Source organism: Pseudophryne corroboree, chromosome 5 (assembly GCF_028390025.1).
Source record: "Pseudophryne corroboree isolate aPseCor3 chromosome 5, aPseCor3.hap2, whole genome shotgun sequence".
NCBI classification, from domain to species: Eukaryota; Metazoa; Chordata; class Amphibia; order Anura; family Myobatrachidae; genus Pseudophryne; species Pseudophryne corroboree.
Genome location: NC_086448.1, coordinates 254040567 through 254184745, shown reverse-complemented (window position 1 = coordinate 254184745; position 144179 = coordinate 254040567).

The window sequence follows — 144179 nt, the reverse complement described above, 5'->3', positions numbered from 1 at the left end:
GGTTTCTTAGGCTTACCTCTGGAGCCTCTAGCTGCATTGGAGGCACCCCGGGCCTAAGATCGATATCTGGAGGACCGAAAGGACTGAGTAGATGGTCCCGGGTAAGTATGTCTAGCAGGTGGAGCCCCTGAAGGGAGAAACGTGAATTTTCCAGAAGTAGCTTTGGAAATCCATGCATACAATTTCCCTCTGAAGAGCCATTCACCCATGAAGGGAAGAGATTCCACATTACGTTTGAAGTCAGTGTCTGCAATCCACTGACGCAACCATATGGCTCTGCGAGTAGACACAGCCATGGCAGTGGTTCTAGGCTGTATACTGCCAATCTCTTCAAGGGAGTCACAGAGGACTCTTGCCATGTCCTGAATGTGTTTTAGGAAAGTTACAGTAGTAACCAAGGTCATATCCCCTGAAAGGTCCTCTTGAATATGAATAGCCCATGTATGAATGGCATGTGTCATCCAGCAACCAGCAATGACCGGCCTTTGAGCTACACCTGCAGCAGCGTAGATAGATTTTGGAGTGGTCTCTATTTTCCTATCCACAGGATCTTTCACCGTAAAAGAGCCCTGAGCAGGGAGCACCGCCTTTTTAGAAAGGCGAGAGATGGAGACATCCACTGCTGGAGATTCTTCCCAGAATTTCCTACCTTCATGGGCAAAAGGGAAGGTTTTTAAAAACCTCTTGGACACCTGATATTTTTTATATGGATTTTTCCGGTTAATTTTTTTTTTTTTTATAATTTGTTTATTGAACAGCCAAAAGTACATATGGGAAAACAATTACACATCTGGAAAGTACACAAATGAACATCATCAAAGGACATAAACACAGTATATGTCCAGAAATTAACATAACAAACATAGTGGCTGAACTATTTTTAATATTTTAATAGAAGAAATTAATAGATAGGTCAGGATACAAAAAGAAGAGAGAGGAAGCAAAAAGAGGGGAATGGAAAAAGAAGGGGGATAGAGGGTATGGGGATAGGGAGGTGGGATGCCCCACATTACAAAAAGTTTAGATAATACGTTGGCACACTTGAAATACGACGAAAGCAGTCAGACAATACCGCTGTTGAACAACACCTTCTTGACTGCACATACTTAAGGGAGAAGAGACGGCTGCCCACGATTGGAGACAGGATCAAAAAGCCTGTGCAGCTGATCTCGGGTATGTGAAGACATAGTATTTAAAACCAGACCCCACTTCTTATAGAAAAGGCTAATACCACTGGTAGCAAACACATTTGCCGTACGGCGCTCATGATAGATGACTTCTAATAAAGCAGTCTCCCATTCCTGTATAGTCGGGGCCGTCGGGTGTATCCAGTGGGAAAGTATTATCTGCTTTGCCACAGTTACCATGACCGTCAAAGCCGGGACTATAGTGGAAATGTTGGAAATTCCCAACCAATCTGAAATATCAGCAAATAACATTGCTCGAATATTTACTGGTAAATTCAAGACAAACATTTTGTTAAAGTAGGCACAAAGTTTATGCCAAAATTTCTTAATCTTACAGCAGGACCAGAAATTGTGAGTCAGATTAGCATTCAGCATGGAGCACCTAACACATAACCCTAATTCGGAGGGGTTGAAATGCTTCCTCTGTGCCGGGGATACGTACATTCTATTAATAATCTTAATATGAATTTCTTGCAACCTAACCGGTTTCAAATGTTTGAGAATTTGTTTCGTGTTACTCAAAATGTGTGTGATGTCTGGGAAATCTGGAACTTCCCTCCTCCAAGCTAAGGACAGGGGGAGCCATGAAGGAGTATTAGCATTGATTAAATCAGCATATAAGTATTTAATTTTGAATGGGCGAGAGCGGCAAAGAACCAGGACATTCAGTATTTTATGAGAAGAGGGGGATGTACAAAAAGGACCCTTAAGAGTCGTAACCTAGTGCCTAAGTTGAAGATACATGAAGAACTGCCTCTGTGGTAGAGAGAATTTATCCTTCAGTTGGGAGAAGGAGAGGATTTGGCCACCTGGATCAAAAACATATTTAATCGCAGAAATACCCTGCAATTTCCATGTGTAGAACAATTTGTTGTGCAGTGATGGTAGGAAATTAGGGTTTCCCCAAATAGGGATGTAAGGAGTGATATATGGGTCAGCCTTAAAATTTTTATGAATCGATACCCAGGCCTTATATGTGTCATGAAATAAAATATTAGTTCAGATTTCTTTTGGGAGATCTCTCAGGCAGGTGTGCAGAAGTGCAGCCGGAGAGTATGGGGCAAAAAGGGCTTCCTCTAGGGGGAGATTAACATAAGATGTTTGATTGAGGATCCAGTCTGAAGCGTAGCGGAAAAGGGCTGATCTGGCAAACAGTTGGGTATTAGGTACACTGAGTCCTCCCTTTTGTTTAGGAAGGTACGTGCGGGACTTGGGCATGCGCGGTTTTCCATTTTTCCAAATAAACTTGGAAAACACTCTAGAACAAACCAGCGCATCCGATCTAGATATTGCTACAGGCAGCATCTGGAGCAAATATGACAATTTCGGAAAGGTCACAGATTTCACCACTATGGTCCTGCCTAGGATAGAGAGGGGGAGATCAACCCAGTTTTCCAGTTGACGCTTCATTTTCTGGATGATTTGCGTATAATTACACGAATAGATTTGGGAGGTATGTGAGGGGATATTTATTCCTAGGTATTTTAACGTGGCTGTGTTAAGTTTGAGACGAGGCATGAGATTCGTAAGGTCTACCGGGGCTAATTGAGAGCCTATGGGGAGCAAATCAGATTTGCTGACATTCACTCTGTATCCTGCAAATGATCCAAATTTTGCTATGACATCAAATATGGCCGGGATGGTGGTCAGGGGGTCGCGTACAAACAAAAGCATGTCGTCTGCGAACAGACTCAACTTAATTTGTACATTGCCTACCTCAACACCAGAAAAGGTGTGAAGGAGCCAGGGGTTCAAGGGCCAATGCAAACAAGAGGGGCGAAAGAGGGCAGCCCTGCCTAGTACCTCTTTGGGTAAAGAAAGGAGCGGAAAGGAATTTGTTAGTGAAGATTTGAGTGAGGGGTTCGTGATAGAGAGCCTGCAGCATGGAAACAAATGCAGAAGGGAAGCCAAACCTCCGGAGAGTCTCGAACATGTGGTCCCACGTCACCAAATCAAAAGCCTTCTCGGCATCCAAAGATAGCAGGAAAGCAGGACCACCAGGCCGAGAGGACTCCAGGGCCTGCATAACAGCGAGAATGTTCCTAATATTTGTCACCGAATGCCTTCCCCATATAAAGCCAGTTTGGTCTTCATGAACGAGGTTCGGAAGCATTTTCTTCATCCTATCCGACAAAAGTTTAGTGAAGATTTTATAGTCGACGTTGAGTAACGCAATAGATCTACATGAGGAAGGCAATAGCGAGTCTCGCCCTGGTTTGGGCAGTACCCTAATCGAGGCCGAATTTAAGTATTGAGGGACTTTGTGAAGGGAGCAAATGGAGTTATATAAGGATGCTAAGAGGCCACTAATTTTTGTCTCAAGAATCTTATAGAACTCTGCAGACAGACCGTCAGGGCCCGGAGATTTAAGGTGTTTAAGAGAGTGAATGGTATCTAGGGACTTCCTGTGCGGTGATGGGGGCTGTGAGCGATACCGAATGATCGTGACTAAGTTGGGGTAACGCCATCCCTGTCCAAAAGACATGTTTAGCCACAGTGTCAACAGGGCCTTGGGAATCTAAATTTTTATAAAAGTTATGAAAAATGTCAGAGATCTTGTTTCCCTGAAAATGACATTTCCCCTCATCATCCCTCAAAGCCGCTATATGATGTGGGCCAGAATCCGCCTTAAGAAGACTGGACAGTAATTTCCCGGATTTATTGCCAAAGTGAAATATATTATGTTTGCCCGCCCCTAAAAATTTATTAGATATTTGCGTTAGGACTTGATCAAAGTGTTGCTTGGCCTTGGTGTATACAATTTTCCTATCCACCGTGGAGGATGCTTTAAAGTCTTGAAAGGAGGAAGTGAGATTAGATTGAGCAGCACGATAGGTGGTGTTCATTTCTTTTTTAAACTTAGCAACGAACGCAATAATATCTCCCCTCAGCACCGCCTTGGAAGTCTGCCAAAACAGAGCCGGGTTCGATTCATGTACTGAATTGAGACAGTAAGAATCCCAAGCCGCAAGCAACATGTCTTGGAAGTGTTGGGATCCCGTCAGGCGGGCAGGGAACCTCCAGTGAGAGGAGGAGCCCAGTACATACTCAGTTTGGAGAGTGACAGAGATAGGGGCATGATCTGATATTAATATTGGTTCTATACTAGCAGCCATAATTTTGTCTGACAAAACGTCAGAGACAAAAAAATAATCTAAGCAAGAGAATGAGTTGAAAGTGGCAGAGTAATATGTATATTCGAGTTCTATAGGGTTGTGGAGTCTCCAAATGTCAACAAGACCTAGCTGGGAGGACAGATATGACAGGTTGGTCTTCGGAAGGCTATAATTGCGGGAAGAAGCAGCCTTCCTATCTAACACCACGGATGAGACCAAGTTCAGATCGCCACCTAGGACAATAGGAGTGTCGGTATGGGGTCGAAGCAAGTTAGTAAGTTTTATATAGAACGATATATCATAAATAGTAGGGGCATAAACGTTACACAGAATGTACCTAGAGCCCTCCAAAGTAATGTCTAGTATAATAAATCTACCTTCTGTTTCAATGTTTTGGCTATGTATCTCAAAGGAGATCCCTTTACGGATGAGGATTGCTACCCCTCTCGCCTTTGATGTGTAAGAGGACGAAGCAATTAGTTTCTGGCGAAGCATGGAAAGCTTTAAGTGTTCTTCAGGAGTCAAATGTGTCTCCTGTAACAGGATAATGTCGGCCTTCACTTTGTTCATGTAAGTAAGTATCCGCCTACGCTTGACAGGGGAATGTCAATGTATGCCTCGTACATTCCATGAATACATTTTAAGGGAAGCAGCCATAGTCAGGAGGAAGGAGAGATATTAGTGCCATGCAAAATGCGAATCCATATCCACAATCTAAAGCAGCAAAACAGAACGTATGCATAGCAACACTCACAAGTATTGATAACAATGTGCCGGTGGGGATACTTCTCCAGCTCCCTAGAAGGAAAGGGTTAGAGAGAACAGGGGAAGGAAGAAAGGAGTGATAGACAAAACAAAGAAGATAGAAGGACACTAAATAAACAAAACGGTCGTGAAACAGTAGGTTCACAACTAGTGATGAGCGGGTTCGGTTCCTCGGAAACCGAACCCCCCCGAACTTCACCCATTTTACACGGGTCTGAGGCATACTCGGATTCTCCCGTATGGCTCGGTTAACCCGAGCGCGCCCGAACGTCATCATCCCGCTGTCGGATTCTCGCAAGATTCGGATTCTATATAAGGAGCCGCGCGTCGCCGCCATTTTCACTCGTGCATTGGAAATGTTAGGGAGAGGACGTGGCTGGCGTCCTCTCCATTTATTAATGTTGCTGCAAATATTTGTGCTTAATGCTTAATTGTGGGGACTGGGGAGCAGCTGTATAATATAGGAGGAGTACAGTGCAGAGTTTTGCTGATCAGTGACCACCGGTTTTATCCGTTCTCTGCCTGAAAAACGCTCCATATCTGTGCTCAGTGTGCTGCATATATCTGTGCTCACACTGCTTTATTGTGGGGATTGGGGACCAGCAGTATTATATAGGAGGAGTACAGTGCAGAGTTTTGCTGACCAGTGACCACCAGTATTATACGTTGTCTGCCTGAAAAACGCTCCATATCTGTGCTCAGTGTGCTGCATATATCTGTGCTCACACTGCTTTATTGTAGGGACTGGGGACCAGCAGCATTATATAGGAGGAGTACAGTGCAGAGTTTTGCTGACCAGTGACCACCAGTATTATACGTTGTCTGCCTGAAAAATGCTCCATATCTGTGCTCAGTGTGCTGCATATATCTGTGCTCACACTGCTTTATTGTGGGGACTGGGGACCAGCAGTATTATATTGGAGGAGTACAGTGCAGAGTTTTGCTGACAGTGACCACCAGTATATATAGCAGTACGGTACGGAAGGCCACTGCTCTACCTACCTCTGTGTCGTCAAGTATACTATCCATCTAGATTCTATACCTGTGGTGCATTTTGGTTTTGCAGTTTGCTGACAGTGACCACCAGTATATATAGCAGTACGGTACGGAAGGCCACTGCTCTACCTACCTCTGTGTCGTCAAGTATACTATCCATCTAGTTTCTATACCTGTGGTGCATTTTGGTTTTGCAGTTTGCTGACAGTGACCACCAGTATATATAGCAGTACGGTACGGAAGGCCACTGCTCTACCTACCTCTGTGTCGTCATTAAGTATACTATCCATCTACATTCTATACCTGTGGTGCATTTTAGTTTTGCAGTTTGCTGACAGTGACCACCAGTATATATAGCAGTACGGTACAGAAGGCCACTGCTCTACCTACCTCTGTGTTGTCAAGTATACTATCCATCCATACCTGTGGTGCATTTCAGTTGTGCGCAGTATATATAGTAGTAGGCCATTGCTATTGATACTGGCATATAATTCCACACATTAAAAAATGGAGAACAAAAATGTGGAGGTTAAAATAGGGAAAGATCAAGATCCACTTCCACCTCGTGCTGAAGCTGCTGCCACTAGTCATGGCCGAGACGATGAAATGCCATCAATGTCGTCTGCCAAGGCCGATGCCCAATGTCATAGTAGAGAGCATGTAAAATCCAAAAAACAAAAGTTCAGTTAAATGACCCAAAAATTTAAATTAAAAGCGTCTGATGAGAAGCGTAAACTTGCCAATATGCCATTTACGACACGGAGTGGCAAGGAAGGCTGAGGCCTTGGCCTATGTTCATGGCTAGTGGTTCAGATTCACATGAGGATGGAAGCACTCATCCTCTTGCTAGAAAACTGCAGTGCCACTCCTAGATGGGCCAGGTGTTTGTGTCGGCCACTTGTGTCGCTTAGCTTAGTCACGTAGCTACCTCATTGCACCTCTTTTTTTCTTTGCATCATGTGCTGTTTGGGGACTATTTTTTAAATCTGCCATCCTGTCTGACACTGCAGTGCCACTCCTAGATGGGCCAGGTGTTTGTGTCGGCCACTTGTGTCGCTTAACATAGTCACACAGCGACCTTGGTGCGTCTCTTATTTTCTTTGCATCATGTGCTGTTTGGGGACTATTTTTTTGAAGTGCCATCCTGTCTGACACTGCAGTGCCACTCCTAGATGGGCCAGGTGTTTGTGTCGGCCACTTGTGTCGCTTAGCTTAGTCACACAGCGACCTTGGTGCGTCTCTTTTTTTCTTTGCATCATGTGCTGTTTGGGGACTATTTTGTTGAAGTGCCATCCTGTCTGACACTGCAGTGCCACTCCTAGATGGGCCAAGTGTTTGTGTCGGCCACTTGTGTCGCTTAGCTTAGTCACACAGCGACCTTGGTGCGCCTCTTTTTTTCTTTGCATCATGTGCTGTTTGGGGACTATTTTTTTGAAGTGCCATCCTGTCTGACACTGCAGTGCCACTCCTAGATGGGCCAGGTGTTTGTGTCAGCCACTTGTGTCGCTTAGCTTAGTCACACAGCGACCTTGGTGCGCCTCTTTTTTTCTTTGCATCATGTGCTGTTTGGGGACAATTTTTTTGAAGTGCCATCCTGTCTGACACTGCAGTGCCACTCCTAGATGGGCCAGGTGTTTGTGTCGGCCACTTGTGTCGCTTAGCTTAGTCACACAGCGTCCTTGGTGCATCTCTTTTTTGCTTTGCATTATGTGCTGTTTGGGGACTATTTTTTTGAAGTGCCATCCTGTCTGACACTGCAGTGCCACTCCTAGATGGGCCAGGTGTTTGTGTCGGCCACTTGTGTCGCTTAGCTTAGTCACACAGCGACCTTGGTGCGTCTCTTTTTTTCTTTGCATCATGTGCTGTTTGGGGACTATTTTTTTGAAGTGCCATCCTGTCTGACACTGCAGTGCCACTCCTAGATGGGCCAGGTGTTTGTGTCGGCCACTTGTGTCGCTTAGCTTAGCCATCCAGCGACCTCGGTGCAAATTTTAGGACTAAAAATAATATTGTGAGGTGTGAGGTGTTCGAGATAGACTGAAAATGAGTGTAAATTATGGTTGTTGAGGTTAATAATACTATGGTATTAAAATGACCCCCAAATTCTATGATATAAGCTGTTTTTGAGGGTTTTTTGTAAAACAACACCCGAATCCAAAACACACCCGAATCCGACAAAAAATTTTCAGGGAGGTTTTGGCAAAACGCGTCCGAATCCAAAACACGGCCGCGGAACCGAATCCAAAACCAAAACACAAAACCCGAAAAATTTCCGGTGCACATCTCTATTCACAACCATTGTACATTGGCCCTCATTCCGAGTTGTTCGCTCTGTATTTTTCATCGCATCGCAGTGAAAATCCGCTTAGTACGCATGCGCAATGTTCGCACTGCGACTGCGCCAAGTAACTTTACTATAAGGAAAGAATTTTTACTCACGGCTTTTTCATCGCTCCGGCGATCGTAATGTGATTGACAGGAAATGGGTGTTACTGGGCGGAAACACGGCGTTTCAGGGGCGTGTGGCTGAAAACGCTACCGTTTCCGGAAAAAACGCAGGAGTGGCCGGGGAAACGGTGGGAGTGCCTGGGCGAACGCTGGGTGTGTTTGTGACGTCAACCAGGAACGACAAGCACTGAACTGATCGCACAGGCAGAGTAAGTCTGGAGCTACTCAGAAACTGCTAAGTAGTTAGTAATCGCAATATTGCGAATACATCGGTCGCAATTTTAAGAAGCTAAGATTCACTACCAGTAGGCGGCGGCTTAGCGTGTGTAACTCTGCTAAATTCGCCTTGCGACCGATCAACTCGGAATGAGGGCCATAGAACAGCAGCAACCGTGAACACTCTCCTGCGAAATAAACGAGAGACATGGAAACAAATAATATAACTTTGCCCTTCTGAAAACATAATGAAAGCCTAAACAGCCAAGAATATTATCAAGAAGGGGCATAAATCTATGAAAAATTAACCAATACTGTACACCAAGATATAGCAGGGAGGCTCCCTTTTGAACTATCAGATATCAAGAAAACAGGGAACATTAACACATGGAGCTTAATAACCAGAAAACAGCCTGCTTCACAGGATATCAGAATTTGGACTGTTTAGGTGAGAAATCGAAACAATCAGACCGTCGGCAGACTCATTCATTCTGGTCCATTGCAGAAGATTCCGGGGGTTCCACCTCACGCAACAAGAATGCTTTGGCGTCATCCACGTTTGTGAAGTCCTTAGGACCTTGAGGCAAGAAGATGCGCAGCCGGGCAGGGTAAAGCAACACAAACTTGGTACCCGACTGTACCAATTGGGAGCAAACCACCATTTCCCTTTGAGACCTGGACACCTCTGCTGAATAGTCCTGAAAAAGAAATACTCTCTGACCATCCTATGACAGAGCGCCTTTGGATCTAGCCGCGGACCAAATCAGTTCCTTATGTCTGAAATTTAAACAGCGAAATATTACTGGGCGAGGACGGGCCTGATTAGAGTCCCTCGGTGGACCCAGGTGATGAGCCCGTTCAATCTCCAGGGATGATAATTCTTCAGGAACCCCAAGGAGGTCAGGGAGATCAGAAAGCAGAAATCTGAGTAAGTCAGGGGAAAATCTAGCATTACACACACTGCATAACTTCTGTTTTACCATTGTGAAGAAAAACAGGTGCAGTACACATACAACAAAGCCTGAAATACAATACAAGCCTGCCCTATTGCATGTGAGAGGAGACACAGGAGAGAGGACACCAGCGCTGCACAGCCCTGGTGAGGCTGTCAGCGTTTTACATGAACATATAAACAGTAAGTGTGTCTAATGAAAAATCCCTCAGAGGGATGATATTAGTGCACAATATAGTGGCTCTCCCCCTCTACACACTGTACCAGTGATCCAGCGTGTGACCACTATGGAGGAGCTGTGTGAGGCTGCTGCTGCTTATGCAGAGGAAGGCACCAAAATGCAGCTGAGCCTGCTCTAATGTAGCTCCGGCCCCACTATGACGCCGGAGCTATTGTGTAATCTTTATACTAGCCAGGTCTCCTAAGTGTTTGTAGCCTCACATAAATGCTTGGTACAATTGTATTAAGCCAGTCTCATACAGGGGTCAAAGCGGGTCCCCCCCAGGAGGGACCCGTACACGTCACCTACGCTTCTGCCGCACCATGAACTGGGGGACCCCCATAGCAGGGTCCCTGGTGTGTACTCACCACCGATGATCACCTTCGGGCAGCGTAAGGGGTGTGCGGCATTCTGCGGCTGCAACAGCCAAGGCTCCATGCTCTGCTGAACAAATAGCCCCTCAGGATGGTGATCCTGCAGCAGGGATGTGTCTCTGCACCTCAAGAGGCCGGTGACCGTCCTCCCCCCCCCCTAACTCCCACAGTGCAGGTATGCTATTGCCCAAACAGCATACCGAAAGAAATAAAAGTTTAAAAGAAATTGATAAAAAACTCTGGAGCTTGCAGAGTGTGCATCCTCTCCTGAGGGCACTTTTTTCTAAACTGACCTGTAGCAGGAGGCATAGAGGGGAGGAGCCAGCACACCCAGTTGAAGAAATGTAATGTGCACTGGCTCCTTTGGACCTGTCTATACCCCATCGTACTAATTCTGTCCCCAATATCCCTTATGGATGCTAGAGAAAATAGGCATACTTTCCCTTTAATGCCATTTGCAATGTCACTAATAAAGATATTAAAAAGCACTGGTCCAAGTACAGATCCCTGGGGTACTCCACTGGTATCATCTCCCTCCTGTGAGTGCACTCCATTTACCACAACTCTCTGTTTTCTATCCTGCAACCAAGATCTTATCCATTGAATAATCCTAGTATCCAAACCCAAACTTCCAAGTTTATTTAGCAGTCTGCGGTGTGGAACAGTGTCAAAAGCCTTACTAAAGTCTAGATAAGCTATATACACGGCTCCACCTTTATCCATCACTTTAGTCACACAGTCAAAAAAGTCAATAAGATTTGTTTGACATGATCTCCCCCCCAGTGAATCCATGTTGTTCGGGATCCTGTAAATTGCTGGATTTGAGATAATCTACAACTCTTTCTCTTAAGATTTCCCTACTACTGATGTAAGACTCACTGGTCTGTAGTTGTTTGCCTCTTCCTCGCTTCCACTTTTGTGCAGTGGGACTACGTTCACTCTTTTCCAGTCCTCTGAAATTACTCCTGTAGCTAATGACTGGTTGAATAATTCTGTCAATGGTGCTACTAGCACCTCTTTAAAATTCTTTTAGTATCCTTGGATGTATCCCATCTGGCCCCATTGATTTATTTACTTTCAGCTTTGAGAGTTCTGTTAGGACCTTCTCCTCTGTAAATGTACTTGTTTAATTTTCCTGAATATCCCTGCAACTTAAGTGTGGCCCTTTCCCCTCTCTTTCAGTAGTGAATACTGAGCAAAAATAATTATTAAGATGATCTGCTATTACATTGTCTCCCTCAACAAGACTTCCAGTCTCTGGGGGTTATTCCGAGTTGATCGCACATAGCAACTTTTTGCTGCCCATGCGATCAACTCAACGCCGCCTATGGGGGAGGATTTTTTGCATAGCAAGGCTGCGAATGCTTGTGCAGCCCTGCTATGCAAAAAAGTTTGTGTAGAACTGGACCAGGGTAACAGTTACTTACCCTTTGCGATTGATCCAGCGATGCAGGTCCCGGAATTTTATGTCAGACATCCGCCCTCCAAATGCCTGGATACGCTTGCGTTGGACTCACCATTCCCAGAAAACGGTGAGTTGCCGCCCCAGAACGCCTTCCTGCTGTCAATCTTCTTGCGATCGGAGTAGCGATCGCTTTCTTCGTTCTTCTGGTCGCTGCCTGGCGACGGCCATCGCTGGGCAATGACATGTGTGTGAATTGCGGCAGCCGCGCAGGCGCAGAACCGACCCGTTCACACCGCTGAGACAACCAGCAGAGTGCGAATAGGTCAGAATGACCCCCTCTATCTTTAGTTTTATTATTCCGCCTTTTGTTTTTCTCTTTTCGCGTATATACCTAAAAAAAGTTTTGCCTCCTTTACCCACTGACTGGGCCATTTTCTCATCAGCTTTGCACATCTGATTACTTTCTTAGTCTCCTTCTGTCTAACAAGATATATCTCTTTGTCTTCATTATTTTGTGTCTGCTTATATTTCCTAAAAGCCATCTTTTTTGCTTTCACAATATTTGCTACTTCTTTCGCAAACCACACTGGCTTCCTTTTCTTGTGTTTTTCCTAACACTTTTGATACAAAGGTCAGTTGCCTTTAATATTGCACTTTAATTTTTCCCACCTCTCCTGTACTGCTTCCAAGTTCCTCCACTCTGCCAAAGAATCGCTTATACATTTTCCTATCCCTACAAAAGCAGCCTTCCTAAAATCCAACACCTTTTTTTTTGTATGGGATGAGTCAGTCTATGGGGTATATTCAATTAGCAGCGATAACGGACTTTTCGCGTGAAAAGTCCGGTTTTCACGCGAAAAAACTGACTTTTCCCGCGAAACGCAATTACAGCCTATTCAATTTTCCTGGAAAATTTATCGGTGATCATTTTTTCACTAATTTCACTTCACCTACTCTGAAGCAGGTGAAAAGTTGGGAAAAGTCACTATTTTAAGGTAAAAATGTTTGGATATGGGAGGTCATTCCGAGTCGTTCGCTCGGAAAATTTCTTCGCATCGCAGCGTTTTTTCGCTTAGTGCGCATGCGCAATGTCCGCACTGCGACTGCGCCAAGTAAATTTGCTATGAAGTTTGGATTTTTACTCACGGCTTTTTCTTCGCTCAGGCGATCGTAGTGTGATTGACAGGAAATGGGTGTTACTGGGCGGAAACAGGCCGTTTTATGGGCGTGTGGGAAAAAACGCTACCGTTTCTGGGAAAAACGCGGGAGTGGCTGGAGAAACGGAGGAGTGTCTGGGCGAACGCTGGGTGTGTTTGTGACGTCAAACCAGGAACGATAAGCACTGAACTGATCGCAGATGCCGAGTAAGTCTGAAGCTACTTTGAAACTGCTACGAGATGTGTAATCGCAATATTGCGAATCTTTCGTTCGCAATTTTAAGAAGCTAAGATTCACTCCCAGTAGGCGGCGGCTTAGCGTGTGCAATAATGCTAAAATCGCCTTGCGAGCGAACAACTCAGAATGAGGGCCATGGTACAGAACTCCTGGGACACTCCCCTTAATGACTAATTAGGCACGTTGAGGTTTTTAATTATTTTTAATTGGCCAATAATGACATGTCATTTTTGGGGTGAAAAAGTACAAAGTGATGGAAATTGGGGTTCAAGGTATGGGACAGGTTTATTGGGGTGCTTTATGAGTGGAACAGGTGTTTTTAGGCTTGCAAATGGGAGTAATCGGTCTGTTTCCACTTTTTTTTAAAGTACCCTAAAATGACCCAAATATATACTTATACCCATTTTCATGTACCCCAAATTTAATGAGAGCATTTATTTTGCTCAAAAAAAAACTTGCTTTCTATCATTTTTTTGCATTTTAAAAAAAAATGCATATAACAGCCATTTCACACAATTTAAGTCCCCAAAAACGCTCTAATGTGATCTCTAACACACTTCTCTTCTGTTTTCCTATGTTAGTTTAGCATTTTTTGGGGTACAGGCTGATTTCACCATTTTCACCTGCACTTTTCACTGCAAGAATTTTCACGTGAAACCCGTTTAGAATTAAATAGGTCGAAAGACAGAGTATTTTCGCGGCAATTTTCACCCGATTGCCGCGAAAAAATTTCAGGTGAAAAATTGCAGCGAATTTGCGGATAATTGAATACCCTAGTATGTCTGTATGCTGAACCATACTGCTTGATCACTGGATCTCAGGTTTTCACTAGAGATGAGCGGGTTCGGTTCCTCTGAATCCGAACCCGCCCGAACTTCAGGTTTTTTACACGGGTCCGAGCAGGCTCGGATCTTCCCGCCTTGCTCGGCTAACCCGAGCGCGCCCGAACGTCATCATCACGCTGTCGGATTCTCGCGAGGCTCGGATTCTATCGCGAGACTCGGATTCTATATAAGGAGCCGCGCGTCGCCGCCATTTTCACACGTGCATTGAGAGTCATAGGGAGAGGACGTGGCTGGCGTCCTCTCCGTTTAGAGAAGAGAGAGACACAGTATTTTGGGGAGCATTATTAGGAGGAGTACTACTATACTGTATACTACTATACTACTTGCTGAAGTGATATTTATAGATTAGATAGTGTGACTGTAAGTGTATTATCTGACTTGTGGGGGAGACACTGACAGTGGGGAGCAGTTAGAGTCTGAGAGAAGGACTCAGGAGTACATATAACGTACAGTGCACACTTTTGCTGCCAGAGTCAGTGCCACACTGCCATTGTTGTGACCACACTGACCACCAGTATAATAATAATATATTTTGTGATTGTCTGCTTAGGCCTCGGAGTACTAGTTGCAAGTTGCAACGTGACCTGAAGTGACCACCAGTTTAATAATCAATCACCACCAGTTTAATATATATATATATATATATATAATTGTATATAATATATATATATATATAATATTGTATACCACCTACCCGTGGTTTTTTTTTTTTCATTCTTCTTTATACATACTACTATAGTAGCTTACTGTAGCAGTCTGCGGTGCTGTGCTGACCTGACAGTGTCCAGCAGGTCCGTCATCAGTCATTACATAATAAATATATATAGTACCTGTCCGGCTGCAGTACTAGTGATATTATATTGATTTCATCTCATTATCAATAATTTATCATCCAGTCTAGACTCTATATTAGCAGCAGACACAGTACGTTAGTCCACGGCTGTAGCTACCTCTGTGTCGGCACTCGGCAGTCCATCCATAATTGTATACCACCTACCCGTGGTTTTTTTCTTTTCTTTCTTCTTTGTACATACTACTATAGAGTATAGTAGCTTACTGTAGCAGTCTGCGGTGCTGCTGAGCTGACAGTGTCCAGCAGGTCCGTCATCAGTCATCATTACCTAATAAATATATTATCTACCTGTCCGGCTGCAGTACTAGTGATATTATATATACATACATATATATATTGATTTCATCTCATTATCAATCATCCAGTCTATATTAGCAGCAGACACAGTACGTTAGTCCACGGCTGTAGCTACCTCTGTGTCGGCACTCGGCAGTCCATCCATAATTGTATACCACCTACCCGTGGTTTTTTTTTTCTTTCTTCTTTGTACATACTACTATAGTATAGTAGCTTACTGTAGCAGTCTGCGGTGCTGCTGAGCTGACAGTGTCCAGCAGGTCCGTCATCAGTCATCATTACCTAATAAATATATTATCTACCTGTCCGGCTGCAGTACTAGTGATATTATATATACATACATATATATATTGATTTCAACTCATTATCAATCATCCAGTCTATATTAGCAGCAGACACAGTACGTTAGTCCACGGCTGTAGCTACCTCTGTGTCGGCACTCGGCAGTCCATCCATAATTGTATACCACCTACCCGTGGTTTTTTTTTTCTTTCTTCTTTGTACATACTACTATAGAGTATAGTAGCTTACTGTAGCAGTCTGCGGTGCTGCTGAGCTGACAGTGTCCAGCAGGTCCGTCATCAGTCATCATTACCTAATAAATATATTATCTACCTGTCCAGCTGCAGTACTAGTGATATTATATATACATACATATATATATTGATTTCATCTCATTATCAATCATCCAGTCTATATTAGCAGCAGACACAGTACGTTAGTCCACGGCTGTAGCTACCTCTGTGTCGGCACTCGGCAGTCCATCCATAATTGTATACCACCTACCCGTGGTTTTTTTTTTCTTTCTTCTTTGTACATACTACTATAGTATAGTAGCTTACTGTAGCAGTCTGCGGTGCTGCTGAGCTGACAGTGTCCAGCAGGTGCGTCATCAGTCATCATTACCTAATAAATATATTATCTACCTGTCCGGCTGCAGTACTAGTGATATTATATATACATACATATATATATATTGATTTCATCTCATTATCATCCAGTCTATATTAGCAGCAGACACAGTACGGTAGTCCACGGCTGTAGCTACCTCTGTGTCAGCACTCGGCAGTCCATCCATAAGTATACTAGTATCCATCCATCTCCATTGTTTACCTGAGGTGCCTTTTAGTTGTGCCTATTAAAATATGGAGAACAAAAATGTTGAGGTTCCAAAATTAGGGAAAGATCAAGATCCACTTCCACCTCGTGCTGAAGCTGCTGCCACTAGTCATGGCCGAGACGATGAAATGCCAGCAACGTCGTCTGCCAAGGCCGATGCCCAATGTCATAGTACAGAGCATGTCAAATCCAAAACACCAAATATCAGTAAAAAAAGGACTCCAAAACCTAAAATAAAATTGTCGGAGGAGAAGCGTAAACTTGCCAATATGCCATTTACCACACGGAGTGGCAAGGAACGGCTGAGGCCCTGGCCTATGTTCATGGCTAGTGGTTCAGCTTCACATGAGGATGGAAGCACTCAGCCTCTCGCTAGAAAACTGAAAAGACTCAAGCTGGCAAAAGCACCGCAAAGAACTGTGCGTTCTTCGAAATCCCAAATCCACAAGGAGAGTCCAATTGTGTCGGTTGCGATGCCTGACCTTCCCAACACTGGACGTGAAGAGCATGCGCCTTCCACCATTTGCACGCCCCCTGCAAGTGCTGGAAGGAGCACCCGCAGTCCAGTTCCTGATAGTCAGATTGAAGATGTCAGTGTTGAAGTACACCAGGATGAGGAGGATATGGGTGTTGCTGGCGCTGGGGAGGAAATTGACCAGGAGGATTCTGATGGTGAGGTGGTTTGTTTAAGTCAGGCACCCGGGGAGACACCTGTTGTCCGTGGGAGGAATATGGCCGTTGACATGCCTGGTGAAAATACCAAAAAAATCAGCTCTTCAGTGTGGAGGTATTTCAACAGAAAAGCGGACAACAGGTGTCAAGCCGTGTGTTGCCTTTGTCAAGCTGTAATAAGTAGGGGTAAGGACGTTAACCACCTCGGAACATCCTCCCTTATACGTCACCTGCAGCGCATTCGTAATAAGTCAGTGACAAGTTCAAAAACTTTGGGTGACAGCGGAAGCAGTCCACTGACCAGTAAATCCCTTCCTCTTGTAACCAAGCTCACGCAAACCACCCCACCAACTCCCTCAGTGTCAATTTCCTCCTTCCCCAGGAATGCCAATAGTCCTGCAGGCCATGTCACTGGCAATTCTGACGATTCCTCTCCTGCCTGGGATTCCTCCGATGCATCCTTGCGTGTAACGCCTACTGCTGCTGGCGCTGCTGTTGTTGCTGCTGGGAGTCGATGGTCATCCCAGAGGGGAAGTCGGAAGACCACTTGTACTACATCCAGTAAGCAATTGACTGTCCAACAGTCCTTTGCGAGGAAGATGAAATATCACAGCAGTCATCCTGCTGCAAAGCGGATAACTGAGGCCTTGACAACTATGTTGGTGTTAGACGTGCGTCTGGTATCCGCCGTTAGTTCACAGGGAACTACACAATTTCTTGAGGTAGTGTGCCCCCGTTACCAAATACCATCTAGGTTCCACTTCTCTAGGCAGGCGATACCGAAAATGTACACAGACCTCAGAAAAAGACTCACCAGTGTCCTAAAAAATGCAGCTGTACCCAATGTCCACTTAACCACGGACATGTGGACAAGTGGAGCAGGGCAGGGTCAGGACTATATGACTGTGACAGCCCACTGGGTAGATGTATGGACTCCCGCCGCAAGAACAGCAGCGGCGGCACCAGTAGCAGCATCTCGCAAACGCCAACTCTTTCCTAGGCAGGCTACGCTTTGTATCACCGCTTTCCAGAATACGCACACAGCTGAAAACCTCTTACGGCAACTGAGGAAGATCATCGCGGAATGGCTTACCCCAATTGGACTCTCCTGTGGATTTGTGGCATCAGACAACGCCAGCAATATTGTGTGTGCATTAAATATGGGCAAATTCCAGCACGTCCCATGTTTTGCACATACCTTGAATTTGGTGGTGCAGAATTTTTAAAAAAACGACAGGGGCGTGCAAGAGATGCTGTCGGTGGCCAGAAGAATTGCGCGACACTTTCGGCATACAGGCACCACGTACAGAAGACTGGAGCACCACCAAAAACTACTGAACCTGCCCTGCCATCATCTGAAGCAAGAAGTGGTAACGAGGTGGAATTCAACCCTCTATATGCTTCAGAGGTTGGAGGAGCAGCAAAAGGCCATTCAAGCCTATACAATTGAGCACGATATAGGAGGTGGAATGCACCTGTCTCAAGCGCAGTGGAGAATGATTTCAACGTTGTGCAAGGTTCTGATGCCCTTTGAACTTGCCACACGTGAAGTCAGTTCAGACACTGCCAGCCTGAGTCAGGTCATTCCCCTCATCAGGCTTTTGCAGAAGAAGCTGGAGACATTGAAGGAGGAGCTAACACGGAGCGATTCCGCTAGGCATGTGGGACTTGTGGATGGAGCCCTTAATTCGCTTAACAAGGATTCACGGGTGGTCAATCTGTTGAAATCAGAGCACTACATTTTGGCCACCGTGCTCGATCCTAGATTTAAAGCCTACCTTGGATCTCTCTTTCCGGCAGACACAAGTCTGCTGGGGTTGAAAGACCTGCTGGTGAGAAAATTGTCAAGTCAAGCGGAACGCGACCTGTCAACATCTCCTCCTTCACATTCTCCCGCAACTGGGGGTGCGAGGAAAAGGCTCAGAATTCCGAGCCCACCCGCTCGCGGTGATGCAGGGCAGTCTGGAGCGACTGCTGATGCTGACATCTGGTCCGGACTGAAGGACCTGACAACGATTACGGACATGTCGTCTACTGTCACTGCATATGATTCTCTCACCATTGAAAGAATGGTGGAGGATTATATGAGTGACCGCATCCAAGTAGGCACGTCACACAGTCCGTACTTATACTGGCAGGAAAAAGAGGCAATTTGGAGGCCCTTGCACAAACTGGCTTTATTCTACCTAAGTTGCCCTCCCACAAGTGTGTACTCTGAAAGAGTGTTTAGTGCCGCCGCTCACCTTGTCAGCAATCGGCGTACGAGGTTACATCCAGAAAATGTGGAGAAGATGATGTTCATTAAAATGAATTATAATCAATTCCTCCGTGGAGACATTGACCAGCAGCAATTGCCTCCACAAAGTACACAGGGAGCTGAGATGGTGGATTCCAGTGGGGACGAATTGATAATCTGTGAGGAGGGGGATGTACACGGTGATATATCGGAGGATGATGATGAGGTGGACATCTTGCCTCTGTAGAGCCAGTTTGTGCAAGGAGAGATTAATTGCTTCTTTTTTGGTGGGGGTCCAAACCAACCCGTCATTTCAGTCACAGTCGTGTGGCAGACCCTGTCACTGAAATGATGGGTTGGTTAAAGTGTGCATGTCCTGTTTATACAACATAATGGTGGGTGGGAGGGCCCAAGGACAATTCCATCTTGCACCTCTTTTTTCTTTAATTTTTCTTTGCGTCATGTGCTGTTTGGGGAGGGTTTTTTGGAAGGGACATCCTGCGTGACACTGCAGTGCCACTCCTAGATGGGCCCGGTGTTTGTGTCGGCCACTAGGGTCGCTTATCTTACTCACACAGCTACCTCATTGCGCCTCTTTTTTTCTTTGCTTCATGTGCTGTTTGGGGAGGGTTTTTTGGAAGGGACATCCTGCGTGACACTGCAGTGCCACTCCTAGATGGGCCCGGTGTTTGTGTCGGCCACTAAGGTCGCTTATCTTTCTCACACAGCTACCTCATTGCGCCTCTTTTTTTCTTTGCGTCATGTGCTGTTTGGGGAGGGTTTTTTGGAAGGGACATCCTGCGTGACACTGCAGTGACACTCCTAGATGGGCCCGGTGTTTGTGTCGGCCACTAGGGTCGCTTATCTTACTCACACAGCTACCTCATTGCGCCTCTTTTTTTCTTTGCGTCATGTGCTGTTTGGGGAGGGTTTTTTGGAAGGGACATCCTGCGTGACACTGCAGTGCCACTCCTAGATGGGCCCGGTGTTTGTGTCGGCCACTAGGGTCGCTTATCTTACTCACACAGCTACCTCATTGCGCCTCTTTTTTTCTTTGCGTCATGTGCTGTTTGGGGAGGGTTTTTTGGAAGGGACATCCTGCGTGACACTGCAGTGACACTCCTAGATGGGCCCGGTGTTTGTGTCGGCCACTAGGGTCGCTTATCTTACTCACACAGCTACCTCATTGCGCCTCTTTTTTTCTTTGCGTAATGTGCTGTTTGGGGAGGGTTTTTTGGAAGGGACATCCTGCGTGACACTGCAGTGACACTCCTAGATGGGCCCGGTGTTTGTGTCGGCCACTAGGGTCGCTTATCTTACTCACACAGCTACCTCATTGCGCCTCTTTTTTTCTTTGCGTCATGTGCTGTTTGGGGAGGGTTTTTTGGAAGGGACATCCTGCGTGACACTGCAGTGACACTCCTAGATGGGCCCGGTGTTTGTGTCGGCCACTAGGGTCGCTTATCTTACTCACACAGCTACCTCATTGCGCCTCTTTTTTTCTTTGCGTCATGTGCTGTTTGGGGAGGGTTTTTTGGAAGGGACATCCTGCGTGACACTGCAGTGACACTCCTAGATGGGCCCGGTGTTTGTGTCGGCCACTAGGGTCGCTTAGCTTAGTCATCCAGCGACCTAGGTGCATATTTTAGGACTAAAAATAATATTGTGAGGTGTGAGGTATTCAGAATAGACTGAAAATGAGTGTAAATTATGGTTTTTGAGGTTAATAATACTTTGGGATCAAAATGACCCCCAAATTCTATGATTTAAGCTGTTTTTTAGTGTTTTTTGAAAAAAACACCCGAATCCAAAACACACCCGAATCCGACAAAAAAAATTCGGTGAGGTTTTGCCAAAACGCGGTCGAACCCAAAACACGGCCGCGGAACCGAACCCAAAACCAAAACACAAAACCCGAAAAATTTCCGGCGCTCATCTCTAGTTTTCACCCACCTTTACGTCTGATATTCTGTCTCCATTTGTAAGTATTAAGTCTAATATTGCGTCTTTCTGAGTGGGCTCCCTCACCAATTGGTGGAGGGATGCTCCCTGAAGGCAATTTAAAATGTCTTTACTTCTAGTGGAACTAGCAACAGACACCTCCCAGTTTACATCAGGAAGATTAAAGTCTCCCATGATTATTACCTCTCCTTTTAATGCCAATTTAGTTATGTCCTGCAATAGCTTCTTGTCCAGTTCTTCTTCCTGTCCTGGTGGCCTGTATATCACGCCAATACAAATAATCGACTTCTCCCCTGTTTCTATGGTCACCCAAAGGGCCTCAGTTTTTTCTTCAATAGTTTGTATTAAGGTAGTATTTATGCTTTTTTTTTTACATACATTGCTACCCCTCCTCTGATTTTTCCCATTCTATCCTTACTAAATAAAGTATATCCCGGTATAGCTATGTCTCAGTCATGATTTTCTTTGCACCATGACTCTGTAATTGCTACAATATCTACATCATCCCTTGTCATTATTGCAGTTAGTTCTGGGATTTTATTTCCTAAGCTCCTAGCATTTGCACACATAGCTTTTAGAGTTTTGTTTGTGCTTTTCCTGTTCCTAGCTATGGCCCTCATTCCGAGTTGATCGCTCGCAAGGCGATTTTAGCAGAGTTACACACGCTAAGCCGCCGCCTACTGGGAGTGAATCTTAGCTTCTTAAAATTGCGACCGATGTATTCGCAATATTGCGATTACTAACTACTTAGCAGTTTCAGAGTAGCTTCAGACATACTCGGCATCTGCGATCAGTTCAGTGCTTGTCGTTCCTGTTTTGACGTCACAAACACACCCAGCGTTCGCCCAGACACTCCCCCGTTTCCCCGGCCACTTCTGCGTTTTTTCCGGAAACGGTAGCGTTTTTTCCCGCACGCCCATAAAACGGCCTGTTTCCGCCCAGTAACACCCATTTCCTGTCAATCACATTACGATCGCCGGAGCGATGAAAAAGCCGTGAGTAAAAATACTATCTCCATTGTAAAATTACTTGGCGCAGTCGCAGTGCGAATATTGCGCATGCGTACTAAGCGGAATTTCACTGCGATGCAATGAAAAATACCGAGCGATCAACTCGGAATGAGGGCCTATGTTCTTTTCTCTGCCTATGTTTAATTGGTTTTGATCTGAATTATCTTCTGTTGCTGTGGATATGCTTCCTATTCCCTTTGCCTACAGAAACAATACCTCTGTGTTGGGGGAGCAGATTGCTTTATTCCTATTTGATTCACTGTCCCCCTTTGTTAGTTTAAATAGTTCTTGATGAAGCATCCAAACTGTTCAGTTACTATTCTTATTCCCCTTGAATAGACTGTCACTTTTGTATAAGCTCTTATCTTGTCAGATGGTGTGACTATGGCCTATAAATCCAAATCTCTCCTCATTGCACCATGTCCTTAGCCAAACATTGAAGTTTCTGATGCAATGAGTTCTGTCTTCTCCTCTGTGTACTGGCAATACTTCTGAAAAAGTTAGTGGTTGCCACCTGCTTCAGAGCAGTCCCTAACTTCCTAAATTTATCTTTTATGTCCATGAGTTCAGCATTTGCCAGGTCATTTGTCCATAGGTGGACAATGACATCCACCTCCCCATCTTTTCTTGCTGCCTTCACAATTCTTAGCATGCACTCTTTATCCCTTGGAGCTGTGGCTCCAGGTAAGCACTTTACTTGTTTCTCTACTTCATTTGCATTTCCCAGATGTATTCCTCTGATAATGGAATCTCCCAAGAGAAGTGCAGTCCTTTTTGGAGATGCAATTTTCCTGTTCCTATAGTTAGTAAATGTCCCCATATCCTCCTGTTCTGTAGTGCCTCTATTAGTTGTATCTTCCAACCCTGCAAGAGTAGCATATGAGTTTTGCAGTGTCACAGCTTGCGGGCGGTGTCTGTGTTCCTCCGGAAATCTTTGCCTCTGCGAGCCCACAGTAGTCCAGGCACAATAGAGACTCCTTAACAAGAAGAACAGGCGCTTAGTATAAAGTTGCTGCACCAAGCAGCTGCCGTAAATACAGGAGAGTCACTCCTGAGATAGCAAACAAGAAAATATACACAGATGGCAGCGCTACTAATGAAGTGATTGGATATAACAATATTTAAAAAGTGTACCAATTTATTATAATAGAACCAATAAAACCATTAAAAATGGCAATTTCTCTCCTCAAAATACATATTATAAATGTACACACCACATTCAATAAAATTATCTATAGATTGTTGGACCAATACGTGTCTGTTCCTATATTATATGCCCAGATAAGTCCACTAGTCCATAGAGGATATATTATATCAGCACAGTTCGGTTTGTAAATATTTACTGATCACCAATTTAGAGGTGGAAAGGCTTCCATATATGAGAGTCCATATTAGGCTTGTGATGTCCTCATTGGAAATGGTGAATTGCTGGAGATGTCCTCTTATTAGTGCACAATGTCTTCTGGTGGCTCTCTGAGGCAGTGGAGGCCTCAAAGACACAGACATCCTGCAAATCTCAGCAGAGAAAATTGCTCACAGATTGGACAGCAGCCGAGCCTCCACAATGCCTCTTTCAAAACAAATGCATTACATTCATTGCACTGCGCTAGCCCAAACATTGTGTCAGATGTTAATGCTATTGCAGATATTTGCTATGCTTTCTAGGCCCACTCCTAGGTCATTAATAAATATGTTAAACAGCAATGGCCCGAGTACTGAACCCTGTGGTATTCCACTAAGCACTGAGGCCCTTTCAGACCACATCCTATTAATCACTACTCGCTGTTTTCTGTTGTACAGCCAATTACTTACTCAAGTACAAATAGTGTTTCCCATGCGAAGCTCTCTCTATTTAAAAATTTGGGGGTCATTCCGACCCATTTGCACGATGCTGTTTTGCACAGCGGTGCGAATGGGTCAGTTCTGCGCATGCACAGCCGCAATGTGCAGGTGCATTGTTGCCCAGCAATGGCCGTCGCTGGCCAATGACAAGAAGACCTACCGCAATCGCAAGAAGATTGACAGGAGGAAGGCGTTCCGGGGCATCAACTGACCATTTTCTGGGAGTGGTGAGGCGAACGCAGGCGTGTCCAGGCGTTTGGAGAGCGGATGTCTGACGTCAGTTCCGGGACCTGCAACACTGGATTCATCACACAGGGTAAGTAACTCTTAACCAGGTCTAGTTCTACACAAAACTTTTTTTGCATAGCAGGGCTGCACAAGTGTTCGCAGCCTTGCTGTGCAAAAAACTCTCCCCCATAGGCGGCGTCTAGTTGATTGCATGGGCAGCAAAAAGTTGCTACGTGCGATCAACTCGGAATGACCCCCTTAGTCTCTTATGTGGGACTTTGTCAAAGGCCTTAGCAAAGTCCAAAAAGACCACATACACTGCTTTACCCTAATCAATAATATTGCTCATTTTCTCGTAGAAGCTTATTAAGTTAGTTTGACAGGACCTGTCCTTCACAAAACCATGTTGGTTCCTGTTAATAACCTTGGAGGTATCGAAGTAGTCTAGTATACTATCCCTTAATGTACCTTTCAGTTTTTTCACCACTATAGATGTCACTTATTATTAGAGATGTGCGGCGGGCACTTTTCGTGTTTTGTATTTTGGTTCTGGTTCCATGCTCGTGTTTTGGATCTGGATTGGTTTTGACAAAACTACCCTTTCGTGTTTTGGTTTTGGATCTGGATGATTTAAAAAAAAAAACCATAAAAACTAAAATCACAGAATTTGGGAGTAATTTTGATCCAACGGTCTCACTAACCTCAATAACATTAATTTCCACTAATTTTCAGTCTATTCTGAACACCTCACAATGGGGGTAATTCCAAGTTGATCGCAGCAGGATTTTTGATAGCAATTGGGCAAAACCATGTGCACTGCAGGGGAGGCAGATATAACATGTGCAGAAAGAGTTAGATTTGGGTGGGTTATTTTATTTCTGTGCAGGGTAAATACTGGCTGCTTTATTTTTACACTGCAAATTAGATTGCAGATTGAACACACCCCACCCAAATCTAACTCTCTCTGCACATGTTATATCTGCCTCCCCTGCAGTGCACATGGGCCCTCATTCCGAGTTGATCGGTCGGTATTTTTCATCGCATCGCAATGAAAATCCGCTTAGTACGCATGCGCAATATTCGCACTGCGACTGCGCCAAGTAATTTAACAATGAAGATAGTATTTTTACTCACGGCTTTTTCATCGCTCCGGCGATCGTAATGTGATTGACAGGAAATGGGTGTTACTGGGCGGAAACACGGCGTTTTATGGGCGTGTGGATGAAAACGCTACCGTTTCCGGAAAAAACGCAGGAGTGGCTGGAGAAACGGAGGAGTGGCTGGGCGAACGCTGGGTGTGTTTGTGACGTCAAACCAGGAACGACAAGCACTGAACTGATCGCACAGGCAGAGTAAGGTTGAAGTTACTCAGAAACTGCAAAGTAGTTTGTAATCGCAATATTGCGAATACATCGGTCGCAATTTTAAGAAGCTAAGATACACTCCCAGTAGGCGTAGGCTTAGCGTGTGTAACTCTGCTAAATTCGCCTTGCGACCGATCAACTCGGAATGAGGGCCATGGTTTTGCCCAATTGCTAACAAAAATCCTGCTGCGATCAACTTGGAATTACCCCCAATATTGTTTTTAGGCAAAAAGGTTGCACGGAGGTGGCTGTATGACTAAGCTAAGCGAGAGCACAAGTGTGCGGCAGGATGGCAGATTTAAAAAATAGGCCCCAGACAGCACATCATGCAAAGAAGAAAAAGAGGTGCAACGAGGTAACTGGATGGCTAAGTTAAGCGATACAAGTGTCCGGCACAAACACCTGGCCCATCTAGGGGTGGCACTGCAGTGTCATACAGGATGGCACTATTCAAAAACTAGGCCCCAAACAGCACATCATGCAAAGAAGAAAAAGAGGTGCAATGAGGTAGCTGTATGACTAAGCTAAGCAACACAAGTGTGCAGCACAAACACCTGGCCCATCTAGGAGTGGCACTGCAGTTGCAGACAGGATGGCACTTAAAAAAAAATATTCCCCAAACAGCACATCATGCAAAGTAAAAGAGGTGCAATGAGGTAGCTGGATGGCTAAGCTAAGCAACACAAGTGTGCGGCGCAAACACCTGGCCCATCTAGGGTTGGCACTGCAGTCCCACTGCACTAATGGCGGTTACCGGATGCATGTCTAACACCAACATAGCTGTCAAGGCCTCAGTTATCCGCTTTGCAACAGGATGACTGCTGTCATATTTCATCTTCCTCGCAAAGGACTGTTGGACAGTCATTTGCTTAGTTGAAGTAGTACAAGTGGTCTTCTGACTTTCCCTCTGGGATGACGATCGACTCCCAGCAGCAACAACAGCAGTGGCAGCAGCAGCAGTAGGAGGAATTGGTTCTTGATCTTTCCCTATTTTATCCTCCAAATTTCTTGTTCTCCATTATTTTTCTGGATTTATATAACAAAATGCAGCTAAGCAGAGCGTACCTCTACACTAAACAGGGCAAACCCTGTAAAAATTATTTGGATTAAATATTAATAACCCCTTTATTTGGAGTAAATAATATACCGCACAGGACAGCACCACTGGACTTATACGGCAGTATCACTGGAATTATACAGCAGTACCACTGGACTTATACGGCAGTACAACTGGACTGGATTTATACGGCAGTATCACTGGACTTATATGGCAGTACCACTGGACATAAACGGCAGTACCACTGGACTGGACTTATACAGCAGTACCACTGGACATATACAGCAGTATCTCTGGATTTATCCGGCAGTATCACTGGACTGGATTTATACGCTAGTACTACTGGATTTATACAGCAGTATCACTGGAATTATATGGCAGTACCACTGGACATATATGGCAGTATCACTGGACTGGATTTATACGGCAGTATCACTGGACTTATACGGTAGTATCACTGGACTGGATTTATACGCCAGTACCACTGCATTTATACGGCAGTACCACTAGACATATACGGCAGGATCACTGGAATTATATGGCAGTACCACTGGACATATACGGCAGTATCACTGGACTGGATTTATACGGCAGTACCACTGGACATATACGGCAGTATCACTGGATTTATATGACAGTACCACTGGACATATATGGCAGTATCACTGGACATATATGGCAGTATCACTGGACATATACGCCAGTATCACTGGACTGGATTTATACGCCAGTATCACTGGACATATACAGCAGTATCACTGGACTGGATTTATACACCAGTACCACTGTATTTATACGGTAGTACCACTGTATTTATACGGCAGTACCACTGTATTTATAAGGCAGTATTACTGGAATTATATGGTAGTACCACTGGACATATACAGCAGTATCACTGGACTGGATTTATACGGCAGTACCACTGGATTTATACGGCAGTACCACTGGACTTATACAGCAGTATCACTGGACGTATACAGCAGTATCACTGGACTGGATTTATACGCCAGTACTACTGGCTTTACACGGCAATATCACTGTATATATACGGCAGTACCACTGGACATATACGGCAGTACCACTGGACATATACGGCAGCACAGGGACTCCACCACCTGGACTGATGCAGGACAACACAGCACCACTGCAATGGACTGGACTTATACAGCAGCACTGGACATATGGTAGCAGAGGACACCACCACTGTGACTGGACTAATGCAGCACAAGACACCACCACTGGACTGATGCAGCACAACACAGCACCACTGGACTGGACTTATACAGCTACACTGGACATATGGCAGCAGGGGACACCGCCACTGTGACTGGACTAATGCAGCATAAGACACTACACTGGACTGAGCAGCACAAGACATCACTGGAATCGCCACCCCACTTTCCCTCCCGCATAGACACTGAGGACGGAGACACGTCCTCTCGCTACACTCTCCAATGCTGGACTGAAAATGGCGGCGACACGCGGCTCCTTAAATGGAATCCAAACCCTGTGAGAATCCGACAGTGGGATGATGACGTTTTGCCTCATTCTGGTTTCTGAGTCAGGCAGGAAAACCCAAGCCGGGCTCGGGTAGTGAAGTTCAGTAGTGTTCGGTTCTCATGGAACCGAACCGGCTCATCTCTACTTACAGTGTTATCATTCCACTTATTATCATTCAGTACTTATAGTATAGGATATGTGAGCATATAGCATATAGTGTCATACAAAACAGGGTCTTGTAGCTCACTATATGAGACATCTCTTATTATAGCCATAATAAGAATACCGTACTTGGTTATCAAAATACATTGCCAAGAGACCTACAATATTAGCTACAAAAGCAATAATAAGAGTCAATGCTATATAAGTAATATTACCATAGTACTGCTTCTGTTTTTCTTATAATGCAAGAGCTTCTATCAAAAATGATTCCAGTATATTGTTTTGACATTCATAATGTTGGGATGCTCAGCATTCATCATTACGCTTATGAAATGTTAACATTATTAGAATGTCAACAAAACAGTGTTTCCTGATGCAGCACTCACCTGACATCGGATCTCCAGTCGCTATGGTGGAGTCCTCTGGGACTGGTGGACAGCTGATCATGACTACCGGCTGTCATGGAGTGGTTCTGGCAGTAAGTAATGGTAACCCCTAATCCTATTCCTCTCCCTACTGCCTAACCCTTACTCTAGTGCCTAACCATAACCTTCCGCTCCCGAGCCTAACCCTTAACCACCACTCAATGCAGAATGTCAACATTTCACATGCTGACATCAGAACCGTCAACATTCTGGTGTTGACATTATGATTGCGGACATTTTGGATATCAACATAGTGACTACTGCATCCCATTAAAATATATATATATATATATATATATATATATCACACATATCACACTAATAGGGACCTAAATTATACATTGAAACTTGTTGCATGTCACGGCTAAGGTTGTTTGTGAATCCGCACTAGGTTGAGCTGCTGGGTTTTGGCTTGAGCTATTAGGACGGAATTGGGCATGCTTAATATAGGATCTACTCATTCATAGAAGTGGCAATTCAGCAATTCAGGAACACCTGATTGGATGCTGTTTCAGGTGAGTAGAGTTGGAGATGTGGCACCACTATATTGGGATCTGGAACACTGGGGTATTGGATTACCAGTGTAGTAAAATAGCTGGGAAGTTCATAACACTGGGGGTTCACTGTCGCTGGGATGAGATTAACCAGTGGATCTGGAAATGCTGCAATGGATTTCCAGGAGCAGCTCTTCAGGAACACTGGGATTGGCTGTACCGGTAAATCTGGATATGCTGCGATTATGAACTAAGCAGCCTTTCAGGATCACTGGGATTGGCTGTACTGGTGAATCTGGATATGCTGCGATGATGAACCGAGCAGCCCTTCAGGATCACTGGGTTAGGCTGTACTGGTGAATCTGGATTTGCTGCGATGATGAACTGAGCAGCCCTTCAGGATCACTGGGATTGGCTGTACCGGTGAATCTGGATATGCTGCGATTATGAAGCTGAGTAGCCCTTCAGGATCACTGGGATTGGCTGTACTGGTGAATCTGAATATGCTGCGATGATGAAGCTGAGCAGCTATACAGGTTAGATCAGAAAGCCAGGGAGTGCTTGAAATGGAAGCTGCACTTGTCTAGAATCCACCAAGAGAGTCAGGAGATCACAGCAGGACAGGTGATTTGCCTGTGCTGGGATTCAAGATTTATACCCCTGGCTTGCTGCTAATTGGTGGTAATAATCTCATGATTGATTGGACTGTGTAGTCATCTGATCTCTCATGGCACCGTCCATGACTGGTTTTGGAGGGAACTGCCGGCATGGAGTGGGCAGTGGAGACCGACAATGGCCACCAGGCCTGGGAGCACCGATAATGCAGACACAGCGCAGTGGCAGACAGAACAGGACGTCAGATGAACCAGATGACAAACAGTGCCTCAGAGTGCGGTGCAGGTAAGGGAGAGCGTGGCTGGGGAGTGCTGAATATCTCTGTTTTGTGACTTGCAACTAAGATTGAAAGGTAGCCTACATGGACGGATTCACAGTGACACCTCGACCTATATTGACAGGAGAATTTACTACTAACCTCTGTAATGACAGTTCCTTTTGGCTTTTTTCAGGGCCAAAAGTCTTTCTGTGCTGATGTAATGCCTAGAGCATTACCTGAAGCTCAGTAATGTAGCCTGCAGGAAGTCAGAGGTGTAGCAAGAAGACTTAAAAATGAGCAATGAAAGATAAATTGGTGATCTTTACTCTGTAATCCTCATTCTGCCATGAGAACCTGCATTTAGGACACATATTACTTAAAACAGTGTCAATAAACTGGGTTCATTGGCAGTTAATTATATCATGGTATGAAAGGTTTGTCACTTTATCATGTGCTTCCTATTTCTGTTGTGTTTCTGGCCTATAATAACATAAATGTTGTATCCCATTTTTAAAATGAATTTACTGTAGGTAAAATACTGGCCAGGTGGCAACATTAATTGTGTGCAACAGCAAAAGACATTTCCAGTAGTTTGCTCCTATGCTGACATACTGTATCATGTATCAGAAAATTCATTGTATGCTTTACCTAATAGGCCTAATTTTCATAATCCCCTTGCTGCAGATACTGTGTTAAATGTAAGGGTACATAATTTTATGACAATGCAGACAGGTATATTATAACATGTCTTTAAAATATTAAAGAAACCACTTCTATCCACAGTGGAAAAAAATCAGATAATTTAATAGATTTCAATAACATGAAACAGGATTATTATTGTTACGGCTGCCTGGTTAATATAAATTTTTCCCAGAAACACCCATTCTCTAACAAGGTTTTTGTTACAAAATTTGGTATGTCTGTTTATTAAAAGATGCTTAATATGAATTTGCTTTCTTTTATGTTATTTGATGTCAACCAGCAGTAGCTAATTAAATAACTGTTCAGTCCCTATTGCTATCATTTTGCTTTGATTCACACACTGGTTTGATGTGAAAATTCTTCCCCACGCTGCTCTGATCTGCTCTGCAGTGCGATTTAATTCCTATTCCCTTAGAATAAAAAAGACTTCAACCACCACTTTCATACAAACAAGTGTGAAGATAAGTTTTATCAGTTAGTTAACTGTTTATATATTTTATAAAGGTATGTAGATCTGTGTCAGTGTTGATTTCACTATTTGCAAACTGGCATTGTCATTTTATTGATAGCACTTGAGTGAAGAGCTCCCTGTTAATATATGCAAACTCACAACTCTCAACAAGCTTTACAGCTTAGTTAATGAGAGGATTAACAAGAGCACTGCAATGTATTTAACCTGCGGCACTAGCTCTGTTTCAATAAGAACTCAACAGCCTATTAAATGGAGTGGGGGCTCAATTAACCCAGACAAAGGCCACTCTACAGAACATGGCAAGGAGGGCCACAGTTAGCATCTGTCTAAGCAGCTTGTTCCGAGCTTGAAATAAAGAGGGTGACATGTTCTCGCCCCGAGCTATGATATAACTGAAATGGTGATTCTAGTTCATCTGGGCTGACTGAATAGGTGACAGCATTGAAACCCACCACTATCTCGCCATATGACAGTTTGTAAAATCAGAGTGCACCCAACGGTCACCCCAGAGCCTCCTGTATAGAACCATCCAGTGTATTGTTCCTCTTGGTGGAAGCCTTCAAAGCGCTGATCTGATGCACAGCAGTGGCAGACGGTTAGGGGGGGACATTTTATTTTTCTTTAAATATATTAATTTTAAACATTTTGCTTTTAAGCAGGGAGATTATCCATGATGGAAATAATTATCTGTATTTTCTTTAACTCCTGCTATGTAACACAGTCTAATTTCTGTATACATTAAGCTTTATTATTTATAATAGTGAGTATATATACGTAGTTGAAAATAATAAATATTATTATTATTATTATTATTATTATATATCATTTACTTATTATCTATTTTTGAATAGTACTTGTTTTTAATTTGCCTGCTTATTTGCCCTCATTCTGTAATCTCAAGCCAATGTACAGTTTATACTTCTAGAATTCTGTGATGCTGTATTTACATTTATTAGTAGATGGCACAAATATAGGTCTACATCCCTTGACATTTATATATGGTGCCTAGAAGTTGATCTATAAATTTGTGCAAAGAGTGAATTTGACTCCCATATTTGGTTGCACACTTGTCCTTTACTGTTTCTGTTTCTCATGTGTAAACTGCTGTATGTTTTTCCTCCTAGATAAAGATCCAATGTTATCCTCTTTGTGTGACACCAGCTTAGTGCAGGATTTTTGTAGACACATTGTTTTCGGATGTACAGATTAACTGGATATTTCTGATCTAATGTAATAACCATTGGACAATCTATACATTCATTTTGCTAATTTCTATACTGACGAGTATGTGATTGCAATTAATAAACCCCAATTGTGGGATACTCCCTAAAATGTTCATTTACTTTGACTTATACAGTGCACTGCTAATTTGGGTGTAGTATGGTATGCCGGCAGCCGGGCTCCCGGCGACCAGCATATCGGCACCGGGAGCCCGACCGCCGGCATACTGACAGTGTGGCGAGCGCAAAGGAGCCCCTTGCGCGCCACACTATTTTATTCTCCCTCCAGGGGGGTCGTGGACCCCCACGAGGGAGAATAGCTGTCGGTATGCCGGGTGTCGGGATCCCAGCGCCGGTATACTGTGAGCCGGGATTCCGACATTCGGCATAGTGAAGACCACCCGCTTAAGGTGTAGTATGGTATGCCGGCAGCCGGGCTCCCGGCGACCAGCATACCGGCGTCGGGAGCCCGACCGCCGGCATACCGACAGTGTATACTGTCGGTATACTGTGCGCCGGGATCCTGACATTCGGCATAGTGAAGACCACCTGCTTATTTGAGAGAGCATCAATTTCACATAAATATCACAAAGGCAAAGACAATCTACAGTATAATCCCTTGTGTAGTGTGCAACCCATTAATAATGTTCTTCACTTTCTGGAATAGTAAGATACAACTATTTAACTTAATAAGTATAGTCCTATCCAGCATGATCTTGATAGTTTATCAGAGGACATTCTAAGCTTATTGTTTCACTCTGCCTCAGATTTTGCAATGAGTAAAATGTTCTTATCAATGGAATATGTAACAGACTATGGGAATGGATTCACTATGCCGCTAGTGGTTGTCATTGGCTTAATGGAATCAATGTCTGTTGAAATTATGGACTTTGTGGTGGGACACACACACAATGTGGCCCTCATATTTCCCTTGCGAGGCAGCTGCAGACACAAGAAAGCAGAAATCAAGGGGCAAACATAATGAAAGGGTGAGTAGCTCAGGTTTAATCATATAAAAAAAAAAGTTGGTGGAAAACAAGTCTGGAAATCAAAGCATCAATTCAAACTAGCGTAGGACACAGGGGTCAATTCAATTCAGTGCAGATTGAACAGCTCCGGCAATTAGCTCCCGATGCTATTCAATTCACAGCCCAGTTATCTCAGAGAAAGCACAGACTAAACTGTCTGTTTTGTCACAAGAATCTGCATTCTCTGACTTAAGTGCCCGGTACGATGCTGTTTCCGCTGCACTAAGGGGGTAATTCCAAGTTGATCGCAGCAGGAAGTTTTTTAGCAGTTGGGCAAATCCATGTGCACTGCAGAGGGGGCAGATATAACATTTGCAGAGAGAGTTAGATTTGGGTGGGTTATTTTGTTTCTGTGCAGGGTAAATACTGGCTGCTTTATTTTTACACTGCAAATTAGATTGCAGATTGAACACACCCCACCCAAATCTAACTCTCTCTGCACATGTTACATCTGCCTCCCCTGCAGTGCACATGGTTTTGCCCAGTTGCTAACAGAATTCCTGCTGCGATCAACTTGGAATTAACCCCTAAGTGCAGAAAACAGCATGGTGCCAGCACTTTTGTTGGATTTCTGCTCGCAGCCCCAGTGGTGTGCAAAAAGAAATACTCTCATTAGGCATCAAATCACGCTGAATTGATAGTACCGGGAGCTAATTCCTGGCGCTACTCAATCCGCACTGAATTGAATTGACCCCATTGGGGTCAATTCTATTCAGTGAGAGTTTGTCTTCAAATTCCTGACTTTACAAACTCCCGTGCATCACGGGAATTTGATTGTCAGGAATGTGTTTTTTAGTCGGCAATTCAATTCAGAGAGGGATATTGTAATTAGTCTGACTTAAATCTAATTGTCGGGAATTTGCAAACTCCCGGGAATTTGCAAACTCCCAGGAATTTGCAAACTCCCGGGAATTCAATTGTCAGGAATGTGGTGTTTTTTGTTTTTAGTCCGCAATTCACTTCAGGGAGGGATATTGTAATTAGTCTGACTTAAATATGCAAGTCGGGGGAAGGGACAGGGAGGAGACTTATTTTTCCCCCTCCTTTCACTCCCAGGAATGCAATGTTAGGGCAGTTTGCTTGGCATCATCAATATGGAAGTGTAATGGTTGAATATCTTGGGCAATCGACTTTAGCTGTGTTTTCTTTAGCATATCACTTACTATCTTCCATTCGTCCGGAATATGTTACAGTATTTAGGCTCCATTCTGCAGACATGTCCAAACCACTTTAAATGCTGTCTTTTAATATAGGATTCAACTGTGGGTTGGTCTTTGCATAGTGTTCGAATGTTTTACTTTCTACGGTCCATTCGTTTTTCTTGAAGTATATTTCGTAAGCACCTCCTTTGGAAACATTCCAGCTTTGTTAGGTCATTTTTAAGTATTGCCATTATTCTGAACCATAAAGTAAATTTGTTCTAACTGATATGTTGAATACCCTAATTTTTGTGGCAATGGTAATGTCCTTTTGGTCCCAGAGGTCTTTTTTCAGAGATGCAAAGGCAGCTGTGGCACAACCTATGCATCTCGTGATGTCACTTGTAGCGGCTATCTGTTGACCGTTGATTGTAGGGGAGGGTGTGTACAGTGAGAAGTAGTGTAGTGTGTGCATTGAGAGGGTGCAGGGTAGCTGCAGTAGTGTTTGCGGGGAGGGGTATGCAGGGTGAGGGGTAGTGTACTATGGGGTCGATTCAATTCGGCAACAGATGAATAGTGCCGGGAATAAGCTCCCAACGCTATTCAAATCAGCGACTAGTTACCCACAATTGTCGGGAATTTTTCTCTCACCCCCGGGGGTGAGAGAAGAAAACCGACAAAAGAGCTGCCGCGCGGCCTGCGTGAGGCTTATTCTGTCGGGAATCAGCATCTCCGCGGGTAGTTAAGTCGGAGAATGCCCGTTCTCCCGACAAAACTACCTGTTAAGTCGGTGAGAACGGGCATTCGGCGACTTAACTTTAGCTGAATTGAATAGCGCCGGGAGCTAATTTCCGGCGCTATTCATCTATTGCCGAATTGAATCGACCCCACAGTGAGTGGGGAAGGGAGTGTTGGGGGGATGTATTCATGTGACCGGCAGTCAGGAGACGGATAATCACATGACTTCCCCCTAAATACTGCACCCTCACTATCCCGATGGTCGGCATGCCGACCAACAGGGACTATTCCCATTCGTGGGTGTCCACGACACCCATAGAGTGGGAATAGAAGCCGTGGCGAGCGCAGGGCACCACCGAGCCCTCAGCGCAGCGAGCCCGCAAGGGGCTCGCTACACTCGCCCCCCGCCGGAATTCCGCTGCCGGTATGCTTACCACCGGTCAGCCATTCCACACCCAAGTGTTGGTTGAGAGGTAGCCATGCACAGGTCAAATATGGATATTTCACTATGCAAATGGGTATGTACCCAACTCCAAATTACTTCCAAAGTTACAAAAATACTGATCTGAAGTACATTTGTCCATGCACATGTGTTTGCCCTTTTCACTTTGGGAATTGCTCCTGTGCAAATGTCTTATGTTCTCATATAGTAAATACTCAGGGGTCTATGTACACTAAGGGGTCGATTCTATTCGGCAACTAATGAATAGCGCCGGGAATTAGCTCCCGACGCTATTCAATTCTGCTACTAGTTGCCCGCAATTGTCGGGAATTCTTCTCTCATCCCCGGGGGATGAGAGAAGAAACCCGACAAAAGTGCTGCCTCGCGGCCGGCGCGAGGCTGATTCTGTCGGGAATCAGCCTCGCGCCGGGTAGTTAAGTCGGAGAATGCCCGTTCTCCCGACAAAACTACCTGTTAAGTCGGCAAGAACGGGACATTGCCGACTTAACTTTAGCTGAATTGAATAGCGTCGGGAGCCAATTCCCGGTGCTATTCTTTAGTTGCCGAATAGAATTGACCCCTTAAGAGTAGGTTACTAATATGGTAGCATGAACTGCCGATCAACCGATTGTTTGGCCTAGTGTACTAGGTGTGGGGAGTGGGGTGCAGGGTAGTGGCTGTAGTATAGTGTTTGTGGGGATGGGGTGCAAGATAGTGTGTGCGGGGAGCGGGGTGCAGTGCAGGGTAGTGACGGATTATGCAGGGAAGGGAGTTAAGTAGTGTATTGGGTGAGAGGTAAGGGGGGTACATACAGAGATCAGTGCTTAAATTCTAAGCAATCTGACTATATTGCTTAGAAGTTGAGCACGGATCTCTCCGTGTGTACCCTCACAGCGATAGCAATGCGCGGCCCCGCGCTTCACTGTCGCTGGTGCTAGACTGAGCCTGTATGGGGCTGTAGTGTACTGTAGGTGGGGCCGGCAGTCGAGATTAGCAGCAGTACTGTAGTGTGTGCAGGGTGAGCGGTGTAGAGTAGCAGCAGTAGTAAAGTGTTTTTTTTTTAATTTTATTTAGCAGTGTAGTGCAGTGGTTTTCCAAACTTTTTTGTATCACCAACTGAGTATCAGAATTTTTTTCACGGCACCGCAAGTCCAAAATTTTTTTATTTAAAAATTCTGAAAATAATATTAAATTAAGTAAAATGTTTTTCGAAGGGGTAAATTCAGTTTCAGCACGGATTGAATAGTGCCAGTAGGGGTCTCCCGCAGCTAATCAATTTAGCGCTCCGTAAATCAGAGAATGCCGGTTCTCGCAACTTAAACCTGCTGTTTTGTAGGGAGAACCAGCATTCTCTGACATAACTGCCCCGCTGCAATGTTGTTTGCGCTGCGCTGCGGCACAAAACATATCGCTGTCCTAGTTGTGTATTCATGTACTGTACGATAAGATTTGATCGGCGTCCTCTTAAAACTCCAGTCAGGTGCATGCTGTCCTTCCTCCTTCAGATGAAATCCTGTATTGCAGCAAGATATGTTAGTTGCAACAACTAAGAAGGGAGAGGGACAAACCACTTGCTAAACTAGCCAGTGGTAATATAAATGTGTTGGATTGAAAAATTAGACCTATTTACAGCATTTCTAATAGCTTAGTATTAAATTCAAAACAAAAATTTGTTAACTCTCACCCCTTGGGGGATGAGAGAAAAAAAGGGAGAGTTTAAGTCTACAATTGTCGGGAATTCGAACTCTCTCCCCACCCGCGAGTTCATTGAATTGGTCTGACCATTATAACCTATAGGGAGAACAAATTGTCAGGAATTGTATATACATTGCCGACTAAACAGTCACATTGGCGACAATTGAATTAGTGGGAATTCCAATTGTCGACAAAACTTAAGTAAACTAGTGGAATTGGCAACTAGTCATCGAATTGAATTGACCCCATTGAGTGAAGTTTTGAATTTAGCACCCGTTGATGCACAAAAGGTAGATGGATAGAGAAATGGGATTATGCCATAGCAGAATGGGTGCATGCCCATGCCCAATGCTGAAGGACGAGCCCCTTTGGAAGCTGCTACAAGCTAGTGGTATGATACAGTTCCACACTTCTCCCCATTTACATAGGACCTACTCGGCATAAAAAATATTATACAGTAAATTGACATGGATAATGTAGAAGGGGATAAGTGTGTCTAACCTATTATTTGTTTTTCTGAATGATACCCCTTCCAATAAACCAAATAGAACAGTTTTCACTCAACACTTGGTGTAAATTAGCAGGGTGTGTGTTTGGTAGCGCTTTCAAAAGTGACACAGTGACATACATAGATGGCAATTTTGTCCTCCAAGCTGCACGCTTTATCGTCCCCAAGCTTTAGCATCCAGCTTTTATTTTGGAGTGTCTTTTTAACAAGAACTGATTATGGTTTAGGAAAAAAGTACCATCAAAGAAATAAAAATCCTCCTTTACTCTATGTAGTAACTATTGATGTTACTTACCACCTGTCTTTCCTGTGGGCACTATATTTCACTTTAATATCTACTGTATGTGAGAAACTATTGTATACTATTTTTCCCTGGTACTCACAGTTCAGAGGTACCAGTAGCAGCCCAGTGCTACTTGGCAGGGGCCTGAAAATTTGCTTGGGCTCCATTGCGAGGTCCTTAACTGGTGCTAAGTAAGAGAGTCAGGCTGGCTTAGAAGTGGCTAGGTAATTTCACTGTCTGAGAGCCCTGTCCTCTACAGTAAGAAGGTGGAATGGGGTGGATTGTCTAGAAAAGGCCCTGAATGTACAGAGTAATAAAGATATGACACACATGGAAACTTGAGCAAAATAATGAATTCATGCTTGCAATTAATAAATAAATTGTAAGGGATAAAGGCAAAAATACATAAAAATTACAGTTAGGCAGTACAAAAAATATTTTAAAAAATACTGCTCTAGCTACATGCTCCCATTTACTGTGTGCAGTAATGAGTAATGAGGAATCGTTTTAGATATAATGTCAATAAAAGCTCCCAAACTACAGTTAATCTTGCACAGCTTTCAGACCTAGAGGTTGTGCCAGAACTTTGTGGGCTCCATAGCAACATTTTGAAGGGGCCTCTGTTCCAATGGTTCTAGAGAGACATCTCTCTGCAGCAGGTGTTTGATGCCCTATAATAGTGCCTTATGCTGGCCATACACTTGGTTGATATCATGTACGAATACATGATATCGACCTATCATTCGACCCATTGCATGCACATCATGCATGTCAATGGATGCGAATATGATGTCCAGCATTAGTTTATTTTTTGAACCATCGTAGTGCCTTAGTTAATGTTATGCACAATAGTAGTGCCCTAGATTGGTTGCTATGGGCAACATCCCATCTTAAATAGAACTCTCATCTTAATATATTTACCCCAAAGTCTCTGTATACACTACAGGACCTACAATAGTGCTGTATTAGTGCTTAGTTGTGTCCCTTGCTTATGGACTTAGGACCTTAGTCAGTAAGGATTGCAATTTTTGCTAAATAGCAGTTGCGACAATCAAATAGTTGCCACCCAGAAATAGAGAAAAAAGGTCCATTGCAGAAATTGTGAATGTATCGCAGTATGCGGTCTGATTGCAAAACCATACGCATTTTCCGGAACATCGAAGATTTTTCCCATCTGTGCCAGGCAAAGTCGTCCACAATTCTTGCGACACAAGAGGCTGTAAGTGGTCATCTCACCTTAAAAACGCCTGGGCATGCATGCATTTTTTATGACACATCCAGAAAACACCAGGTTTCTGCCCAGAAATGCTGGCTTCCTGTCAAACAGCGGCTGCATTGCAATCACGATCTATACACAATTTCTGTCACTATTTTTGCAATGCAAACTATACGCATGTGCAGCCGTTCGATAATGGGCCTGATTGTGAAGCGCAAATTTTGCAATCCTTACTGAATAAGGAGTTTCATTCAGATCTGATCGCTGCTGTGCGTTTTTGCACAGTAGGTGATCAGGTACTAAATGCGCATGCGTATGCACCGCAATGCACACGCTTGTCAGACAAGAACAACGGGCATCAACGGCCAGCGATGGGATGGTGCGAAAATTCTAATCGCACGGGCGTTCGCATGGTGATTGACAGGAGGACGCCGTTTGCTGGTGGTAACTGACCGTTTACTGTGAGTGTTCGGAAAAATGCAGGCGTACCCAAGCGTTTTCAGGGAGGGTGTCTGAAGTTAGCTCCGGCCCCGATCAGCCTGATGTGATCACATTGGAGGAGTAAGTACTGGGCTGTGCAGAGACTGCTCAAAGTGGATTTTAGCAGCTCAGCATACACATAGAATCGCACACTTGCACAGCGAAAATACACTCCTCCTATAGGCAGCGACTATCTGAACGCAGGACAGCAAAAATCGCAGCCCAGCGACCAGATCTGAATGACCCCCAAGGTCTTTAGGCACTTGTGTGAAGTTGGGGTGCATTAGTGCAGAACACAATATGATTCCACAGACCTGTTCAACACTGCTGTCCGTACCTCTGCAGTTGTTCTTTTCTCCAGTGCTGTCCCAAAGGCTCTTTCCACAGCTCTGCAGATCACTGTAATGGCCGCCTTGCAGCTCCTGCCCTGCACTGTCCAGCGTTTCTCACCGCTGCCTCACGGCATCTGCAGCTGCCTCCTGCTTAAATGGCCACCAAGGTCAACCCTCTGTACTGCACTGCCCAGCGCTTCTCACCACCACCTTGCATCTTAGAACCAGCTCCCACTGTCAGCACAGCCTTCTGCAGCCTCACGTGTGCACCCAATGGGGGTAATTCCAAGTTGATCGCAGCAGGAAATTTCTTAGCAGTTGGGCAAAACCATGTGCACTGCAGGGGAGGCAGATTTAACATGTGCAGAGAGAGTTAGATTTGGGTGTGGTGTGTTCAATCTGCAATCTAATTTGCAGTGTAACAATAAAGCAGCCTGTATTTACCCTACACAGAAACACTATAACCCACCCAAATCTAACTCTTTCTGAAAATGTTATATCTGCCCCCCCTGCAGTGCACATGGTTTTGCCCAACTGCTAAAAAATTTCCTGCTGCGATCAACTTGGAATTATCCCCAATATCTCTACTCTTTAGCGCACTCCCGGGTTCCTCCCCCAGCAGCCTCACTGAGTTTCCCATGAAAGAACCACCAGGCTGCATCGCTGGGCAGGAATGTGCGCTGAGGTAAATGGCTGAGGAGGCACTGGATAGTACCAGAGCCAGATTTACATTCAATATATGATCCCAAGGGTTCATGTGGGCATTATACACTGGTTCAGCAGTATATACATGTGGGCATTCTAGACAGGTGCAGCAGCATATACTGGTGGAAATTTGGTGAGCTTTGATCAGAGATGTGTGGAAAAGGTAGACAGGTGAAGCACTGTCTCATCTGCCATAAACTTTGTACTCCAGAGTTTTGATAATTAAATGACTATAATAATACAAAGAAGATATTTATAATATATTCTTTGTATTTTTCATGTAGATTATATAGTCAAAACTCTGGCGCAAAGTTAGTATGACATGAAAGGCTCTGCCTCACCCCACTGCATGTCACTTTCCCTGGGCGTCTGTTGCAGAGGCATCGGAAAGGGGGTTGAGAGTGGTGCGGCCTGCACCCAGGTGTCACCCTCAGAGGGGGGTGACACCAAAATGCCAGCTTCTATACACTTACAGGTGCCAGGTGCTGCAGTGTGACATTCTCCTGCGGCACCCGACTCCTGTCATAGAGGAGCAGCTGACAGTGTGGGTACTGGTCTCCGGGGGCAGCCCAGCATTTTTAAGGATGCTGGGCTGCCCATGAAGTGAAGCCACTGGGAGACCCCCTGGGGCCACACCCCCTTCAACTTAGGCCACCACCCTTTTGACTGCGAGTTTACAGACGGCGCGCAAGAGGGTACAGAATGCGCACCAGGTTTCACCAGACCCATTGATGCCTCTGGTCTGCTGGTTCCTAGTTTCTCACTCTTTTAGTGCTGTGGCTATAGCCAGCATCCACAGGGTTCTAGAGTCACTCCTGTCTCTGCTCCCTATTAGGAGTATCACACATACCTCCGGTGAGATTGCACTTGAGAAAGGTAGAGGTGAAGGAGACAAGGTTTGAGAGTGGGAGTTAAAAATATCCACAGCACTTTTTGATAGCCAGAGAAAAGACCTCATCTCAAAAGCATCAGAGCAGGGAACTCAAAAACAATGAAAACGTGAGCAACCTGCCAACAAATCATACAGCAATATTTGGATTGTGTTTGCCACATAGTATGTAAATCATCAGGAGTGAGATATAGCCTATATAACAGTTTAACAGAAAAGTTCAAACATCTGGACATACGATAGGGCATTGAAGAACTTATGTTTGTAGCTCTACTTATTAGTGGATAAAAGGCTGAATAAGCCTTGGCTGATATAGAAAGTGTGAAGAATTGAAAGTGTGGAGATTATAAGTGTGAAGAAGATTACAATTTAATAACTATAGACTGCGCTTAGCCTGGACTTCTTATTTGCCATACAGATGGAGCTGCACTCATCTAGTGTGGCTCCATCGCAGGCGTGCACTGCCGGCCGGACTAGGCGATCCGACACCTAGCCCCATTACGAGAGTGCCCAGGGACGCTCCCATTAAAGTGAATGGGTAACTGGCACATCTTGGACGCAGCGATGGGTGCGCCTAGGCGGGCACGCCCAGGCATAGACGGAGCCTTGATTAGCGTGGCTCCAACTGTATGCAACCCTTGCAAAGACTGTGATGTAACTTCTGTCTTCTTCTTCTCCTTATCTACAGGTAATTCGGAACTACTGCTCCCAGAAGACTTTAATGCAGCTGTCTCATTAAGCACGGCTTTGAATAACATAACTTCATGCTTTAGGTAATGTGGAATTATTGCTCCCAACAGATTCTAATGCATTTGTCCCATTAAGCACAACTTTGAATAACATAACTGCATACTTTAGGTAATGTGGAACTACTGCTCCCAACAGTCTTTAATGCATTTGTCTCAGTAAGCACAGTTTTGAATAACATAACTGCATACTTCAGATAATGTGCAATAATTTTTATAGGCATATTTGATGGTATCTTCCCCTCTCACCATTTGTTTGTTTTAATTTGTATTACTCACCTCCTCAGTGGGTGTTGGGCATTGAGGTGGGTTCGCAATCAGTGATTATCCAAAAACATGTTTGTAGCTCATCTTATTAGTGGATAGGAGGCTGAATGATATAGAAAGTGTGAAGAATTCAAAGTGTTGAGTTTCTAACTGTGAAGATTACAGTTTAAGAACTGCCTGGGCTTTAACTTGATGAAAAACTGAAAGAGAAACATCTAACCACTAATACAACTGCAGATGAACTTTTTTTGCAACTTCAAATGCATATACTTTACATACAGATGGGTCCACGGTTATCTTGACTAGTTTTATGCGCCTAGGCACAACATTACTTATTAGCATAAACCCTTCATCTATTGTTCTCAACTGCAATACAATACAGAGAACAATACAGCAGGGGATTAAGTCATTATAGCACGGGATTAAGTCCGATTGGCCAGTCTCAGTTAATCTATCACTCTGCAATCCCCACTCTGTGAACACTATCCAACCAATTTATGCTTATCGATATTTTTGAGCTTATGATTTGTATGCAATTGTAAATACTTCAAATTTTGTTGAGCATGCTGACTGTTTTTTGCATAGTCAAATATAGTGTAATTTATCACCTTTCATCAGCTAAATATTTGCCTTACTGGTAGCCTGTATTAGCTATAGCAGAGGTCCCCAAACTTATTTGAATTACAGCGCCCTAGAGTATTAGAATTTATTTCACGGCATTCCTAGGCCAAAAGTTTCTTATTGAGAAATTTAGAGAGAAATATTAACTTAAGTAAATTGTGTTTATATGTCATCCTTAGGTTAAATTGTGTGGTGAGGGACAGGGTTGGCTTCTGTTTGTCCACATATATGATTGGCAGCCACCAGCACAGTTTTGCCTATTGCATTGACCATAATTTTAATTGGTCCTGGACCACCAATCTGAGGCACCCCTGCAAGTGCTCTGAGGCACACCAGGGTGCCTAGGCACACAGTATGAGAACCACTGAGCTATAGTACCTTTAGATACAATCTAGGGTTAGCTATGCTGGTCAATTGTTCATAACACTAAGTGTTTAATAAAACCAGTAAACAGGTATTTTAAATGTTTAACTTTAACAATTGTAACTTCATTACAATCTAAGCCTAAATAACTTTAGTTTTATTTCAATCATGCTATGTACAACAAATTGCTTTTATTAATTTCACTCCATAATATTTTCTCCAAAGCAATTATAGCCTTAATTCTACCTGCAACTTACTGCTCTGTACACATTGTCATTGCAATTATCCACTCTCCTCTTATAAAAAAATCATATACTTTTTACTTATCTTTATACATTAACAACATTCACAACCTGACACCATAATTTATTTTTTTACAAACCTCCTACAAGTATATGTCTGTCTCTTGCTTCTATTAGCTGGTGGCATTTCACCAAATCTGGGCCCCAAACACTTGCCCCACTCACATTCCCCTGATTAGCAGCAATCTAAAAATCCAGCTGACCTCATAAATATCATTTCTCCCATCACCATCCAAATCACTAAAATATATCTTATGGAATGCATTCTCTGTAACAAATTAACATCCATCCATGACCTCTTCATATCTAACAACTTCAACCTGCTGGCTATAAAAAAAACATGGCCCACATAATTAGACATGACCTCCCCATAGAACTGTTACATTGTTGTCTCCACGTCACATACACCTCCAGGCCTGGTAACAGCAAAGGAGTTCGGGTTGGAATATTACTATCCCAATCTTTCACATACACAGTTCTGCCACAGGTTCCATTATTCACTTACACTTCATCTGAAGCACATTCTATCAGAATTTATGCTCTTTTCTCTTACGTCCTAAAGGATGCGGGGGTCCATTTACTACCATGGGGTATAGACGGTTCCGCAGGAGCCTTCGGCACTTTAAGACTTTTCAACAGTTTGAACTGGCTCCTCCCTCTATGCCCCTCCACCAGACCTTAGTTTAGAAAATGTGCCCAGGACACTGGATGCACACTAGTGGAGCTCTTCAGAGCTTTGCTGGAAAAAGACTATCTAAGAATTTTTATTCTACAGGGAAGCAGCTGGCAACAGCTTCCCTGCTTCGTGGGACTTAGGGGGCGAAGTAGGAACCAACTTCTCAATTAGTTAATGGTTCTGCTTCCACTGACAGGACACCATTAGCTCCTGAAAGGTACTGAACACAGCCCAAGCCTGGCCAGCGTTCACGCCCTCAGCACTGCTGCCACCCCCTAACAGAGCCAGAAGGCTGGTGAGTATATTACCGGAGTCCTGCAGAGAGGGGATCCTCCGGTCATTGTTGGCTGCATACAGGTACACACGCAGCGGCGGGAAGCTGCGCGCCATGTCTCTTAGCACAAGGGTGCAGAGTGCGGGGGGGGGGGGGGGCACGCTCTGAGGGCATGTTTTAAAACCTTACTCTCACTGGCAAAAATGGTACATACATGTACAGCCGCTGATGTGCCATCCTCAGCCAGTATAAATATTACAATGCTGAGGCTGAAGGGCGGGGCTTCTCCTCAGACTTGCCAGAACACTCACTGGGTGCCATTTTCTCCTGCAGAAACTCCAGTGTGAAGCTCCTGAATGCTGTTTCTCCTCATGACAATGCTGATACAAGTACAGGGTGTAATAGAAGGGGCAGAGAGTGTTCATTATAATTAGGTCTGTGGCCCTATTATTGGTATATGTGCTGTAAGTGGGTAATATTTCCACAATTCACAATAAGGCACAGTGTGTGGACTTGCAGATCCCTCTGTGTCTCTCTGACAGACTTTAGTGTGGGTCTGTCCCCAATAGCTCCCCTGTGTGATAGGGGTGTGTGTGTGTGTGTGTGTGTGTGTGTGTGTAACATGTCAGACATTGGGGAGGGTTCTTCCCAGGAAGAATCCATTTTAGATGCACAAGAGGGTAATGTGGTGGCCCTTCCCTCTCAGAAGGAGCCGGAGTGGGTGAGAATGTTGCAAAAGAATATGCCAATGCTGGCAAAGAAATTCTCTGAGTCTGAACAACAGACTAAATATTGGAGGCAGTCTGTAGAGGATGCACTGTTTACTGACCCCTCCATATCATCCACTCGGGTCCCATCCAGTTCCCAGAAAAGGTCTCTGGCCCAGATAATGCAAGGGGACACAGACACAGATTCCAACTCTGACGTCGACACTGGGGATTTGAGAGGGGTAGCCCCCAAATTAGCCAAAAGCATACAATGTATGATAGTTGCTATAAAGGAAGTGTTGGAGTTTCCTGAAACAACACTGGTCCCAGAGGAAAAGGATTATTTTAAATTAAATAAAAAGCTGGTGATGACTTTTCATCCTTCAAAGGATTTGAATGCGTTCTTTGAAGAATCCTGGGCTAACCCTGAGAAGAAATGTACCCTTCCCAGAAGGATACGTGTAGCGGACCCTTTCCCTGAGGAACACAGGTACAAATGGGAGACACCCCCAATGATAGACACCTCAGTTTCTCGGCTGTCTAAGAAAATAGTTTTGCCTGCCTCTGGTTCAGCCTCTTTAAAAGATCCAGCTGACCGTAAATTAGAAACAACCCTAAAATCCATATATACGGCTAACGGAACGGTGCTCAGGCCCACCATTGCTTGTGCGTGAGTAGGTAACGCTGTGGAAAAATGGTATGACAACTTGCTTGTTAACATAGACACAGTTGACAGGGATGAAATAGTCCTAACTCTCGGCCATATCAAAGATGCTGCAGGCTACTTAGTTGAAGCTATGAAGGATATTGGGTTGCTGAGTTCAAAATCCTCCGCTATGGCGATTTCAGCCCGCAGGGCGCTGTGGATCCGCCAATGGAATATTGATGCGGAATCAAAAAAGAATATTGAGGCGCTTCCTTACAATGGAGAAGCCCTCTTTGGAGACAAGCTGGATGCCATGATTTCAACAACTACATCAGGCAAGTCAGCATTTCTGCCTTCCGCAGCTGCTCCACCTAGGAAAGGATTTAATTCTCATACAATGCAATACTTTTGGCCCAGCAAGTCCAAAAAGGCAAAGGGTACCCCCTTCTTCGCAGGAAGAGGTCGAGGAAGAGGTAAAAAATCTACAACACCATCAGGCTTGCAGGAGCAGAAGTCAACAGCTACTTCTGCTAAAACCTCAGCATGACACTGGGGTTCCCCTGCGGGAGTATGATTGGGTGGGGGCACGTCTACTGTCTTTCAGCCAGGTCTGGGTTCACTCAGATCTGGATCCTTGGGTATTGCAGATAGTATCCCAAGGGTACAAATAGGAATTTCAGGACCTTCCCCATGCCGATTTTTCAAATCAGCCTTACCAGCTTCTGTTCAGGACAGAGCAAAAGTGCTGAACGCAATACAGAAATTATGTCAAGACAACGTAATTTCCTTAGTTCCTGTGTCACAACAGGAAAAAGGGTTTTATTCAAGCCTGTTTGTAGTGCCGAAACCGGATGGCTCGGTCAGACCGATTTTAAACCTAAAGACTCTGAACCTTTATTTAAAAAGGTTCAAATTCAAGATGGAATCCCTGAGAGCGGTGATCTCCAGCTTGGAGGAAAAGGAATTTCTGGTATCGATGGACATCAAAGATGTGTTATGATTCCAGCACTCTGGTCTGGGGAGATCTTATAGCAAGGACCTGAGCACTGGAACGTAATGCTGGGAAAGGGAGCGGGAATGGGAATAGCCCCTGGCACCCTAACTCCGTTGTCTCGCCCGTGCTGTCAGAAATCTCTTGCGAGACTATGGTTGCTTGAGCCCATGGCAGCCGCGTTTGAAGGGCGGATTACGTCTGCCCAACTCCGATGCCCCCTCAGGTCTTAATGGGAGACAAAGAGAAATCCGAGACAGGGTGATAACAAGGGGCCCTCTAACTAAACAACAAAGCCAGGGGCTACAAACTAACCTAAAACTAGAGTATGTGCGGAAAACCGCCAGGGAAAAGGACAACCAAAATACCCACTTGTCCACTCTCCTACCCGGCACCGCCGAGTTCCGGAGAGGACTTGTGGAAGCGGAAACCTCCGCAAATGCTCCGAAACAGAATACAAAATGAAGCGGGCTAGGCCGCAGCACGCGGCAGGGCCGCAGCTCACGAAAACCACACGAGATCCTCTGGCGACTATTGCGGGCAATTGAGGACCAGAAGACTTCTTGGGATGAGATGACAACTCCAAGATTCAGGAACTCTGAGGACAGGAATGACCAGACACAGCAGGACTGGAACAGACGTTCAGCAAACCTAAGCAGCATGCAGGAAGCTATTACCGGCATCTGTGTGAAGCACTGAGAAGGTATTTAACAGGGAGTCCTCCTCCAATCAGATGTTCAGAGCCTGATTAGCATAAATGCCGTGCAGCTGCCTTGCTGCACGACCAGAAGACAAGTGTATGTGTGGTTAACTTGATTGACCCTGCAACGGGGAGCGCGGTCCGCCCGTGGCGTCCCCGTTGCTAGGGTCTAGGCGGCTCAGCACGCCCGGCGTCCCAGCGTTGCTAGGGAGCCGGCGGCTCAGCGCGCACGGCGTCCCAGCGTTGCTAGGGACCCGGCGGCTAGCACGCTCTGCATCCCTAGTTACTAGGCGCCGGGCCACGAGGACATCGCAGACCACGGCACCTAACAGTACCCCCCCCCTTGAGGAGGGGTCAACGAACCCCTAAAGCCAGGTTTCTGAGGAAATTCCAGAAAAAATGCTCTCGAGTTTAGGGGCATGAAGATCCTTATCCAGGACCCAAGACCTTTCCTCCGGACCATAGCCTTTCCAGTGAACCAAAAAATAAAGCCGACCCCGGGACATTCTAGAATCAAGAACTTTCTCTACCAAGAACTCCTGTTGTCCCTGCACATCCACTGGAGATCTACCCTGAGAGATCCTCCGAGGAAATCTACTGGAAGAAACATATTGTTTCAACAGGGAACAGTGAAAAGTATTTCCAATTCTGAGAGATCTTGGTAAACGTAGCCGAAAGGCAACTGGGTTGACCTTCTTAATAATAAGAAACGGTCCAATAAATTTGGGTCCCAGTCTAGCCGAGGATTGTCGAAGCTTGATGTTGCGAGTAGACAACCACACCTTATCTCCCACCTTAAAAGTGCAAGGACGTCGGAGCCTGTCAGAAAATTTCTTCTCTCGGAAGGCCGCTTTTCTGAGAGCAAGGTGCACTTTTCTCCAAATTGCTCTGAGATGGGAGGTTAAGGTCAGCGAGGAGACTGGAGAATGATGAAAAAAAGAATTGGCTCTGGGGTGAAAACCAAAAACTGAAAAGAATGAAGACTCTTTGGTGGAGGAATGACAAGAGTTATTATAAGCAAATTCAGCCAAAGGGAGAAACTCGGACCAATCATTCTGGAGTTTGGCTGAATACAAACGTAAATATTGTTTTAATGACTGGTTGACTCGTTCGGTTTGCCCGTTAGACTGTGGGTGATAACCAGATGTTAAAGACAGTTTCATCTTCAATGAGGCACAAAAACGTTTCCAGAATTGTGCGATGAATTGTGGACCCCGATCAGAAACAATATCAGTGGGCAAACCATGAAGCCTGAACACATGGCGGAGGAACAAAACTGCCAACCCTTGAGCAGAAGGCAATCGGGGAAGAGCAATAAAATGAGCCATTTTACTAAAACGGTCCACTACCACCCAAATGACTCGGAATCCGGCTGAAAGGGGAAGGTCAACCACGAAATCCATGGAGATATGAGACCATGGCCTGAGAGGAACAGTTAAAGGCATGAGTTGCCCGATAGGCAACGAACGCGGAACCTTATGCTGTGCACAAACCTGACAGGAATGGCCGAATTCCTTAACGTCTTTAGAAAGACTAGGCCACCACACTGAGCGAGAGACTAACTCCAAGGTCTTAGTGATACCCGGATGCGCTGAGACGTTGTTGTCATGAAACTCAGTTAAAACAGTGGCTCTCAAAAATTCAGGGACATAAAGATGACCTGCAGGAGTAAGTCTAGGAGCTTGGTGTTGAAGCTGGTTTAACTGGGTAAATAAATCCTGTGTGAGGCCTGCCCGGATGACCGAAGATGGAACTATGGGGGTAACAACAGGATTGCTATTGTGAACCGGAAGAAAGCTACGTGACAGGGCATCAGATTTCGTATTCTTGGAACCAGGCCTGAAAGTGATGATAAACCTGAAACGAGTAAAAAATAATGCCCAACGTGCCTGCCGAGCATTAAGCCGTTTAGCTGATTCAATATATTGCAGGTTCTTAATGTCAGTTAAAACCGAAATAGTATGTCTAGCTCCCTCCAGCCAATGCCTCCATTCCTCGAAAGCCCATTTTACTGCCAGTAACTCCCGATTACCAACGTCATAGTTGGATTCAGCGGAGGAGAATTTCCTGGACATAAAGGCACAAGGATGTAACTCCAGAGACTCCGGATCTTCCTGAGAAAGGTTAGCCCCCACTCCAACCTCTGAGGCATCAACCTCCACAATAAAGGGCAATTCCGGATTAGGATGTCTGAGGACAGGAGCCGAGACAAAGGCTTGTTTCAAGGCCTGGAAAGACAACTCCGCTTCATGCGACCAATTGGAAGGATCCGCTCCTTTTTTAGTCAGAGCTACTATGGGAGCAACCAGGTCAGAAAAAGAATGAATGAACCGCCTATAATAATTCGCAAACCCTAAAAAGCACTGAATTGTTTTTAAATTAGTGGGTTGCGCCCAATTAAGGATGGCCTGGAGCTTCTTCGGTTTCATGGAAAATCCATGGGGAGAAATTATGTACCCTAAAAAAGATACTTCTGTGATGTGAAAATCACACTTCTCCAGCTTGGCATATAAATGATTCTCACGTAACTTTTGAAGAACCAGACGCACCTGGGTAACATGTTGTTCCATCGATTCAGAATAAATCAAGATGTTGTCTAAATAAACGACCACAAATTTCCCTAGGAAGTCACGGAGAACATCGTTAATGAGGTCTTGAAAAACTGCCGGAGCATTAGACAGGCCGAACGGCATCACCAGGTATTCATAGTGACCCGACTGAGTGCTGAAAGCCGTCTTCCACTCATCCCCAGATTTAATTCGGATGAGGTTGTAAGCTCCCCTAAGGTCAATTTTAGAAAAAATCACGGCGGAACGTAACTGATCAAAAAGCACAGAAATTAACGGCAAAGGATAGGTGTTTTTAACGGAGATCTTATTCAGAGCCCTAAAATCAATGCATGGTCTAAGCGAGCCATCTTTTTTCTCCACAAAGAAAAAAACAGCACTTAAAGGAGATTTCGATGGTCTAATAAATCCCTTCTTTAGGCTTTCCTGAATATAATTATTCATGGCCGTGGTTTCCGGCCCGGACAAGGCATATAATCTCCCCTTAGGCAAAGTGGCACCTGGAACTAGCTCAATTGCACAATCATAGGGCCGATGGGGAGGCAGAATGTCCGCATTGCCTTTGGAGAAGACATCGGCAAACTCCTGGTATTCCACAGGAATGAGCTCTGGGACGACTGTTGCAACTCTGACTGGATACGAAATACATTCTTTAACACAAAAAGTACCCCATTGGGAAATCTCCCCGGACCGCCAATCAATGGTGGGATTATGAAAGGCAAGCCAAGGGTGACCCAAAACAACAGGAACTGCCGGGCAATGTGTAAGGTAGAATTCAATATCTTCAGAATGTAAGGCTCCTACTGTAAGTACTACTGGAGGTGGAGGAAAGCGGACCCCCATCTAAGCCGTGCATGGTAATACATCTATCTAACGGTAAATGTGGAATGCCTAAGGCCTTAGCACAAGTTAAATCCATAAAGTTTCCTGCAGCTCCACTGTCGACAAAAGCTGACACCAAAGAACTGAGGCTGCCAAAGGAAACCTTAACAGGGACTAATAGAGAGTTGTTTGAGGAGATAAGCTGCAGACCTAAGTGAACCCCCTCACAATTCACCTGGTCAGAGCGTTTCCTGACTTGTTCGGGCAGTTACGAGCAAAATGTCCCTTATCCCCACAGTACAAACAAAGACCGGATTTTTGTCTTCTGGTTCCTTCCTCAGGAGACAGCCGGGAGAGACCTATCTGCATGGGCTCCTCGACGTCCTCTGGGAAGGTATAAACACAAGGACTAGACCTTACAGTTGTTCCTCTTTCAGCCCTCCGCTCTCGGAGACGGCGATCAATCTCTATAGCAAGCTCCATGAGTTTATCGAGAGTCTCAGGAGCGGGGTACTGGAGGAGACTGTCTTTAATAAATTCAGATAAACCGAGGCGAAACTGACTGCGCAGGGCCGGGTCATTCCAGCCACAGTCGTTCGACCAACGGCGAAACTCGGTACAATAAACCACCGCTGGATTTCTACCTTGTTTGAGAGCGCGCAGATGACTCTCAGCGGACGCCTCTCTATCTGGGTCATCATACAAGAGTCCTAATGACTTAAAAAAGGCGTCTACAGATAACAACGCAGGATCCTCAGCTTTTAAACCAAATGCCCAGGTCTGAGGATCCCCCTGGAGTAAAGAAATAATAATCCCAACCCGCTGAGATTCGGTACCAGAGGATGTAGGTCTTAAACGAAAATAAAGCTTACAGGCTTCTTTAAAATTAAAAAAATCTTTTCTGTCACCGGAAAAACGGTCGGGCAAATGCATCTTTGGTTCAGGGACTACCTTCGGCGAGGCTCGCAAAAGATCTTCCTGCGATCTCACCCGAAGAGAAAGATCCTGAACCATCTGAGTAAGTTCTTGAATCTGGTTGACTAAGAGCTGACCGGGATTTGGTCCTAAACCTGTCGGATTCATGAGGCCGATAAACTCTCACAAAAACAGAATGAGAAAAAATTAAACCCCGTTTAATTTTAAGTTTTGGTATGGCCGGTAATAATGTTATGATTCCAGCACTCTGGTCTGGGGAGATCTTATAGCAAGGACCTGAGCACTGGAACGTAATGCTGGGAAAGGGAGCGGGAACGGGAATAGCCCCTGGCGCCCTAACTCCGTTGTCTCGCCCGTGCTGTCAGAAATCTCTTGCGAGACTATGGTTGCTTGAGCCCATGGCAGCCGCGTTTGAAGGGCGGATTACGTCTGCCCAACTCCGATGCCCCCTCAGGTCTTAATGGGAGACAAAGAGAAATCCGAGACAGGGTGATAACAAGGGGCCCTCTAACTAAACAACAAAGCCAGAGGCTACAAACTAACCTAAAACTAGAATATGTGTGGAAAACCGCCAGGGAAAAGGACAACCAAAATACCCACTTGTCCACTCTCCTACCCGGCACCGCCGAGTTCCGGAGAGGACTTGTGGAAGCGGAAACCTCCGCAAATGCTCCGAAACAGAATACAAAATGAAGCGGGCTAGGCCGCAGCACGCGGCAGAGCCGCAACTCACGAAAACCACACGAGATCCTCTGGCGACTATTGCGGGCAATTGAGGACCAGAAGACTCCTTGGGATGAGATGACAATGCCAAGATTCAGGAACTCTGAGGACAGGAATGACCGTGTCAGAGTCGGTTTAGTTTGTGTCCCCGGAGGGGGCGCTAGTGGGTCAGTGGAGGTAGGTGGAATGAAGTGAGGAGGCAGTATTGGGTTTCTGCGCATGTGCACAATGTAGATTTATTAATAACAGAAAGTCCAGATAATAATGCAGCAGAAAGTAAAACAAACGAATGCAATGGAAATGACAATGGTAACGGCAATGGTAATGGCAATGATATAATATGGCTTGAAACTGAAAGTCTATGGGAGAGTTTGTAATGCAGAAATGGAACCAGAGTAATTAAAACGTGGAGCCAGCAGAGGTGGAATAATGGTAGCAAACCTGGTAGCAATGCAGGAGACTGGATGGTAATGTTCACTGTGCTGTTGGAAGTGCACAATCAGCATGCAGGCTGAATCACAGGTGAGATGACGGAATGCACCTGGAGAGGGAGTCTCTACTGCTGTAGGCTGGAGCACACTGCAGGTGTAGAAGGTGTAGAAGGTGTGAAGCCAGAAAGGTATTGCTGGTGCTGGTATTTGTAGTTCCACGGAAGTAACAGGTACAGAGGAATATCCAGGAACACGGAGGATCAGGAGAATATCCAGGAACACGGAGGAACAGGAGAACAGGTCCAGACACACGGGTCGCAGGAGTGACACAAAGTTCAGGACCACCTCTGACTCACCCTGCAGCTCCTGATATACCCCCTGACCGGCAGGTATTGGCTGGAGTGAGACGAGGAGGTGCGGCCAAGCTCCGGATTGGCTGCCGCACTTACACTGGGGAAAACTGTCATGGCGGCGCCCATGACGCGGCCCGGCTGGGACGCGGCGCGCCCACACGCCCGTTGACTCCAGGGGCGCTCCCAGGCCTGAGATGGTATCCACGAGCAGGGTGACAGGTGACAGCAACATGCAGTGACCCCGGACGGAGTCCGCTCCGGCGGACAGACATAACAGCGGTAAGTCGATTCCTGACAGACCGGACACAACAGGACTGGAACAGACGTTCAGCAAACCTAAGCAGCATGCAGGAAGCTATTACCGGCGTCTGTGTGAAGCACTGAGAAGGTATTTAACAGGGAGTCCTCCAATCAGATGTTCAGAGCCTGATTAGCATAAATGCCGTGCAGCTGCCTTGCTGCACGACCAGAAGACAAGTGTATGTGTGGTTAACTTGATTGACCCTGCAACGGGGAGCGCGGTCCGCCCATGGCGTCCCCGTTGCTAGGGTCTAGGCGGCTCAGCGCGCCCGGCGTCCCAGCGTTGCTAGGGAGCCGGCGGCTCAGCGCGCACGGCGTCCCAGCGTTGCTAGGGACACGGCGGCTAGCACGCTCTGCGTCCCTAGTTGCTAGGCGCCGGGCCGCGAGGACATTGCGGACCACGGCGCCTAGCAAGATGCTTATTTACATGTTCCCATCTACCCTCAGCATCAGGCATACCTGAGGTTTGCGGTGCAGGACTGCCACTACCAGTTCCAAACATTGCCTTTCGGGCTCTCCACGGCTCCGAGAATATTCACCAAGGTGATGGTGGAGATGATGGTTCTTCTTCGCAAGAAAGGCGTCAAAGTCATCCCATACTTGGACGATCTCCTCATAAAAGCGAGATCCAGGGAGAAACTAGTGCAGAACATTGCAATTTCCCTGATGGTGCTTCAACAGCACGATTGGATCATAAACCTTCCAATATCAATTGGAACCCACAATGAGGTTATCATTTCTGGGAATGATATTGGACACGGAAGCTCAGAAAGTATTTCTACCGGTGGAAAAGGCTCTGGAGATCCAGAGGATGGTCAAACAAGTTTTAAAACCAGCACGCGTATCGATTCATCAGTGCATCCGCCTGCTGGGGAAGATGGTAGCGGCCTACGAGGCTCTACAGTTTGGCCGATTCCACGCCAGGGTGTTCCTCCGGATTGCACCTACACGTGCACCGGAGGATAATCCTGTCAACAAAAGCCAGTATTTCACTCTTGTGGTGGCTTTAAAGTTCTCACCTCCTGGAGGGACGCAGGTTCGGGATTCAGACTTGGATCCTGGTGACCACAGATGCAAGCCTCTGAGGTTGGGGAGCAGTCACGCAAGGGGAAAGCTTCCAAGGATGATGGTCAAGTCAAGAAGTACTCCTTCACATAAACATTCTGGAATTGAGAGCTGTGTACAACAGCTTTCATCAAGCGGCACACCTTCTTCAAGGTCGTCCCATACAAATCCAGTCAGACAATGCAACGGCAGTAGCTTACATAAACCGCCAGGGCGGAACAAAAAAATAGAGCGGCAATGGCAGAGGTGACAAAGATATTCCTCTGGGCAGAAAGACATGCAAAAGCTCTGTCGGCAATTTTCATTCCGGGAGTGGACAACTGGGAAGCAGACTTCCTCGGCAGACACGATCCCCATCCAGGAGAATGGGGCCTCCACCCAGAAGTCTTTGCAAAGGTAGCAGATCGTTGGGGCCTTCCTCAAGTAGATATGATGGCATCACGTCTCAACCAGAAGCTTCAGAAATATTGTTCCAGGTCGAGAGACCCACAAGCAATAGCAATGGATGACTGGTGACCCAGTGGGTGTTTCAGACGGTGTAGCTGTTCCCTCCACTTCCACTAATACCAAAAGTTCTCAAGATCATCAGAAGAACAAGGGTTCGAGCAATTCTCATTGCTCCAGACTGGCAAAGGAGGGCTTGGTATCCAGATCTTCAGGAGTTATTACTGGAAGATCCTCAGCCTCTTCCTCTTCGTGAGGACCTGCTTCAGCAGGGGCCATTTGTTTATCAAGACTTGCCGCGGCTGCATTTCACGGCATGGCTGTTGAGTGCCAGATCCTAGCCCGTAAGGGCATTCCCAATGAAGTCATTCCCACACTTATTCTGGCCAGGAAAGGGGTAACGTCCAAACATTACCATCGTATTTGGAGAAAATATGTATCTTGGTGTGAATCCGAGAAGTCTCCTGCGGTGGAGTTTAAATTAGGACGTCTTCTCCTATTTCTACAGGCGGGTGTGGATGCTGGCTTGAGATTAGGGTCTATCAAGGTCCAAATGTCGGCCTTGTCCATTTTCTTTCAGAAACAGTTGGCTTCCCTTCCTGAGGTCCAGACGTTCGTGAAGGGGATTCTGCGCATCCAACCTCCCTTTGTGCCTCCTCTGGCGCCATGGGATCTTAATGTGGTGTTGCAGTTCCTTAAATCGGACTGGTTTGAGCCTCTACAAGAGGTAGAGTTGAAGTTTCTCACTTGGAAAGTGGTAATGCTGTTGGCCTTGGCCTCAGGCAGACGAGTGTCTGAATTAGGGGTTCTGTCACACAAGAGTCCTTATTTGATTTTTCATGAAGATAGAGCTGAACTGCGGACGCGTCAGCATTTTCTTCCAAAGGTTGAGTCTTCTTTCCATATCAACCAACCTGTGGTGGTGCCAGTGGCTTCTGACACCTCAGCCATTTCAATGTCCTTGGATGTCGTCAGAGTATTGAGGACTTATGTTGCAAGAACGGCTCGGATAAAGAAAACAGAATCTTTGTTTTTCCTCTATGACCCCAACAAGATTGGGGGTCCTGCTTCTAAGCAGACTATTGCACGCTGGATCAGAGGTACCATTCAGCGTGCTTATTCCACGCCAGGATTGCCGCTACCGAGTTCGGTAAAGGCCCACTCTACAAGGAAAGTGGGTTCTTCCTAGGCGGCTGCCCGGGGAGTCTCGGCGTTGCAAATTTGCCGAGCAGCTCCTTGGTCAGGGGCAAACACGTTTGCTAAGTTTTACAGGTTTGACACCTTGGCTGCTGATGACCTTCAGTTTGGTCAGTCAGTTCTGCAGGAACATTAGCACTTTCCCGCCTGTACTGGGGGCTTTGGTGCATCCCCATGGTACTAAAATGGACCCCAGCATCCTCTAGGACATAAGAGAAAATAGGATTTTAATTACCTACCGGTAAATCCTTTTCTCGTAGTCCGTAGAGGATGCTGGGCGCCCGCCCAGTGCTCATTTTTCCTGCAAATTACGTTTTGTCTTTTTACACAGGTTCTCATGTGTTAAGATGTTTTACAGCAGTTGCTGTTACGTTATGCATGCACGTTAGCATGGGTTGTGTTAAAAGCCATGTTAGGCGACATGTTTTTGGTATGGCGTGAGCTGGTGTGAATCTCGCCACTAGTTTAATGTAAATTCTTCTCTCGAAGTTGTCCTTCTCCTCGGGCACAGTTCCTATACTGAGGTCTGGAGGAGGGGCATAGAGGGAGGAGCCACTTCACACTGTTGAAAAGTCTTAAAGTGCGGAAGGCTCCTGCGGAACCGTCTATACCCCATGGTACTAAAATGGACCCCAGCGTCGTCTACGGACTACGAGAAAAGGATTTACTGGTAGGTAATTCAAATCCTATTTTTCATACCTTGCATGCGGTAATAATCAGTTGTTTTTGTAAGCGTGGTTGATGCTGGGGCATTTGTAGTTCAGTTGCATCTACACTTATCACTGAAGAGGTGTAACTGGGCCCTAACAGAGTGGTTCAAAGTTCAGTGAGGGCATGCTGACAGAATCACATGCTATGCAGATTTGCACCTGAGCATAAATATGTTACTGGGCATATAATTTGTATATAGACTGGTTTAGTGCTTAAAGGAGTCCTAGAGAGGTGGTAGAACTCACCCCATCTAGCTGCCCCTAGCCCCTCCCTTTCTTGCCTACCTGACAGATTTCACACCCATAGCCCCTCCCCTTATTGCCCACCTCACAAAACATTTCATCTTCTACTGCTCCTCTCTGTCAGTACCTCAACTGGCTGCATGTATTTTACCGATTTCCATATAAAGTACTTCCACATAATCCTATTCACCAAAATATACCAACACATATCTCTTCTCTTATTTCCCTTATCTCCCAGCTCACCCCTCCATTCTGTACAAGATATTCCCAGTCATGGTTACAGGACTTTTTTCATGCCTCATCCACTCTGTGCAATTCCCTCCCATGCACAAAACTATCCAATAGTCTTCAAGGCTTTAAGCATTCCCTGAGCATTCACTTTTTCAGGCAGCTTGCCATATTCCAGAACATTACCTCTATAAGCTATCCTACCCAATTACCTTCTACACAGTCCACACATAACGTTACATATATTCTCTTACTACACTCACACGTCCTGCTGACCCCAGGCCAACAGTGTAACTGGACCATACAACCCACCCAGATACTCTGCAATCTGTCTAGACTTATGTGCACATTTTATCACTCATGCAGATCTTTCCCCTGATTCAACTCTTCCCTAACACATTTTATACTTCACACACCTCTTGCCCCTGATACAGCTTTCCCTCACACAGCTCTTTCCGTTGACACAGCTCTTCCCCACACAAAGCTCATCCCTCATACAGCTGTTCACCCTGACACAGCTTTTCCTCACAAAGCTTTTCCCTTGACACAGCTCTTCCCTCACACATCTTATCCCACACACAGCTCTTTCCCAAGTCAGATTTCTCCCCTCTCATACAGCTCACCCCCCAACACAGCTTATCTCCAGTCATGCAGCTCCCCTCCCCAATGCAATTTATATCTCCTCATGTGGCTCCCCCATGCAGCTTATTTCACCTCATGTGGCTCCCATGTGCAGATTATCTCACCTTATGTGTCTCCTCCATGCAGCTTATCTCACCTCATGTGGCTCCCCCATGCAGCTTATCTCACCTCATGTGGCTCCCCCATGCAGCTTATCTCACCTCATGTGGCTCCCCCATGCAGTTTATCTCACCTCATGTGGCTCCCCCATGCAGTTTATCTGACCTCATGTGGCTCCCCCATGCAGCTTATCTCACCTCATGTGGCTCCCCCAAGAAGTTTATCTCACCTCATGTAGCTCCCCCATGCAGCTTATCTCACCTCATGTGGCTCCTCCATGCAGCTTGCTCCTCAATGTAGCTTATCTCACCTCATGTAGCTCCCCCATAAAGCTTATCTTACCTCATGTGGCTCCTCCATGTAGCTTGCTTCTCCATGCAGTTTATGTCACCTTATGTGGTTCCTCCATGCAGTTATCTCACCTCATGTGGCTCCCCAATTTCAGTTTATCTCACCTCATGTGGCTCCTCCGTGCAGCTTATCTCACCTCATGTGGCTCCTCCATGCAACTTATCTCACCTCATGTGGCTCTCCTATGCAGCTTATCTTCCTTCAACATATTAGGATAGTTTTCTCACGCTGCTGGCCGAAAGCAGTTTGCATAGAGATATTTAACAAGAACCCTCATCTGCTCACTTTCAGTGCATATTAAACTTTTAGCCCACTCTCCAATGCAGCATGTCATTGTATCTGCACATTCTGAATAACAGTGTTCAGTTTGCATACATTGACCCATACAATTCAAATTAATGCCTTTTTTGCACTCAAGAATTAGAATGCCTCATCTTGACAATACATCATTCTTGATCCCCCATACAGCTCTTTCCTACCTCTCTAGTGCTGGCCTACTCAGTCCTCCTCTTCCACCACCTGCAAGCTGTCTGTGTGGGTACTGTGACATCTCACTCCTCTCAGGGAGCTGGCAGCATCTCTTCCCGTGGCAGCACAGACAGACACGTGACAATGACATCACTGTGGTGCCTCATTTCCATCACCGCTAATGCCCATAGGGGAAATGGTGGAGGTGGAGATAGAGAAGGCGCAAACTATTTCGTACTGCCTGCTTTCCACATCTATTGATGTGGGTATCATGTTCAGTGCACAATCACTGGTCTCCTTCAATCATGCAGCCACAGCACTGCCTGTACACAGTGCTGTTGACGGGTATGGTGGCTGGCAGACTCCAAATCAGGGGTGGAACTGCCAGAGACAACGGAGTCGGTTGCCGCCTGGCTCCAGCCCTGAAGGGGGCACTACCTCCATTGTTCCTCAGCCGTATCGTACCCTTCCTACAATAATAGATACAGGAGCCGCCAAGTGGAGAGCCAGTGTGTAGAGCCCAGGGACTAGTTACAGGCTGTGCAGCACTGCTTTCATGACTCAGCCCGGCTTCCCCGCCTCCACCACTGCAGCACTGCCAGCAGAGTGGGTACACTGGCTCCTTCTCTCACCGCCACATAGCGCACACAGTGGGCTGAGCAGCACTGTAGCTGGCTGCCTGCATGCTCCGCCCTCTCCTGGCCTCTACGGCTGCAGCCTCCCCTGTGACCAAGTGATCCCAGAGCCAAGTGAACTCGGAAACAAGAGAGTGGCGCGGGGAGTGGAGAGGCAGAGGTATAGGATGGGAGATGGTGAGGGGTGCGGGGCTGGGAAGCGGCTGTGTCCTGTTAAGTAGGTGCTGTCAGATAACTGTCAAGAATGCCCGCTGCTGTCACAGCTCACAGAATCTATTTACTAAGCCTGGCCCTGTCTCTCCTCTCTCCTGTCCCTGTCACCCCTGTCCCATCCCATTCCTGCTGCCTCTGTGCTGGCCCTGTCTCCCCTCTTTCCTGTCCCTGTCACTCCTGTCCTGTCCCATCCCTGTCACCTCTGTGCTGGCCTATCTCTCCTCTCTCCTGTCCCTATCACCACTGTCCTGTCCCATCCCTGTCACCTCTGTGCTGGCCCTGTCTCCCCTCTTTCCTGTCCCTGTCCCCCTGTCCTGCCACCTCTGTGCAGGCCCTGTCACTCCTGTCCCATCCCTGTCACCTCTGTGCTGGTCCTGTGCCCCCTCTCTCCTGTCACCCCTGTCCTATCCCTGTCACCTCTGTGCTGGCCTATCTCTCCTCTCTCCTGTCCCTATCACCACTGTCCTGTCCCATCCCTGTCACCTCTGTGTTGGCCCTGTCTCCCCTCTTTCCTGTCCCTGTCCCCCTGTCCTGCCACCTCTGCGCAGGCCCTGTCACTCCTGTCCCATCCCTGTCACCTCTGTGCTGGTCCTGTGTCCCCTCTCTCCTGTCACCCCTGTCCTATCCCTGTCACCTCTGTGCTGCTGGCTCTGTAATCTCTCTCTGCCAACCCTTACATTCTGTCCCTGTCCCCTCTGTCCAGTCACTGCCACCCCTGTCCTGTCCCTGTCCTGACCCTATCACCTCTTTGCTGGTCCTGTTAACCCTTTCTCCTATTCCTTCAGCTCTGTCCTGGTTCTGCCCATTGTCAAAGTCGGAAAATATTGCAGTACACACATCACGTACAAACCACACACACATGTCCGCCATGCGTGCACATATCCGCAAATTGCGCATGGTCGCGATTTGAGCGTGGTATGAGTAATTACAGTGGAGTTTGTACTCTCATGGAAAAGCCACAAAGACATATCATAAATCTAATATATATATATATATATGTTGTATAAATCGCACACTGTCTGCGTTAACCTTTAAATAGCATGAAAATCAGTCACACATAAATTAAAACTCCCAGAGACTAAAATACAATGGCCTTATTTACACTAAGCTTTGAAATTCTATGAAGAAGTCATACACCTTTGTTTACTAAAATAGCCAAGTTTCTATTTAAAACAATGAGTACTGAATTGTCATTGTCTCACCTGAAAGTAAAAACAAACAAAGTGACAATACCCAGGAACCGAAGCTGTTTAGAAAATCAGAAACAATAGCTAACCACAACAAGACCAGACAGATAGAAATTTAAGATATTAACATTCCTAGTCTAAAACCCATGGAAATGTAAGTGTTCATATATATATAAATAAATATATAATTCCTAACAAATTGTAATAGCAGGAGTATGTGTGTACGTGTGTGTGTGTGTATATATATATATATATATATATATATATATGTGTATGTATATATATATATATATATATATATATAAATATGTGGATATATGTATATCTTGAAGATTGAAATAGATAATCATATCATGTGTGGGATCATATTGTTCAGAGACACGTCAACATTAATCTGGTGGGAATAAGAACATTATTAAATATTACCTCATTAAGTTATTAATAATACCAGATTTATAAATTAATGTGATGGGTTTAACTGATCATGGGGCGGGAACTCAGATGTAAACAACAGAAACCACATCTCAAGTCCTAGCCATCGCCCACTTCTTGAACTGACCAATGGTCCCCGGTGCACAGGATATGTCCCACCCCCGAACCAATGGAAGAAAAGCACACAGTGTCTATTGTATTATGTTTTGATCTACTGAATAAAGAGCGAGCTGCAGGCCAGGTCACTATCACAGACTCTTAACGCTTTCAACCTGACAAGCAGAGGACCGGCCGGGTTGCGCTTGTGAACATACTCACGTATGTACATTGACTGTAGCCATTATTCTGTTGTAGATTTATCTTGTTAGCCTGTAGTGTATAATTTGTACTGTTTTACCTTTTGAAATAATCCACTGTGGCCTTAGAACCCTGTGGTTCAACTACATATCGGTGTTGTGTCCTCATTTCCCTGCTAGGGTTTAAAGCGTATTTAACTGTATAAGGTTTATAAGTATTGATAAGGTGTATGCACTGCGGGTACTTTATACCGTCAGCGCTACTTAAGGTTTAAGGTATAACATCATTGCAGTGCTTTGTTGCATAAAGGTTTAAAGTGTAACCATATTATTACATTGTATTACTAATAAGGTTTAAAGGTTATCAATTGTGTGCGCGCGCTGTGCGTACTCTGTACACTCAGCGCGGCGTGTGTACGCCAAGTACGTACCACGTACGGGACTCTGTACGCAAATAGCGTACAAAGTGCGTAGCGCGTGTATTCAGGTAAAAGTGTATCTAGAGGTATAGCTTTATGGTTTAAGATAATATCGACATTATCAATTGGGAGCATCGTCCGTTTTTTTCTCATACCAGCAGACTAGCAGGTTACAACAGACTTTATCCATCAGCAAAAGGGCGGACAGGTACCCTGCGTGAACCCTTTCCTGGTCGCAGGATACACTGGAAACCCTATTTGTATGCTGATTAGATGGCGTCTGCTCTGCATGGTTTGTAGGGATGCTGGTGGGACCCGTAAAGTGAATAAGCATAGCTATTTAAAAAGTCTGTGAATTTCTGTTTGGCACCAAATGCGCCCACAATACAAGCATACACCTGTACTCTGCATATCTGATCATATTGTTGCAAAACAAGGTACAAATGAGTCATATTGTGTTTGATTCAGATTGGATTGCTTATCTGTTAAGTAGGGTAAAAGTACATTTAAAAGTTGCTGCAAAAGCCTTGATATAGTGTTTTTTTTACTCAGGCCTAAAATAACTTCAGGGGCTTGCATGGTGTGTGATTTCTTTGTGACAAAGGAAGCCGCATGGTCTGTCCTCCATTTTGGACTAACCACATGGCTTGTCCTCCATTTTGTGTAACCCTCATGGATGTGGAAGGGGGAGGAGCAGCGGCCATGTTGGGAAGGTAATTTTTCTAAATGGCTGATTTTCACTGCCCGGAATAATCAGCCCTCCTTGGTCAAAAATAAATCACCATTTATGAGTTACCAATGCATTTATTTAACCCATGCCATAGTCAATTACAAATAGTTTCAGATGGGGCTTAATGAAAGTTAATAGTAAGATGAATAATTGATGTAAGAAGTACACACAGAGATAAAAAAGTTTTTTCTCTCTCTAAGATTCAGTTAACTCTGCTTGCTATAAGATAGCCATTGAAATGCAAATTAACCTGTGTAACTGCTTTTTCCTAGCAGTGAAAAAAAAAACACCTTTACAGGCAGCCAATAGCACAAATTGTTCAGTGTCCAAGATTTAGTTTAAATAAAACCTTCTCTACTGTATTACCTCTGGGGAAAGCTATCAGTTAACAGGAAAAGATATTTTTCTGATCAGAAAACTATAGAGTGTTAGTGTGGGCTGAATAAGGTGTGAATGTACTGAACCTCGCTTGGTGAACTTGGTGAACTCGGTGAACTTGGTGAAACTTGGTGAACACGGTCTAGGTGAATACGTGGTGAGCACGGTCTAGTTGAATACGTGCAACGGAGTGTGATTAAGTTTTCGTGATATTACACTCCGGCTGTTTTGGAGCACAGTGTGAAGACTCCAGTGATCCTACCACTTATAGATAGCAAGTGTCTATGAGCGGTACGATTGGACCACACGGTTGTGTGGGAAATACGTGGCGCAACGTGATACGAAGTTTTGCATATTTGTGTGTAAATCTCGTCATCATACGCGTTGTGTAAAGCACATGCAAGCGTGATTTGTGTAAAGTAAAGGTTTAGGGAGTTTTCGCTGGTCCCTCCAGAGGCAGATATTCACTGGGTACCTAAAGGCCCAGGGGATATAGGCCGAAGTAGGGCCTGCAACGGCTACACGTGTCTGCTAAAAAAAAAAAAAAAAGGCGGATCCGTGATACTTGGAGCAGAAGAAGATAGTGGAAGAACTTTGAGGACTTCCACCGGTAGACTACTGTGTTTGGTGCATTTTAGGAAGTTTTCCCGTGTTAAAAAGGTCCACAATGGGAGCCAAGTGCACAACACAGGGATGTTCCTCAGTCAGGGTTCAGACAGCAGAATTGAGACCCAGGGGGTCAGCTCGGTTAGTAATGTGGGGGAAGTATGGTCCCCACACTGAGACCTTTTGTGATGGATGGACACAAATGACTGTGGGGAATAAAGCATCATTTCCTGGGATAGGTAGTTTTGAACCAGAGGCATTGCAGAATTTAAGGGTTAGGATATGTCTGATAAAATCCCAAAAGCAAAGGGTCAGACACACAAACTGTTTAAATTTATGGCAGCAAGAGGGCGATATGCAAGAGAAATTAACATATGCAATCGGTTCCAAACCTAGCGGGAATGAGAACACAAACACACCATTGTCAACACAGGTCGAAGGGGAACAGAAGGCTACAGTCAATGATACATCCGTAAATGATAGTAATATGAAAGAGCAATGTATTAACCCTAACTTTTGCAAAATGTATCCTGTTTTGAAGTCTCTCCAAGGTTTTAGGTCACAGGAAGATGAAGGAGTCCGCCAAATCGCAGCTCTCCTCCAAGCAGTCATGTTGCAGGAAACTCAGGTGGGACCTGTCCAACCAGGTAGTGCAGTAACAGTATTCCCCAATGAAAGAACGGGTGAGGTCACAGCTACCAGTAAGTATGAGACAGTTTATTGCACAGAAACAACACCACACAGTAAACAGATTAGGAACGGAATGGTAGGATTACACCCTGTCTTGGAAATAGTAACTCCCAATGGGGGAACCGATAGTCAGGGAGTAGTCCTCACCGAGAGTAATGCAATGTATTGCCCGTGGCCCAGAGATGAGCTGCGATCAATCATTTCAGAATTCCCCAACCCTCGGAAGCATTTAGCCAGATGTCAGAAATTTATCATAGATCTGGGTAATGTGTATGAACCAACAAACCAACATTGGCGGACATTTTTGAAAGCATGCCTACCCCCTAATATTGACACCCAAAAATGTATCACTGATTGTAGATTAGAGTCAGATATTCCTATGACTGACAGAAACAATCAGGAAAATATAAAACGAATTAATAGGCAATTAGAGTTGTGTTTTCCCACTGAGTGGAGAAGAATTTTCTCCATAAAACAGAGGGAAAATGAAATGGCATCTGACTATTTCCACCGAGCACTGGAGGAAATGGACAGATACATGGGGGAATTAGATGCAGGGAACGATGAAAAATACAGAGAAGTGGCTGTGTCTGTGCTAATGGACGGACTCGATCAGACAGTGAGGGACAAAGTACAAACATCTTTGCCTGGTTGGAGAGGGGTCACAGTAGCTTGCCTTAGAGAGTGCGCAATTGAACATCATAGGAATATTGCTAGGCGTAGAAAACTGCGAGAGGAGAGGCTGAGGATTGAAAGTATGCAGGCTCTTACACCAAAGTCTCATCAGCCCAAACCCCAAAACCCTAGTAGTAACAAAAGACCGATAATATGTTACATTTGTAAAAATAAAGGACATTTTGCTAGAAATTGTAGGAGTAGTAGAGCACATAGCCAATATAGACCCCTAGACAGACTAAATAAGCCACGTTAGTAAACACATAGACGGGATCAAGGGACATATAGTAAGGAATCACGAGCAGTATAGAAAAACACAGATTCAGTTAATGGGAAGAACAGAATATATGCAATTTTACCCTTTTGACAGAATTTACGGAGATTAGGAGGAGGCTTCTAAACTTCTGCTTCTCTCCCTCTAGCAGAAGTGACCTCTAAGTAATTTAACAGGAGTTTTGTTAGAGACGGTATACATATAGAGTGCTCCCACCCAGGAAGCACAAAATATGTTAAAATACCCACGAAGGCTAATATTGCATTTCACTGTTTTAGAAGCATGTCCATCACAGGTAGAGGAAATTATCTCAAAGATACCGGGTTCCCTATGAACTTAGAATGGACAAGACACTGGATTGATGGCTGGGATAGTCCCAGTAGAGATATAACACACATAGAATTTTTTTTTTAAGGGAACAGCCTGATTAGGGAATCATTCACCGTAGTGCCCAATCCAGATGTCAAACTTTGTAAAATCTTCTTTGTTACTAAACTCTGTGATTTGTCTTCAAAGTTTCCTCTTCATCTCTGATGTTCACCGACAGATTTACAGCTCAAACGTCACATGTCTACTCGGTCTTTTCAGAGGTCTGCCCAAACCCAGTATATCTCACCAGCATCACTGTGCCTGGCCATGCACAAATGGTGGAGAGTGGAAATACTGGTGAAGGGAGACTGTGCATAGATACCGATAGACATGATGGTGTGAAAGCCTGATGGTGAACGCAAATCTGACAAATTTTCTTTTTATTATTTTCTCTCTCTCTTTTTCACTTTCCACGGATGGTTTACTTCACACAACTGATAATACACAACAGTTAAACACATTGTAATGCAAGATTCATGTTCCCTATAGAAAGGTCGCTGACTCGGAGAGAACATCGTATCACTGGAGTGTCTGTTCCGGGAAGGTTGAGAGGCAGGACTATTGTCACGGCACCTGAGCACGAAGAACAACAAGACCAGAGGCGGTTGTCGCACCAGTTTTTCTTTTTACTTTTTATTATTTTCTCCATCTCCCATTACCCTCCTTTCCTCCCCCTTCTTGTTCCCTTTCTCTCCCCTTAACAAGATGGACTTACCCCAAGAGACTGCGTTACGAGTTTTCCTGTTAACCCTGTTGTTGACCAGAGCAGTCTGTTTCGGTGAGAGTACCAGAGAGGTCAAGAAAGGATCTGGAATGGGTTCTGGTTGCAAGGACGGATTTGTAGAATTCCAAGAGCAACACATCCATCGAGCAAAGGCGAGTATCAGAAAACGATCTGGTAGTCAGGAAACTAGGAGGCACTGTGAAGGGTTATTGGCTGAGGAAAATTGCATTTGTAGGAATTGTGAAAACATAGTTGAGGATGGGTGCATCCAGAGATGTCAGTCCAGCCTTAATATCAACATGGACCGTCATCCATTGAGTGATTACCACTCACTAGTGGGTAAGGTCTTAAACCAGTCAGGACTAGTACCGTACCCGTTAACGATAGATGAGGTACTCAAATTACGGGGTGGGAGACCGGTGGACAAGAAATTTAATATTTCTAGGCCCCCTAGTTTGAAGCTCCACCAGTACCATGTGGATAGATCCTTAGTGTGTTTCAACATTTTCAATTCCCGAAAGCCGGGAAATTGGGAGGTGACATGGAATAACCAAACCATGGCATTCTCGCACAGAGCTGATAGGATACCCGTAGATTCTGAACTTATACGCCAAATAGCCAACAGTGGAAGGTATTGTCGGTACAGGTATACTCAAGGAAGTAAGACCATGCGGGTTGGAGAAGTATCACCAGGGTACTGTGCGCAAATCATACAACCTGATACGTGTACTGAACAGATGAGAGAGTTAGGGATAGGATTTTTCACTTGGAAAGTTTGCAATATGGTAATGTCATATTCTGACCCATATGTTCTCCCCGATGATGCTTATTTCATATGTGGGAGGAAGGCTTGTAAGTGGCTTGCCCCAAACTCAGAGGGATTGTGTTACATTAGAAGAGTGTTGCCAGAGGTTATAACCATAACCCATGATAAGATGAAAGACGTTCACCGCAGTGCTCAAGCTCCTTATGCTCATACTCATTATGAACACATCGTTAAGAGACACATTATAGATAGGACAGAGCACATAGCCTCTGATTTGATCCACAAATCCACCGGGATTCAATTCCTTCTCGCATTAGATATCACCCGTACTGCCAGAGGAATTATAAATTATAGGTACATCCATGCGCTAGCGAATCTTATAGATAATATCACTGAGATGTATGACGACACCTTCAGGTATACGGGAAGGGAGTTGCAAGCTTACAAAACGGAACTGATCCAGCACAGGATGGTCCTCAATTATATCACAGCCATGACGGGAGGGTACTGTGTCACATTGGCAACTCAATATGGTGTAAAGTGCTGCACGTATATTACAAACAGCACTGACGACCCAACTGAGATCATTGATCAAAAGATGGACGATATCTTGCAGTTGAAGTGGGAGTTCCGACGGAGACACAACCTTACCCTGACTGCTGTGAGTAATTAACTGACCGGCTGGGTCTCATGGTTGAACCCACGCAATTGGTTCTCAGGTTTAGGAGAATGGGCTCAAAATGTTATTATGAGTGTAGGAAAGTTTCTCCTTTGTATCCTGGGAGTCGTCATAATTATTGGCTTGATATTTAGATGTGTTCGAATTTTAATGCGGTGCAAGCGCAGTACAAAAGTGATGAGTTTAAGGAGCAGGGGCATTGCTACAGCAGCAGATTTAATTTATGACCCATCTATAGAAACGATGTTGTGATAAGGATTGCAAATGAATTCCACGGCCCGTTTCTTTCACCCGTTTTTCCTTTGTTTTCCCTCAGCAAAAATACACCCATCCGGAAAAGACTTCAATCAACACCCAAGAATGATTACGCAAATGTTATGTGAATGTATTTTTGATATGTTTCTTATTTTCATCTCTACAACCTTCAGGTAGTGACTAGAGATGAGCGGGTTCGGTTCCTCGGAATCCGAACCCGCCCGAACTTCATTTTTTTTTACACGGGGCCGAGCGACTCGGATCTTCCCGCCTTGTTCGGTTAACCCGAGCGCGCCCGAACGTCATCATCCCGCTGTCGGATTCTCGCGAGGCTCGGATTCTATCGCGAGACTCGGATTCTATATAAGGAGCCGCGCGTCGCCGCCATTTTCACACGTGCATTGAGATTCATAGGGAGAGGACGTGGCTGGCGTCCTCTCCGTTTATAGAGAAGAGAGTGAGACTAGAGTAGAGAGAGACACAGTAGTAATTTTGGGGAGCATTAGGAGGAGTACTACTACTTGCTGAAGTGATAGATAGATAGTGTGACTGTATAATGTATATCTGACTTGTGGGGGAGACACTGACAGTGGGGAGCAGTTAGAGTCTGAGAGCAGGACTCAGGAGTACATATAACGTACAGTGCACACTTTTGCTGCCATTGTGACCACACTGACCACCAGTATAATATATATTGTGATTGTCTGCTTAGGAGTACTACTTGCAAGTTGCTGATAGTGTGACCAGTGACCTGACCACCAGTTTAATAATCACCACCAGTTTAATATATATAATATATATATATAATTGTATATAATATATATATAATATTGTATACCACATACCCGTTTTTTTTCTTTTTCTTTCTTCTTCTTTATACATACTACTATAGTAGCTTACTGTAGCAGTCTGCGGTGCTGCTGAGCTGACAGTGTCCAGCAGGTCCGTCATCAGTCATTACATAATAAATATATATACCTGTCCGGCTGCAGTACTAGTGTGATATTATATATATATATATATATTGATTTCATCTCATTATCATCCAGTCTATATTAGCAGCAGACACAGTACGGTAGTCCACGGCTGTAGCTACCTCTGTGTCGGCAGTCGCTCGTCCATCCATAATTGTATACCACCTACCCGTGGTTTTTTTTTTTCTTTCTTCTTTATACATACTACTATAGTAGCTTACTGTAGCAGTCTGCAGTGCTGCTGAGCTGACAGTGTCCAGCAGGTCCGTCATCAGTCATTACATAATAAATATATCTACCTGTCCGGCTGCAGTACTAGTGATATTATATATATATATATGTATTGATTTCATCTCATTATCATCCAGTCTATATTAGCAGCAGACACAGTACGGTAGTCCACGGCTGTAGCTACCTCTGTGTCGGCAGTCGCTCGTCCATCCATAAGTATACTAGTATCCATCCATCTCCATTGTTTACCTGAGGTGCCTTTTAGTTGTGCCTATTAAAATATGGAGAACAAAAATGTTGAGGTTCCAAAATTAGGGAAAGATCAAGATCCACTTCCACCTCGTGCTGAAGCTGCTGCCACTAGTCATGGCCGAGACGATGAAATGCCAGCAACGTCGTCTGCCAAGGCCGATGCCCAATGTCATAGTACAGAGCATGTAAAATCCAAAACACCAAATATCAGTAAAAAAAGGACTCCAAAATCTAAAATAAAATTGTCGGAGGAGAAGCGTAAACTTGCCAATATGCCATTTACCACACGGAGTGGCAAGGAACGGCTGAGGCCCTGGCCTATGTTCATGGCTAGTGGTTCCGCTTCACATGAGGATGGAAGCACTCAGCCTCTCGCTAGAAAAATGAAAAGACTCAAGCTGGCAAAAGCACCGCAAAGAACTGTGCGTTCTTCGAAATCCCAAATCCACAAGGAGAGTCCAATTGTGTCGGTTGCGATGCCTGACCTTCCCAACACTGGACGTGAAGAGCATGCGCCTTCCACCATTTGGACACCGGTGTTTGTGTCGGCCACTAGGGTCGCTTATCTTACTCACACAGCTACCTCATTGCGCCTCTTTTTTTCTTTGCGTCATGTGCTGTTTGGGGAGTGTTTTTTGGAAGGGCCATCCTGCGTGACACTGCAGTGCCACTCCTAGATGGGCCAGGTGTTTGTGTCGGCCACTAGGGTCGCTTATCTTACTCACACAGCTACCTCATTGCGCCTCTTTTTTTCTTTGCGTCATGTGCTGTTTGGGGAGTGTTTTTTGGAAGGGCCATCCTGCGTGACACTGCAGTGCCACTCCTAGATGGGCCCGGTGTTTGTGTCGGCCACTAGGGTCGCTTATCTTACTCACACAGCTACCTCATTGCGCCTCTTTTTTTCTTTGCGTCATGTGCTGTTTGGGGAGTGTTTTTTGGAAGGGCCATCCTGCGTGACACTGCAGTGCCACTCCTAGATGGGCCAGGTGTTTGTGTCGGCCACTAGGGTCGCTTATCTTACTCACACAGCTACCTCATTGCGCCTCTTTTTTTCTTTGCGTCATGTGCTGTTTGGGGAGTGTTTTTTGGAAGGGCCATCCTGCGTGACACTGCAGTGCCACTCCTAGATGGGCCCGGTGTTTGTGTCGGCCACTAGGGTCGCTTATCTTACTCACACAGCTACCTCATTGCGCCTCTTTTTTTCTTTGCGTCATGTGCTGTTTGGGGAGTGTTTTTTGGAAGGGCCATCCTGCGTGACACTGCAGTGCCACTCCTAGATGGGCCCGGTGTTTGTGTCGGCCACCAGGGTCGCTTATCTTACTCACACAGCTACCTCATTGCGCCTCTTTTTTTCTTTGCGTCATGTGCTGTTTGGGGAGTGTTTTTTGGAAGGGCCATCCTGCGTGACACTGCAGTGCCACTCCTAGATGGGCCAGGTGTTTGTGTCGGCCACTAGGGTCGCTTATCTTACTCACACAGCTACCTCATTGCGCCTCTTTTTTTCTTTGCGTCATGTGCTGTTTGGGGAGTGTTTTTTGGAAGGGCCATCCTGCGTGACACTGCAGTGCCACTCCTAGATGGGCCCGGTGTTTGTGTCGGCCACTAGGGTCGCTTATCTTACTCACACAGCTACCTCGGTGCAAATTTTAGGACTAAAAATAATATTGTGAGGTGTGAGGTATTCAGAATAGACTGAAAATGAGTGGAAATTATGGTTTTTGAGGTTAATAATACTTTGGGATCAAAATGACCCCCAAATTCTATGATTTAAGCTGTTTTTTAGTGTTTTTTGAAAAAAACACCCGAATCCGACAAAAAAAATTCGGTGAGGTTTTGCCAAAACGCGGTCGAACCCAAAACACTGCCGCGGAACCGAACCCAAAACCAAAACACAAAACCCGAAAAATTTCAAGTGCACATCTCTAGTAGTGACACACATAGTCGACAGGTGATATCCACATATTAGCATTCACATATGTTTCCCCTCCATGTATCATCAACTAAATGTGCACCCCATTTGTTGGAACAAGAAGCCGAAAAGAGCTCGGTAGTGTTTATTGGCCCACTTACAGACCCTTAATACGTGATAAGAAGGATTTAATGTATACTTCGCAATACCTCGAAGCTTATCTAGAACATATACAGCACGATGATACATGCCCCTCAGACATGGATTCATACATACATGCTTTTTACTATCCCACTAGGTCATACATTTCCCGCCTACACCTCTCCTCCTACCATCCAACCATTTGTAGATATTGTATTGTATATTTTTCTGTTTAGTGATTAGATAGTGGCAGTTATTGTTGACTTCCAAAGGGTAGACTGTCAAAGTCGTAAAATATTGCAGTACACACATCACGTACAAACCACACACACATGTCCGCCATGCGTGCACATATCCGCAAATTGCGTATGGTCGCACCCGCGGTCCTGCGCGGTTTGAGCGTGGTATGAGTAATTACAGTGGAGTTTGTACTCTCATGGAAAAGCCACAAAGACATATCATAAATCTAATATATATATATATATATTGTATAAATCCCACACTGTCTGCGTTAACCTTTAAATAGCATGAAAATCAGTCACACATAAATTAAAACTCCCAGAGACTAAAATACAATGGCCTTATTTACACTAAGTTTTGAAATTCTATGAAGAAGGCATACACCTTTGTTTACTAAAATAGCCAAGTTTCTATTTAAAACAATGAGTACTGAATTGTCATTGTCTCACCTGAAAGTAAAAACAAACGAAGTGACAATACCCAGGAACCGAAGCTGTTTAGAAAATCAGAAACAATAGCTAACCACAACAAGACCAGACAGATAGAAATTTAAGATATTAACATTCCTAGTCTAAAACCCATGGAAATGTAGGTGTTCATATATATTATATATATATATATATATATATGAATGAATAAATATATAATTCCTAACAAATTGTAATAGCAGGAGTATGTGTGTACGTGTGTGTGTGTGTGTGTGTGTATATATATATATATAAGTAACGGAGTTTAGGCGGCACTCAGAGGACTTTCTAGGTGCTGAAAGAAACCGGCACTATAGCCTACTTGTCATCAACGTTTCAGTTTTATTTCAAAAACTTTCGTCAGGATACAGAACAATACAAACCACATACCTTATATAGATAATACACCCACAGTGTTAGGCTCATGGTCCCGGGGCCGTGGCTGCAGTGGATGACGTCACACAACGTGCGACGGGTGCCGCTTTTGCACCGGGTCCCGGCAGCCGTTGCCTAGAAACCAATGAATAAATTAACTAATTAACCCATATAACCCGAAAATGATGTACAGTGAGAATTATTCCATGACTGAGTTAAATATTACTGATCATGGTGAGTTCACTACAGACTGCTTTAACCATGCAAGGAAATATTAATTAGCAATAGAAGAACTGCTATATAGCAGAAATTGAGAACATAACCCATAAAACCCATTAGGGAAAAACAACAAATGGGTAAAGAAGCACAATGCTAATTACTTTAAATGAAACACCAATATAGCAATATGCATAAAACCATATTATTACAAATACAAAATGGGTTATGTTCTCAATTTCTGCTATATAGCAGTTCTTCTATTGCTAATTAATATTTCCTTGCATGGTTAAAGCAGTCTGTAGTGAACTCACCATGATCAGTAATATTTAACTCAGTCATGGAATAATTCTCACTGTACATCATTTTCGGGTTATATGGGTTAATTAGTTAATTTATTCATTGGTTTCTAGGCAACGGCTGCCGGGACCCGGTGCAAACGCGGCACCCGTCGCACGTTGTGTGACGTCATCCACTGCAGCCACGGCCCCGGGACCATGAGCCTAACACTGTGGGTGTATTATCTATATAAGGTATGTGGTTTGTATTGTTCTGTATCCTGACGAAAGTTTTTGAAATAAAACTGAAACGTTGATGACAAGTAGGCTATAGTGCCGGTTTCTTTCAGCACCTAGAAAGTCCTCTGAGTGCCGCCTAAACTCTGTTACTTATACATTCCACTATCAGTGGCAAGGAGGGCACCAAGGCGTTTCCTGACTTGTTAGACGGAGTGCCAGCCAACGCAACGACTCTACATTTGTTCCTGTATCTGGACCGGATTGGACCGTTCCTGATTTCAGGAACACGGCAAGGCACCCTCCATTTGTCTTAACTACAGTCAAGGCTCTCCCAGACGGAATCGTCTGACATCTTTTTCTTCACACGGTTGGTGTGATGTCACAGGAGAACATTGTTCCACAAGTGAGTGGGTTTAGAAATATAGTTCTGCCACATGGGGAAACCCTAAGCTTCTCGGATGCAGAAGCTGATTCCATTTACTTTAAAGAAAATTTCCAGATCTCCGGTGGTGATATCTCTATAGAACAACTTTACCATGAACTGCTCAGACTAAAGAAAAAGGAGGTAGATTACCTCATGCACGGGATCACTCTGACAGATTATCACCGTGCAAAACAAATTTCCAGAGGATTCCGAGTTAAAAACACTCCCACCATTGGAAAGCATAATCCTGAATTCTGCAGGAGGTGGGTGGCTGTACTAAATAAGTGCAGCTATGACCTGATGTTACTTGTGATCGAAGAATCCTCAAAAGAATTGAATTCGGTTAAATCTAAGATCACTGCCTTCGAGTCTTTACATAAGGATAATCTAACTAAGGACTCTGATACAGATTGGCTTACCAAACTGAGTGAACAAATCGACACCTATAAGCGAAATCTGGTCAAATACAAAAGGGACAAGCTTACCAAGGTACAACGGGATTATCAAGAAAACACTGTATACCTGTGGACACAAAATCCAGGTGGCAACCCCCGGACACGATTTCGCCCTTCACAGAGACGATTGCGTCCTCTAGATACAGACTCTTCTAGTGTGGAATACAGCTCTCACAGTGAAGTAGAGGACCATAGAGCTAAATCATCTGGTAAACCCCCTTTAGGGGTTCGTACACGCGCACAGCGGGAAGACCACGCAGGACCCGGACGAGGCGCGGCGGGCAGAGGCAGAGGGACCAAAGCAAAGCAGCCAAAGAGTCGCAAGTGACAGCGGTCTTTAATTTATCGGATCGCAACCTGAGTACAGCAGAGATGTCTGTTCTCAGTAAAGGCCTCTCATTTGTTCCAACTACACCGTTTAATCATCTCCAATGGAAAATAGATTCCTATAAATTTTCCAGATCTTTACGTATCAAAGAATTTTTTGAAAAAACTCCTCCAGCCATTCCCTCCACAGGTCCTGAGGTGCCTGCCTGCATTAAAACTAAGTCAAGATTTGACCCCACCTCCAGCAATACATCCATCAAATGTTTTTCCAAAACTTTGGATAGAGCTGTGACAGCTCATGTACAACAGAAACTGCCTTTGACTAATAACTTATCCCTAGCAGAGCGTCAGGCACTGCGGGATCTTAAGATGGACAAAAACTTGATTATACGAACTGCTGATAAGGGAGGTGGCATCGTCCTACAAAACCTGACTGACTACAAGCAAGAGATTTACTCTCAACTACAGGATGTGAACGTGTATGAACAGCTACAAGATGACCCTACTCAGCAGTATAAAGGTGAATTAGAATGTATCTTGAAACAAGCCGTCACCAATGGCATCATTTCAGAAGAAGTAAGTCGTAATCTGACCCAAGATAACCCTGTCTCACCCATATTATACACCATCCCCAAAATGCACAAAAATCCACAACGTCCCCCGGGACGGCCGATTATTTCAGCCAGAGATTCAATATACTACAAAATCTCTAAATACCTTGATACATACTTACAGCCATTGATTCAAGCGCACAGTATGTTTCTGAAAGACACCACCACATTAATCAACAAACTATCTACCATTTCACCATTACCTGACAATAGTTTACTCTGCACGTTAGATGTGGTTTCTCTTTATACCAATATACCACACGATGAGGGCATTGAGGCAGTGAGAGTATTTCTCTCAGACAATCCCAGGTATAGGGGCCCTGACCTAGATTTTTTTCTGACATTACTTAACCTCACCATGAAACGGAATTATTTCCTTTTTGACGGCAGATGGTACCGGCAGCGGCGGGGCTGTGCAATGGGTTCTTGCGTAGCTCCGTCGTTTGCTAACATCTACATGTTCAAAATTGAACAAGATTTAATTTTTGCTAACAGCTCTATATCGGGTGATCTATTATGGATCACTCGTTATATAGATGATTTGCTATTAATTTGGACCGGCACTAAGCAGCAGCTTGAGTTACAATTGTCCAATCTGAATACATTAGATCCCACCATTAAATTTACATGGGACATAAGTGATACAGTTGTCCATTATTTAGATGTCAACATCTCTCTTGATCAGGGCACCATACACACATGTCTGTACAAAAAACCCACTGATAGAAACACTTACCTACATGCGCAGAGTCAACACCCACCTGCTTGCATCAGAGGTTTGCCCTTTTCACAATTCCTGCGAGTCTGCAGAATCTCAGACTCCCGTGAAAAAACTGTGATTGATATCGATACTATGATTATACAATTCTTACAATGTGGATATAAATATGAAGACTTACAGCAAGCCAAAAAGAAAGCACTCGCCATACCTAGAAACAAGCTTCTCATACCCACAGAACCAAAGCATACACTACACAATAAACAGGTGTTTGTGCAAGAGTATCATCCATCCAGTAATATTATCACGAACAAAGCTAAAGAACTTTGGCCGATTGTAGCCTTAGACCCAGACCTAAATTTTGCCAAAAAATCTCGTATCCTTCCCAGCTTTACCAGGAACAAGAACTTGAAGGACTTGCTAGTCAGAAATGATATTACTGGCATTATCCCTACTGGACAGCCCCATTTCTTAACACGCAAGCCAGGTTGCTACAAATGCACTGGCTGCATAACCTGCAGCTATATGGAATCTGGAAAAGACTTTTGTCACCCACACACTGGGGTCCGCATTCCCATTAAACATATTGTAACCTGCAGCAGTAGATTCGTTGTCTACTACATCAGATGCCCTTGTGGTTTATTCTATGTGGGCAAAACCAGCTGCATGTTCAAAGAAAGAATGGCCACACATAGGATGGCCATCAGACAAGCATTGGATGGTGGCAATCAGGACCAACCTGTGGCAAGACATTTTAAAATCTTCCAGCACAATCTCTCTACACTTAAGTACAAGATCATTGATCATGTTCCGGCTAATATCAGGGGGGGAGATAGAAATAAGCAACTTTTACGTCTGGAAACACGCTGGATCCACAAACTGAATACTGTGGCTCCAGCCGGACTTAACGAATATATCTCATGGAATTGTTTTTTGTAATGCTTTAAGTGTTTAATTAGCTGTGGTATGCTACACTGATTTGGAGTAGAATGAAGCTTGAAATTAGGTATGTGGACCGGTGTATTCTCGTGGCGCTGCCTGCACCCTAACACGCCTTAAGGTCTTGTTTCATTTTTTCAAGTGGTGCCTTAATGAGATCTATTTTGTATGCTTTATTTGTAATAATATGGTTTTATGCATATTGCTATATTGGTGTTTCATTTAAAGTAATTAGCATTGTGCTTCTTTACCCATTTGTTGTTTTTCCCTAATGGGTTTTATGGGTTATGTTCTCAATTTCTGCTATATAGCAGTTCTTCTATTGCTAATTAATATTTCCTTGCATGGTTAAAGCAGTCTGTAGTGAACTCACCATGATCAGTAATATTTAACTCAGTCATGGAATAATTCTCACTGTACATCATTTTCGGGTTATATGGGTTAATTAGTTAATTTATTCATTGGTTTCTAGGCAACGGCTGCCGGGACCCGGTGCAAACGGGGCACCCGTCGCACGTTGTGTGACGTCATCCACTGCAGCCACGGCCCCGGGACCATGAGCCTAACACTGTGGGTGTATTATCTATATAAGGTATGTGGTTTGTATTGTTCTGTATCCTGACGAAAGTTTTTGAAACAAAACTGAAACGTTGATGACAAGTAGGCTATAGTGCCGGTTTCTTTCAGCACCTAGAAAGTCCTCTGAGTGCCGCCTAAACTCCGTTACTTATACATTCCACTATCAGTGGCAAGGAGGGCACCAAGGCGTTTCCTGACTTGTTAGACGGAGTGCCAGCCAACACAACGACTCTATATATATATATATATATATATATATGAATATGTGAATATATGTATATATTGAAGATTGAAATAGATAATCATATCATGTGTGGGATCATATTGTTCAGAGACACGTCAACATTAATCTGGTGGGAATAAGAACATTATTAAATATTACCTCATTAAGTTATTAATAATACCAGATTTATGATTAATGTGATGGGTTTAACTGATCATGGGGCGGGAACTCAGATGTAAACAACAGAAACCACATCTCAAGTCCTAGCCATCGCCCACTTCTTGAACTGACCAATGGTCCCCGGTGCACAGGATATGTCCCACCCCCGAACCAATGGAAGAAGAGCACACAGTGTCTATTGTATTATGTTTTGATCTACTGAATAAAGAGCGAGCTGCAGGCCAGGTCACTATCACAGACTCTTAACGCTTTCAACCTGACAAGCGGAGGCCCGGTCGGGTTGCGCTTGCAAACATTCTCACGTATGTACATTGACTGTAGCCATTATTCTGTTGTAGATTTATCTTGTTAGCCTGTAGTGTATAATTTGTACTGTTTTACCTTTTGAAATAATCCACTGTGGCCTTAGAACCCTGTGGTTCAACTACATATCGGTGTTGTGTCCTCATTTCCCTGCTAGGGTTTAAAGCGTATTTAACTGTATAAGGTTTATAAGTATTGATAAGGTGTACGCACTGCGGGTACTTTATACCGTCAGCGCTACTTAAGGTTTAAGGTATAACATCATTGCAGTGCTTTGCTGCATAAAGGTTTAAAGTGTAAACATATTATTACATTGTATTACTAATAAGGTTTAAAGGTTATCAATTGTGTGTGCGTGCGCTGTGCGTACTCTGTACACTCAGCGCGGCGTGTGTACGCCAAGTACGTACCACGTACGGGACTCTGTACGCAAATAGCGTACAAAGTGCGTAATGCGTGTATTCAGGTAAAAGTGTATCTAGAGGTATAGCTTTATGGTTTAAGATAATATCAAGATTATCACCATGTCACCCCTGTCCTGGCCCTGTCACCTATGTCCTAGTCCTACCACCTCTCCCTTGTTCCTGTCACCTGTATCTTGGTTCTCTATCTTGGCCCTGTCATTTTTGTACTTCCCCATTGTACGGTCCCTGTTATCTCTGTATTGGCCCTGTCACCTCTGTTCTGTCCCTGACATCCATGTCTCCTGTCTCCTCTGTTCTGTCGGGTTAGGTATAGGTGACTGGCACTTGGGATCCTGCTGGTCACCGTACCGACGCCAGGATCACGGGGATTACAATCCCGCTGCCCGGGGGGCAAGTGCCACCTGCTTGGTGGCAAGCTGCACTCGTCACAGGTTCTATTCCCACTCTATGGGTGTCGTGGGAATAGTCCCTGCTAATCAGCATGCCGACTGTCAGGATTTTGCGGCTGCGGGATATAGGCGTCGGTATTGTGACCGACGGTCTCCTGACTACCGGTCTCCTAACTGCATCCCGTTCTGTCATGGCCTTGTCACCCCTGTACTCTCCCTGCCCCCTCTGTCCTGGTCTTGTCACCCATCTCTCCTGCCCCTCTGTTCTGTCCTGGCCATGTCACCTCTGTCCTGCGCATATCCCATCTGTCTGTCCTGGCCCCACTAGACTGTCCCTTTTATCTCAGTACTGGCCCTGTCACCCCTGTCCTGGCACTGTCCCTATTGGTCCCGTCAACTTTGTCCTAACCCCAAATTATATATAATTTTCCCTTTTTTTTCGTAGGGTGGGGGCACCAAACTATAACTTGGCTCCGGGCGACAGGGATAAACTTACGCCACTGCTCCAAATACAACTGACAGAACGCAGTTCAGTCCCGTTCTTGACTTCCTTAACCCCTGGACTGGTTTAAGTTTTCCCTGAAGATGAAGATGACGTCAACAAGTATGAAACCTTAACACAAAGATGTATATAACTGCATACGGGTGAATATATGCATTTATTTATTCACATGCAATGTGGGAGCTTCTTTGGACAATTTACATTGAACTCAGCATTAGGGCTACACACCATGAATCTGGCGACTGGTGGTCTGGAGGAATATCAGTATGCCTCTTGCTGTCACAACTCACAAAAGCAAGAAAAGTTACAAATAGTTTTCAACAGTGTTCATTTAGCAAATTAAATAAGTGATAGCATAAAATTGATCATTCACCAGATAACAGAAATAAGGGTTTCCAGTGCTAGGTACAGTGTAATTAGTTAATGGCGTAAAGATAATATTTATATGTCAAATAATGTTCATGTAGGTTTGTAATGTATTATACATAATGATTTCATTTTTAATTGATAGAAGTTAAAAACTGAGGTCACACATAAAGAAAATCTGCAAAACTGAAGCTGTAAGGCTTAACATCCTATGCAGTTCTTATTCAGCAGTTTGTTTAAATCAGTTTTCCAACTCATCAGTTTTTGAAGGTATAAAACGTCTCTGATATAAACATTTCCAGGAATTCCCTGATATGTGTATGGCAAGTAATGAAGTAATTTGTCATATATTAGTGTGATGATTCATCTCTGCAAGCGGGGGAAATTAAAAATGTACAGTGTGCAAACATAATGCAAAAATGCACATCTACAGTATACTAATTACACAGTACTGTAGTCGTCAGTGTATTATGGGCCTTAGTCATGGACTCATATTGAGTAGAAAAACACGTCTAGAGTAAGTTGCAATTGCACGTTTTCCTTTTCCCTTATGTACCTGTGTCAGACAGGGCTGTAGAGGGTATCCGGACTCCAGGTCGACCCCAATTGGTCGACACACTGTAGGTCGACACCAGTAGTAGGTCTACAAAGACAAAATGTCGACATGAACAAAGTCGACATGGAAAAGGCTGACATGAGTTTTCAATTTTTTTTTCTTATTTTTAACTTTTTCATTCTTTACGATCCACATGGACTACGATTGGGAATAGTAACCTGCCCGAAGTTCACTCGCCATGCGAGGGGACACGGTGCACTAACTGGGGTTCCCAGTCACATTACAAAGAAAACGACACCAAATAAAACATAAAAAAACTCATGTCAACCTTTTTCCATGTCGACCTTGTTTATGTAGACCTTTTGTCCATGTCGACCTATTTCTGGTGTTGACCTAAGGTGTGTCGACCAATTGGTGTCGACCTAAGTGGTGTTGATGTAATTGGTGTCGACCTTTAGTTCCAGACAGTGGAGGAACTAGCAAGCGGTGTGCCCAGGTGCGACAAAATGCTTTGCCCCCCCCCCCCCCCCTCCAACCCATCCAAGTCCACCCCCTCACCCCTGGAGAGGATCTGGTGAGGGGGACCTGCTCAGGGCCAGAGAAATGGATACCTAGCAACAGTGCCGTAACTAGACATTTTAGCACTGTGTGCAAGAAACAGCATCGGAGCCCCACCCCTGCATGCAAAACAGGGGCAGTGCGCGCTGTAAGCGCGCGCAAAAATACATAGTGGCGTGGCATCGTGGGGAAGGGGTGTGGCCCCAAACTAATACCAATTCATAAAACGGTGCACAGTAGTCTCCATTATTCAAATTACGCCGCAGAGTAGCACCACTACACCAGGTAGAGACCCTTTTACACCTTACGGCGGACAGATTCCTCTTTTTACACATTACGGCAGACAGCGTGCCCTTGTTACACATTACGGCAGACAGCGTCCCCTTTTTACACATTACGGCAGACAGCGTGCCCTTGTTACACATTACGGCAGACAGCGTCCCCCTTTTTACACATTACGGCAGGCAGATTCCCCCTTTTTATACATTGCGGCAGGCAGATTCCCCATTTTTACACATTGCGGCAGGCAGATTCCCCCTTTTTACACATTGCGGCAGGCAGATTCCCCCTTTTTACACATTACGGCAGACAGAAGAAAGAAAGAAAGAAAGAAAGAAAGAAAGAAAGAAAGAAAGAAAGAAAGAAAGAAAGAAAGAAAGAAAGAAAGAAAAAAAAAGAATTATACTTACCCTCTCCGCCTGCTCAGGCTCCTCGGTGCAGCTTCTGGTCACAATTCCCGGGCAGGAGAGAAGGAGGAGGAGGGAGGTGGAGGAGGGAGCCGCAGCAGCGCTGTGTTATTGGTGGAGGCGCTGCTGCTGCTGTCCCTCTGCTTCACTATAGGCTGTTCTCGGAAGACAGCCTATAGTGAAGCAGAGGGACAGCAGCAGCAGCAGCGCCTCCACCAGTAACAAAGCGCTGCTGCGGCTCCCTACTCCACCTCCCTCCTTCTCCCTCATACCGCTGCTCCTCTCCTCTCTGTCTGGGCAGCTGTTTGCCTCCAAGTCCACTGGGATGGTAAAGTATGAACAAGTCAGTTCCAATGAAAAAATCATGAAAAACTCATGTCGGCATTTTGACCTGTCAATATTTTACATGTCAGTATTTTGACCTTGTTAGTATTTTAAATGTCGGTATTTTGTCCATGTCGGGATTTTGACCGTCGGTCAATTGCTGTCGGGATTTCGACCGTCAGGATTTTGATTGTCGGTAAATTGACTGCATCCCTCCCTACCCACACTGCAGCCCAGCACACAGGAGCATGTGCTGGGCTGAAGAGAAGAGCTACAGCCCACACTGGGCCCCTCCATGAGACCTGGGCCCAGGTAATTAGTACCCCCTGAGTCCTAGCTGCCGCTGCAGCTTATCACTGCTCACACTTCCCCAATCTATCGCTAACCCAGCGGCAGAACTAGAGAGTGGAGGGTCTAGGTGCATATACACCCTCAAGCACCTACACCCTAATTTTGAGTGGGACACAAGCACAGTTGAAAATATACACATGCCCTCAGAGCCACATTTGCCTCTTTCTATGCCATCAGACCCCTCCTCCGCAGGACCCAGCATTTGTCACACATGTCCCCATGCTCACCAGCTACTGACAGTAGTGCTACTTATTTACATTGTGCTACATGGTATAAGGCAAAATCCACATTACGCCACACGGTATGAGACGAAATTCACATTATGCCACATGGTGTGAGCCATTATACGGTAGGAGCCAAAATTTACATTATGCCACATGGTATGAGCCGAAATTCACACTATGTCACATGGTGTGTGCCAAAATTCATATTGTGCCACACGGTATGAGCCGAAATTCATATTATGCCACATGGTATGAGCCAAAATTCACATTATGCCACATGGTATGAGCCGACATTTATATTATGCCACATGGTATGAGCCAAAATTCACATTATGCCACACAGTATGAGCTGAAATTCACATTATACCACATAGTAGGAGTCAAATTCATATTATGCCACACGGTATAAGCCAAATTCACATTATGCCACATGGTATGAGCCGAAATTCACATTATGCCACATGGTATTAGCCAAATTCACATTATGCCACACGGTATGAGCCAAATTTTCAATATGCCATACGGTATGAGCTGAAATTCTCATTATATCACACAGTATGAGCCGAAATTCACATTATGCCACATAATATGAGCCAAATTCACATTATTCCCAGAGCCAGCCCTAATCAATTTGATACCCTAGGCATATTTTAGCTGGTGTCCCTAGCACCGCCACTACAGATATAGCCAGCCTCATTGTTGCTGCGGTGCGTACCCACGAGCATACGCATCGTGTCAAGCTGCACTGAATGCCGTATTGCAAATAGTTGCAGCCAGCGTTCGCTCCGTAGAAGTCTAAAGAATGCACGTGAATATGCACGCGCACATCATAATTGCACACCAGTTCTTTCAGTCTCATCCTGTACTTTTAATGACATCTATTCTGTGCCTCAATAGTCATGGAAAATGCACAATCCTAGACACACTCTGAGCAATGTAATTGAAAGCCTTACACAAGCAGAAAGGTGACACATTTAATCAAGATAGCCCTAATACACACACACACACACATGCACACACTGTCAAATACACTGACACACACACTGACACAAACCTTACCTTCTACTTCCTGGCCGGGCTCCATGGGATGGCTGCTGTTAGAGATCCACCTGCACCAGCAAGAGAAGGCAGGGCTGCACACAGATCGCCGGGCCCAGGGAAAGTTGGGAGTGTGGCCTAATCGCAGACCCCCGTAGCCACACCCACTTTTACAAAAACGCCTCCAAATCAGCAGGAACTGCCAGGCCGGGAGAGGAGGCGCACGGGACCACAGGCAGTGCAGAGCAGCAAGCTGGGCTCGGCGGTGGCCCGCAGCGATCATCACTCCACTGTGCTGCAGCAGGTGTGGCATATGGGGGGTGCCACACATTAGGGGGTGCCTGTGCACACCAGGCACCCCCGTGTGCACACCTATGTCTATTGTGCCGGTTCTACACCCCCCCCAGGACCCAACGCTCCAGGTTGTAGCGTTATCAGCCTATTGGTTGATCTGGCCCTGACACTTAAGGTCACTGAGAGAGCTGTTGGTACCCTTTACACAGCAGATAAGCAGTTACTGACTATCAAAATTTCCTTTACTACATTTATAAGTCAAAATATCTACAGTATGTCTCCTTTCCTCCTATTGCTCTCTGAGAGACACTGTCCTCTCCTGACTGGAAACAGGGCAGTCGAAAGCCGGGCTGGGTCCAGGTACTTTTCAAAGGTCGTGGCCTAATCACAGGAGGTGTGGTCATGTACCTTAGAAAAAATTACTGAAAAAAATAGTATTTTAAGCACCTCCATGGCCACACTGCAGCCCAGTACACAGGAGCATGTGCTGGGCTGAGAAGAAGAGCTGCAGCTGCTGCTGCCAGGTAAGGTGGAGGGGACATGGGCCCCTACTGGACCCTCACTGGGCCCATCCTTCAGACCTGGGCCCAGGTAATTGTACCCTCTCCCCCCCCCCCCCTCTCGGCACCACTGACTGGAAATAGGTTGGTTAATTACAATATATATATATATATATATATATATATAAGTGATGTGCACCGGAAATTATTCGGGTTTTGTGTTTTGGATTCGGGTGTTTTTTTTACAAAAAACCCTCAAAAACAGCTTAAATCATAGAATTTGTAGGTCATTTTGATCCCATAGTATTATTAATCTCAATAACCATAATTTCCACTCATTTCCAGTCTATTCTGAACACCTCACAACATTATTTTTAGTCCTAAAATTTGCACAGAGGTCGCTGGATGACTAAGCTAAGCGACCCAAGTGGCCAGCACAAACACCTGGCCCATCTAGGAGTGGGCCAGGAGTGGCACTGCAGTGTCAGACAGGATGGCACTTAAAAAAATAGTCCCCAAACAGCACATGATGCAAAGAAAAAAAGAGGTGCACCAAGGTCGCTGGATGGCTAAGCTAAGCGACCCAAGTGGCCGACACAAACACCTGGCCCATCTAGGAGTGGCACTGCAGTGTCAGACAGGATGGCACTTAAAAAAATAGTCCCCAAACAGCACATGATGCAAAGAAAAATGAAAGAAAAAAGAGGTGCAAGATGGAATTGTCCTTGGGCCCTCCCACCCACCCTTATGTTGTATAAACAGGACACACTTTAACAAACCCATCATTTCAGCGACAGGGTCTGCCACACAACTGTGACTGAAATGACTGGTTGGTTTGGGCCCCCACCAAAAAAGAAGCAATCAATCTGTCCTTGCACAAACTGGCTCTACAGAGGCAAGATGTCCACCTCCTCCTCATCGTCCGATTCCTCACCCCTTTCACTGTGTACATCCCCCTCCTCACAGATTATTAATTCATTCCCACTGGAATCCACCATCTCAGGTCCCTGTGTACTTCCTGGAGGCAATTGCTGGTGAATGTCTCCATGGAGGAATTGATTATAATTCATTTTGATGAACATCATCTTCTCCACATTTTCTGGAAGTAACCTCGTACACCGATTGCTGACAAGGTGAGCGGCTGCACTAAACACTCTTTCGGAGTACACACTGGAGGGGGGGCAACTTAGGTAAAATAAAGCCAGTTTGTGCAAGGGCCTCCAAATTGCCTCTTTTTTCTGCCAGTATACGTACGGACTGTCTGACGTGCCTACTTGGATGCGGTCACTCATATAATCCTCCACCATTCTTTCAATGGTGACAGAATCATATGCAGTGACAGGAGACGACATGTCAGTAATCGTTGGCAGGTCCTTCAGTCCGGACCAGATGTCAGCACTCGCTCCAGACTGCCCTGCATCACCGCCAGCGGGTGGGCTCGGAATTCTTAGCCTTTTCCTCGCAGCCCCAGTTGCGGGAGAATGTGAAGGAGGAGCTGTTGACAGGTCACGTTCCGCTTGACTAGACAATTTTCTCACCAGCAGGTCTTTGAACCTCTGCAGACTTGTGTCTGCCGGAAAGAGAGACACAACGTAGGTTTTAAATCTAGGATTGAGCACGGTGGCCAAAATGTAGTGCTCTGATTTCAACAGATTGACCACCCGTGAATCCTGGTTAAGCTAATTAAGGGCTCCATCCACAAGTCCCACATGCCTAGCGGAATCGCTCTGTTTTAGCTCCTCCTTCAATCTCTCCAGCTTCTTCTGCAAAAGCCTGATGAGAGGAATGACCTGACTCAGGCTGGCAGTGTCTGAACTGACTACACGTGTGGCAAGTTCAAAGGGTTGCAGAACCTTGCACAACGTTGAAATCATTCTCCACTGCGATTGAGTCAGGTGCATTCCCCCTCCTTTGCCTATATCGTAGGTAGCTGTATAGGCTTGAATGGCCTTTTGCTGCTCCTCCATCCTCTGAAGCATATAGAGGGTTGAATTCCACCTCGTTACCACCTCTTGCTTCAGATGATGGCAGGGCAGGTTCAGGACTGTTTGCTGGTGCTCCAGTCTTTGGCACGCGGTGGCTGTATGCCGAAAGTGGCCCGTAATTCTTCGGGCCACCGACAGCATCTCTTGCACGCCCCTGTCATTTTTTAAATAATTCTGCACCACCAAATTCAATGTATGTGCAAAACATGGGACGTGCTGGAATTCGCCCAGATGTAATGCACGCACAATATTGCTGGCGTTGTCCGATGTCACAAATCCCCAGGAGAGTCCAATTGGGGTAAGCCATTCTGCGATGATGTTCCTCAGTTTCCGTAAGAGGTTGTCAGCTGTGTGCCTCTTATGGAAAGCGGTGATACAAAGCGTAGCCTGCCTAGGAAAGAGTTGGCGTTTGTGAGATGCTGCAACTGGTGCAGCCGCTGCTATTCTTGCTGCGGGAGGCATTACATCTACCCAGTGGGCTGTCACAGTCATATAGTCCTGAGTCTGCCCTGGTCCACTTGTCCACATGTCTGTGGTTAAGTGGACATTGGGTACAACTGCATTTTTTAGGACACTGGTGACTCTTTTTCTGACGTCTGTGTACATTTTCGGTATCGCCTGCCTAGAGAAATGGAACCTAGATGGTATTTGGTACCGGGGACACAGTACCTCAATCGATTCTCTAGTTCCCTGTGAATTAACGGTGGATACCGGAAACACGTTTCTCACCACCCAGGCTGCCAAGGCCTGAGTTATCCGCTTTGCAGCAGGATGACTGCTGTAATATTTCATCTTCCTCGCAAAGGACTGTTGGACAGTCAATTGCTTACTGGAAGTAGTACAAGTGGTCTTCCGACTTCCCCTCTGGGACGACGATCGACTCCCAGCAGCAACAACAGCAGCGCAAGCAGCAGTAGGCGTTACACTCAAGGATGCATTGGAGGAATCCCAGGCAGGCGCGGACTCGTCAGACTTGACAGTGACATGGCCTGTAGGACTATTGGCTTTCCTATCTAAGGAGGAAATTGACACTGAGGGAGTTGGTGGTGTGGTTTGCAGGAGCTTGGTTACAAGAGGAAGGGATTTAGTTGGCAGTGGACTGCTTCCGCTGTTACCCAAAGTTTTTGAACTTGTCACTGGCTTCTGATGAATGCGCTCCAGGTGACATATAAGGGAGGATGCTCCTAGGTGGTTAACGTCCTTACACCTACTGTACTTATTACAGATTGACAAAGGCAATACACGGCTTGACACCAGTTGTCCGCATTTCTGTTGAAATAATTCCACACCGAAGAGGTGATTTTTTTTGTATTTTGACCATGCATGTCAATGGCCATATTCGTCCCACGGACAACAGGTGTCTCCCCGGGTGCCTGACTTAAACAAACCACCTCACCATCAGAATCCTCCTTGTCAATTTCCTCCCCAGCGCCAGCAACACCCATATCCTCATCCTGGTGTACTTCAACAGTGACATCTTCAATTTGACTATCAGGAACTGGACTGCGGGTGCTCCTTCCAGCACTTGCAGGGGGCGTGCAAATGGTGGAAGGCGCCACCTCTTCCCGTCCAGTGTTGGGAAGGTCAGGCATCGCAACCGACACAATTGGACTCTCCTTGGGGATTTGTGATTTAGAAGAACGCACAGTTCTTTGCTGTGCTATTGCCATCTTAACTCTTTTAAGATTTCTAGCAGGAGGATGAGTGCTTCCATCCTCATGTGAAGCTGAACCACTAGCCATGAACATAGGCCAGGCCTTCAGCCGTTCCTTGCCACTCCGTGTCATAAATGGCACATTGGCAAGTTTACGCTTCTCCTCAGACGATTTTGATTTAGATTTTTGGGTCATTTTACTGAGCTTTATTTTTTGGGATTTTACATGCTCTCTACTATGACATTGGGCATCGGCCTTTGCAGACGACGTTGATGGCATTTCATCGTCTCGGCCATGACTAGTGGCAGCAGCTTCAGCACGAGGTAGAAGTGGATTTTGATCTTTCCCTATTTTACCCTCCACATTTTTGTTCTCCATTTTTTAATGTGTGGAATTATATGCCAGTAATATATCAATAGCAATGGCCTACTACTATATATACTGCGCACAACTGAAATGCACCACAGGTATGGATGGATAGTATACTTGACCACACAGAGGTAGGTAGAGCAGTGGCCTACTGTACCGTACTGCTATATATTATATACTGGTGGTCAGCAAACTGTGCAAAACTGAAATGCACCACAGGTATGGATGGATAGTATACTTGACGACACAGAGGTAGGTAGAGCAATGGCCTACTGTACCGTACAGCTATATATTATATACTGGTGGTCAGCAAACTGTGCAAAACTGAAATGCACCACAGGTATGGATGGATAGTATATTTGACGACACAGAGGTAGGTAGAGCAGTGGCCTACTGTACCGTACTGCTATATATTATATATACTGGTGGTCAGCAAACTGTGCAAAACTGAAATGCACCACAGGTATTGATGGATAGTAAACTTGACGACACAGAGGTAGGTAGAGCAGTGGCCTACTGTACCATACTGCTATATATTATATACTGGTGGCCAGCAAACTGTGCAAAACTGAAATGCACCACAGGTATGGATGGATAGTATACTTGACGACACAGAGGTAGGTAGAGCAGTGGCCTACTGTACCGTACAGCTATATATTATATATACTGGTGGTCAGCAAACTGTGCAAAACTGAAATGCACTACAGGTATGGCTGGATAGTATACTTGACGACACAGAGGTAGGTAGAGCAGTGGCCTACTGTACCGTACTGCTATATATTATATACTTGTGGTCAGCAAACTGTGCAAAACTGAAATGCACCACAGGTATGGATGGGATAGTATACTTGACGACACAGAGGTAGATCAGTGGACTACTGTACCATACTGCTATATATATAGTTATACTGGTGGTGAGCAAAATTCTGCTCTGTCCTCCTACTATATACTACAATGCAGCACAAATATGGAGCATTTTTCAGGCAGAGAACGTATAATACTGGTGGTCACTGGTCAGCAAAACTCTGCACTGTCCTCCTACTATATAATACTGCTGGTCCCCAGTCCCCACAATAAAGCAATTAGCACACTGAGCACAGATATTTGCAGCACACTGAGCACTGATATGGAGCGTTTTTCAGGCAGAGAACGTAGATATTTGCACTTGCAGCACACTGAGCACAGATATTTGCAGCACACTGAGCACAGATATTTGCAGCACACTGAACATAGAAACTGAGAGGACGCCAGCCACGTCCTCTCACGATCATCTCCAATGCACGAGTGAAAAATGGCGGCGACGCGCGGCTCCTTATATAGAATACGAATATCGCGAGAATCCGACCGCGGGATGATGACGTTCGGGTGCGCTCGGGTTAACCGAGCAAGGCGGGAGGATCCGAGTCTGCTCGGAACCGTGTAAAAAAAGGTGAAGTTCGGGGGGGTTCGGATTCCGACAAACCGAACCCGCTCATCACTAATATATATATAGATATATTTTTTTCCTCTTACGTCCTAGAGGATACTGGGAATCTATTTAGTATCATGGGGTATAGACGGGTCCACTAGGAGTCTTGGGCACTTTTAAGAATTTGATAGTGTGCAGTGATCGCAGAAACGCGCTACAGCGCGTTTTTTACCCCAAAATGAGGACTGGGGACTCAATTTTTAAGAATGGGCGGGTACCCGGGGACGCGCTCCGTTGGAATTGCTCTCTGACATTATTTGTCAGAAGTGTGTCAGGCGGCAGCTGCTGCTGGGCGGGAAGAAGCTGGCGGTGCCGGGAATTGTTAACATGCTGAGAAGACTGAGCCGTTATCGTCAAGCCATGGGAAGCCGCAGCGCGGCGCTCCGGGGCTTGATCCACACTTGTCACCCACTCCCTGGCTGCACTAGTCCGCGGGCGGGGAGAGGGGGGGGTCAGTCCGCGACGCAAGATTACTAATGATACGGGAGGTGCCGGAGCCGCCACCAGATGACATCACCCGGCAGAGTGATGAAGCAAGCCGGACCCGCCACCTGGGAACAGATCTCTGCACAGAGCTGGCAGTGCAAAGGAAATTTAGCTGGGGTCTGAGGATGCAGGGACACTGGGGAAGGGGTGTGAGTGCTGTGCTGAGCCAGTGTGTAGGGCCAGGCAGAAACTGAACAGCAGTAGGCCAATGCTGCCTTAACAGTGTCTGCCAGCCCAGTGTCCCCCCACCATTACTGACCCTGCCAGCCCAGTGTTTCCACCTTCCCTTCCCAACCAGCCCACTGTGTTATCTCACTGCCCTCCCATCTAGAACCCCCCTGTCAGTCCAGACACACTGATTCCCCTCCCCAACTCAGCCCAGTGTAACCTCCTCACACCCCTATCTCTCTGCCCCTCTACCTGATGCAATGTGAATAACGTGCTCTACCTGGCGCAGTGTGAATAACGTGCTCTATCTGGTGCAATGACTATAATGTGCTCTACCTGGCGCAAAGTATAATGTGCTCTACCTGGCGCAGTGTGTATAACGTGCTCTACCTGGCACAATGTGTATAACGTACTCTACCTGGCGCAATGTGTATAACGTGCTCTACCTGGCGCAATGTGTATAACATGCTCTACCTGGCGCAGTGTGAATAATGTGCTCTACCTGGCGCAATGTGTATAACGTGCTCTACCTGGTGCAATGTGTATAACGTGCTCTACCTGGCGCAATGTGTATAATGTGCCCTACTTGGCACAGTGTGAATAACGTGCTCTACCTGGCGCAGTGATGTATAACATCCTCTACCTGGCGCAGTGATGTATAACGTCCTCTACCTGGCGCAGTGATGTATAACGTCCTCTACCTGGCGCAGTGTGTGTAACGTGCTCTACCTGGTGCAGTGTGTGTAACGTGCTCTACCTGGCGCAGTGTGTGTAACATGCTCTACCTGGCGCAGTGTGTGTAACGTGCTCTACCTGGCGCAGTGTATGTAACGTGCTCTACCTGGCGCAGTGTGTGTAACGTGCTCTACCTGGCGCAGTGTGTGTAACGTGCTCTACCTGGCGCAGTGTGCATATTGTCATCTACCTGGTGCAATATGTATAATATACTCTGCCTGGCGCTAAGTGTATAACCTGCTCTGCCTGGTGCTAATAACATGCTCTAGCTGGAGCAAAGTGTATAACGTGCTCTTCCTGGCGCAGTGTGTATAGGAGGTTCTACCTGGTGCAATGTGTATAAGCGGCACTACTGTGTGGTATAATGTGAATTGGTACTATTATGTGGTCACGCCCCTTTTCCATTAAGCCATGCCCCTAAATTTTTGGTGCGCGCCTTCGGCGCGCACTGCCTAATCTTTAGGTTCTAGGAGGTGGAGAACCAATTCACTTTCTACCAAAGGGCACCAAAATGTCTAGTTACAGCTCTGGTGCAGGGTGTCCTGCATGCTACACAGCCCAGCAGCACTGTTAACCCATACCCCCACCTTGAAACAAGATTAAGATTAATAAGAACCTTAATTCCGATGGGACCCAGAAAAGGACCGGTAGGACCCCAATTTTTAAAAGTGAGGGGTCCCTGGGACCCACTTTTTTTGGCTCAGCACGATCACTGGTGTGCGCTGTTTCCTCCCTCTATGCCCCTCCTGCCAGGCTCAGTTTAGAAAATGTGCCCGGAGGAGCCAGTCACATCACTGGAAGCTCCTGAAGAGTTTTCTGCATTTATTTTATTTGTTTGTTATTTTCAGGTAGGTCTGGATGGCACCAGCCTTCCTGCTTCGTGGGACTTAGGGTGGGCAACCTCTTGTAGAGTTAATGGTCCCATTCTCCGCTGACAGGACACTAGCTCCTGAGGGAATTATTTGCATGCCCCACCACGGCAAGCGTACATTCCCGCAGCACGCCACCACTCCTGACAGAGCCAGAAGATAGAAAAGTGGTGAGTACTAAGCCGGCGTCCCGGATAGCGCGTCGCCGGCCATTATGACGTCATGAGGGTACGAGGATACACGGCTTCTATTGGGGGCGGCGGAGTCTCCGGACTCAGTACACAGTGCGGATGCACCGCTTCTGAGGGAGCGAACTGAGTCTAAGTACACTATCGGTGTACACAGTACCCAGACTGGCATTACAGACTTAAAAGGCGACTGACTCCATTTTAAGCACTAACATTACCTCAGCCAGTATAAAAAAGCGGGAAGACTGCGCACCATTGATGGGGCGGGGCTTCACTATGAGCAGATCCAGCAGCTCACCAGCACCATTTTCCCTCTGCAGTGGACACAGACGCTAACTGACAGGGATGCACAGCTTCTCCGGAGAGACTCCAGATTACCTTAGCGGTACCAGGGGGTCATAGCAGTGGGGGAGTGCTTACTAGTGTACTAGGTCCCCAATCTGGGTACTTAGTCTGTGACCTAGCTAAGCTTGGCATTAACAGTAAGGGCGCTGTGTGCTGGCTCCAGGCTATCTCTATGTCTCTTTTGAAGGGCTCTTTGTGGGTTAATTGTGCATTTAACCTTTTCCTGTGTGTGTGTGTTGTCACTGTCACAGTATGTCAGACAAAGAGTGCGTTTCATGTAAGGCACAGTGTTCCTCTTCTCCAGGGGGTTTACTGCAGTGTACTCAGTGCAGTATTTACCTTCCCAAGCTAGCGGGGCGGAGCCAGCTTGGCTGGATTCCATAGGGGAATGATTTCCAATATTTCTACTAAATTGTCCCACAATGAGAAAGAGTCGCAATACTTAAGACAATCGATGACTGAGTTTATGAACAGAGACTCAGTACCCAAACCAGCGTCTCAGTTCCCTACCATTTGTTCGCAAAACCGTCCTTTAGCCCATATCCTGCAGTCTGATTCTGATGATGAGGGGTCAGACATGGAGGAGGGGGAGGTGGACTCAGAGGTGGGAGAGGCTACTCTGTCACAGGGAATAGAGGCTCTCACAGAAGCTATCAGAGAAGTTCTACATATCCCTGATAAGGTAACAGAGGAGACTGAGGAATCTTATTTTAATATAAAAAAGAAATCCTTAGCCACTTTTCCTGTATCAAATTAACTAAATACCCTGTTTGAAGAACCGTGGGTTAATCCTGATAGGAAATTTCAAATCCTCAAAAGGTTGATAGAATTTTTTCTCTTACGTCCTAGAGGATGCTGGGGTCCACATTAGTACCATGAGGTATAGACGGGTCCACCAGGAGCCATTGCCACTTTAAGAGTTTAAAAGTGTGGGCTGGCTCCTCCCTCTATGCCCCTCCTACCAGACTCAGTTTAGAAAATGTGCCCAGAGGAGCTCTCCTGAGCTTTCCTAAAAAAGTTTAGTTTAGAGTTTATTATTTTACAGGGAGGCTGCTGGCAACAGCCTCCCTGAGCGTGGGACTAAGGGGGGGAGCAGCGTCCACTGCGAGGTCTGAGCCACTGACTCCGCTGACTGGACACTGAGCTCCAGAGGGGTCTGATCGGTCTCCGCTACAGGGGAATTGTTGATAGAGGCTATCAGGGATGTGTTAAATGTTAATGATACCACACCTGAGCAGGTTGAGTAGGCTTTTTTCACTGAAAACAAGAAGGCCTCGCTAACCTTCCCTGCGACAAAGGAACTGAATGCTATATTTGAAATAGCCTGGGTGATCCCTGAAAAGAAGTTTCAGATCCCAAAGAGGATCTTTCCCTGAGGAGGATAGGAAAAAGTAGGAAAACCCACCGATTGTTGACGCATCTGTATCCAGACTCTCAAAAAAGGTGGTTTTACTTGTACCGGGATCTACCGCCTTAAAGGAGCCGGCAGATCGGAAAATTGATAATACACTGAAATCAATGTACACTGCTTCGTGGGCCATATTACGTCCCACTATTGCTAGTGCATGGATTGCAAAGGCTATAGTGAAGTGGTCGGCTGCCTTAATGGAGGATTTGGATACAATGGATAGGGATGACGTTGCATTGTATTTACGCAACATTCATGATTCTACAGGTTTTATGGTAGAATCATGAAAGACCTGGGTTCCATGGCTGCGGGAATTTCTTTCATGTCTGTTTCAGCTTGTCAGGGACTGTGGCTCCGCCAGTGGTCAGCCGACGCGGAATCCAGAAGAAGTGTGGAGTCGCTACCCTATACAGGTCAGGCTCTCTTTGGGGAAGCTCTAGATGCGTGGATATCTTCCCTCAGCAGCACCTGCTCCGAAGAAATCCTTCTCCTCAGCTGCGCAGCAGTCCTTTCGGCCTAACAAGACCAGAAAGGCCAGATCATCCAATACCTTCTTCAGGGGAGGTAAGGTTAAGTCCAAGAAACCTGCCGCTGCAGGTTCCCAGGAACAAAAGCCTGCTTCAGGTACCCCAAAATCCTCCAGATGACGGTGGACGGGACGGCCCGGAGGTGGAGCCTGTGGGACCGAGACTCAGACAGTTCTGTCATGTCTGGGTATCGTCCGGCCTGGATCCCTGGGTGGTAGATATTGTGTCTCAGGGATACAGGCTGGAATTTCAAAGTCTCCCTCCTCATCGTTTTTTCAAGTCGGGCCTACCAAGTCTGTTGGAGGACAGCACAGTGCTTCAAGATGCTGTCCAAAAGCTGGTGGAGGCACAAGTCATTGTGCCGGTACCACCGCACATGCTGACAATAGGTTACTATTCGAACCTTTTTGTGGTACCGAAACCGGAGGGTTCGGTCAGGCCCATTCTGAACCTAAAATCATTGAACCCCTTTCTAAAGAAGTTTAAGATGGAGTCTCTCAGGGCGGTGATATCAGGTCTGGAAGAAGGGGAATTCCTGGTATCACTGGATATCAAGGATGCGTACCTTCACATTTCAATTTGGCTGCCGCACCAAGCTTATCTCCGCTTTGCATTACTGGACTGTCATTTTCAGTTCCAGGCCCTGCCTTTCGGCCTCTCCACAGCACCGAGGGTGTTTACCAAGGTGATGGCGGAAATGATGATGCTACTCCGCAAGCAGGGTGTGAACATCATCCCTTATCTGGACAATCTCCTGATAAAGGCATCGTGCAGGGAGAAGCTACTGCAGTCCATTGTTCTCACAACGCGGCTGCTCCGGAGTCACGGGTGGATTCTGAATTTTCCAAAGTCACATTTGGAACCAACCCAGAGATTGTCATTTATGGGAATGATTCTGGATACGGAAGTGCAGCGGGTGTTTCTTCCACGGGACAAGGCGTTGGTGATCCAATCCATGGTACGGGATGTCTTGAAGCCACCCAGGGTGTCGGTTCATCAATGCATTCGCCTATGGGAAAGATGGTGGCCTCCTACGAGGCTCTCCAGTATGGGAGGTTTCATGCTCGGACCTTCCAACTGGACCTCCTGGACAAGTGGTCAGGATCTCACCTCCACATGCATCAGAGAATTCGTCTGTCGCCAAGGGCAAGAATTTCACTCCTCTGGTGGCTCCAATTGCCTCACCTCCTGGAAGGCCGCAGGTTCGGGATTCAGGACTGGGTCCTGCTAACAATCGATGCGAACCTCCGGGGCTGGGGAGCATTCACTCAAGGGGTGACCTTCCAAGGACGTTGGTCAAGCCTGGAAGCCGGCCTGCCCATCAACATTCTGGAACTAAGAGCCGTCTACAACGGTCTGCTTCAGGCGGCCCCTCTTCTATGAAACAGGGCCATTCAAGTACAGTCGGACAACGTAACAGCGGTGGCTTACATAAACCGACAGGGCAGAACGAAGAGCAGAGCGGCAATGTCAGAGGTGACAAGAATACTCCTCTGGATGGAAAAGCATGCGTTGGCACTGCCAGCCATCTTCATTCCGGGAGTAGACAACTGGGAAGCAGACTTCCTCAGCAGACACGATCTCCATCCAGGAGATTGGGGTCTCCATCCGGAGGTGTTCAAGGAGGTAACAGATCTTTGGGGTCTACCCCAAATAGACATGATGGCCTCTCGTCTCAACAAGAAGCTTCAGCGTTATTGTTCCAGGTCGAGGTACCCACAGGCAGTGGCAGTGGACGCCCTGGTGTCTCCGTGGGTGTCAGTGTATGTGTTTCCACCTCTCCCACTAATTCCGAGAATCCTAAAGCTCATAAGGAGAACAAGGGTTCAAGCGATCCTCATTGCCCCAGACTGGCCAAGAAGGGCTTGGTACGCGGATCTTCTGAATCTACTGCAAGAAGAGCTGAGGCCTCTTCCTTTTCGGGAGGACCTGTTACAGCAAAGGCCGTTCACCAATCAAGACTTACCGCGGCTACGTTTTACGGCATGAAAGTTGAGCGCCTGATTCTTGCTCGGAAGGGTATTCTGAAAGAAGTTATTCCTACCCTCATACAGGCTAGGAAAGGTGTAACGTCAAAACATTACCATCGTATTTGGAAGAAATATGTTTCTTGGTGTGAGTCCAAGAAGTTTCCTGCGGTGGAATTTCAACTGGGATGTTTCCTCCTCTTCCTGCAGGCAGGAGTGGATATGGGGCTGAGGGTGGGATCTGTGAAGGTCCAGATTTCAGCTCTATCAATTTTCTTTCAGAAGCAATTGGCTGCCCTACCTGAGGTTCATACATTTTTGAAGGGAGTTCTGCATATCCAACATCCCTTTGTACCGCCTACGGCGCCATGGGACCTCAAAGTAGTGTTGCAGTTCCTCCAGTCGGATTGGTTTAAGCCTCTGCAGGAGGTGGAGCTCTAATTTCTTACATGGAAGGCGGTCACTTTGTTGGCCTTAGATTCTGCTAGACGTGTATCCGAGTTGGGGGCTTTGTCATGCAAAAGCCCTTAATTGATCTGAAGATTGAGCTGAGCCCCGGACTCATCAGCAGTTCCTTCCAAAGGTTGTGTCGGCATTTCATATCAACCAACCTATTGTAGGGCTAGTGGCTACTGACTCCTCAATTACTTCAAAGTCCTTGGATGTCGTGAGGGCTCTGAAGATTTATGTGAAGAGAACCTCTTGTAACAGGAAGTCGGACTCTGTTTGTCCTATATGATCCCAAGAAAATTGGGTGTCCTGCTACTAAGCAGTCTATTTCTCACTGGATTAGGTTCATATCCAGCATGCTTATTCTACGGCAGGACTGCCATGTCCAAAATCTGTTAAGGCCCACTCTACTCGTAAGGTGGGATCTTCCTGGGCGGCTGCCCGGGGTGTATTGGCAGTACAACTTTGCCGAGCGGCCACTTGGTCGGGGTCGAACACGTTTGCAAAGTTCTATAAGTTTGATACTTTGGCCTCTGATGATCTGAAGTTCAGTCAATCAGTTGTGCAGGAGCCTCCGCGCTCTCCCTCCCATTCTGGGAGCTTTGGTACATCCCCATGGTACTAATGTGGACCCCAGCATCCTCTAGGATTTAAGAGAAAGTAGGATTTTGGTACTTACCGGTAAATCCTTTTCTCGTACTCCGTAGAGGATGCTGGGCGCCCGCCCAGCGCTTCGTTTGCTGCTGTTGTTATTGGGTTCAGTACGACTTCATTTTAGTTGAGTACTGCATTGCTACTTGGTAAGTAATGTTCCAGCCGTTGCTGAATAGTTCAAGCTAGTTGTCTTGACGTGCCTTGTATGTGTGAGCTGGTATGAATCTCATCACTATCTGTGTAATTCCTTCTCTCGAAGTATGTCGTCTCCTCGGGCACAGTTTCTAGACTGAGTCTGGTAGGAGGGGCATAGAGGGAGGAGCCAGTCCACACTCTTAAACTCTTAAAGTGCCAATGGCTCCTGGTGGACCCATCTATACCCCATGGTACTAATGTGGACCGCAGCATCCTCTACGGACTACGAGAAAAGGATTTACCGGTAGGTACCAAAATCCTATTTTCCTTTTCCTCCTGAGGATAGGAAAAACATGGGAAAATCCACCAATAGTGGATGAATCAGTATCTAGGCTGTCATGGAAAATTGTATTTCCTGTCCTGGGTGCAGCCTCCCTAAAAGACAGGGCTGATCGTAGAATTGAGAATACACTCAAATCTTTGTATACAGCTGCTGGGGTGGCCCAGAGACCCACTATTGCATGTGGGTGGATAACTAAGGCCATCACCAAATGGTCAGGTAACCTAATTGAGGGGTTATATACCTTGCCTCAGAGGGAGATTATTTCACTCCTGTAACATATACAGGACTCTGCAAATTTTAATGTGTAAGCCATAAAATAAATAGGATTGCTTAATGCACGCACCACTGCTATGGCAGTGTCAGCACACAGAGGCTTATGGCTACGCTAGTGGACTGCTGACATGCAGTGCCAGATTAAGGTCCACATGGGCCTGGAGCTGAAATTGACAAAGGGCCTAATTGTGTGCGGCACCAAGGGATATGGCTAGTGATATGGGGGGCATGGGGTGCAGTGATCGCGCTGAACAAAAAAAGTTGTGGGTCTCAGGGACTCCTCACTTTAAGATATTGGGGTCCTACGCCACTTTTTCTTGGTCCCATCACAATTTATGCATTATAGGGAGTGCTGGGGGAAGGCAGCAGTTGGGGTAGAGCTGGGGGTTGAGGCAGGGAACACTTGTGGCAGGGAGGGGGTTAAGGGCAGGCAGTGCTAGGGGTAGTGAGGAGGTAAGAGCAGGCAACAGTTTGAGAAGTGCTGTGAGTGGGTAGCAGTTGGGGTCGAGGGAGATAAGGGCATGCAGGAGAGGGTAAGGAAAGACAGCAGAAGGGTCAGTACTGGGGCAATGCTGGGGATAGGAAGGGATAGAAAGGGTGTAAGTGTAGGTAGGTACTGGGGGCAGTACTGGGGACAGTGGTAGATTGCAGCTGGGGCAGTATTGGGGCAAGGAGTGGGTTAGGGGCAGACAGTACAGAGGAAATGCTGGGGGTAGCGAGGGGGTAAATTTAGGGGGTTGAAAGTACACTGCTTTGTAATTATTAGAGATGAGCGCCGGAAATTTTTCGGGTTTTGTGTTTTGGTTTTGGGTTCGGTTCCGCGGCCGTGTTTTGGGTTCGAACGCGTTTTGGCAAAACCTCACCGAATTTTTTTTGTCGGATTCGGGTGTGTTTTGGATTCGGGTGTTTTTTTCCAAAAAACCTAAAAAACAGCTTAAATCATAGAATTTGGCGGTCATTTTGATCCCAAAGTATTATTAACCTCAAAAACCATAATTTCCACTCATTTTCAGTCTATTCTGAATACCTCACACCTCACAATATTATTTTTAGTCCTAAAATTTGCACCGAGGTCGCTGTGTGAGTAAGATAAGCGACCCTAGAGGCCGACACAAACACCGGGCCCATCTAGGAGTGGCACTGCAGTGTCACGCAGGATGTCCCTTCCAAAAAACCCTCCCCAAACAGCACATGACGCAAAGAAAAAAAGAGGCGCAATGAGGTAGCTGTGTGAGTAAGATTAGCGACCCTAGTGGCCGACACAAACACCGGGCCCATCTAGGAGTGGCACTGCAGTGTCACGCAGGATGTCCCTTCCAAAAAACCCTCCCCAAACAGCACATGACGCAAAGAAAAAAAGAGGCGCAATGAGGTAGCTGTGTGAGTAAGATAAGCGACCCTAGTGGCCGACACAAACACCGGGCCCATCTAGGAGTGGCACTGCAGTGTCACGCAGGATGTCCCTTCCAAAAAACCCTCCCCAAACAGCACATGGCGCAAAGAAAAAGAAAAGAAAAAAGAGGTGCAAGATGGAATTGTCCTTGGGCCCTCCCACCCACCCTTATGTTGTATAAACAAAACAGGACATGCACACTTTAACCAACCCATCATTTCAGTGACAGGGTCTGCCACACGACTGTGACTGATATGACGGGTTGGTTTGGACCCCCCCCAAAAAAGAAGCAATTAATCTCTCCTTGCACAAACTGGCTCTACAGAGGCAAGATGTCCACCTCATCATCACCCTCCGATATATCACCGTGTACATCCCCCTCCTCACAGATTATCAATTCGTCCCCACTGGAATCCACCATCTCAGCTCCCTGTGTACTTTGTGGAGGCAATTGCTGCTGGTCAATGTCTCCGCGGAGGAATTGATTATAATTCATTTTAATGAACATCATCTTCTCCACATTTTCTGGATGTAACCTCGTACGCCGATTGCTGACAAGGTGAGCGGCGGCACTAAACACTCTTTCGGAGTACACACTTGTGGGAGGGCAACTTAGGTAGAATAAAGCCAGTTTGTGCAAGGGCCTCCAAATTGCCTCTTTTTCCTGCCAGTATAAGTACGGACTGTGTGACGTGCCTACTTGGATGCGGTCACTCATATAATCCTCCACCATTCTATCAATGTTGAGAGAATCATATGCAGTGACAGTAGACGACATGTCCGTAATCGTTGTCAGGTCCTTCAGTCCGGACCAGATGTCAGCATCAGCAGTCGCTCCAGACTGCCCTGCATCACCGCCAGCGGGTGGGCTCGGAATTCTGAGCCTTTTCCTCGCACCCCCAGTTGCGGGAGAATGTGAAGGAGGAGATGTTGACAGGTCGCGTTCCGCTTGACTTGACAATTTTGTCACCAGCAGGTCTTTCAACCCCAGCAGACTTGTGTCTGCCGGAAAGAGAGATCCAAGGTAGGCTTTAAATCTAGGATCGAGCACGGTGGCCAAAATGTAGTGCTCTGATTTCAACAGATTGACCACCCGTGAATCCTTGTTAAGCGAATTAAGGGCTCCATCCACAAGTCCCACATGCCTAGCGGAATCGCTCCGTGTTAGCTCCTCCTTCAATGTCTCCAGCTTCTTCTGCAAAAGCCTGATGAGGGGAATGACCTGACTCAGGCTGGCAGTGTCTGAACTGACTTCACGTGTGGCAAGTTCAAAGGGCATCAGAACCTTGCACAACGTTGAAATCATTCTCCACTGCGCTTGAGACAGGTGCATTCCACCTACTATATCGTGCTCAATTGTATAGGCTTGAATGGCCTTTTGCTGCTCCTCCAACCTCTGAAGCATATAGAGGGTTGAATTCCACCTCGTTACCACTTCTTGCTTCAGATGATGGCAGGGCAGGTTCAGTAGTTTTTGGTGGTGCTCCAGTCTTCTGTACGTGGTGCCTGTACGCCGAAAGTGTCCCGCAATTCTTCTGGCCACCGACAGCATCTCTTGCACGCCCCTGTCGTTTTTTAAAAAATTCTGCACCACCAAATTCAAGGTATGTGCAAAACATGGGACGTGCTGGAATTTGCCCATATTTAATGCACACACAATATTGCTGGCGTTGTCCGATGCCACAAATCCACAGGAGAGTCCAATTGGGGTAAGCCATTCCGCGATGATCTTCCTTAGTTGCCGTAAGAGGTTTTCAGCTGTGTGCGTATTCTGGAAAGCGGTGATACAAAGCGTAGCCTGCCTAGGAAAGAGTTGGCGTTTGCGAGATGCTGCTACTGGTGCCGCCGCTGCTGTTCTTGCGGCGGGAGTCCATACATCTACCCAGTGGGCTGTCACAGTCATATAGTCCTGACCCTGCCCTGCTCCACTTGTCCACATGTCCGTGGTTAAGTGGACATTGGGTACAACTGCATTTTTTAGGACACTGGTGAGTCTTTTTCTGACGTCCGTGTACATTTTCGGTATCGCCTGCCTAGAGAAGTGGAACCTAGATGGTATTTGGTAACGGGGGCACACTGCCTCAATAAATTGTCTAGTTCCCTGTGAACTAACGGCGGATACCGGACGCACGTCTAACACCAACATAGTTGTCAAGGCCTCAGTTATCCGCTTTGCAGCAGGATGACTGCTGTGATATTTCATCTTCCTCGCAAAGGACTGTTGAACAGTCAATTGCTTACTGGAAGTAGTACAAGTGGGCTTACGACTTCCCCTCTGGGATGACCATCGACTCCCAGCAGCAACAACAGCAGCGCCAGCAGCAGTAGGCGTTACACGCAAGGATGCATCGGAGAAATCCCAGGCAGGAGAGGACTCGTCAGAATTGCCAGTGACATTGCCTGCAGGACTATTGGCATTCCTGGGGAAGGAGGAAATTGACACTGAGGGAGTTGGTGGGGTGGTTTGCGTGAGCTTGGTTACAAGAGGAAGGGATTTACTGGTCAGTGGACTGCTTCCGCTGTCACCCAAAGTTTTTGAACTTGTCACTGACTTATTATGAATGCGCTGCAGGTGACGTATAAGGGAGGATGTTCCGAGGTGGTTAACGTCCTTACCCCTACTTATTACAGCTTGACAAAGGGAACACACGGCTTGACACCTGTTGTCCGCATTTCTGGTGAAATACTTCCACACCGAAGAGCTGATTTTTTTGGTATTTTCACCAGGCATGTCAACGGCCATATTCCTACCACGGACAACAGGTGTCTCCCCGGGTGCCTGACTTAAACAACCACCTCACCATCAGAATCCTCCTGGTCAATTTCCTCCCCAGCGCCAGCAACACCCATATCCTCCTCATCCTGGTGTACTTCAACACTGACATCTTCAATCTGACTATCAGGAACTGGACTGCGGGTGCTCCTTCCATCACTTGCAGGGGGCGTGCAAATGGTGGAAGGCGCATGCTCTTCACGTCCAGTGTTGGGAAGGTCAGGCATCGCAACTGACACAATTGGAGTCGGACTCTCCTTGTGGATTTGGGATTTCGAAGAACGCACAGTTCTTTGCGGTGCTACTGCTTTTGCCAGCTTTAGTCTTTTCATTTTTCTAGCGAGAGGCTGAGTGCTTCCATCCTCATGTGAAGCTGAACCACTAGCCATGAACATAGGCCAGGGCCTCAGCCGTTCCTTGCCACTCCGTGTGGTAAATGGCATATTGGCAAGTTTACGCTTCTCCTCCGACAATTTTATTTTAGGTTTTGGAGTCCTTTTTTTACTGATATTTGGTGTTTTGGATTTGACATGCTCTGTACTATGACATTGGGCATCGGCCTTGGCAGACGACGTTGCTGGCATTTCATCGTCTCGGCCATGACTAGTGGCAGCAGCTTCAGCACGAGGTGGAAGTGGATCTTGATCTTTCCCTAATTTTGGAACCTCAACATTTTTGTTCTCCATATTTTAATAGGCACAACTAAAAGGCACCTCAGGTAAACAATGGAGATGGATGGATTGGATACTAGTATACAATTATGGACGGGCTGCCGAGTGCCGACACAGAGGTAGCCACAGCCGTGAACTACCGCACTGTACTGTGTCTGCTGCTAATATATAGACTGGTTGATAAAGAGATAGTATACTCGTAACTAGTATGTATGTATAAAGAAAGAAAAAAAAACCACGGTTAGGTGGTATATACAATTATGGACGGGCTGCCGAGTGCCGACACAGAGGTAGCCACAGCCGTGAACTACCGCACTGTACTGTGTCTGCTGCTAATATATAGACTGGTTGATAAAGAGATAGTATACTCGTAACTAGTATGTATGTATAAAGAAAGAAAAAAAAACCACGGTTAGGTGGTATATACAATTATGGACGGGCTGCCGAGTGCCGACACAGAGGTAGCCACAGCCGTGAACTACCGCACTGTACTGTGTCTGCTGCTAATATAGACTGGTTGATAAAGAGATAGTATACTCGTAACTAGTATGTATGTATAAAGAAAGAAAAAAAAAACCACGGTTAGGTGGTATATACAATTATGGACGGGCTGCCGAGTGCCGACACAGAGGTAGCCACAGCCGTGAACTACCGCACTGTACTGTGTCTGCTGCTAATATATAGACTGGTTGATAAAGAGATAGTATACTCGTAACTAGTATGTATGTATAAAGAAAGAAAAAAAAACCACGGTTAGGTGGTATATACAATTATGGACGGGCTGCCGAGTGCCGACACAGAGGTAGCCACAGCCATGAACTACCGCACTGTACTGTGTCTGCTGCTAATATAGACTGGTTGATAAAGAGATAGTATACTCGTAACTAGTATGTATGTATAAAGAAAGAAAAAAAAACCACGGTTAGGTGGTATATACAATTATGGACGGGCTGCCGAGTGCCGACACAGAGGTAGCCACAGCCGTGAACTACCGCACTGTACTGTGTCTGCTGCTAATATATAGACTGGTTGATAAAGAGATAGTATACTCGTAACTAGTATGTATGTATAAAGAAAGAAAAAAAAACCACGGTTAGGTGGTATATACAATTATGGACGGGCTGCCGAGTGCCGACACAGAGGTAGCCACAGCCGTGAACTACCGCACTGTACTGTGTCTGCTGCTAATATATAGACTGGTTGATAAAGAGATAGTATACTCGTAACTAGTATGTATGTATAAAGAAAGAAAAAAAAACCACGGTTAGGTGGTATATACAATTATGGACGGGCTGCCGAGTGCCGACACAGAGGTAGCCACAGCCGTGAACTACCGCACTGTACTGTGTCTGCTGCTAATATAGACTGGTTGATAAAGAGATAGTATACTCGTAACTAGTATGTATGTATAAAGAAAGAAAAAAAAACCACGGTTAGGTGGTATATACAATTATGGACGGGCTGCCGAGTGCCGACACAGAGGTAGCCACAGCCGTGAACTACCGCACTGTACTGTGTCTGCTGCTAATATAGACTGGTTGATAAAGAGATAGTATACTCATAACTAGTATGTATGTATAAAGAAAGAAAAAAAAACCACGGTTAGGTGGTATATACAATTATGGACGGGCTGCCGAGTGCCGACACAGAGGTAGCCACAGCCGTGAACTACCGCACTGTACTGTGTCTGCTGCTAATATATAGACTGGTTGATAAAGAGATAGTATACTACTAATATTATATATACTGGTGGTCAGGTCACTGGTCACTAGTCACACTGGCAGTGGCACTCCTGCAGCAAAAGTGTGCACTGTTTAATTTTAATATAATATTATGTACTCCTGGCTCCTGCTATAACCTATAACTGGCACTGCAGTGCTCCCCAGTCTCCCCCACAATTATAAGCTGTGTGAGCTGAGCACAGTCAGATATATATACATTGATGCAGCACACTGGGCTGAGCAGTGCACACAGATATGGTATGTGACTGAGTCACTGTGTGTATCATTTTTTTCAGGCAGAGAACGGATATATTAAATAAAACAAACAACTGCACTGTCTGGTGGTCACTGTGGTCGTCAGTCACTAAACTCTGCACTCTCTTCTACAGTATCACAGCCTCAGGTCAATCTCTCTCTCTCTCTCTCAACCCTAATCTAAATGGAGAGGACGCCAGCCACGTCCTCTCCCTATCAATCTCAATGCACGTGTGAAAATGGCGGCGACGCGCGGCTCCTTATATAGAATCCGAGTCTCGCGATAGAATCCGAGCCTCGCGAGAATCCGACAGCGTCATGATGACGTTCGGGCGCGCTCGGGTTAACCGAGCAAGGCGGGAAGATCCGAGTCGCTCGGACCCGTGAAAAAAAACATGAAGTTCGGGCGGGTTCGGATTCAGAGAAACCGAACCCGCTCATCTCTAGTAATTATACCACTAAATCACGGTGTAAGGCAGTTTTTTATTCCAGCAGTAACTGGCAATAGAAAACCAGAGGTAGAGGGTGATGCCTTGTGGAGACAGAGAGTGCCAGGAGGGTGATGGAGAGATGGGGAGATAGTGATGCAGGGGAGAAGCAGAGGGTGACAGGGAGAGGCAGAGGGTGACAGGAGATTGTGATAGTGAGATGCATTGGGTGATGCCAGGGTGTGGGTGACATAGAGGATAACGGGGAGAGGCCATCGAGAGTAAGGTGACAAGTAGATATAGGAGGAGACGGAGAGGCAGTGGGTGACAGGAAAGAGTGATGGGGATAGAGAGGGTGATGGGGAGAGATAGTGGGAGACAGAGAGGCAGTGAGTCACAGTGTCACGTCTCCTTTATGCGTGCACAGATAAAGCTTGGGCATACGCTCCAACTGCTCCCATTGCGATGGATATGGGACAGACCAAGAAGGGGAGGTAATGGAGTAAGGGACCAGAGATAGGGAGACAAGACAGATCGATAGGGATGGAGCCATGATAAAGCAGGGGTACGGGGGAAGGCGGGACAGCGGAGCTGGGGCAGACGCTGGGTGATGGGAACAATATGATCATATGCAGAATGTCTCTAAATAATAATTAGAACACTGTCATGGATAATTATGGAACCACTGCCTGCTACAATGTCTCACCTGGTGAGTGCACCCCCAGGGCCCCAGCACCCACAGCTATTCCACTGACACCAGATGGTGCTAATGCAGCAGTAGAGACTTCCTCCAATTCTCCCTGAGCCTGGCATTCATGCTGCCTGCTCCGAGTCCTCTCACTCCATGTCCTGTAGAATCAGATAGAGCAGCAGCACTCTTATCCACACAAACAGTGATCCGGAGCGCGCTACTGCACACTGCACACAGCTCCTCAGCCACACACACAGTGACCCGGAGCACGCTACTGCACAGTGCACACAGCTCCTCAGCCACACACACAGTGACCCGGAGCACGCTACTGCACAGTGCACACAGCTCCTCAGCCACACAAACAGTGACCCAGAGCGCGCTACTGCACAGTGCACACAGCTCCTCAGCCACACACACAGTGACCCGGAGCATGCTACTGCACAGTGCACACAGCTCCTCAGCCACACACACAGTGACCCGGAGCACGCTACTGCACAGTGCACACAGCTCCTCAGCCACACACACAGTGACCCGGAGCACGCTACTGCACAGTGCACACAGCTCCTCAGCCACACACACAGTGACCCGGAGCACGCTACTGCACAGTGCACACAGCTCCTCAGCCACACAAACAGTGACCCGGAGCACGCTACTGCACAGTGCACACAGCTCCTCAGCCACACACACAGTGACCCGGAGCGAGCTACTGCACAGTACACACAGCTCCTCAGCCACAGCCAGAAGGGTTGGCTGCAGTGTCATAACTTTATTCTCATTGCCCAGAGGAAAGTTAGAGTTCGGTGCCCCCCACCTCCCACACAGCTATCTACCCTATTATAGCTATCCCTTCCTCACACAGACCCCCCTCCACACACACACTCTCCCCCCTTAGCTCCCCAGAAACACACATACAGCGCACCACCCTCACACAATCCCCCATCACAAAGCTTCTCCCCCTTCCTGCTGCTCCTTATCTACCCTCTGCCCGCTCCCTCCTGACGGGTCAGCGGACCTCCTTAGGTGACAAAATGGGATGGGACTCACTCACCGATCCCCCTAATTTCCGTGCCACCTAGCTCCTCTCCTCCTTAGATGGATCCATCACCATCTTGTCATCCTTTGCCCCTCATACAGAGACACAGACCCTCCCCCCAGCAGCTATCTACCCTATTATAGCTATCCCTTCCTCACTCCCCACCCAAAAACACACAGTTCTGTCACCCATTACAGTCAGCTCCCCTGAAACACACATACAGTGTACCACCCTCAGACAATACCCCATCAGAAAGCTGTCCTGTCCTCACACAGACCCAACCCCCCATTACTCAGCGCCTCTCAAACAGCGCACCACCCTCACATAGATCCCGCCCCCCCTCACATATACCGTAGGTCACCTTTCCTCATACAGATTCCCACACACAGGCACAGCTCTCCCCAGTCCCCAATCAGCTGCTCTCCCCAGTCCCCAATCAGCTCTTTACTCCCACCACACACACAGCAAGCTATCCTCCCCACAGACACACAAACTCTTTAGTTCACCCACACAGATCCGCTCCCCTACACTGAGATCTCCTCCAGGCGCACAGTCTTAACGGTCGGCTTTCACTTCCGCCGCGGGAGGATCACCAGTGATCGGGACACAGTGTGTGAGAAGACACCACTTCTGAGAAACACTCAGATGCCAGGAAGGGGGGGGGGGGAATGTGGGCTGCCCGATCACTGTGACTAGCAGTGATTGGGACACGCTGGAGGCGGAGCTGCGGCTGCAGGAGGACCGGCCGAGTCTCTAGCAGCGATTAAATGTGGAGATGGGAGGCGCTGCTGGCAGTGATTGGATGTGGAAACGGGGGGATGCTGCCGGCGGTAATTAGCTGAGACAGGGAATGCTGCTGATTGGTTGGGGAGTCAGAGCGCATCCTGCAGGACACGCTCATATTTAAAAATTGAGTCCCTCGCTGCCTATAGCACGTAAAATACACACACACATATAGTACACACACGTACACCACCTCAACATATACACACAGTACACACTACACATACATACCGTATGCACACACCACATGCACATACAGTACACACACACTACTGCTGGATATATACACACAGTACACCAACACACACCACCACATATACGCACAGATATAGTACACACACACACACACACACACACACACACACACACACACACATAGTACACACTACACACACACACACACACACACACACACACACACACACACTACTGCTGCACATATACACACAGTACACCAACACACACCACCACATACACACACACACACACACACACACACACACACACTACTGCTGCTTATATACACACACACCACCACATATACACATACACACACACACACACACACACACACACACACACACACACACACATAGTACACACTACACACATACAGTACACACCACCACATGTACACACACACACATAGTACACACTACACACATACAGTACACACACACACACACACACACACACACACACACACACACACACACACACACACTACTGCTGCATATATACACAGTACACCAACACACACCACCACATATACACACACATACAGTACACACTACTGCTGCTGCATATATACACACAGTATACCAACACACACCACATATACACACACATACAGTACACACTACTGCTGCTTATATATACACACCACCACATATATACACACACAGCAGGGTACACACATACACACCACTGCTGAATATACACACAGTACAACAAGCACACCACTGCTGCTTATAAACACAGCACCACATATAAACACACACACAGAGTATACACACTACGAGTACGTACACCTTCAGTACTAGGCTTCCTACAGCAGCTGCAGCTCCTCATGTAGTCTGGGGGCGGAGCTTGTGACAAGCTCAGTCAGGACCCTGGAGAAGGAGATACTGGAGGGGAGGGGTGGCCACCACACTGCCTGGACGGCTCTCTGACTCTGTGATTGATCTCAGAGACTGCTGCAGCTGGAGGACGCGAGGTAGGGGAGAGAGAGAGGGCAGCCGCTTCCGCTGGCAGTGTGTGACAGGAAAAAGTTTTTTTTTCCTGTCAACGCTGTCAGTGAGTCTCCTGTGGGCCTATTTTCAATGGGGGGCCTGGAGCTGCAGCTCCATCCGCCCCATTGTTAATCCGGCCCTGCTGACATGGACTCCAGGAAAGGCGTGGAAGGCCTACCCTTCACAGGAGAGGCCTTATTTGGAGATGAACTAGACAAATGGATCTCCAAAGCTACTGCGGGTAAGTCCACGTATACTATCTTCCTTATGCAGCTGCCCCAGCCAGGAAGGCCTACTCAGGACCTAATCTACAGTCCTTTTGGACTGCCAAGTTTAAGGGCAAAACTAGAGGTTCTTCTACAGCCACCATAGGCGCTAGAGGTAAACCACGAAAATCAGCAACTGCCGGTTCACAGGAGCAGAGCTCAAGCTCTGCTTCCTCAAAGCCTTCAGCATGACGGTGGACCGCGATGCCTGGAAGACTGGCAGGTGGGAGCCTGACTAAAATGTTTCAGTCACATCTGGACAACATCATGCCAGGATCCCTGGTTCATAGATCTTATTTTCCAGGGCTACAGACTGGAGTTTCAGGAGTTCCCACCTCACAGATTATTTGAATCAGGCTTCCCAGTTTCACAGGAAGCAAGTATAACCTTACAGGACGCCATTCAAAAACTGGTACAGACTCAGGTCATTGATTCAGTTCCACCTCATCTGCAAAACAAGGGATATTATTCCAACTTGTTTGTAGTACCGAAACCGGATGGCTCGGTAAGACTGATTTTGAACCTCAAGTTGTTGAACCCATACTTACGAGTGTTCAAATTCAAGATGGAGTCTCTTAGAGTGGTTATCTCAGGTCTGGAGGAGGGAGAATTCCTAGTGTCTCTATATATCAAGGATGCGTACCTTCACATTCCGATCTGGCCGCCTCATCAGGCTTATCTACGGTTTGCATTGGAGGAGTATCCCTACCAGTTCCAGGCCCTGCCATTTGGTCCCTCCACGGCACCGAGAGTGTTCACCAAGGTGATGGCAGAGATGATGTTTCTGCTCTGCAAACAGGGAGTGAACATAATTCTGTACCTGGATGATCTTCTGATAAAGACACCATCCAGGGAGCGGTTGTTGGACAGCATCAACTACTACTCCTGGATTACGGGTGGATTCTGAACTTACCAAAATCTCACCTAGAATAGACGCAGAGGCTCTCCTTCCTGGGAATAATACTGCTCACAGAGTCTCAGAGAGTGTTCCTTCCCTTGAAGAAGGCTATGGAAATCCAGTCGATGGTTCGCGCTGTCCTGAAGCCAACCCGGATCTCGGTGCATCTGTGCATTTGCCTTCTGGTAGAAAATGGTGGCCTCTTACGAGGCACTTCAGTACGGAAGGTTTCATGTGAGGCCCTTCCAGCTGTATCTATTGGACAAATGGTCCGGATCACATCTTCACATGCACCAGAGGATGTGTCTGTCGCCAAAAGCCAGAATCTCCCTTCTGTGGTGGCTACATACTTCTCACCTCGTCGAGGGTTGGTGGTTTGGGATTCAGAATTGGATTCTGCTAACCACAGATGCAAGCCTCAGAGGTTGGGGAGCAGTCACCAAGGGGGGCAGTATCAAGGAAGATGGTCAAGTCTGGAAGCCATCCTTCCAATAATCATCTTGGAACTCGGGGCAATCTACAACACCCTTCTGCAGGCCTCATCTCTACTTCGGAATTAGGTCATTCAGGTCCTGTCGGACAATGTAACGGCGTTAACACACATAAACCGACAAGGCGGAATGAAAAGCAGAGCAGCAATGTCGGAGGTGTCTAGAATTCTCCTCTGGGTGGAATAACACTCCATGGCATTGTCGGCGGTCTTCATTCTGGGAGTAGACAACTAGGAAGCAGACTTCCTCAGCAGACACGACCTGCTCCCGGGGGAATGGGGCCTCCACCTAGAGGTGTTCCGGTGGTTGACACGTCGGTGGAGTTTTTTCACAGATCGACATGATGGCCTCTCGACTCAACAAGAAGCTCAAGCGGCATTGTTCCAGGTCGAGAGACCCACAAGCAGTGGCAGTAGACGCTCTAACAACTCCGTGGGTCTACCAACTGGTGTACGTGTTTCCTCCACTTCTGATCCCAAGAATACTAAAAGTAATAAAAAGGGAAAAGGTTCAAGCAATCCTCGTTGCTCTGGACTAGGCCTGGTACGCAATCTTCTCGAGATGCTGATAGAAGATCCGTGGCCTCTACCTCTTCGCGAGAATCTTCTGCAACAGGGCCCATTCGTCTGTCAAGACTTACTGCGGCTACGTTTAACGGCATGGAAGTTGAACGGCTGATTCTAGCAAGGAGAGGGATTCCTGACAAGGATTCCGACTATGATCCAAGCCAGGAAGGGGGTAATGTCAAAACATTACCACCGTATATGGAAAAAGTACATCTCTTGGTGTGAGAGCAGACAGTATTCCGAGGTGGAATTTCATCTGGGACATTTCCTGCTTTTCCTGCAGTTGGGAGTGGATATGGGCCTACGCCTAGGCTCTATTAAAAACCAGATTTTGGTTTTGTCTATTTTCTTTCAGAAACAATTGGCTTCTCTCCCTGAAGTCCAGACGTTCTTGAAATGTGTTCTGCACATCCAGCCTCCTTTTGTGCCTCCCACGACATCTTGGGATCTAAATTTAGTGCTGCTGCTCCTTCAGTCGGACTGGTTTAAACAATTACAGGAGGATGACGTAAAGTAACTGTTGGCCTTGGCCTCAGCAAGACGTGTGTTGGAGCAAGGGGTGTTGTCTCACGAGTCCCTACTTAATTTTCCATGAGGACAGAGCTGAACTCAGAACTCGTCAGCAATTTAATGGTGGGTCCCCAGGCGGGACCCACCATTAAATCGCATTTCGGTCATGGTTTAAGGAGACGAACCGCGACGCTGGCATGGACACTGTGACAGAGCAGGGTAGCCACTATATCCACCAGGGCATGATAGTAAAATATCCACTTTAATAAGGCTCCATAGTAACCGGTGGTGAAGACCAGCATAGGGGAAAAGGCGCTTGACCTGTAACCCTTCCCCCAGCTCCGGGTGCCATCTACTGCTGGTGTTCCCGCCCTGGAGCTGCCTCACACTCTCCCTCACTCCCTGACTGAGATGCTGGGTGCCATTTTCTAAAATAGATGCGACTGGTCTTTGGGACTGCAGGGCAAGGTCTCCATTGTACACCCGCCTGTACATCAGCGCCGTGGTTTTACAAACACTTGAGTATTCTACATGTCGATAATAAGACAGCGTTAGTTAAGAACAAGTGTACCTGTGCCAGAATATATTTCTCTTACATCCTAGAGGATGCTGCGGTCCACATTAGTACCATGGTATATAGACAGGTCCCTTGGGAGCCATGGGCACTATAAGAAGTTTAATGGTGTGGGCTGGCTTCTCCCTCTATGCCCCTCCTACCAGACTCAGTTTAGAAAATGTGTAAAGAGTTTAGGCACAGGGAGGTTGCCGGCAACAGCCTCCCTGCTTCATGGGACTTAGGGGGGGAGTAGTGTCCAACCCTCGAGGTTAATGGTCACTATCTCTGCTGACAGGACACTGAGCTCCTGAGGGTGATGATCGCAAGCTTCCGAGGTGACTGCTCACTCCCGCAGCACTGCCGCCACCCCCTAACAGAGCCAGAAGAAGTTGAGTGGTGAGTAGGACACCGTTGACCCAACAAGCGGGGAGCCGGTGAGAATGGCGGCATCAGGGTGGGAGCGCTGTGCTCCGGAGGGCTCAGAGGCACACTGTGCGGTGCTGTGAGGGGCGCCCTGGGCCAGCGCGATACCCTACAAACTGGTCACTCGAGCTATCAGGGACTATGTCTACTGCCAGCAATGTATTACCTCAGGCCAGTATAATCTTCTAAAGTGCAGGAAGATGCGCCATTACAAGGGGGCGGAGCTTCTCAGTGGATCCAGCACTCACCAGTGCCATTTTCTTCCTGCAGTTCCACAGGCAGAGACGCTGACCTGGAGCGCTGACCCTCCACATAACTCCAGCTATCCTGTGCGGTACCAGGGGGTTATAGAAGGGGGGGGGGAGTGTTTTTTAATCATATAACAACTGTGTAGTCTATTTAGGTTACTCAGTTAGCGCCAGGCTTTTATTCTATAACTGCCTACTGGGGCACTGTGTGTGCTGGCTCCTTAACTCTGTGTCTCTCTGAAGGTACTTGGGGGAAACTGTGTGTGACATTTTCCTGTGTGTGTGTGTGTGTGTGTGTGTGTGTGTGTGTGTGTGTGTGTGTGTAAATATATCTCACATTGCCACGTCTAGGGACTCTGTATCTTGTGCTGCAGAGTGTGTATCTTCTCCAAAGGAATCCATTCCATGTACTCAGAAATATAATATAATGTCTCAGCCCGCTAAATCTGAACCATTGTGGGTGGATTCAATTAAGGGAATGATATCCCAGATTTCATCTAGGATAACTCATAACGAGACTGAAACACAGGTGTTAAGGAAATCTGTAGAGGTTTTGTCATGTTCTGTTCCCAATGTCTCCTTAAGATCCCCTGGTATACAGTATGCCCACAAAAACGTGCTCTTGCCCAGATAATGCAAGTCAACACTGATACAGACTCTGATACGGGAGACGGTGATGGGGTTATATGGGGGGTGGTGAGGCACCCCTTGCTGAGGGGGTGCAGCTCATGATTGAGGCCATTCGGGACGTTTTACACATTGCTGACAAAGTACCTGAGCAGGTCGAGGAGGCTTACTTTACAGACAATAAGAAAGCTTTCCTTACCTTCCCTGAGATTGAAAAATCCTGGGAAAAACCGGAGAAAAAATTCCAGATCCCAAAAAAGGTTCTCATTGCTTTTCCTTTCCCTGAAGAGGATAGGAAAAAGTGGGAAAAACCCCCCTATAATAGACGCTTCTGTATCTAGATTGTCTAAAAAGGTGGTCCCTGGGTCTACCACTTTGAAAGAGCCGGCAGACCACAAGATTGAGACTATGCTCAAATCCATATACACTGCTTCAGGCATGGCGCTAAGGCCCACTATCGCTTGTGCATGGATTTCTAAAGCCATAGTAAAGTGTCAGGCACATTACTAGAGGATTTAGATACTATGGATAAAAGTGACAATGAAATGTTTTTACGTCACATACGGGGTTCTGCAAGTTTCATGGTGGAGGCCATGAAGGACCTTGGTCATCTGAATACATGGACGTCTTCCATGGCTGTCTTGGCACGCAGGGGACTCTGGCTGCGCCAATGGTCTGCGGACGCGGAATCTAAGAAGAGTGTGGAGAACCTACCCTTCACAGGTTAGGCTCTATTTGAGGAAGCGTTAGATGCGTGGATCTCCACGGCAACTGCTGGTAAGTCAACCTTTTTTCCCTCTGCTGCACCACAGACTAAGAAATCATATTCTACGTCTGCGATGCAGTCCTTTCGGACCGCTAAAAAAAAAAAAAAATCCGCACCCACTTTCTTTAGAGGTGGCCGGGGGAAATCCCCGAAAACCTACACCCGCAGGTTCCCAGGAACAGAAACCTGGTTCTGCTTCCTCAAAATTCTCGGCATGACGGAGGACCCCCCAGTCTGGAGTTCGGGCAGGTGGGAGCAAGACTAAGAAATTTCAGTCAGGTCTGGGTGTCCTCTTGCCTGGATCCCTGGTTACTGGAAATTGTTATTCAGGGGTACAGACTGGAGTTTCAAGAACTCCCGCCTCACAGGTTCCACCTCACCTACACCACAAGGGTTATTACTCAAACCTGTTTGTGGTACAGAAACCGGATGGTTCGATAAGACCAAAATAAAACCTAAAGTCATTGAACCACTACTTGAGGGAATTTAAATTCAAGATGGAGTCTCTGAGAGCGGTGATCTCAGGTCTGGAGGAAGGGGAATTCCTGGTATCCCTGGATATCAAGGATGCGTTTCTTTCACATCCCGATCTTGCCGCCTCACAGGGCTTATCTCAGGTTTGCACTACTGGACTGTCACTATCAATTCCAGGTGCTGTCGTTTGGCCACTCCACGGCACCAAGGGTTGTTTACTAAGGTGATGGTGGAGATGATGCTACTCCTCCACATGCAGGGTGTGAACATAATTCCTTATCTGGATGACCTACTGCTAATAGCGTCTTCCAGGGAGAAGCTGTTACAGAGCACTGCTCTCATGACTCAACTACTCCAGGAACATGGATGGATCCTGAACCTTCCAAAATCGCATTTAGAGCTGATAAGGAGACTGTCCTTCCTGGGGATGATCCTCGACACGGAAGTACAGAGGGTGTTTCTGCCAGAGGAAAAAGCGTTGGTGATACAAACAATGGTCCGGGATGTCCTGAAGACATCCCGGGTATCGGTTCATCAGTGTATTCGTCTTCTGGGGAAGATGGTTACCTCCGACAAGGCTCTACAGTACGGAAGATTCCATGCACGGTCTTTCCAACTGGATCTCCTGAACAAATGGTCGGGATCTCATCTTCACATGCACCAGAGGATACGTCTGTCACCGAAAGCCAGAATATCGCTCCTCTGGTGGCTGCAAACTTCTCACCTACTAGATGGCCGCAGGTTCGGGATTCAGAATTGGATCCTCCTAACCATGGATGCAAGTCTCAGAGGTTGGGGAGCAGTCACCTAGGGGGAAAACTTCCAAGGAAGGTGGTCAAGTCTGGAATCCATCCTTCTGATAAACATTCTGGAACTAAGGGCCGTGTACAATGGTCTTCTACAAGCAGCACATCTTCTAAAAGATCAGGCCATTCAAGTTCAGTCTGACAATGTAACCACAGTGGCCTATATAAACCGACAAGGCGGAACGAAGAGCAGAGCTGCAATGTCAGAGGTAACAAGAATCATCCTCTGGGCGGAAAAGCATGCGGTGGTGCTGTCAGCAATCTTCATTCCGGCAGTGGACAACTGGGAAGCGGACTTCCTCAGCAGACACGATCTCCATCCGGGAGAGTGGGGCCTCCACCCAGAAGTGTTCGCAGAGGTGACAATTTTTTGGGGCGTACCTGAAATAGACATGATGGCCTCACGCCTCAACAAGAAGCTTCAGAGTTATTGTTCCATGTTGAGGGATCCACAGGCAGTGGCGGTGGATGCCCTGGTAACTCTGTGGGTGTTCAATTCATTGCATGTGTTCCCTCCACTTCTACTCATCCCAAGGATTCTCAAACTAATAAAGCGAACAAGAGTTCAGACGATCATCATTGCTCCAGACTTGCCAAGAAGAGCTTGGTATGCAGATCTTATAGAGTTACTGCTGGAAGATCTGAGGCCTCTTCCTCTTCGAGAGGACCTTCTGCAACAGGGGCCGTTTGCTTATCAAGACTTACCATGGCTACGTTTTACGGCATGAAGGTTGAACACCAGATCTTAGCTCGGAAGGGCATTCCGAACAAAGTTATTCCTACCCTGATATAGGCTAGAAAGGGAGTAACGTGAAAACATTACCATCGGATTTGGAAAAAGTACGTGTCTTGGTGCGAATCCAAGAAGTTTCCTATGGTGGAGTTTCAACTTGGACGGTTTCTCCTCTTCCTGCAAGCAGGGGTGGATGTGGGCCTGCGCCTGGGCTCCATAAAAGTCCAGATTTCGGCCTTGTCCATTTTCTTCCAGAAACAATTGGCTGCTCTCCCTGAGGTTCAGACATTCTTTCTGCACATTCAACCTCCCTTTGTGCCTCCAACAGTACCTTGGGACCTGAACGTGATACTGCAGTTCCTGCAATCAGATTGGTTTGAGCCTTTGCAGGAGGTTGAGGTCAAATTTCTTACTTGGAAGACTGTCACACTGCTGGCATTGGCATCTGCTAGACGTGTGTCAGAATTGGGGGCATTGTCCTACAAGAGCCCCTACTTGATTTTTCATGAAGATAGAGTTGAGCTCAGGACGCATCAGCAATTTCTTCCGAAGGTTGTGTCGGCTTTTCATATCAACCAACCTATTGTGGTGCCAGTGGCTACTGACTCCTCAATCACTTCAAAGTCTTTGAATGTTGTGAGTGCTTTGAAGATTTATGTGAAGAGAACTTCTCTTCACAAAAAGTCGGTAGCTTTGTTTGTCCTTTATGATCCCAACAAGGTTGGGTGGCCTGCTTCTAAGCAGATGATTTCTCGCTGGATCAGGTTTACTATCCAGCATGCTTATTCTACAGAAGGCTTGCCGTGTCCAAAATCCGTTAAGGCCCACTCTACTTGTAAAGTGGGTTCTTCCTGGGCAGCTGCCCAGGGTGTCTCGGCTTTACAGCTTTGCCGAACAGCAACTTAGTCAGGGTCGAACACGTTTGCCAAGTTCTACAAGTTCGATACTCTGGCCTCTGAGGACCTACGGTTTGGTCAATCGGTTCTGCAGGAGCCTCCACGCTCTCCCTCCTGTACTGGGAGCTTTGGTAAATCCCCATAGTACTAATGTGGGCCCCAGCATCCTCTAGGACGTAAGAGAAAATAGGATTTTAATTACCTACCGGTAAATCCTTTTCTCGTAGTCCGTAGAGGATGCTGGGCGCCCGCCCAGCGCTTCGTTCTCCTGCAGTTGTTACTTGGTTTGGTACTACCTTGTTCCTTAGTTAAGTACTGCATTGTTACTTGGTTAAGTACTGTTGTTCAGCTGTTGCTGACTTGTTCAAGCTGGTTAGCTAGGTTTGCCTTGTTATGTGTGAGCTGGTGTGAATCTCACCACTATCTGTGTTTTTCCTTCTCTCGAAGTATGTCCGTCTCCTCGGGCACAGTTTCTAGACTGAGTCTGGTTGGAGAGGCACAGAGGGAGGAGCCAGCCCACACTAATACATTCTTAAAGTGCCCATGGCTCCCAAGGGACCCGTCTATATCCCATGGTACTAATATGGACCCCAGCATCCTCTACGGACTACGAGAAAAGTATTTACCGGTAGGTAATTAAAATCCTATTTGTACGAGTATTCTGATATATACATCCGGTCTCAGACCGTGCATTGTTTTATATATATATATATATATATATATATATATATATACATACAGTATATATGTGTGTTCATATAATAATCCAATGCAATTTTATTGTCATGAAAATAATTATCTGCATTGCAAATGTGACTGTGTGTGCCTGTATCTGCTATGTGATTTCACTGCGGTGTATTCCAGATATATCTATGGGATCAGTACGTAATCCCGCTGGACGGGATCCCGGCGGTCGAAATACCGACGCTGGAATCCCGACCACACAATCCCGACAGGGGTGGCGAGCGGAATGAAGCCCCTTGCGGGCTCGCTTCGCTCGCCACGTTGCGGGCACGGTGCCTCGCTATGCTCGGCACACTATCATACTCTCCCTCTATGGGTGTCGTGGACACCCACGGGGGGAGAATATGTCAGGATTGTGCCGGTATTTCTACCGCCGGGATTCCGTCCGGCGGGATGTTGACCGCATCCCATATCTATCACTGTATACTGTACCCTGGGGACTAGGTGCATCTGGGTCCATATATAGTGCATCACAGTATTTACCTATTACGTGTATTCTACTGTGTACTCAGTCACATAATACCAGATTTTTTCGTAGGTGTTGTGTACTGGGTACTCAGTCACATGCTAACGGATTTATTCGCAGGTACTGTACTCTGGCTTCATCGTACTAAACTGCTCTCTGTTGCATTTGTGTATAATGTTTAACATGTAGGGCAGTAAATCTGGGGACACTCCTGCATCCTGCAGAGCATGCGCAACGGATTTACCTGAGGGGGAAGTTTTGTGTGATGGGCTATGTGCTATGTCTCATACATCTCCCAGTCAGTCCGCAGGTCCTGTAATCAATCAGGAACAAAACTGAGCTGCGTTCTCAACCCTACTGGGTTCTCTAGTTTAACGCTTTATGCCCCCTATGGGATCACCTGTAACATTACAGTCTCTGATGTTCCCATGGTTACTCTGCTTTGGCCGGGAAAATTTTACCTCACGGATTGTAGCGTATGACCCATTTCCTGGTCAGGCAAAACCCTATTCCAGGTCACTCTCGTGTCTCTGGGTCATCCGAGCAGGCTGCTTCTTCCTCCCTATCCAATAATCTCTCTGATATTTTATATGAAGAGAGAGGGATCATGCTGTCCTGTCAGTCCCTATATTAGGTGTTCCTGACAAGGATTTTCCATTGCTAAATGATACCACTACCCTTGTGGTTACTGGGTAACAAATTCTACAAATCATTGATGATAAGAGGATTCCCCTACTGTGGTTAAGCAAACTGATATGTTCACATATCAGAGGGCAATTAAAATAATTCTGTTACCACAATCTGACCATTAAGTGTACATCCGACAAGACTCCTGGTCTAATCCAGGGAAGACATTCCCCCTCTCTACAACTGGCATTAGCTCAATATCCTCCCCCTGCAGAGTTATATAATGAGTAGGTAATTTACTGCTAGTGAACTCATGTGTCACCCATCGGGTGTCGTCCATTCTGCCTCTCACCACTATCCCCTCACTGTAGGAACTGACAGGTAAGCATGTGGAGGGATGCCTGAAGTATATTACTTCCTTACGGGTGTTGTACATAGACTATGATTGCGTCCTCTTGGGGATGCAAAATAGATTGATGACTGGATCAGGCATTAGAGAAAGAGCTGCCCGAAGATATATCTGACAATGCCAGACAATCCCTGTCTCACAATATAACCGCCACCTTTTTATTCACCAGGAGAAGTCCCCTGAGGCAGGTGTGTTGGCTGCCAAGGCGTCGAATACGTCTGTCCTGGCTTGCCGTATTCTGTGGTTGAGGTGGTGGATGGTGGACCTGGACTCCAAAAGTCCTTGGAGGTATTCCCCTTTTACTGGCGACATCTTATTTGGGGAAGACCTAATCAAAAATGGGGTCTGAATCGGCGGTTACTATGACTGCCTTTTTCCCAAATGTTACTCTCTCTGCACAGAAGGCAAAAGGTACCACTTTTCTCTGCTTTCAGCCTAAAGGGAAAGCGAACCCGAGATTGTTTTGTGCTCCCAACAACCACTAAGCCCAAGGCCTAATGTTCCTGGGCTGCTCGTCAGCCTGCTTCTCATGACAAGCCTGCTGCATGACAGGACAGGCCTCCCCATGGAGGATCCCAGGGTGGGGGGCCAACTTCTACTATTCATCCAGGTCTGGTTAATGACCACTGAATGGTGCGATAAGTTGTTTCTCACGGGTACGCAGTCTCTTCCCAGAGACGTCCCCCTCGCCAGTTTTGCACATCGGTTATCCCTTCAGATCCGTTAAAGGCTCTACTGATGGTTGTACGTTCCCTCCTGGATACAGGAGTGTTAGTGCCGGTACCTCTTTTCCAGAGAGGCAGAGGATACTACTCGACCCTGCCTCTAGTCCCGAAACTTGATGGGTCTTTCCGGCTTATTCTCAACCTCAAATCACTGAACAAGTTTGTGAGAGTGTCCATCTTCCGTATGGAAACACTGCGTTCAGTTGTACTGGCCATGGACCCGGAGACTATATAGTATCCCTGGTTATACAAGATGCTTACCTGCATATGCCAATTGCCATATCGCATCAGCAATTTCTGCGGTTTGCTATTGGCAACCTTCACTATCAATTCCAGGCTCTGCCATTTGGACTGGCCATGGCACCTCAGGTCTTCACCAAGATTATGGCCATGATGACGGCTCATTTCCATCGACAGAGTCAGGTCCCTGCCGTATCTGGATGATTTGCTGATTCTAGCAAACTTCCATGATGTCCTCCTCAGTCATCTACAACTGACGGTTAACTTCCTACAAGCCCACGGTGGCTCATCAACTGGAAGAAGTCCTCGCTGGTCCCTGCTCGGAGCATGGTGCACCTGGGGGCACTACCGGACATACACAGTCAACGGCTGTTTCTGTCTCCAGAGAAGGTCCTGAAACTTCAGGACAGGATTAGATACTTTCTTTCTTGCCAAAGAGTGTCTGTACACTCGGTGATGCAAGTACTATGCCTCATGGTGTCGGCTTTCAACATGGTAGAGTACGCTCAATTCCATTCCTGCCCTCTACAGAGGTTAATCCTTTCCAAGTGGGATGGCCTGCCTCATTGGATCAGGTCTCACATGATCCCATTGACTCCGGAGGTTCGCCTGTCACTGACCTGGTGGCTACAGGACCAGCAATTGAGAAGGGGCCGTCCCTTCTGGACCCCCAACTGGGTCCTACTGACTACGGACGCCAGTCTGAAGGGTTGGCAGGGCAGTGTTGGAGCAATACTCTTTCCAGAGTCAGTGAACCATGGAGAAATCACTGCTCCCGATAAACATTCTGGAACTGCGGGCCGTGTTCTATAATTTGTCTCTCGCCCTGCCTATGATACAGAACGGGCCTGTTCAAGTACGGTCAGACCACACCATCACGGTGGCGTACATAAACCATCAGGGCGACACTCGAAGCCGCATAGCAATGATGGAAGTGTCAAAAATCCTTCGTTGGGTGGAACGCCTTCTGCTGGCAATATCGGCATTCCGGGAGTCCTCAACTGGGAAGGTGATTTCCTCAGTCTTCAGGACGTGCATGTCGGAGAGTGGAATCTTCATCCGGAAGTCTTTCAACTCCTAGTGAACAAGTGGGGCCTACCAGATATAGACTTGATGGCGTCTCGACACTATCACAAAGTTCCAGTCTTCGGATCAAGAACCAAGGATCCTCAAGCAGAGTTCGTGGACGCTATGGCAATTCCATGGAACTTTCGGCTGCCCTACATGTTCCCTCCAGTGTCACTCCTGCCCAGGGTACTACGGAAGTTCAAACAAGAAGGAGGAATACTACTTCTAGTTGCTCCAGCATGGCCCAGATGGCATTGGTTCTGAGACCTGCCAGTCTATCGACAGAGCGTCCTCTTCTACTTCCTCAACGCCCAGACCTCCTGGCTTTGATGGCGTGGCGCTTGAAGCTTTACTACTGAGGGCCAAAGGGTTCTCTGAGGCGGTCATCCAAACTATGCTGAAGGCCCGCAAACTGGCATCTGTGCGGATTTATTATAGGGTCTAGAATTCTTACCTCACCTGGTGTGCTGCTAAGAATGGCGATGCTTACAAATTCAGTACTTCCAGTACTTCCAGATTTCTGGCTTTTTTGCAAGAAGGCCTGGATTTAGGACTTCGTCTGGCCTCCCTCAAGGTTCACATATCTGCCTTGTCGGTGTGGTTTCAGAGAAAAATTGCATCTATACCTGACATTCATACATTCACTCAGGGCTTACTGCGGATTCAACCTCCCTGTGTCCCTCCTGTGGTTCCATGGGATTTGTCTGTTTTCCTGAATGCTCTGCAAGAGTCTCCCTTTGAACCTCTTGAGTCGGTGGACTTTGAATGGCTCACAGCTAAGGTCCTGTTTATGCTGGCTATTGCCTCTGCTAGAAGGGTGACTTTGGCGCTTTGTACTGTCGTCCACCCTTTTTAATATTTCATCGTGACCAAGCAGTTCTTAGAACTCGCCAAGTCCACTGTGCACTGCTCGCCGCCGAGCTTAGTCTCTCCTTTCTTACATCAGCAGTCCAGCGGCGAGTGACAAGAGAGAGCACTGCCAGCGAAAGATGATGGCAGGTACCCAGCTGATGTGAGCCAAATCATGGGCTCAGATCTCTCTCTCATTAAATAGATGGGAATGTGTGTACCGCTCTGTGCATTGTGCATTGTTATCATTCTGTGTGTAATTTTTATATAATACCGTGCCTTTTTTCTCCTTTATCTATACCTATTTATATATGGGGGGGGGGGGGGGGGGTGATGGTAGGGTTTAGGTTACCCTGCAGGGGGAGGGTTATGGTTACATTGCGGGGAGGGAGGGATAGGGTTAGGCACCCCTAGGAAGGTTGCAGTTAGGCTGTGGGGAGGGAGGGTTAGGCCGAGGGGCAGTGAGGGTTAGGCTGCGGGGGAGTAGGGAGGGTTAGGGTTAGGCTGCGGGGGAGGAGGGAGGGTTAGGGATAGGCTGCGGGGGAGGGAGGGTTAGGCTGCTGCGGAGGAGGGAGAGTTAGGGTGAGGCTGCAGGGGAGGGAAGGTAGGGTTAGGCCGTGAGGGAGGGTTAGGGTTAGGCCACAGGGGAGTTAGGGTTAAGCTGCGGGGGAGGAGGGTTAGGGTTAAGCTGCAGGGGAGGGAGGGTTAGGGTTAGGCTGCAGGGAGGGTTAGGGTTAGGCACCACCTGGGAGGGTTTGGGATTAGGCGGAAGGGCGGAAGGGGGGGTTAAGTTTAGGCTGTGGGAACGGTGGGTTAGGGGTTTTTGGGATCAGGGTTAGCTTTTAAAATTAGCCAGTGTCAGAATTTTAAACATTAGGATGACGCTGTCTGTAAGGTACACTGGGTTTCACAGGGTCCCCACCCTGACACACTTAGCTTCTTTGGGTTTGTATGGCATTAGCCGCTAGTCCCATCTCCTGACGTGAGAACGTGGTTCTATGTGACTAACATCTGCCTTCTCTTTTACCTGCTTCTGCATTGGACTGGGTAACAAAACTGAGCTCACAGTGCCTGGAGGCGGGGTTATAGATGAGGCCCCGCAAAGCATTCTGGGACAGTTTAACGACTTAGCCTGTTGGTGCTTCTGGATCAAGATCCATCTCTACACCGCTGATATATTACCTGTGGAACCCAGTGTACCTTGCAGAAACAGATTTAACCATGGTAAGTCTACCATAAATCTCCTTTTTATTTTGCTGAGTTCTTTACCGTTTTGTACTGTATATTTACTATGTAGGGTGCTGCAGAAATGTATGGCACCTTGTAAGTAAATGCTAACAATAATTAATGAAAATAGAAACTACACATTATCTCAGATTTGATAAATCTAACTTGTGCTGATCTTCTTTGTCTATTATTAATATTCCATTATTAAAATGCATTGTTAAAGGTATAACTACTATAGGTCCAGAAGACGTGATTTAAACAGAATAAAGATAATCCACCAGCCTGTGTAATATCCTAAACAATCCACCAGCCTATGTAATATCAATAAACATTGTGAAGGTTTCTAATACATTATACCGCTGTGTATTATCCAGTGAGATCCTATGCCACTATGTATGGCTGTAATATATAATATTTAGGGAAGGCAAAATGCAATTTAACACTTGAACTCCAGGGGGCAAAGTGTGTGTTTATATAAGTGGAGATGTTGTCCATAGCAACCGATCAGATTCTAGCTGTTATCTTCTAGAAGGTACTAGATAAATAAGAAGAATATGATTGGTTGCTAAAACCAACATCTCCACTTCTATAAACCTGCACTTTAGTAAATATACCCCCAGTGCTCTATTTATGATACTGATGAAAATGACTTATCAGAATATGAAAGTGCTAGGACTGTTGCAGAGTGCATTCATTAGTGTATGATACACACATGCATTCAAGGACACACACACACACACACACACACACACACACACACACACACACACACACACACACACACATATTTTAACATATACACGTGTGTGTGTGTGTGTGTGTGTGTGTGTGTGTGTGTGTGTGTGTGTGTGTGTGTGTGTGTGTGTGTGTAGGTAGGTATCACAACAGACTGAAATAAACTTTAAAACACAATGGTTACTAATTGGGCACGCCTACAGCAGTCGACCCTCGATTTTGTTACTGTTGTGTTGTGTGCCACGTTATTTCAATATGGTGGCACATAACAGCAAAGAGAACTAGGCAGGAAATTCAGATTGCCATGTAGTGTGAAAATAGTGAATATATTCATATATGGATACATCCATGCTCTGGCTGCTTCAGTTAGTTAGGTCCAGTAGTGCAGTTGGGATGCGGTCAGGATCTCGGCAGTCGGAATACTGACAGCGGGATTCCAATGGTCGTAATCTCGAAACATCCTACTGGTCAATACTGTGCTTTGGGCTTGGGGTTAAGGTCAGGCACTAGGGAGAGGGTTAGGGTCAGGATGTGGGGGTGGGGGTAGGGCTAGGTGGAAGGGGGAGAGGGTTAGGCTGCAGGAGGAGAATGTTAGGGTGTGGCTGCATGGGGGAAGGTGGTTAGGGTTAGGCAGCGGCAGGGGGAGGTTAGGGTTAAGCTGCGGTAGGGGTGGGTTAGGGTTGGGATTAGGGGTAGTGTGAAAATACTTATTCAATCCGCCAGGATTCCAACCATCAAGTCGATATTCTGACTGTCGGGATCTCGACTGCCGGGATTTCATACCCAACCCATGCAGTCAGCTCTCTCTTCTGATTATCAGAGCTGTGCATCCAAAGCCACTGTACTCTCTAAACTAGCTAATGCAGATACCTTATTAAAGACTGCATCCAGAAGGGCTGCATTGTACATCTGTTGAATTCTTCCTGATAAATTCAGTTTTTAACATTGTCTTTTCCATAATGCTCATTCCAATAATGACATTTCCACCCGAGGAGCGCATGAGTACAATTCCTGTAATAAAATACAGCGAATATAATAGCTCTAAGGGGCATATTTACCAATATTTGTAATTTCACCCCATTAAATATTATTTATATCACTGCATAGTGTGTCAATAAGAAATTATAAAATTCTGAATTTGCCAAAATGTGTCTTGCCAGGACATAGGCTCTGATAAAACACCATCCTGGTGAAGAGTTACAAGTAAAGTAAACTATCATTTTACTTCTGACCCCAACGAGCCTAATGCACATGTGCAACTGTGGACTAATTCCTGGGGAGGGATCCAAAAGATCCCTCTTTCATATAAATGTGGTCTATAGGATACCATGGGCTAATGTAATCTGAAGATGGCGTTACCCACTAAAGCCAATCTCCAGAAAGCTTTGCATTCCAGTGTTTGGTACATTTCTCAATTTAGCAGTCCCCATAGAAACCAAAAATGGGGGAGTGCACCAGATATCTACAACACCTAGTGCTGTACCCCCTACATACATTCTGGCAAAACTTTATATTTGTGAGTAAAATTACTGTTTCCCACAAAACCATTTTGATAAATATGCCCCTAAATCTTCACAAGTAACACTCCAGTTTCATCCTTTTGTTTTATTCTGATCCTGGAACTTCTGTTTAACATGTGCACCGTGTATGCCATATAATACATCTTGCTAGTCTCAACAGCTCAGTATTGCCACTTCATAATACACATCATACATTGGCTATTTGGGTCTTAATTGAAGACATTGAAAGGGATAAAGAAGAGACTCAACTCAATTATAAATAATTTCGGAGCTACTGGTCCAAACAAGATACATTATTGCTGACATTGGGATATGCAATTAACTCAATTAAATAAAAACCTTCATAGCTCACTTCTGGCTTTATCACTTAAGAAATACTAGGCGTTATCATGCCCTCAGGCATATGTCCAGAAAGGGACCGATGTTGCCCCTTTGGCTTTGTTTCAGCCACATTGGAATTAAGCATTTTCTAGTTTCTATAATATATGGCAGTTTCATTTCATTAGCACAGTACATTTTTTTATACTGAACCATGGATTTATGTTTTCCTTTAATTGCCAACTTGATATCCTGGTCAAAACTAACAATAATACAGACTACTATAAACATGCAGTATATCTAGTTGTTTCTAGTTTTCAGAATAAGGGCCATACAGTATTTATCATTACAAATTCCCTGATAACCATGCCACATGTTTTTTTTGTTTTTTTTAGGTACCTCCATATGTATGAAGCTGGTAGTGGAGGAGAATAGCAAATATTATTTAAGGATTGGTGGCTTTTTGTAGCAAAACCGCCATTCCCATGTTCTCTGTGGAAACCATAATTATGTAAAATGTATCGGAGCTTGAAGTCGTATCCTAATTAGAGATGTGCGGTGGGCACTTTTTGTGTTTTGGTTCTGGTTCCATCCTCGTGTTTTGGATCTGGATTGGTTTTTCCAAAACCACCCTTTCGTGTTTTGGTTTTGGTTTTGGATTTAGATGATTTTTGAAAAAAACATAAAAACAGCTAAAATCACAGAATTTGGGGGTCATTTTCATCCTACAGTATCATTAACCTCAATAACCTTCATTTCCACTCATTTCCAGTCTATTCTGAACACCTCACAATATTGTTTTTAGGCCTAAAAGTTGCACCGAGGTAGCTATATGACTAAGCTAAGCGACACAAGTGTGCGGCACAAACACCTGGCCCATCTAGGAGTGGCACTGCAGTTGCAGACAGGATGGCACTTAAAAATTCTAGGCCCAAACCGCACATCATGCAAAGAAGAAAAAGAGGTGCAATGAGGTATGATTAAGCTAAGCGACACAAGTGTGCAGCACAAACAACATGGAACGTTCTGGAATTTGCCCAGATGTAATACATGCACAATATTGGTGGCACAGGAGTGCGTACCCCTAAACCACACACACACACGGCAAAGCCTGTAAAATTAATTTGGATAATAATAACCCTTTTATTTGGAGCTAATATAATAATATGCAGCACAGGCGAGCGTACCCCTACACCACACAGGGCAAACCCTGTAAAATTATTTGGATAATAATATAAGTAATGTACATATTTTATTTGCCTTTTATTTGTAGTAAATAATATACAGCACAGGACACCACCACTGGACTGATGCAGCACAAGACAGCACCACTGGACTGGACGTATACTGCAGTACCACTGGACATATACGGCAGTATCACTGGACTGGACTTATATGCCAATACCACTGGAATTATACGGCAGGATCACTGGACTTATTCGGCAGTACCGCTGGACTTACATGTTAGTATCACTGGACATATACGGCAGTACCACTGGACATATATGGCAGCACAGGACACCACCACTAGACTGATGCAGGATAACACAGCACCACTGCAATGGACTGGACTTATACAGCAGCACTGGACATATGGTAGCAGAGGACACCAGCACTGTGACTGGACTGATGTAGCACAAGACACCACCACTGGACTGATGCAGCACAACACAGCACCACTGGACTGGACTTATACAGCAGCACTGGACATGTGGCAGCAGAGGACACAACCACTGTGACTGGACTGATGCAGCACAGGACACCACCACTAGACTGATGCAGGATAACACAACACCACTGCAATGGACTGGACTTATACAGCAGCACTGGACATATGGCAGCAGAGGACACTAGCACTGTGACTGGACTGATGTAGCACAAGACACCACCACTGCACTAATGCAGCACAACACAGCACCACTGGACTGGACTTATACAGCAGCACTGGACATGTGGCAGCAGAGGACACAACCACTGTGACTGGACTGATGCAGCACAAGACACTACCACTGAACTGATGCAGAAAAATGAGGACAGAGACACGTCCTCTCTCTACACTCTCCAATGCCGGAGTGAAAATGGCGGTGACGTGCGGCTCCTTATATCCTTATATGGAATCCACACCCCGCGAGAACCAGACAGCGGGATGATTACGTTTTGCCTCTTTCTGGTTTCCGAGTCAGGCGGGAAAACCCGAGCCTGACTCGGATCCGGGCTCGGGTGGTGAAGTTTGGGCCATGAGATTTCAATTCATGGAATTCTCACCAAATTCAACACATTCTACACTCACCCTAAAACTAACCCCTCTGTACACATTACAGCTACCATTATCCACTCCCCTCTTCTAAACACTCATGAGCTTTATACTTACCTCTCTGCAAGTACTTTGACAACCACAATTGGCCACCAGAATAAACACTCGCAAACATCCACCAATATTTATCTCACTCTTCTGCTTTTATTAGCTGGTGATATATCACCAAATCCAGGCCCCAACCACCTTTCCCTCTCACACTCTGCTGTCTCAAAACAACATAGAAATCCATCTAACCTCATAAATATCACGTGTCTCCCATCCCCCTCCAAGTCACTAAAACGTGCCTTATTGAATGCACGCTCTGTTTGTAACAAATTAACATCCATCCATGACCTCTTCATATCTCACAACTTTAATCTGCTGGCTATACCAGAAACATGGCTCACACAATCAGACACTGACTCCCCTGCAGCACTGTCACACGGTGGTTTCCACTTCTCACACACACCGAGGCCTAATAATAGTAAAGGTGGTGGAGTTGGAATCTTACTGTCACAGTTTTTCAAATACACTGTTCTACCTCAGGTTCCATCACTCGCATTCACATAATTTGAAGTTCACTCTATCAGGATTTTCACCCCCTTCTCTCTGCGTGTTGCAGCTATCTATTGCCCTCCTGGGCAACCTAAACAACAATTTCTAGAAGATTTTTCTGCCTGGCTCCCAAACTTCTTATCCTCTGACATCTCCACCATCCTTATGGGCGATTTTAATATAGCTCTTGACAGTCCACAATCTGTTCATGCATCCAAACTCCTCTCTCTAACCTCCTCTCTTGGCCTAACCCAATGGTCCGACTCCTCTACTCACCAGGAGGGCCACTGCCTTGATCTTGTGTTCACCAGGCTCTGCTCAGTTTCTGAATTCATTAACACTCCTTTCCCTCTCTCTGATCACACCCTGATCACCTTCACAATCTCTTCTATTACTTTAAATTCTAGGACACTAAAACCAAGCAAGCCTCCTCTAACCCGCAGAAATACTAACAATATACATTTTCAACAACTTTCCACTTCTCTGCAACAACTGCTCTCACCAATCTCTACATTTACCACACCTGACACTGCTGTATCCCACCTGCACCAGACCCTAGAGCAGGGATGGGGAACCTTCGGCCCTCCAGCTGTTGTTGAACTACACATACCAGCATGCCTTGCTACAGTTTTGCTATTTGGCCATGCTAAAACTGTTGCAAGGCATGCTGGGATGTGTAGATCATCAGCAGCTGGAGGGCCGAAGGTTCCCCATCCCTGCCCTAGAGAGTGCCCTTGATGAAGTGGCTCCAGCTACCCATCACACTCCACGTAGGCTTAGATGCCAACCATGGCACTCTAAATCAACAAGACATTTACAGAAACTGTCACGTAAAGTAGAACGTCAGTGGCGGAAATCTCAGAATCCAAGTTACTTTCTCACATATAAGACTACCTACCACTCCTATCGTCAGGCCCTGGACACTGCCAAACAAACATATTTCCAATCTTTCATCTCTTATCATGCCACCAACCCCAAGCGACTTTTTAATACATTTAAATCACTTCTTTACCCTCCCTCACCTCCCCAACTAGCTACTATCCGTGCACAAGAACTTGCTTCCTACTTCAAGGATAAGATTGATAAAATCCGAGATGAAATGGTATGCTCTAACTCAGCCAGTGACCTGCTCAATTCCCTACCTGAACCCTCTGGCACTTTCTCTTCATTTGATCCCACAAATAAAGATGAAGTATCAACACTATTTTCATCCTCCTACTCCACTACCTCTCCTCTTGATCCTATACCCTCCCAGGTCAGTAAGACTTTGTCTCCTGTGCTTATCCCAACCTTAACTAAAATCTGCAATCTCCCTCTCTCTACTGGTATCTTTCCCTCTCTATTTAAACATGCAGTCATTATTCCCATTCTAAAAAAACACAACTCTGACCCAAACACACTCTCTAACTACCATCACATTTCTCAGCTACCCAGTCCCTCCAAGCTACTTGAGAGACTTTCCTACACTCGCCTTACACACTTTCTTAACTCCCACAACTTATTGTACCACTTCAGTCAGGCTTTCGTGCCCAACACTCCACAGAGACGGCACTGACCAAAGTAGTGAATGATCTAGTCACTGCTAGATTAAAAGGCCATTACACACTACTTATTCTTCTAGATCTCTCTGCTGCTTTTGACACTGTTGACCACTCTCTTCTCATACAAATACTACAATCCCTAGGTCTTCAGGACACAGCCCTTACTTGGTTCTCATCCTACCTATCTAATCGCTCTTTCAGTGTTCACTTCTCTGATTCTACTTCCTCTTCTCTACCTCTTATCAGTTGGAGTACCGCAAGCCTCAGTCTTAGGTCCTCTGCTTTTCTCAATCTATACCTCCTCTCTTGGTAAACTAATCAGCACCTTCGGATTTCAGTATCATTTGTACGCTGATGATACTCAAATCTACCTATCCTCCCCAGATTTGTCACCATCTGTATTGGCTCGCCTCGTGTCACTGGATGCCTGTCTGCCATTTCATCTTGGATGTCATCTCGCCACCTCAAACTCAACATTTCCAAAACAGAATTAATTATTTCCCCTACCAACTAAGAGTAGTTACCAACCTGATATCTCCATAACTGTTGACAATGCAACTATCCACCCTACCCCACAAGCTCGTTGCCTAGGTGTCACCCTTGACTCTGAACTGTCCTTTGTTCCACACATTCAATCTGTCTCTAAATCATGTTACATGCACCTTAAAAACATATCCAAAATACGCCCTTATCTTACACAAGACACCGCAAAAACTCTAATCCATGCACTCATCATCTCCCGGATTGATTATTGTAATAGTCTCCTTATTGGGCTTCCCAAACATAGGCTCTCACCGCTTCAATCCATTTTAAATGCAGCTGCGAGGCTAATCTTCCTCGCCAGACGTTCTTCATCTGTTGATCCCCTCTGTCAGTCCCTCCATTGGTTACCGGTATTCTATAGTGTCAAATATAAAATACTTTTACTTACATACAAGGCTATTAACCAAACTGCACCATCATACATCTCCTCACTCATCTCAAAATATCTCCCTACCAGACCTCTCCGCTCTGCACAAGATCTGCGTCCCTCATCCACATGTATTACCTGTTCCCACTCAAAATTACAGGACTTTACCCGGGCTTCACCCACTCTGTGGAATGCACTCCCACGCACAATAAGACTCTCTTCTAGTCTCCAAACCTTTAAACGTTCCCTGAAAACTCATCTCTTCAGACAAGCCTACCAAATTTCAGACCCACACACATAACCTTCAATGCTTCCCTATCAAGTTACATCCCCTCTGTACTGTCCACATAAACTCACATTTTGTCTTCCAACATATCATACAACCCATTAAGAACCTAGCAATCTGGGGAACCATTATGTAACAGGTAGCATCTATCCTTGTGTATCAATGCCTATTTCCCTATAGATTGTAAGTTTGCGAACAGGGCCTTCCTACCTCTGTCTGTCTGTCTTTGCCCAGTTTTGTTCTATAATTGTTGTTCTAATTGGAAAGCGCAACGGAATATGCTGTGCTATATAAGAAACTGCTAATAATAATAATAATAATAATAATAATAATAATGAGAACCGAACCCGCAAATCTCTAATCCTAATGCTATCTTTCAATGGCATTATAAGCATTGTCGTTTCTATCATGGGTACAATGTGTGCAGTGCACACAGGCAACTGGGTCCAGGGGGCACACACCACAGACACTGCACCCATGCTGTGTTAATATTTACTTTTCCAGAGTCCCACGATGGGTGCTGAAGTTGCAGCACCCACGGAAAAAATTCAGTCCCAAAATGACCTCCGCGCATGCGCACTAGGAAATTAGTCTCCAGACCATGGAGGGCACCATGTTTCCGGAGACTTGCGCATGTGCAGTATACTCTAGAACAGTGCCAGAGCCTATGAAGCAGTGGATTGGAGTTGGTCTACCCAGAGTCTGCACATGGGCCTCCTCCTCTTTTAAAATGCCTCTGATTATAAGGCATTTATTTTTTTGCAAAAACTGGACAGCGCAGAGGGATCTTTTAGATCCCTCTCCTGACTTTGTGTAGATCCTCCAGCAGATTATCTTCCTAATTAAGGATAAGAATTTTTACAAGCCTGTTAGCATTTTCCAATCTGCTGTGTCCCTAGTCACAGCTCCAATCCTCCATTATTTGTTCCTTTCATGCTGTAAATGTTTGACTCATATACAAAGACAATTTCACAATCTCCAAAATCATTATGCTATGAACTTCAAACTCACACACCTATGATCGCCGAACCTGTCTCGGGTAATTTCCTTTGATACATACCAAAGAAGATTTTTGCAATGATGTGAAAGTGATTTGACTGGTAAATGACCATATATTAGTTGTGAATTTTAATAGTACCCCACAACTGGAGAGATTTTCTAATGAAACTGAGATAACACCAAGAGGGTATGTAATAGGGTGTTAAAATCAGGATGTGAGAAATTTTGAGAGAGTTTTATTGTTTTTTCAAAGTGCCAATTATTTACATGGCAAAATCCACCTGGTTTTGCCGAGATTGTCGGGATCTCAGCAGTCGAAATAGCAATACCGGAATCCCAACACTGCTCAGAATGTTGGGTCCCGACATTGATCACAATCTCGGCGCCGAGATCCCGAACGAGGATTTGCCGAGGCTGCGGAGAGGTAAGCTGCGGGGGGTTTGGGGGAGGGTTAGGGTTAGGCTGTGGGGAATGGGACTTAGGTTTATGCCAGGAAGGGTTAGGAATAGGCTGTGGAAAATGAGGGTTAGGGTGTTTGGGTATTAGGTATAGAATAATTACTTACAAGATGTTTGGATCCTGAGCGTTGGGTGCCGCTGTCAATATTATGTGGCGGCATCCTGATACCATCCCGTTTTGCCATGTAAATGATTGCCACTTTAAAAAAAACAGGAGAACTCTCACAAAATCTCTCACATCCTGATTCTCACACCCTATTACATTCCCCCCCCATCAGGGGCATTTCTAGAGAGGAGGAGGCCCGTGCACAGGCTCCGTCCGGACCACCTCCTCTCTAACCGGCAGCGCAGAGACTCTGGGGGACCCTATCGCTGTCCCAGAGCCTAGGGCGCATGCGCAGATCTCTGGGAAAATGGCATGGTGCCCATTTTCCCAGTGATTTTCCTAATGCACAACACCAGGAACGTGGCATAGGACTCAGGAAGGTGAGTATTAAACATAGTGGGTGCAGTGTGTTTGGTGTGGGCTCCCCTGGACTCAAGGGGACCCATGTGCACCGCGCACACTGCACCCATTATAGATATGCCAGTGCCCCCCATATCTTATCACCAGACCCATTTTCATTTTTTCTCTGTATTTTGAATAGGTCAAGGATAACTTTTATGCTACTCAATTTAATGTTAGTCATAGTTTTTTGGACATTATAGGGAAAATAAACATAAATAAAGGTAAAAGATCTCAGTCTTTGTTTTGTATCTTCTTCCTTTGCTCAAACTGGTGTTAATCAAGATCACGTTGACATCCCCTCAAAATAGAAAAACTCTAGGGAACATGCAGCAGGTTTCATATGAATTTATTTGAAATTATGTTATTGTACTGTAGTCTCTGCTGAGTCGTTGATTTTATTGCTATCTGTCTGGGCACCTTATGGCTCTATTCCTGATCTGGATCCCTGGTCAACTTGATGAGTACAGTTGACTGTAAAAATACTTATTATCATGGGTGTGTAATATGAAGCCTTCCAGCTGCTGTGAAACTACACATCCCAGCATGCTGTGCTGTATATCATAATTGATTATATGCTAATTGTGTAATTTTAATTAATTAGCGGGGCCTGATGACATGATTAACCCGGCCCTGCCACCATCCACCTGCTTCTCCTCTCTGGGCATCTCCTGGAGAGGAATTCATTAAGGTAGGCAAGTATGGTATGTATACCCTTTGTTATATATCCTCTACTGTAAATTGTTATAGATATTAAAAATCACCTTGGAACTCTGTATTCCTCATAAGTGTACTAGGCATCCAGCCCTCTGCTGTGGTAACAGAACTCTTCAGAGACTTCTTATAGCCATATGATTTACCGCAGGAGTGCATTATACAATATATAAATACTACAAGCTCTATGATGGAACATACACCATTTGAAGCAGATCTGAGTACACTCAGATCCGTAGAAAGCTTTCCCGAGCCCCGGTAATGAAGAAGTCATGACCTAATTTGTGGACGTGTGGCCACGGCTTCTTTATAAAATGCTGGGCTGTGGAAAGAGGCTGCTACAGGTAATGGGGGAGGCGCAGACCATTAGTACCTGTTCACCCCACTTGGCATCACTGAGTATGCTTATAAAGCATCTCTTGCGTGAATTTGTAGTGTGAATTCTCAGAAATAGGCGCATGCCAATGCAGGTCATGCAGAGTAGTGTGCATTTTCCTCGCATCTACATTTTATGACTGAAGAGGTGGAACTAAGTTGTGGTGGAACACTCAAATAGGCAAAGTTCTGTGAGGATATATTCACACAGATACAGTCTAAACAGACCTGGATGTAAGCAAAAATACTCCTGTTTAGAAGAAAATACATTTCACCTACTGTAGAAAAGTAAAAAGTGTACACTGATGATGATGATGATGACTTACAGTAAACCAGAAGCTTACGTTCCCTCACGTGGATGCAGGGTATGCAGTCGCATCTTGAGATTTGTATGTTTATGGGTGAATACACATATATTCTTTTAAGCAATGAACTTCCGATTTATTTCCCACTCTGTATAAGGTCCATAATGTTTATAGGCATACTCATTTTTTTTATTTAAGTTATTTGTTGCTTTTTTTTAATGTACTACTTCCGAGGAACCGCAGTAGCATTTGCTGTCGATTCTACTGTAACTTTATGCTAATGCTAGTATAAGCACTTCCTATTGTGCACAACTGTGCGTCTTACTGTCTAAGGGCTGGGCCACATTAAGCAGCTGCAGTCACAATTATCCCACTTTGTATGCCTTTAGTTGCACTTACAACCATCGGACGCTCCATTGAGACTTACACCAGCCCCATGCTAGATGCAGATTTACCATCAATGTATTGCTGTCAATGTGAATGAGTAAGCATTTGAGTTTGCAATCAGCTCTGTAATACAGCAGCAACGCTCCCATAATATGCCCATAATACAGTACATCTCCGTGCGTCTGAATAGCCACTTACCAGTCACCGCCCATGAACGGGTGTGGTACTTTAGGTCGACATACACTGGGCCGACCACATTTGGTCGACATGCATTAGGTCGACATGATCGTTAGGTCGACATGGTCATTAGGTTGATATGTGCTAGGTCGACATGGGAAAAGGTCGACATGAGTTTTTTTTTACTTTTTGTGGTGTCATTTTCTCCGAAAAGTGACGGGGAACCCCAATTAGTGCATCGTGTCCCCTTGCATGGCGAGCAAACTTCTAGCAAGGTGCCTCGCTCTGCTACCACTGCGCTCACCACAGGTTACCTTTCCCAATTGTAGTCCACGTGGATCGTTAAGTATGAACAAGGTATAAAAATAAAATAAGAATGTGAAAAACTCATGTCGACCTTTTTCCATGTCGACCTAATGCAAGTCGACCAAACCTGGTCGACCCAATGTATGTCGACCTAACTCATGTCTAACTAATGACCGCCATCCCCCATGAACACCCAATACATTTCCCATACATTTAAAAAATCATGCATCTCAATCAGGGCCGGTGCAAGGTCTCTCTGCACCCTAGGCAAAGTTACAGCCAAGCACCCCCTAACATGCAAACCCCCCACCACCACTGCCACCTCTTGGAGAGGAGATGCAGGTGGCCACTTGGGCAAATGGTATCATTATACACATACAGAGAAAAGGGACAACAATCAAGGACAATTAAAGTTAAAAAGTATAATGTAAAGAAATTCACAACATTTTGTGACACTGGTCCGTATTCAGCAGTTCTGCGATTGTAGTGGAACTGCAACTGCTGAGAATCGCACAGCAAGAGCCACCCAGCATGGTAAAAGTCTACCCAGCACAGAACAAGCCGCTCACCAATACGTTAGGAAGTTTGTGAATGCAGCCGCAGAATTGAAAATGCATTGCAAAAATTGAGCACCATCGACAGTTGCGGTTGACCCAGGGCTAGTCAGAATAATGAGAATGCAGTCGCAATGGGAGCCATGTTTTAAGTTGCAACAATCGCAGCTGATGTCAGATGCATGCTGCAAAAACGACCATGGGTCTAATTCAGACCTGATTGCTCCTCTGCGATTTTGCAGAGGTCTGCGATCAGATAGTCACAGCCCATAAGGAGTGAAAACCTGCCCCGTGCAAGTGTGCGAATGCATGCGTACGCCGTGCACAGTTTGGCCTTGCATCTGCGCACTGCGAGACATACGCATGCGCAGTTGTTCAATAATCGCCTCGTCATTCTAAATCATACAACAGCGATCAGGTTGGACTTAGGCCCAATGACATGCCTACAATTTCTCAACCACTCCCGCAAACGCCATGTGTACGCCCACCACCTGTCAATCAACCTGAGATCACATCCCAAAAAGATGCAATTGCAGGAGAATCGCAAGTCACGCACACTAAGTGCATTCACAGTGCATGCGCAAACAGCTGATAATTGGCAGATCTGCGATTTTGCTAATTTACAACTGAACCTGAATAAGGCCCATTGCTCACAATACACTTTCACTTTCAAATCCTTAAGTGACACCCATTTTTTCTGCCTATGTATACACGCTAGTGTGTGTGTATATAATATACATATATATAATTTAGAGATGTGCGGCTGGCACTTTTTCGTGTTTTGGTTTTGGTTCTAATTCCACTTTCGTGTTTTGGTTTTGGCTTGATTTTGCCAAAACCACCCTTTCGTGTTTTGGTTTTGGATCTGGATGATTTTTGACAAAAAAAAACATAAAAACGGCTAAAATCACAGAATTTGGGGGTAATTTTGATCCTATGGTATTATTAACCTCAATAACATTCATTTCCACTAATTTCCAGTCTATTCTGAACACCTCACACCTCACAATATTGTTTTTAGGCCAAAATGTTGCACCGAGGTGGCTGTATGACTAAGCTAAACGACACAAGTGTGCGGCACAAACACCTGGCCCACCTAGGAGTGGCACTGCAGTGTCAGACAGGAGGGAACTTTTCAAAAAACTAGGCTCCAAACAGCACCTCATGCAAAGATGTAGAAGAGGTGCAATGAGGTAGCTGTATGACTAAGCCAAGCGACACAAACAATTGGCCCATCTATGAGTGGCACTGCAGTGGCAGACTGGAGGGCAGATAACAAAAAAGGCCCCAAACAGCACATGATGCAAAGAAGAAAAAAAGGTGCACCGCGGTTGCTGTATGACTAAGCTAAGAGACACAACCACCTGGCCCATCTAGTAGTGTCATGCAGTGGCTGAATGTCGAGAGTGGGCCACAATTGTTTGGTCCACTGACAGCATCTCCAGCACGCCCCTGTCATTTTTAAAAAAAATTGCAATTGGTGGACTTATACGGCAGTACCCCAGGACTAATACAGCAGTACCCCTGGACTCATACGGCAGTGTCACACAGGATGGCACTTTCAAAAACTAGGCCCCAAACAGCACCTCATGCAACGATGTGGAAGAGGTGCAATGAGGTAGCTGTATGACTAAGCCAAGCGACACAAACAATTCCAACTGTAATTATATGTACAAGTCACTGGAATTATACGTTCAAATCACTGGAATTAATTGGCAAAATCACTGGAATTATACGTCCAAATCACTGGAATTAATTAGCAAGATCACTGTAATTATACGTCCAAGTCACTGGAATTAATTGGCAAAATCACTGTAATTAATAATTATACGTCCAAATCACTGTAATTAATTGGCAAAATCACTGTAATTATATGTCCAAATCACTAGAATTGGCAAAATCTCGCTATCGCCTGCCTAGTGAAGTGGAATCTAGATGGGATTTGGTACCACCAGGGACACAATACCTCCTTCAATTGTCTAAATCCTACTGCACTAATGGCGGATACCGGACGCACGTCTAAAACCAACATAAGTGTCAAGGCCTCAGTTATGAGGGCTTCCATCGTCATGTGAAGCTGAACCACTAGTCATGAACATAGGCCAAGGCCTCAGCCGTTCCTTGCCACTCCGTGTCGTAAATGGCATATTGGCAAGTTTACGTTTCTCATCAGACCATTTAAATTTATTTTTTTGTGTCTTTTTACTGAACTTTGGGTTTTTGGCTTTTACATGCCCTCTACTATCACGATGGGCATTGGCCTTGGCAGACGACGTTGATGGCATTTCATCGTCTATGTCATGGCTAGAGGTAGCAGCTTCAGCACTAGGAGGAAGTGGTTCTTGATCTTTCCCTATTTTATCCTCAAAATTGTTGTTCTCCATTATTTTTCTGGAGTTATATAACACAATATGCGGCACAAGAGAGCGTACCTCTACACCTCACAGGGCAAACACTAAAAATTATTTGGATTAAATATTAATAACTCCTTTATTTTGAGTAAATAATATACTGCACAGGACAACACCACTGAATTTATATGGCAACACCACTGGAATGGATTTATACGGAATTATATGGATTTATATGGAATTATACGGCAGGATGACTGGAACTATATGGCAGTATCACAGGAATTATACGCCAGTATTCTGAGAATTATACGGCAAAATCACAGGAATTATACGTCCGTATCACGGGAATTATACGCCAGTATTACAAGTATTATATGGCAATATCACAGGAATTATACGCCAGTATCACGGGAATTATACAGCAATGTCACGGGAATTATACACCAGTATCACGGGAATTGTGCGACAGTAACACTGGATATATGGCAGCAGAGGACACCACTACTGTGACTGGTCACTGAACTGATGCTGCATAAGACACTTCCCCTGGTCTAATGCAGGACAACACAGCACCACTGAAAGGGATTTATACAGCTACACTGGATATATGGCAGCAGAGGATACCAAAACTGTGACTGGTCACTGGACTGATGCTGCACAAGACACTACCCCTGGTCTGATGCAAGACATAACAGCAAAAATGCAAGGGACTTCTACAGCAGCCAGCAGCACTAGGGACATATAGCAGCAGAGGACACCAACACTGTGACTGGCTGGACTGATGCAGCATAAGACGCTGACTACACTGGACTGGACTGAACAACACAAGACAGCACAAGACTCGCCATCCCACTTTCCCGCCCCCACACAGACACTGAGGATGGAGACACATCCTCTCGCTACACTCTCCGAGACTGAAGTGAAAATGGCTGTGACGCGCGGCTCCTTATATGGAATCCAAATCCCGCGAGAATCTGACAGCGAGATGATGACTTTTGCCTCGTTCGGGTTTCCGAGTCAAGCGGGAAAACCAGAGCCTGGCTCGGACCCGGACTCGAATGGTGAAGTTCGGTACGGTACGGTTCGGTTCTCTGAGAACCGAACCCGCTCATCTCTAAAATATATATATATATATATATATATACATATATATATATATATACACTGCTCAAAAAAATAAAGGGAACACTAAAATAACACATCCTAGATCTGAATGAATGAAATATTCTTATTAAATACTTTGTTCTTTACATAGTTGAATGTGCTGACAACAAAATCACAAAAAAATTATCAATGGAAATCAAACTTATTAACCCATGGAGGTCTGTATTTGAAGTCACACTCAAAATTAAAGTGGAAAAACACACTACAGGCTGATCCAACTTTGATGTAATGTCCTTAAAACAAGTCAAAATGAGGCTTAGTAGTGTGTGTGGCCTCCACGTGCCTCTATGACCTCCCTACAATGCCTGGGCATGCTCCTGATGAGGTGGCGGATGGTCTCCTGAGGGATGTCCTCCCAGACCTGGACTAAAGCATCCGCCAACTTCTGGACAGTCTGTGGTGCAACGTGGCGTTGGTGGATGGAGCGAGACATGATGTCCCAGATGTGCTCAATTGGATTCAGGTCTGGGGAATGGGTGGGCCAGTCCATAGCATCAATGCCTTCGTCTTGCAGGAACTGCTGACACACTCCAGCCACATGAGGTCTAGCATTGTCTTGCATTAGGAGGAACCCAGGGCCAACCGCACCAGCATATGGTCTTACAAGGGGTCTGAGGATCTCATCTCAGTACCTAATGGCAGTCAGGCTACCTCTGGCGAGCACATGGATGGCTGTGTGGCCCCCCAAAGAAATGCCACCCCACACCATTACTGACCCACTGCCAAACCGGTCATGCTGGAGGATGTTGCAGGCAGCAGAACGTTCTCCTTGGCATCTCCAGACTCTGTCACGTCTGTCACATGTGCTCAGTGAGAACCTGCTTTCATCTGTGAAGAGCACAGGGCGCTAGTGGTGAATTTGCCAATCTTGGTGTTCTCTGGCAAATGCCAAACGTCCTGCACAGTGTTGGGCTGTAAGCTCAACCCCCACCTGTGGACGTCGGGCCCTCATACCACCCTCATGGAGTCTGTTTCTGATCGTTTGAGTAGACACATGCACATTTATGGCTCGCTGGAGGTAATTTTGCAGGGCTCTGGCAGTGCTCCTTCTGTTCCTCCTTGCACAAAGGCGGAGGTAGCGGTCCTGCTGCTGGGTTGTTGCCCTCCTACGGCCTCCTCCACATCTCCTGATGTACTGGCCTGTCTCCTGGTAGCGCCTCCATGCTCTGGACACTACGCTGACAGACACAGCAAACCTTCTTGCCACAGCTCGCATTAATGTGCCATCCTGGATGAGCTGCACTACCTGAGCCACTTGTGAGGGCTGTAGACTCCGTCTCATGCTACCACTAGAGTGAAAGCACCGCCAGCTTTCAAAAGTGACCAAAACATCAGCCAGAAAGCATAGGACATGAGAAGTGATCTATGGTCACCACCTGCAGAACAACTCCTTTATTGGGGGTGTCTTGCTATTTGCCTATAATTTCCACCTGTTGTCTATTCCATTAGCACAACAGCATGTGAAATTGATTGTCAATCAGTGTTGCTTCCTAAGTGGACAGTTTGATTTCACAGAAGTGTGATTGACTTGGAGTTACATTGTGTTGTTTATGTGTTCCCTTTATTTTTTTGAGCAGTGTGTATATATATATATATATATATATATATACTGTATGTGCATATAGGGTCTGGTGGGGATATTTAACTGTATGTATAGACATACATATATTTGTATACTCCTTACTGTGTTCCATCCCCCATCTGTAAGTTCATTACTGACCCCCTTCCTCCACTCTGCATTGTTCCTGTGTTTTCCATATTATGCTGTTTACAAGTGCAAACCCCTCATTGGGCTGTAAGATCTGTACTGTCTGTGGTCCCACAGAAACCCCCATGGCTTACTTACCTTAAAGTGGTTTCCTTTTTCCCCCCGCAATAGGCATAGTTTTCTTTCAGGCGGCAGCAGCATTACAGCGACGCTGCGGGTGCACACATGTAGTCAGGTGCTGCTTCCTGCTGGAGAGCTGGGATCTAGGGGCCTGGAGGAGATGCATCAGGGCTATGAGGAGTGGTTGTGGGGGCGCCGCTCGTGAGCCATAGTTACATCCTTCTCCTATGTTTGTTCACATGACTTGGGGCCAGATGCATCATGGCTTGGAAAGTGATAAAATGGAGAGTGAAAAAGTGCCAGCCAATCAGGTTCTAACTGCCATGTCATAGGCAGTGTTTGAAAAATGGCAGTTAGGAGCTGGTTGGATGGCACTTTTTCACTCTACATTTTATAAATTTCCAAGTGATGATGCATCTGGCCCTTGATGTTACACGTGTCAGCACGGAGGAAGCACTGAGATGCTATGTGGTACAGTCTGATGGCAGCAGCTGCACCTGCTTAAACCCGCAGCAGCAGCCAGCGCAGTGTAAAAGGAGTAGGCCACATACAGAGACATCCTTCAGTTTTTTGCTAGATGAATTCAGTGGTGAACCCACTCAGTGACCGGCGCCCCTAGGCAGCCGCCTAAAGCTGCCTAATGGTAGAGCCGTCCCTGATCTCAATACGTACTGCCACTGTGTGGGTACGCACTATGGAATGCATGTGCTAGGGATCTTTGCACATGTGCAGTAGCAATAGATGGCCAATATATTGGAGGACATAGGTAATTGTGTCCCTGTATGTTGTCTGGATTTATAATTTTTATCACGTTATACATCCTGACTAAATTGTTTCCATGTTGTTTATTGTAATTAAAAAATAGTTACAGCATGAGCTAATATATTTTGCTGTTTGTCTGAGCCTGAAAATTA